The sequence below is a fragment of the Chelon labrosus genome (assembly GCF_963514085.1).
Source record: "Chelon labrosus genome assembly, chromosome: 2".
Taxonomy (NCBI): domain Eukaryota; kingdom Metazoa; phylum Chordata; class Actinopteri; order Mugiliformes; family Mugilidae; genus Chelon; species Chelon labrosus.
This window is the reverse complement of record NC_140338.1, coordinates 14,575,175-14,719,353: the sequence shown is the minus strand read 5'-3', so window position 1 is coordinate 14,719,353 and position 144,179 is coordinate 14,575,175. Positions and strand designations below refer to the sequence as shown.

At 43.1% G+C, this 144,179-nt stretch overlaps 1 protein-coding gene across 3 annotated transcripts; it reads left to right on the top strand.

Moving 5' to 3' along the window:
- The first annotated feature begins 32,861 nt into the window (after nucleotides 1-32,861).
- Nucleotides 32,862-104,834, top strand: fat1a (FAT atypical cadherin 1a). Of its 3 annotated transcripts, none has more exons than XM_084574114.1 (29): nucleotides 32,862-32,992; nucleotides 35,979-39,268; nucleotides 50,428-50,742; nucleotides 61,300-61,361; nucleotides 66,598-66,927; nucleotides 67,790-68,006; nucleotides 69,770-69,909; nucleotides 76,454-76,729; nucleotides 77,015-77,225; nucleotides 77,687-81,760; nucleotides 82,304-82,500; nucleotides 82,618-82,771; nucleotides 84,040-84,273; nucleotides 88,246-88,632; nucleotides 89,196-89,410; nucleotides 90,657-90,794; nucleotides 90,994-91,137; nucleotides 92,312-92,509; nucleotides 93,133-93,729; nucleotides 94,147-94,369; nucleotides 94,462-94,593; nucleotides 94,764-94,921; nucleotides 95,955-96,423; nucleotides 96,831-96,984; nucleotides 97,251-97,361; nucleotides 97,510-98,150; nucleotides 99,446-99,583; nucleotides 101,353-101,388; nucleotides 102,117-104,834. In XM_084574114.1, the coding sequence occupies exons 2-29, from the start codon at nucleotides 36,007-36,009 to the stop codon at nucleotides 102,779-102,781; spliced, it is 13,878 nt and encodes a 4,625-aa protein (XP_084430240.1). In that variant the 5' UTR covers nucleotides 32,862-32,992; nucleotides 35,979-36,006; the 3' UTR covers nucleotides 102,782-104,834. The 3 variants fall into 3 exon arrangements, with proteins under 3 accessions (XP_084430240.1, XP_084430239.1, XP_084430241.1); XM_084574113.1 differs by lacking the exon at nucleotides 32,862-32,992 and adding an exon at nucleotides 34,318-34,433; XM_084574115.1 differs by lacking the exons at nucleotides 32,862-32,992; nucleotides 101,353-101,388 and adding an exon at nucleotides 34,318-34,433 and having other exon boundaries at nucleotides 102,117-104,833.
- The last annotated feature ends 39,345 nt before the right edge of the window (nucleotides 104,835-144,179 follow it).

Here is a 144,179-nt window from a genome sequence, read left to right as displayed (position 1 = left end):
TGTGCGCGGCACTCAGAATAGAAAGAGATGGGCCGCACTAACTCTCAAATGTCCACGAGACCGGTTCAGAGGTCTGAGTGGGATAAATTACAATGCTAAACCTTTTCCTTAGTGGCCTGCGGCTATTTCAGCAGCGAGGTGTGCCTCTTTAGACGCGCACACAATAGTCTTTTCAAATAGTTCTGAATTGCTTTAGAGTATTAAATTCTAAAACACAGACCACTTTCAGTGATGGAACAACTTTTTAAGTCATGCAATACAATAAGAGAATGTTATTACGGCCACAGAATAAAACTAAACACATCACAGTTAAGGGATTAATGGAAGCACTTCAGGCGTGATGTGCCCGATAAAGGCTTTATTAACAGAGTAGCTCTGAATGCTTTTTTTTTTTTTCATGTTAAATTGACCTGTCTGGAACAGAGTGTGCGAATGGAGCGTGGACTACACACAGTAGTTTCACAGAAGTCCACTTTTCAAGTTTTTCTGTGGGAGTTATTCACTGAAAGCTTAAATGATCATGTGATTTGGGATGCGTTTAATGTCGTTCAGCTAATTCTGAAGAGCAGCAATATGATGAGACAGAATGGACTAAATAAAAATGCAAAAATAATATGACCGGATAACATTAGTCCTTCCAGTGGTTATTATTGCAAGGCTGATACATGCCGATCAGGCATAACATTATGACCACCTTCCTAATATTGTGTAGGTCTCCCTCCAAACCAGTTGTGACTCATCAGAGAATGGACATGGGCCTTCTGAGGGGGCCTCTGTGGATCAGGCTTGTTCCAGTGCATTCCACAGAAACTTGATCAGTTTGGGATCTAGTGCAGCTGGAGGCCAGGTCAACACCTTGTGCTGTTTTCTTTTTGAGTTGTTCCTAAACTTTTTTCGTGTGTGTGCCTGTGTCAGGCTGCATCCTGTTGGGGATGGCTGCTGCCATCAAGGAGTGTCATTGCTATGGGGTGGGGGTGCCTGGTCTGGTCTAGGTGGGTGCTACATGTCTAAGTAACATCCACACTAATGCCGGGAACGAAAGTTTCCCAGCAGAACACTGAATTGGCACAAGGTGGTCAATGTTATTCACTTCTCCTGTCAGTGGTCATAATGTTATGGCTGATCTTTTTGCTTTACCTTCGATTTCATTTGGGAAGTTTCTTTTTAAAGAATCTTAGTAAATTATTAAAACAGTCAAACACACTGATACTGAATGTTTTAGTAACGTATTCTGAAGCCAAGTTTACATGCACATTATTTCGACCCAACTTAAATCATTCTGATTCAAATTTTCCATTGTGACTGTTTACATGGACACTAAAAAAACAAGCAAAAAACAATCTGACAATACATTAGTCAGTAGTTAGTAGTTAGGGAAAAATCATAGAGCGATTTTAAAAGTGACGTGAGGCACAACATATTTGTTTACATGCAATCAAAAGCGCAGCCTTCCCTCAACCTTAATGTGCTGTGAGAGAACTGTGCTTTGCACGCCCATCACCCACCCCAATCACTGCCTGCCAACATGATGCAGTTTATGGCTATGATGCTTTACTCATTCAAAGAAAATGATGCCTGTGGATGTTACGCAGGCAGCAATTATATCTCTACCACAAAGCACTTTTGTTGTACACAAATTTGTTTTCTTTCTTGTTTGTTTGTTTGTTTGCTTTTTGCCTTTATTTCCACTTCAGTGAGGACCATGGCCTCAGCTTATGGTGCGCCTGCTCGACCATGTGGATATGTCTAGGAGACAAAAGTAATTTTATTTACAGTTTATGGACTCTTGCACGGATAAAAGCAGTCTGTTACTTGTCTTATTTCTGGTATATTGAGAACAATTGTGAGCCATTGTTTGTGAGTTGGCAACATGGACCTTATGACATGAACTACATGTGCAATAAGATGTTTAAAACGTTCCCTGTAGAGTTCCTGATTCTGCTTTTGTATGTGTTGATCCACAACCATAACACACCAATAAATTCAATATATGCACCAAAACAAGGCAGGGAGGAAAAAAAAGTACTAGCTAGTAATCGTCAATGGACAAATGTTGGCATTAAAATATTAATTATACTGAAAAATTAATTCAACACCTTTTAGAAGCTCGATGATTCACGCAGACCATTTTAGTGCGTAACAAACAGAAATCTAACTTTAGATTGTTTACAAGACAGTACCCTTAACTTGTTTTGTGATGTGTCTACAACAAATGCTTTATAAAAAACTTGAACATACTATGAACCATAGACTGTATATAAATATGGACAATGCATCCCCATTTCCTCCCATTGGTCAAACTGACGCCAGTTTCCCGGGGATACGGGCGGCGCCATCTTGCGAGTTTGGAGCCAGAATCTGTGCGGTACGGTTCGAGGGTGGAGCCACGCGGGGCCGCGACATCGATGACCCGCCCACACTTCCATCAGACTCACTCACGTTTTCATTTTCTTATTATTTCTGCGCTCTGCTCTACCTCTACCAATTACAAAGAAATGTTGGATTATACACTGTACTATTTTTTCCTACTCTCAAGGTCCTACTGGGACCGCTTCACAGAGCGGTTAGCATGGCAACTGGTAGCCATCATGATGTCATATCCTGTTTCTATTGCGTCAAATAACTAACTAAAACGCAACTTGTCCGAAAAATGGACACTTGAACATGCATCAACATTATATTAACTACCTAAAATGAGAGAAACTATCCTTATGTGTACTGACATGCACTTTAGTATTTTAGTTTGGCCCAAGTCCCATCCACTAACATGGAGGGGGTGGAGCTTATGACCTATACCGCAGCCAGCCACCAGGGGGAGCTCTACTAGCTTTGGCTTCAATTTTGAGAAGCTGTTCCATCATCCATCTTTATACAGTCTACGGTATGAACACATCTTAAGATCAAATTGTCACTGTGGGATATAAATAGATATAAACTTATGGAATTAAATATCCAAATAAACATAAAACAAGTGCATTGAGCTTGTTTAGCTTTACTTCATTACTTTGGCTAAAATGGAGTAACTTTATTATTTAAAACAATCCCAACATTTTTTGTTTGAATCGCTCAGTATAATATACAATATAAAAACACAATGACAGATCTCGTGATCCTATCAGTTTCTGTCTGCAAACATCTAAAACACAGTAACACAAAGACATAATCATCTTCATAAAATAGGCCCACTCAGAAGAAGATGTTCAAGAAATGTGGTCCACTCTAAAATGACTCAGCTTACTGCTAAACTACTCAAAGTACTTGTGTGGTAGAGACGGGCCAGACTTTGCTATTTTAGCATAAAAATTACCCAGTGAAACTTTAACCCCTCCCTTAGTGTGGAAGCAGCTGTGGTCACTGCTGTACAAACAGAGCATGCAGTTCATTCTGAGCCATTAATCAAGTGAAGCCTGTAGTAGCAGTATCATATATCATCACCATAAACATACTTCCTGTTAAGTTACTGCCTAACTTTCACTGGGCAGACTGTTAGAGCTTCTGTGTACATCAGTAACCGTTTAAATGAAACTGCATAATTTCTGCTCGTGGTGTCTGAACATTGAACACGTTTGTGGCTCGTATGGCGGTTTCCACGTTTTTTAAGTAACACATCAAGCGGGGAAAAAGTTCCATTGCGTGGCCGATGAAAGACCTTAGCCTCGGTGAGTAATTGCCTCGCCCGCTCCAAACGTTCCTGCCCAAACGGTGAGGCTGGATTGTTATCAGCGAAAAGAGGAAACTCTAAAGCTTTTCTTACGGATGGCTTGTACTGTTATTTGATTCCTGTGGAAGGAGTAAATGAGCTGTGAAGGTGAGGCAAGAAAAGAGAGGGGATTGACACCTTTCTGACCATGGAAATGTGTTTACAATAAACTCCCCCCTTAAATAAGTCAGCAGCTGGGTAGTGCACACAACACAAAAGCGCACACATGCATACACACATGCATACACACACACACACCTTCCCAGCAGATGGAGACTTCATTATTCCAGAGAAGAAACAAGCCTTTGTTTAGAGCACGAGCACAGCCAATTCAGGCTAGAGTGGAGGACTGGCAGTCTGTTTCCAGCAGTAAATTAACTCGGCGTAGCGCTATGCCATCTTCCCTTTGTGACACTCCTCTGTAGTTTATAGACGTGATCAGAGAGATACAGAATTATTATTTCATAGTGTAGTTTCTGCTTTGGAAAAAGAAGAAAAAGAAACTTGTGCATTTTAAAGAGACATTTCACAACATTTTCTACTTGTAGCTGTATTCTTTATTTATTTTTTTTTTAAATCACAATCCTGCTTGAAGTGAGTGCTTGTGTGTGTTCGCGTTTGCCTATTTCCCTGTCTGTCTGCAGCTACATTATAGTGCATGGCTGACAGTCCCTTGGCAGGTAGAGCAGCGCGCTGCTCTTGGATTCTGCTCAGACGCTGTTAACTGGAAATCTGTCCCTACAAGCAAGAAATAGCAAAGGAAATAGATTTGCCCCTCATTCAGCACACACGGGTATAACAGTACAGTACTAGTGGCAGCAAGCCTGTGACCGTAGAGAGCATATTTTATTACAGCCACACAGATTCTATGGCAGTGCCTCGGCGTCGCAGAGCAAATACAAATAGTCAGTAGTCCTTATGCACCTACTCACACAGTGCCTTGATAGGAACGTTGCAGATTTGAATCAGGTAAAAGTTAAGTAAAAACCTCATTGATTGTGTATTATCAAGAGCAGACTAACAACCACTGTACATAAAACACGTTTTTCACATGTTCATTTATGTTATGTTCATTTGAAAAGTTCAATCTATAAAGCTGACAGAAGGTAGGGAGGAAAGCGGCGGATTTCAGAAGGGAAGAAAGAACCAAAATCTTGATGCTTTATCTTGTGCGTATATGTGAGTTTTGTTTACACATCCTCACCCTCCAGCCCCACCTCCTCCAGCATAGGAATGAACAGGTGAAGATAATAATGAATAGCATTATCCCTTTCTCAGCAGATGTATAATCACTCAAATAACACCCAGACATGGCTGGGCAAGGTGAGACAAGTCTATTTATATACTGCGTTACGTGCAAGGAATGCAGTGCAAATGTGTTCATATGCATTTATGCAAAAAGGAAAGTCTTGTTTAAAAAAACAAGAAACTCTTTTTTTGTTTCTTTAATTTAAAGTCTTTATGCCTTTCTCTCACTGTTGGTTACAGCTACTTGGAGCTGTAAATGAATGCTCCAGGTTCGCTTTGAGCCCTGGGAGCAGTTAGAGCAACAGACCTGAGGTATGCTGGAGTAAGAGATGTTCTGATCCTAAACCACGGACGGACCTGGGTGAGATGTATTCAGTTTCCTCAATCTTTGATAGGACTGTGGAAGCAGAGTCCTTAATGAGCTGACGTTGCTTGGGGATGGAACAATGCACAGTGGTTTAACTGGCTGAAAATAAAAACTCTCAAGGTCATGAATCCCTGTATTCACACTATGCTTTAAAGAAGATTTCAAACTGAACTCTTAACATCTTCTTTTCATTATGATTATGTATTTATTTCCAAAGAGCATCAAAATGCCATAAAAAAAACTCTAGTACCAAAAATACTTCCGTTTTCTTTATTTAGCTCAGGAATGTTAAGGCCCGACGTATTAGTCATTTGTTCCACTTCACTGGTTAAAAGAAGCAGTGGGGATGTAATCACACTGAGTTATGTATAAACAGAGCAGTGGAAGTATGTCGGCGCTAAATAAAAGATGTCCAAGTACTGAGCCTTGGGGTACGCTGCATGTCATAACATACAGTAACATAAACATATACCGTATAGAGCATGTGTGTTTTGTTAAGAGGTTAGGTTGGACCCAAATGCAGATACCGGGGCAGACTTTAATAAAACGTATCAAACAGCAACAAATAAAGCGCATAACCCTCAGGACGGGGAAAATCCAAATCACAGCCCAAACAAAAGAAAACATAATAAATCCAAAGAAGTAAGCCCATGAGCATGCATGAGATCACACAAAAGCAGACAACCCAGCGTCAAACTCCAGTATTTGAAGTGATCTTGATAAGTAGATTGAGATCAGGTGACTCTGAAAGGCATACTTCCTGATTAGGGAGGCCAGAGCGCAGGGAAAACAGGGAGAGAGGCCAGAGCCATAACAATGCGTCCGTAAATATGTCTGCATGTGACGCTTGTTTGGTGTCTAGGGAGTGATCGTCGGGAGAGGAGCCCAGGTCTCGCAGTGTGTTGCCCAACCCTCCCATGAGCAATGAATCAAAGAAGAGAGAAATGTGAATGTCTCTGTGTAACTGACTGGAACGCACACGTGACATTTACAGATAATATCTACGTATATCATCAGAGTCTCCCTCATGCAGTAGAGTCATTGGGGATGAAGGACGGAGACATCTGCCTTAGCATTACACTGTATCCAAGCCTTCAGTCAGTGTACATACAACATATCTCTATTTGAACGAAATAATAGGAGCCCTTCTGAGATATACATATCCCTGAAATGATGATTTTCAGTCCTAAGTAAGGTTGATTAGAACCAAAGGAAACTCTGATCCAGCGCCATAAGATCTGAATGTCAGAGTGAAACAGTTATACTGAAAATAATCCTCTTTTCGGGCTTTGTGATAAAACACCCACCCGGAATTGGCTTTTATCGAATGCACAAGGATAGCCCCTGCCTCCTGCCCTCAGCAACCCCAACTAGAGATAAATGTGTAATTATATAGGATGGATAAAGAGCTGAACAAACAGAAGGACTGAGAGTTTAGTCGTACACGTGGAGGCCAGAAGTGATGAATCGGTTTAGAGTGAATTCATCGACTGACGGAAGGATTGATGCAGGAGTGGCTGAATGATTGGGAGGGATGAAGGCCGGTCAGAGAGATGTCTGTATGGTTGGATGGGTATAAAGAGATGAATGAATTAAGGAATAAACTGCAACGATCGCTAGGTGGATGCATGGCTGGATGAAGAGACATATGAATAGATAGATGAATGAACGGTGGACGACAACATTGAAGCCTCGAGTTTGACACTTGGCTGTCGCCATCTTGTTTTTGCGTGTTTGTTTGTTTGTTTGTGGAGACAGAGATGGCCATGTTTGGACGAAAAGTGAGGAGTGGGGGTGGATCTGACTGACACACTCCACACCAGACATGCCAATCAAGCCTGGCCTGTCCCTGCTGCTGCCTGCTATTTTTCAAAAGGACCACCACAGCGCTGCAAAAAAGGAAGCGAGTTTAGCTCATGACATTTTAATGATTTTATTGATTTAGTATTTCAAGAGCCAGAGATTTTTCCCCTAGAACATCAATAGCATTACTCTTTAAGCCACTTCGGTGTTCACTTTTCCGACCCAGTGGATGCATGCATTTTTATAAACAGTCTAGATGATAGACAGATGCATAATTGGTGCATGGATACATGCTGTAGTAATCCACTTTGTGTCAGTGGGAGATGGGCATCAGTCACAGTGACTTACTGAAACTGAGTCATGCTGGAAACAACTGGGATGCAGTGCCTCGGGTGTGCGCCTGTAGCCCCCAGAGATCCATTGTAGCTTAACAAACCTCCCCTTTTCTCCTCCTTCAGAGGCAAACAAGTGATTATGCAGCTAACTAAGCTCACAGGCAGGATGAAGAAGGGTCTCTGAGGATGTTTGTCTCACCACACGGAGCAAAGCACACACCATAAAAATGTGAGAGGGCTTTCTGTATAATAAAACAACCTACCAGCTCTGGGAACGTGGTCACACATTTTTCTGATCTCATTATTTTAATAGATACATTTTCACACTTCTGCATAATATTTAGATGTTTGGTTCCAACATCCCAGCCCACTCGAGCTTTTTTCTTGTTTTCTTTTTTTTTCTTTTTTTTGGATTGAATTAAGCACATCTATTCAACACTGATGAATCCTATGCAATTTCCAGGATGGCTTTATGGAGTGTGTTGGATTGGGAGTCTTTGAATTTCTTTTGGGAAATGCACGCCTGTGTGTTTTTCTGTCTCACACTAACTAGAGCAGCGTGGATGGATGCAGTGGAAGCAGAGAGGCGAAGAGGTCGCCAGCGATGCCCTTCTATTGTTTATCGCTCTCCTTTGCTGCACCGCACATGCCAACAAGCGACGCCAGATGCTCCCTGTCACGACTGCTCTTGGGATGTTTATACTTTTTGTATTGAGGCAAAGGCAATCCATGTATTTTAAGCTTAAACGTGAAAAAAAAAATTGAAAGGGAGCCCGCGGATGGATATTTTTTAGTGTGTTTTGAACCTTAAACCCCCTTAAACCTAAGAAAACAACATTTCCACAATAAATGGATAGCTTATATGTAGAGAACAAATATCTGATGCATGGATAATACAGTCGGATCGTTGTCCTAGTGTCTGTCTAAACAGTTTGGTTGGTATCTCTGCTCAGAATTATTTTGGTCTTCTTTACAAAGGGAAATTGAATAGGCATGAAAATTGCTGGCAAACGGAGCTGTTTAAATAGTCATCACCATGCCTCAGCTGTATCTTGCACTCATGTTTAGATGCTGCATGTCTGCATTAATCAGATGTATGTCCATCTTGTTCCTCTTCCTCCTCTCCTCTCCCTCTTCTTTCCGTCTCTACCTGCCCGGCCTCGAGCAGATGGGGCCCCGTCTTTTTTTTTTTTTCCAGACGCGCAGCTACAAATATGTCGCATGTTGTCACACTAGTGACAAATATTAATAATAATTCTGAATGTCTGGACGGCAGCGGGCCAGTTGCGGTGATGAATTATTGACACCGAGCTACACTCGCGCGTCTCCAAACTGTCAAAGTCGGCCCGTGCGTGTAGAACTGTGCTTTGATGTCGTGCCTTACAGCTGTGATGCTGTGATCTCCGCAGCTCAGCTTGAACCATGATTCACTACATATTTATTACTGGGTCATACACATCTTTTCGACTCCTTGATATCTTATAAATGTCGCAGTAGGGAGCCCTAAAAATAATTTGTAGCCTTTAGTGTGTGTTTCCCCCTTTTGAGTTTAAGTACAGCAACTCCGGACAAGATGAAAGAACATGTTTCTGGGTATTTTTAATAAAAAAAATACTCCTTCTCTTTACATAAAGTCAATAAATTTGCTTTATTAACAACTATTTTTTGTAGAGGCAGCGCTTGGTATGCTGTATTCTCATGTGCTATAAAGCTCCCAAATCGCAACAATGAACCTTCCTGTTGCACTGGGCGTCTTATTACTAAATTACAATGAACATGGGTGCTATAGTTCATGTTCTCTCAGTGCCACAAACGACCTCCAAGTGCTGTAAATAATTTTCAAAATATGTTTTATATGTAAAACCAAACCTTTTGAGACTTCTGCATCAAATTAACACAGAAGCTACAGCGACAGAGCATACGCAGACTCTGCGCAGACCCTAACACCATAGTTCACGTGCAGCTCCCCAGACACAGACCACAAGAGCTGTGATTGGTCCGCTTGGTAGTAGCGTGTTTCCGCCTTAGTATTTCTGGCTGCTTCGCCATCTCCACAATTTTCAAATTGATTGTTTTGGATCAATAGAAGATGGAACACATTGAGGAAAGGTTAACTGAGGAATTTTGGAGATACAAACATTTGTATGACATGTCTTCAGTGAAAAAATGTTTCAGTCGCCCTTACTGAAGGTGTAGCAGGAAGTGAAAAGTGAAGCAGGAAGTAGAAACTAAAATTAACCCGACTGGCAAAAACAAACACACCACCGACTAGCGCTTGGGTGGCGCTTTTACAGAGCGAGCCAGAGTGACGAGCGCACAGGTTTATGTCCCGCACTACCCTAAATGAGCCTTTAGAAAAAGTTGTGATCATTACACGGGTTACATTGCAATGGAATTCTTTGAGGCAAAAAAATTGGTCTGGAACCACTCCATTGGGAACTGATTATGCTCTGGCAAATATCACACAGGCGGGCTTTTTTGCGGTGATGGTCAGAGGAGTAACAGCAACATAGTCACCATGTCATCTGAGTGCCGTGGAGTTCAATTTGGCTACAACTTAATAGTAGCTGCTGGAGAAGCAAGATGTTTAGAGCTGTATCTGTTGTAAAAGATGCTGACAGCAAAATAACCTTAAAGGACGAACAGTTAGCAGCAGTTAAGGCATTTGCTGAGACTGCCTTTGATTGCTTGAATTGCTTTAAATGTTACATACTGTGCTTCTTTGCTTTAACTGGTTGTAGGACTAGCCATTTACAAGCAAAGGTATTATTTATTTGTAGAAGAGATCTAGGTTAGATTATGAAAGCTCAGATTTAGAATCAGTGGCTACTTTAACATGCACAATATTTCTACAGCATAACAATTCTGATTAGAGATTCCAACTTAACCATTTACCCCAAAATATCAATAAGAACATCATCTATTTTTTCATGAACACAGTTCTCTCACTGTGGAGGATGGAACTACAACAAAAGAAGACAGTTTTCCCCCAACTTAACTAAAATAATTGAATATATTCAGTAGAAGAAGATGACTAAGACAGACCCACGTTTTCACAACACGCCCCCGGAAACTCATCACGCTCTCACCCCTCATGGGGGTAAACTTGTGAAGAAAGAATGTAATTATTACAGCCAGAGAGAAACTATCCAAACCACCGTTACGTTGTTATCAGGTGATAATGTTATCCTACTGAACAGATTATCAACGGTTTACGCCACCTCTCTCGATCTGACTGAAGAGTCCTTTGGATCCGACCATTTTGTTCCAACTGAGCTGCTTATTTGAGGCATTTTTATCCTGATCGGGTAAACTACTCTGATTACTACTCTTTCTGAAAGACTCTCTCACTCACCATTTTTCTCCAAAACTGATTTCCTGCCTTGAGACATAAAACACCAAGGCTCATTCTCATCCCACTTAAAGAGCTGACCTATCAAGCTTCATTGTAAAATAATAGCCTAAAGCAAAGCCTAGAGCTGCAATCAGACTGGAGGTCAGAGTGCCCAGTTGATAATAGTATAACTGTGTGATATAAGATTATAGTAATCATGCTCATGTAGGCAGCCATGAGCAGCACAGTTACTGCTGTAATCAAGAGCGGTGGGGTGTAACCATGCTGTTCTTCCCGCACCATAGTGTAATACGTTTTTTATGTGGGAGTTATCAGTGACCAATGCTTCATCTTCTCTCATATAGCATCCAGCGTCATAAAACTGACCAGCCTGACCGGTGACTGGCCCACACACACAAACGCAGACGCATCTGAGCAGCTGTCTTATCCTTTCACACTCCCTCCAGGCTTGTAGATGATGCATGTGAGCAGAGTGATTCAGAAAGCAAATCCAAAGCAAATGCTCTAGATGGGAAAATGTGACATTTTATTTTATGTCCCTCCAATCTTTTAGTGTTTTTACAGTACGTGCAGAGTCGGCTTTGCTTTGAGAATGTGTTACAAACACTATCTGAACAAAATATGTGAGATTTTAAATATTTTAGGAGAAGCTCAGTATCATTATCTTTCTGTCTGTTTGCAGAGCAATCTACGATCGGCACTCCTCTATTCTTTCATCTCTCGAACCCAATTTCACCACGAGTTCTAATTTCCATGACTAAAATTAAAACACCAAAAATGTAAATTCACTGTTTAGCGTCAATGTGCCAGTGAGATATTATCTCGGTTAGGCATAAAAGCCCCCAAATGAGGTATTTTTGCATTTTTAGTTTGTCAGAATGGAAACGCCAGTCTGTTAATAATCAAAATGAAGTGAAACGCATCCGGGTCTCAACCTGAAATGTGTGGAGCATAGACTGTATAAAGATGGACGGCGGAATAGCTCCTCAAAAGTGAAGCTGAAGCAAGTAGAGCTAGTGAGTGGCTGCAGTATAGGTCATAAGCTCCACCCGCTCAATCTTAGTGGATGGGACTTTGGCCTAACTCAAAAACTAAAGAGCACATCACATAATGTTTTTTAAGGATGATTTCTGTCAGTTTAGGTAGTTAATATAATACTCAAGTGTCCATTTTTCTGAGAAGATTAATTTAAGTTAATTATTTGATGCTATAGAAACAGGATGTGACATCATTATGACTACAAGTTGCCATGCCAACCGCTCCGTCCCTAACGACTGTGAGAGAGTAAATAAATAAGTAGGGGTGGGACTTTAACACGTTAATTTCGATTAATTAATTACAAAAAACGCATTTAATCGCAGTTTGCAGTCCATACAACGCAGAACTTTTGTCAGTGCACGATTTTCTGGTACATCGATTACACTGATGCACACGTCAGAGCTCGGCTAACGGCTACCACAATGGAAGAATCGGAAGAAAGCACGTTGCTAGGACTGATGGAAGGCAAATTTTATTTAAAAATAAATAAATAATTACCCGATGGAAAGCCACGATGAAAGCGGGGCTTTGTGCAAATTTCCACCGAAGCACTTCAACCCTACGTTGCCATCTAAATGCAAAGCATTGTTGCAGTGAGCACAGAAACCGCCGGAGCTGTTAGCGCAAGAAGTCCCGGCCCGAGTACGAACAAGACGTGACGGCAGCCCAAACTGTTGACATGTCTGTGTCCATTATTTGATTCAGTCGTCCACTAAAATCCATTTAAATTAAAAAATGTTGTTATGCGATTAAAATGTGATTAATCGAGATTAATTAATCACAAAGCCTCTAATTAATTAGAGTCCCACCCCTATAAATAGGTACAGTGCATAATCCAACATTTCTGATGGAGGTAGAGCAGAGCGCACGTGGCTCCATACTCGGACAGTAGACTGTGTAGACTCTGGCTCCAAACTCGCAAGATGGCGCCGCCCATATTCTCAGGAAGCTAGCGTCAGTTTGTCCAATGCAAGGAAGTGTGGACGCATTGTCCATATTTATGTACAGTCTATGGTGTGGAGTCGCCAAGCTTCACATGTCGAATAAAGCCAAAACAACTGACAAAACTGACCTATAACTAGGCTCCTCTACATCATCCTTTACATCAGCATTTACTTTTAGTACAATTAAAATGTTTACAAAGATAAGTGTTGCATTTTTAACATAAAATATCCGATCAATCTATGACTCTGGCAACTGAATGCATTCTGTTCTTCAACATCCTTTGACTATTAATAGTATTCTATTAATATTATTACTACTAGTAGTATTTTTTCCCCTCTGATTTTAAAGCAGTCTGATATTTTTACTACAGCATACTGTGGATAAATGCGTCCCCATAGCCACAACAACTATGATTGGCATGTTTCCTATTGGTGCAGTAGTTACTGTTGACTAATAAGCTAAATGAGCTGATGTGACTGTATTCTCCATAGGACAGATTAAAGCAGCTGATCAGTGGATCTAGAGAGCAGAGATCACATTAGAATGAATTGTTCATTAATTAGCTCCGTGAGCAATTGCCGTGAATGTGCCGTGGGACTGTGCAGAGTCTGTACTTGTTGATTCTTGGCGGCTGCAGCTGTGGGAGTATCGGGTTTCCCCGGGGTGTCGGAGTGGCGCGAGCGGGCTGAGAAAAGAGTGAGTGCCTGGTGGCCGAGGCGCAGACAGACACGGCCTGCTGACCTTTGAGCCAGTTGCTGATTCTGCGGGTGCTGGCGTGAGGGTAAATAATGGTGACGTGCCTGTCACCTCGGGGTACAACTGCTCGGAAGTTCGGTCGGGGGAGGGAGCTGTCATAAACTCACCGGGGGCCAGGTTGGGTGGTCTGCTGCCCCGACTAAAGAGCGTTTACATTTAGTAGCAGTGGAAGCCTAATGGACTAAACGCAGTGGCAGGAAAAAGAGGAATTCCAGCAGGCCTTTGATCACTGAACACGGCTTGTGAGGCAATCGCAAATAAAGTGGCTGCTTCGAGTGCAATGCCCTCCAGGGACCTCAAAAGAAAGAAAAAAAATTGCACATGTTCTCTTTTTTTGTCATCATTCAAAGTTCAATCAGCTACATTCTGTATAAACACTGGAGCGAATGTATGAAAAGGAGAAACAAATATCACTGTGGAGCTAGTTGAGCTTCTTTATTTCCCGTGCCACTTCAAGCTCATTGTTTTGCTCTTACCGTATGGCTGGGTCACAGTGATCTCATCAAGCTTATTTATAGCAATGCTGGCAACCACAAGGTGCAGAAAGCCAAACATTTAAGCCAAGACATTAGTATTAGGTGTTAAAAATTCTTTTTGAACATGTATCATCCAAATATCTGCGCTGATAGCAAACTGAAGAAAACATGACAGTTCAAGACCACCAAAGCAGAAACTGAATGTCGCAGGCACTTGCACGATGGCTCCCCCGAAAGATTAATGCCTAATTGTGATTCACAAAATCAATCCGGTTCATTCATCTCCTTCTACCGCTAGAATGGCCCCAGCACCAAAATGCTACTTAGCAACTTAAGGGATCAATAGAAAATAAAAACCAGGGCAAAGATTTATGGTGTAAGCAGCATCTTAAGAATAAATGAGCTGAAGGGGTGTGAGAGAAAAAAATGAAGCTTTTATATATAAATTGTTGGTGACAATATAATTGCATTGTGGCAATTTTCTGCTGCAGCATTTGTTCTTGTCCTGCTAGAAATAGAAAGTAGTGATTTTCTGGCATCGACACCGCCGAGATTCTAATTGTTTCATTTATTTTTTTTTTCCTGTTTTGCTCAGTAGATAAACCGGACAGTTCAGCTGATGTAATCTTGATAAACCTTGACAAAGCACCATTACCTTTTTTTTCCTGAAAAATAACTGTCTGAGCACATCAAGACATCACATTACTGCTCGTTTAGTGGCTAGTGGGCTACTACAGTTTATTACACTCAGAGCAGAGGCTGACCTCAGCTTTTATAGGTTACTATTATTTCTGATAAGAGGGGCGAGTCGACAGATAAATGGGTAGACGTCAATGGCTTCTGGGCACTTTTAAGTTACACCTAATTACTAACGTGGAGTATACGTAATATAACATGATTTTAAGTCACACTATTTGTATTTATCTTCCACATACACATACATGTGCTGTATTCTCATTCTCTAGTTATTCTTTAGTGGTTTTTATCGTTGGTGGCGGAGGCTGCCATTCATGTAATTGAAACAAAAATCCGACAGTCACAAAGAGAAGGGAATCACAGGACACGGTGCGTGCATGTTGTACAGATTTACTGTTTGCATCTTTATGACGTTAAGAGCTGCATCACGTTTTACTTCTAAGTGATTTGTATTTCAGTCTGTCCACAGATGAGGTAACAGAACGGTGCCCGTGTTGCAGTTGATGAAATCCTATGAAAATCTTTGCTTTTACAATGTTGCACAAAATTACAATCGACAAACAAACGCATCAACTCGGTTATACACCGATCAGGCATAACATTATGACCTAATATTGTGTAGGGAATGGACATGGGCCGTCTGAGGGTGTCCTGTGGCGTCTGGCAACAGACCATTGTTAGTGGGGGCCTTTGGGTCCTATGGGTTGTGGGGAGGGGCCTCTGTGGACCATCCCACAGATACTTGATCGGTTTGGGATCTGTTTTTCATGTTTTTTTGAGTTGTTCCTAAACCGTTTTTGTGTGTGTGCCTGTGTCAGGCTGCATCCTGCTGGGGATGGCTGCTGAAATCAAGGAGTGTCATTGCTATGGGGTGGGGGTGCCTGGTCTGGTCTAGGTGGGTGGACCTGACATTCATGTGGATGTTACTTAGACATGTACCAAACATTTCCCAGCAGAGCATTGTATTGTCACAAGGTGGTCAATGTTATTTACTTCTCCTGTCAGTGGTCATAATGTTATGCCTCATCGGTGTATACTGCTATTCCAAACTAAACATTTCTGACTTATATCTTGTGCACACTTTTATAAGAGCCGAGACTAACCTCGCAAAGGGTTTCCAAATCAACCAGGGCAGAAATCTTGAAGACTCCACCATTCATCCATTCATTTTACACATCAAAGCGCATATGTGAAAAAAAAAAAAAGAAAAAGTTGTATCCTCTGCAGAGGGAGGAAACCGTGCAATGTCTAAAATTGGTTTAAGTGAAGTCATTTAAGTTTGTTGGGGCCGTAGACTACACGCGTACTGTACGTCAATGAAAAACATCTGGGAGTGGAGGGACCGTTCCTCATTTTAATAAATACATTTTATTAAATGGTCCCAAACGCAGGCCATGCATAGCATTTAAATGTTTTTTTCTTTCTTTTTTTTTTTACAAGGAAGCCGACTAAAAGAAATATGATTCCATATGGCCGAGTATAACGTCCAGATGTCACTGCAGAAGCATTGCCTTCCTCTTGACTTATGGGTCACAACATCAGCATCTGTGAAATGAATAAATGTATAAATATATGCACATCTATTTTTTTTTTTCTCTGTGCGTGTGTGTGTGTGTTACCGCGAAGCCACAATCGGTCCGTGGCCATGTGCTCACTGTCCTTTAATGGCACGTCTTGATTGCCAAGCCCCGGCCATTTACACAGAAAAAAAAAGAAAAAAAAAAAGACTAAGGGCATAAACATGCCAGACATTTTAAAGGGTTGAAGATTGGACTTCATGTCTCACTAGCCAAGGGCAATTTTTTTCAGGGTGGAACTAAATGAATGATGATGATTATAATATCATCCCCGGTCACCTCTGCAGTTGTGTAAAATATTTCTGTCCTATCTAATGTATTTTTGATTCTCCTGTACGGGCTGCGTTGCGTGGGCTCTCGGGCCACCGGTGGCCAGTTTCCTCTTTATTGTCAGGCTGTGATGAAATGTGATGAAAATGAAAGAATGGAGTATTCACTTTAATTTCACTGCCTTTTAGAAGCCACCGCCTGTTCCGCGCCTTCTTTACTGCTTATGATAAAATAGTCATAATACTCGTTATTAATATTTTAACTTCCTACTGATGGTTTTTCATGACCGTCGCAAAAGGATAAAAATTCACACGCTGCACATTGTTGTAAGATTATTACTCCTTCAGGCCAAGCACGCGGATATTACTCTATTGTGTACTCCTGGCCATGTGGAGGAAATAAAAGCCATTTGTTAATTCTGACACTTTAATAATATATAACCGGAATGGTTTCGGCGCTGCATTACATTCGCACTACATTATCCGAGTTTAAAGCCGGTTCCTTAAGGTCCAGATCTCCTCGGTTTGTCTTCAGTCCCAGAGGAGCCGGGAGATAACTGGGACTGATCAAAGAATTTGAATGAATCATTCTGTAGTCTGCGGGCCTTTAGCTCCTCGGAGAGTCACAGCCTGATTGGATTTTCCACTTTCGAGAGCGATCCTCTGTAATGTCACCGACACCTCGCTAAAGCAACACTGTCATAGTGTGTTATCTGGTTCAATATTCTCCTATTGGCATTTTCCTGTCTGTGAAAAGCGCCGGGCATACCAAGAAAATGAGACAGGTAATGGAATATTCCCCTTGTTATTTCCTGGCCAGCAAGAAAAGGAAGACTTTTTTTTAATTTAAATATTTTACCTTGACAAAATACAAAGCGGCCTTTCTCTGCGGGGAGTCAACTGTAACAGCATTTTGATACGGGGGATCATTTCAGAGCGCCCGTATCAGAGAGTTAAATCCACAAGTACAACAGCACTTCATCAATTATGCTCAGAGACTAAACATGCAGACTTATTGACTCTCGCGGGAGAGCGCAGTCTGTTCTGTCGGCTTGTGTGTCTGCATACCAGCATATATTAGAGTGGTGCGCCATTAAATACCTAACCGAAACTCTGGAGAACGTGATCTAGAGGGGGAACTCTTTGAGGAGGGTAAATCAAACTGCTATACTATAATTTCATGGGCTCCAAAAGAGATGGTGTAAAAATTCATTTTTCTGCCGCTCGAATTCATTCACCTGTAATGCGCTGCATGCTTAAAATAGTAGATGAAAGCTTTCCTTGAGATGAGTCAAAGCAATCTGTCACTTGTACTCATCATTTTCCCTCTTAGTAGGAATCGTCCCAGATCGTAATGGATGAATATTCAATCTATTTATGAGAATATCGAATCTAGCCACTATTATTCTGTCTTTCCTGATTTGTGGTTTCCTCTCCTGATGGGATTTTATGGCGAAGTGAACGTGGTTTTTGGTTTTCCTGCGAAATTTAACAGAGAAGCACACAACTTTGGAGGCTATTTTGAATTTCAGTGACTTTATGTAACAGTACTATGCCTAAATCTGAGCATTTGTGGAGAAACAGAATAAATTTCATCTGTTTTACTGAAATTCAGTGTGCTGACTTTACCCTCTGTTGTCTAAGGGCGCTTTCACATGTTGTACTTCGTTTCTATATCCTACCAGGTTGGTTAGTTTTGGGCTGATGTGAACACAGCTGTCCCGGAAGAAATGAACCAAGCTGAAACCGGTTGGAAAGGGTGGTCTCAGCCCACTCGCAGTCGCTCCCCTGCAGTTTATCTGATACGTCTTTGGAAGGGAAGCCGTCGGGTGAATAGGTCATTGTGTGCCACCAGAGCGTGTCTGCAGCAGATTCTCATCATGCACATTATAACGTCGTTTTCTACGCATAGCCTAGACGCTCGGTCAAACTGGAAATGAACCATAAAACAGCAATAAATGCCGGTGCTGATGCTCTGTATTCAGTTTGATTATATAAAGATTTCCTGAATTCAGAACTTTCCCCTGAGCATACGGCGTCTGAGTGCTCATCTCACAGCAAATTAAGAAAAAGTCATTTAATAAATGAACAGAAGCAAGCGAAAACTTAAAATTCAGCTCATTTCCAACACTGCTGCCCATTAGCAAACGTCTAACAACTCCAAAAGACCCGACGCTTTGAACAACAAAAACATCCCCAGCCAGGTTTGGGCTCCTCGAGAAAGATTCCCGTTGTCATCTACGCTACTTTTTGTTTTTCTTTTGTGTTTGCAGAAGTATATTTGTTCCACAATCTGTACTATGTTACACTTAAAAATAAATATGATTATGTTGTTCAATGGCACCTTTAACTCAGACGTTAACTGGATCACTGTGGCCTTTAAAATCCAATGTACTGTAATGTATACAAGTGTGTTGTAGTAAGCGATTATCCTTTTTCTATAACCAATAGTGAGGGAGTACATTTGAAATCATTAACTCTGAAGAAAAAAAGAAGGAAGAGACTAGCAGACTAGAAAATCAGCAAGTCGAGGCATTAGTAGTTGAAACAGCCAAGTAGAGCTAATCTCCACCTTGAGGCGAAGGAAACAACGTTTACCACAGGGAAACAACATCCTGCTGATAGCAGCCTTGGAGTGTCTGGGAAATCCAGCTCGAGCGGCGGCATCATTGACAGAGCGGAAATAAAAAGAATATCTCGTTATTGGTGATCCATAATGTACGGCCACTGTTGAACGATACAAGGTTGGAAAATATACAAGAGGGTTACCGAGCAACCTGGCAATCAGAGCCTGGACCGTCCACTAGTGACCCACTGTCGGCTGCAAATGGACGGGTTAGGCCAACGACAAGCGAATCTCTTTATATGTGGACAGAGCTTAAGCTGTATCTGCATTCAGTCCGAGTGCTGCACGCTGTCAGCCCCCCAGAGCAAGCTGATGGTCGGTAAACACCTCCCAACAGCAGACGCTTGTTAAACAGCATCGAATAAAGACATTTCATGTCTGTGCATAGGATCTGAAGATCTTTGATGGGAGCCACTGAGCCAACAATCGATGATTTATATAAAAATGTTTTTTTTTTTCATTTTAATAATTTGTCCAGCAATGCAAATGAGCAATGTGTGGGGAGGCACTGATTATATTATTCATTTAACTCGTCCAGCGCTGATCAAAGCGGACGTTTGATCAGCGCTCTGATCTCGGGCGATAAGTGTGATCTCTATTACACACTGGTGTCAAACTGTTCCTGTGGTAATGTCTAATAAACTGCGTTTTAACTCGCTAAATTCACCCTGACGTGTGCTCAGCCTCCTGATATCGCAAAGATCGGGCCGGTCTCTGACAATTTCATGTAATGAGAACCATTTCTTAGAATGCTAACCTTTGCTGGGCAAAAAAATAAAAATTACAGAATTATTTTTCCCAGTCCCAAAAGGTCCACAGCGCACTGAGGAAAAGGAAATAGTTTGATACTGAAGTAGGAAGGGACTCATGGGAGGTATTGGTTTACCATCTGTGGGTTTTTTTTTTTCTCTGCAAGTGAAGTAATGGACCTTACAGATTCTGAAGCTATGAATAATAAAAAGGTGAGGTAAATTTTGCACCCAATCCGAACCATTCTGTGCTAAAGCGGTGTCATCTTTACACACTCTGGTGGTTAAAATCCATTTCTCCGACTCCTATGAGACTGTTCCGTTGTAGCGAAGGCGCTGCTCGTGGACTGCTCATGGGAAAATGTCACCGCGCAGCACAGCCTGTTCCCAGGTGCAGTCGTATCAAGGCCTGCACAGGACAGCAATGTTTGAACACCCTAATCCTCAGCCTTCATTCTTCCCATACTTCAGTAGCCGCCGCCGTTGCCACTTCCCCCCACAACAACTGCCTCTGTAATGTTTTGCACACAAACCCAAAGAGGGCCGGGGCTGAAAGACACATTCGTTAGACCTTCAAAGGAGAGCCGAACCTGCTTGATGATGAAACACTGTTTTGACCAATCTCTTTGAAGAGGGTTACAATACATGGGCTGTACCAAAACCCTGCGCACACATATTCTGTGCAAACTCTCTTATCCATGCACAAACACACACACAGAAGACGGATGGCAGGAGCAAGTACAGTCCATTTTGCAGAAACCTTCAGATCAATCCAAAAAGCAAAAGGGCAGGGTTCTCGCCCTATCAGAATAACAGAGTCTGCTGACCTTTATAAATGAGTGAAAGATACGCTAAGGTAAAGTAAACAGTGGTTTGCTTGCAGCATCATGGCAAGCTGTATTGATCCCTGTTCTCAGAAAAGGTCACGCGCTTGAGAGGTGATTGTTATTAGATGAGCGGGAAGAAAAAAAAAAAAAAACGACCCTGAACTTTTCAGTTTTGCGAGTGCAACGACGGACAGTGACATTTGATTGTATTAGCTGAGTATTATTTTAGCTCCGGAGCTTTATTTTCATTTCATGCACCTACTGATTTTGTGCTGCGCATGGTACAGTACTGCAGCTTGACTTGGGCTGGACATCTGTGCTGAATCAGCAGCAGAGTTGTGCGTGGCAGGTCATTAGCTAACGAGGGCCAGTCTAACGTCTGCTAAATAGCTAATAAGTGCAGTCAGATGGGAGGCTGCCAGAAGGCCATGAATGTAGTTTCAGCAGTCTCCATGTGAAGCTTTTTAACTCTATAATACTTTCGAGTCCTTCTGGTCAAGCTTCCAGGAAGCCAGTGGTGCTGCAAAATCTGTCATCTATCTATCTATACTGGCTCATTACTTACTTACATCTTTTCTTTTTTAGAAAAGTAGCTCAAGAACATAAATAATGACTATCAACTAGGCATGTAAAGGTGTCCTAAAGTATGCGTCTTCAGGTCATATTCCATCTTTACTAAAAAGTGTAAGTGATTGCTTTTATAACCCTGACAACAAAATACATTTGGATTTAATAGAATAGAATAGAATATCTTTATTTGTCATTGCACAAGTACAACGAAATTTAAAGTGCCTTCTCTTAAAGTGAAAAGAGAACTAAAAAAGAGAACATAAAAGAAAGAAAGGATAAAAAAACAAAACATACCACATGTATACTAGCATTCACATTCACACACTCACATTCTGCAGTATTGCACGAGTCATAAATAAATATGGCACAGCAGTTAATTTAATGCGGTTATGGCTTTTGCATAGAAACTGTTTTTTAGTCTGTTTGTCCGTGCTTGTAATGACCTGTAACATCTGCCCGAGGGCAGCAGTTCAAAGTATGAGTGTCCCGGGTGGGATGAGTCCCTGAGAATGTTTTTAGCCCTCCTGAGACAGCGTGAGCTGTACAGGTCTTCCAGGGTGGGGAGAGTGCAGCCGATGATTTTTTGATCCATCTGGGATCCACTGAATCTAGTGCTGGATTATTCGCTTATTTCTAGCGATTATGGTCGAAAATACACAGATCGGCTACAACATTTGTCACAAAGGGCTGCGGGGAATGGAGGTTCGGACCCAAATGCAGGACTTCAGGAGGCAGGAGTAGGCGAAAGATATTTAATTAACAAAAAAAAAAAAAACTTACAAAAAAAACCAAAGGCGCTGCTGACAGGGCAGGAATTCCAAAAGCAAAACTCAAAAACACGAACAAAACTATGACTTGGCATGGAACTATGGCACGGAACAAGAACAATGACATGGAACGTGGTTAACAAGCAGTAACAAGCAGTAACGAGAAACAAGCAACAAGCTGTATGACACGACAGGGACAAAGGGGAAGGCAGGGCTATAAATACACACGAGGAGCAGGGGTGACGAGACACAGGTGAAGCAAATCAAGAATTAACACAAGGTGAAACCAATGATCAAATCGAAAGAAAACATAGTAGAGACACAAACAGGAAGTCAAGAACATAACAAAATAAAACAGGAAACAGAAAATTGAAAAACTAAACCATGAACTTAACAAAACAATAAACAGAAAGCCCAAGAAACTAAACCATGACAAGACTGACTTTGAAAAACCAGGAACTTAACAAAATACAATAAACAGAAACCATGACAGAAACTAAACCGTGACTGTGAAAAGACATGACAGAACACCAAGAACGAAAGACATGACAAAACCATGACAGAACCATGACAGAAAACGAAGAACGGAAGACATGACAGAAAACATGACAAAACATGACAGAACCTAAACCATGAGAGACATGACGAAGGACATGACGAAAGACATGACATGGAACACAAGCAGGAAAACCAGACCTTAACAAAATAAAACAGGAAATCGAACAGAAAACATGACAAAACGTGACAACATTAAAACCACTGACAGGAGAAGTGAATAACATTGGCCATCTTGTGACAATACAGTGTTCCGCTGGGCAACTTTTGGACCTGGCATTCATGTGGATGTTACTTAGACATGTGCCACCCACCTAGACCAGACCAGACCAGGCAACCCCACCCCATAGCAATGACACAGGCACACACAAAACGCTTTAGGAACTCAAAAAACATGAAAAACAGCACAAGGTGTTGACCTGGCCTACAAATTCACGAGATCCCAAACGGGTCAAGTATCTGTGGGATGCACCGGAGAAAGCCTGATCCACAGAGGACCCTCCCCTCAACCCATAGGACCCAAAGACCCCCACTAACAACATTGTGTTGCCAGACACTACAGGACACCCTCAGAAGGCCCATGTCCATTCTCTGATGAGTCACAACTGTTTTGGAGGCACAAGGGAGACCTACTCAATATTAGGTCATAATGTTATGCTTGATCAGTCTAGGATATTGTTGGGGATCTACAGAACTGTGTTTGATTTGATTGGCAGCAATCCCGCTACATCACACTCAGTTGTACGTTCAGGCTTTGACGGCCGAGGTGACAGCAAGCAAGTCAAACTCAGCTTCAAGACATCTGTTTGGAAAGTTGAACCTGACAGCGCACTATAAGTAATATCCCCATTTTACTTATGTGGAAGACATAAGACATATTCTGGCGCCAGATGTGAACAGCTGTTCCTCTCAACTGGATGCGAAAATAATCTTGATGTTAGACGTAAGAAGACCTCGGAGGCCGTCATCTTAAATCCCAAGGCTTATGTACTCCGCTGAAACGCAACATCAGATATAAGTGTATAACAATTTAACACACGATATCTCTCTAGATGACAACTACTGCAAAACCAAAACAATAAAGCTAACCTAGCAAATTTGGAATTTGATTTATGAATTACAAAAATCATAAATAATGCAAAAGAGTAGTCCCTCTGCAACCATTAGGCATTATTCAGTTCAAAAAGTCATGCACAGTATATACAACTTGAGCACAACTCCAACTAGGACGTTAAGGATCATAATAATACAAGTAGCAGAAGAAGAAGTGTCATGTTGAGTAGTTTCTTCATTACCAAGCAGCATTACCACCCCCCAAACTTCCAAACTCTCTTTTTATACCAACAAATTGAGAACTCGGATACAGCAGGATTGAAACCCACTTCAAAGGCGGCAAGTCGATTCTGCAACAAGTGTCAGAATGTCAGATGTATTGTATGTGAATTCAGTCTTTGAGGGGCAGAGGGCGGAAATTGATGCCTTAAAAATAGCCCTGAGCGCTGCGAGCGGGCACATCTCACCCCATCGTGTTTAATTTAATGACACACAGTGGGGAAATAAAGGGCTTTACTCACAGAGCAGCTGACAAGCTTCCACCGTGACCGAGAACATGAAAATGGATGATTTATTCTTTTATACTTTTACTAGGGTGTACATATGGAATACTGATTTAGACAAAACATGGCACAATGGCGATCATCTATTTGGTGCCGTTTGGCTTTGTGCATGTTTACCTCTTCCTAATTTCTCTCCAGTGCCGTTTTTGCCGCTAAGACAGACAGAAGCCCATCAAACATTGATGAATGCCGCTCTCCGCCTGCTGCTCCACTGATTTGCATCTCTGTCCTGGCACTGATTTCGAGCCCTGGGCTTTTGCAAAGGAGACCTAGACATGCAAATGTGGGTCAATTAAATTCAGTATCTTAGAGACAGTTCATTTTATATAAAAGTGTTACGATTTTAAAGCAGTCAAATGTTACACACAGGTGCATACACGTACAGGAACATATTGACGTATTAAGGTATCAGCGCTGCTAGGGCTCCTCTCTGTACTTGCCTTGAGGGCAGATTATTTGCCATCGAAGCACTTTACTATTTTCTTCCTGTGAGTGTGTGAGAAGAGGCCGAGCTGGTGTCCATCTCACGCTGTCAGTTTCATGCACATAACACCGTGAGAATACAAATTTCACGTTCCTTAAATGTTTGTAATTCTGGGGAGCAAGTGGATTTTTGGCACTCTCAATATCAATTAGCCACGTGCTAATGTAAAAATAACTGAATAACCATAACTCGATAGGCTGCTAAACCCTGGCCCACTGAGCTGCTGCTGCTGCTTGCTGCTACACCTGTCGAGCTTTCTATTTTTGCCCTGCACGTACTGTTTGCATCGATAATGGGATCAGATTTACAACTCAAGATTCACAGTAATTTTAATTTGGCTCAGTGATTTCAGGAGACAGGCAGGCTTCTCAATTCTACATCTGTTTCCGGTAGTAGTGTGGCTCGTTCGCTCCCCTGTCCAACCCCAGGTTTCTCCAAATGGCTGGTGAGTGCCGCCAGAATTGATGTGCAAGTGTGACTGAATGAAAGGCAAAAGGTGTAATCCGCTAAGGTAAAAGGACCCTGGTAGAGCCCATGAATCATTTTAAGACTTTAAGACGCTTGCTAGCTGGAGGGACAATTCTCTATGAGCTAGCTCTATGTGCTGGAGGAAAACTCCAAGCATGACAGCTTTTTTGAAACCCAAAGTATTATAAATATGCATTTGATGGTTTTGTACATAGGGATACAATACTGAATTTATTACTATTTATTTATTGCCTTCAGATGGGGTTGTGTGTCCACCATTTGTTGTGTGTCCACAATTTGATCATGTCGACTAGTCACTGATCACGTGAAAACAACAACGAGGACGCCTCCGTGAAGACAGGTGAGGAGCCCAGTGGGTCGTTGCAGCAAACTAGCAGTGGTTCATCAAGTGTGTGGAAATACTTCACCAAAGATGAAGCCCATTCTACCGTGGCATGCAGATTATGTAAGCCAGCCCTGAAACACAACAAAAGTTCTACTGTAATGCACACTCATCTGAAAAGGCATCTGCTGAGACTAGCAGGGGAACGGTCCAAATCCTCTCGGCAGCAGTCAGTTAACAACTTCACCAAACGCCCTGTGGTAACAGAGGGAAGGAGGCTGCACATCAACAACTTGATGGTGAATTTCATTGTTATTCGACCTTTAGCTGCAGTAAACGGAGAAGGCTTCAGAGAAATACTTTATTTTTTTAACCCAGCTGCACTGTCACATCTAGCAGTAAGTGGTGGGGTACATCTACAGCGCACAGTATGTAGCGCACAAGCTGTCTGCTCTCAGCATAATGGACTGGTTTGAAATTTATTTTCAGTTCTATTAGTTGACATTGTTGCTGTGGTTGTAGGCTGTGTATTTTTGCCCTAGATGTCAGTGAATGCACCATACAAGGGACTGAAGTTACGGTAGAGTTAGACTTTGCCGAGAAAACCACATGCTAGAAGTGTCAGACTGACAGTGTTTATGGTGTTGGCGTGGGCTACGGCCAGCAGTAGCCCTTGTTCAAGCTTCAATAAATTTCCTTTCCTTCTTTTGTGTGGGACGCTACAATAGAAGGAAAGAATATAGATTTCATTGTTGCAAAGCTTTACTTTCTACTGTATTTACATTAGTGACGTCATCAGCGACTCATTGACGTTGCCTTTCACCACATAATAGTCGATTTAAAAAAAAACTGAAGTTGTGCAATCCCAAATATATATATATATTATATATATTTGATGTTCCAACTCTAAGGGGTTTAGCAAACAGTTTATTCAAAAGTGACCTGTAGTTGTGGCTTACCTGCAACAAAGAAGTGGTAATTCACAGATTTCAGTAAAAAGACACCTATAATTAGACATTTAATCTGCACCTGCTGTGAAAAAGGATATGTTCTAAACACGGAGGCTTTACCACAGATGTGACTACTCAAAATATTGTCTGCACTCGACGGCCAAGCATCCATCCTCTTCTGTGACTGTGCCAAGTGACGTGTGCGCATTATTCCAGCACTTAGTCACACAAATGTTCTCTGTTTTGTATACAAGACGGGAGAAAACAAGAGTGAGAGAAACTTGGGTCCTTTTAGGTCCTTCTATTCACTCACAGGAGGGATTTGACATCCCCCAAATCTTAGGATTAGGAAGCAGCATGAACGCCTCGGGGCATTCCCTATGATGTCTAAATCAGAGACACGATATGGCTCCTATTAGATAAACTAATGTGTATGTAAATGCATAATACATGACTGCCACAGAGTGTGATTGGCTTGTTTTTGAACAAAGAAAGCGACTGAAGAGCGAGGCTGTGTCTTATGGAGCCAGAATGTATACAGTAAGTATTTAATTTGTTTGATTTATTTGCAGTTTCCTGTTTTGTGAGCATTGCTTTTTGAAGGGGAAAATGTGGACTGAGTAACTGTGAAAGGCGACATCATCCTCGGGGGTTCAAAGCACTCCCAATCCTCTGTATCACTGTCTGAAAGCCCTTAGCTCCAAAAGAACATTCAGCATTTGGTGTCTGTTGTTGAGTGGCTTGTATACTTGCAAAACTATCCTTGTGAAGCAGAATATTTCTGATTTAGGCATCTGTTTCTTGCTGATACATAGAAATGCCCAACTTCTATAGCAGTGAGAAATGATCTGGTCTCCCAGTGTGGGGAATGAGTAATGTGTGTTAACACGAAGCGGAGCATCATGTTAATGTGCAGCAGCAGGAAGATGGAGGTTTCTCTACAAACACAATCCTCCATTACAAGGCCTTACTAATCCATCCGTGCAAATCCACGTCCAAACTGCGCCTTTTGTGTATAATCCCGACACAATTTCTCTGGGATTAGGATTTAGCAAGAAGAAAAAAAAAATGACTGGAGTACAATCCGTTAAAAATATCATTGAGTGCTCAATTTGTTGCTTATGGCCCACCACTGGTGTACATTACATCAAAGCAAAGAGCTGGCCTCTCGAAGGATGAGGTCTGCTTCAGAGGTGTTTTAACTAAATTCTGTAGATTGATATGCCTCTTATGTGTGCAGAACCAGTGGGTTAGTCTGCTGGTAGTAGCAGATAAAATTACGTTATGCAATACGATATGCTAATATTGTAAAGGACCTCTATGTGCCTGGTCTGTTTAGGCATGGAATAGGACCTCTAAGGATATTCTGTGAAGTCCGGGACTTGGACTTTGGCAGCATGACCTTTGGGTCCTGTGGTTGTGGGGCAGGGCTTCCATTGGTCGGGCTTCTTCATGTGCATCCTGCTCAGTTCAATTGAGACTTTGGAGTTTGGTGACCTGGTCAACACCTTGGGTTCTTCTCATGTTCCTTGAGGAGTTTCAGAGAAGCTTTTGCACTATGTGAGGTCTGTTCTCCTGTTGTGGGAGGCAGCTGCCATGTGGCATGTTTGCTGAAAGTTTTATGTAGGAGGTTCAAGTTACATGTAGACGAATGCCAGATCCCAGAACACAACATTGTAATTAGATGGTCAGGGTTATTCTTTTCACCAGTCTGTGGTTTCAGTGTCATGGAGGTATATCTGCAGTTTCAGGATGGAGCCCAAGCTTAGTGCTAATCCAGTACCTCACCGGATATGAAATATGTTAATAATGTCCATATCTGTTCATGAGTTATGTGAATAAAAATGTTTTTGTGGAACATTACGATGTCTGAGTGAAGCTGATCTTTGACCGTTTGTATATGTCATAATTTTAGACATTTGTGTTTAATAATGGTGTAATAATCACAGTGTGATTTCTTAAGTAATGTCCAACAAACCTTCTTTGTAAGGTACCAGTGACATTTAACCCTTTGCCACCAGTATCTAATCAGTCCATCAGTGAGTTCAAGTGCTCCTTTGTGAGAAATGTCTTGTTTCATGCATTCCTGGGCTCATTCTCTCTCACGAGAATGGAACGTACAAATAGCTGGCTGGATGCATTATGTTTTCAAAGTGGATATAATTGCGTTATGTTACAAAAGGGACATATTGTGCCTAACTTTACACATGCCTTTCTATCTTTGGGCAGTTCCTGGTTAGTTGGACCCTAACATCTTATTTATTGTACAAATAAAGTGGCATCAAACTCATACTTAAGCTACGCTACAAGCTATAGCTTCAAGTAAAACAAACATATATGAGAGTGGTATCCGTTTCTTTCTATCTAACAAGTACGGCTAATAAGGCAAACCGCCTGTTTACAATACCTCTTAAATGCACAAGCGGGACGTTTTTAGAGACGGCCATCTTATTTAAATCATAAACCAGTGAATAACAAAGAGCTTCGAAATGCAACACAGCCTGAGTCAAATGTAGAGTTTATAAGGAGGAAACGGGGGCTTATTGATTTCCCCGAGGACGCGGTACATCTCGTCTTGACAGCCGTGCATGAGGAAAGGAGTGCGCTAATCTATTTCACAGATTTTTATATTTCACTTGCATGCAGTCTTGAAGCGACAACACGGCTAAATAATGGAGTAACGTTAACTCTCCGAACAGGCTGCTCCAGATATAGCACAGTGTATTCTTGTGTCATTTTGTAGGTAATTATGGAAGCTTCCACAACCAAGGGGCTTTGCAAAGATAATCTCCTGTTTTCCTTGCGGCAGCAGAAGACTTGATTTTCAGAGCACATCAGTTTGTCTCCAGCTTCAGAGGAAAATGTCTATTGTTTGTTTTCATTAATATTACCCATACAAAATCTTGTGTTATTTTTCACTCTTTACACAGCATCAGGTACAGTGTGTGGTGTAACAGAATAAAGCTCAGTATGAAAATCCCTGCTTTTTATGTGCTATATTCAATTTTGTGATAATACAGCCTCTAGTTGTAGAGGGTCATCTCAAAAACACTGGCGCCGGCTCCCATAGGGTCAGTGTCTTTACTGGAGGACACTTCAGCCTGGATGGATATTGAATTATTCTAATCTCTCTTACAGTTAAGCTCTGCCTCAGGATTCAGATTGTACACCGATTGGGCGGTGGGAGAAACAGATACCTGGCTGCTCTATTGCTGCAGGCGCACTACAAATCATCTGTATCTTTTCCTGATCTCTATCCAGTTTCAAGTTAAGCTTAAGACATTAGTCACAGGAAACGGAGAAGTAAGTCACTCCGCAAGCCAGTCTGTGCCTGTTCCCAACTTCTCTGCATGAGGACAATCGGTGAGGACAACGTCTAGCATATTCAAATTAGTTTAAAAGGAAATTCAGCCTAGTGTGTGTTATGTAGTAGAAAATATGCAATATTCTGTAAACTCTGTCATAATGAGGCATTAAGACTGAGGACCTAGTAGCAGTGCCTTTCGGAGCTTAGGTGCAGGGTGTAGACATGTATCGTATATAAAGATAGAGGTAACGTCTGTGACGTCACCTTTAAGATTCTTAAATAGGGGGTGTGAAGCTCAGTCTGGAGGATTTAGTTGTCTTCATCTTGGCAGTGCCTGGCTCCACTTGACAAAGAGGTAGAGCGTGAGAGGAGAGAGGCAGGCGGAGGGTGAAATAGGCAGATAGCTAGCAACCCGTCACGTTATGCTGCCACACGCATTAGGTAAATTGCGGCATGGTAGGACAGTGGGTAGCGCTGGTGCCTCACGGCAAGAAGGTCCTCGGTTCGAATCCCTTCTCCCCTGAGGCGGAGAAGGTTTGATTCTCAGGGCCTCTCTGTGTTTGCACGTTTGGGTTTTCTCCAGGCACTCCTGTTTCCTGCCATCATGCTAGGCGCTGGGTCAGGTTGGCCTACAGTGGCGGTTCAGTCGCCGCATCTCAGGACCAACCCTCCATCCGACCATGCAGTTTTCGTTGTATAATGTATTGTGTATACGTTGTGTAATGACAAATAAAGCACTTTACCTTTACCTAAGGAGCCCTAAATCTCGGCTGTAAACATTTCTGCTGTATATTTTGGCATATCATTACTATTGGAGCTGTGTTCAAGTGGTCATTCGAGGAACTGCAGTTTTTGGCAACACCATAGTCAAACTGAAAAGAATGATGAAAAGACGGAAGAATCGGGTTGGGACTACAGCAAAAATTACTACCGCATTGCGAGAAATTCATTATTTAACAAGTTATTTGGCGTATACGTTAGTCCTCTACACCCACTTACTTATCACACAGAGACCTAAAAAACTAGGATCTTTTGTAGCCAATTATTGACCAAAACAAAATCAGCCAACTCCTGAATGTAGTACATAACCGGCATCTCACAGGAAGAAGGTTCTGGGTTCGGCTGGGGCCTTTCTGGAGTTTGCATGTTCTCCTTGTGCCTGCCTGGGTTTTATCTGGATGCTCCGGCTTCTTCCCATATTCCAAATACGTGCCCGTTTGTGTTAACTGATTCTATGTTGGCCGTCGGTAAGCGTGTGAATGCTTGTTTGTCTTTCTGTGTTAGCCCTGTGATACCCCACCTCTAGCTATATGACACCTTTGAAGGCTCCAGCGACCCTCTAAGGATAAGCGCTTATAGATAACGAATAATAACTATAGTGTATATATAAGATAAGATAGGAGTTTATTTATCCCCGTGGGGAAATTATGTATTTGTTATTGTCTCCCTCTGTCTCCTTTTTTAATGCACCTCCCAACAGATGAATAATATAATAAAATCTGCTTGACGCACAAGTCGAGGGAGGTGTGCATATGTTCTCTGCTGCAAGCAATCTGCATCTCCCTAACTCCCTTCTCTGCTTAGGTTCTCAAAGACCTTTCAGCGCATCTTTGGAGAGGCTTAATTCCCTCCCCGGTTCCTACTGACTTCCTGTTCGTCTCTCCGTGTAGTAGATTTCAGTCATTATTAAGGGGCTAGAGGAGTTGCCCAGTGTTTACATCCATAAGGTCTATGAGTCACCAGGACCTGACCCCCAGCAGCCAGGACTGCAAACACTGGTTGAGATCAAAGCGGTGGAAGGCGCCCTGGGCTTCACCTGACCTGAATTCAATTAAAGCTTTACATGCAGGCAGATCAGAGGGGAGGCTAGGAGAGAGAGAAAAAAAGCAGATACCAAACATTGTCTAGGACAAAACTGCGGGAGAGAAAGAGGCTGGGACTAGTGGAGGGAAGAGAGATGAAACATTACACACTCTAAAGTTCAGTCCGGCTCACACACACGCGTAGACCAAGCTCATAGGTCTCGTCCGTTTACTCAGCCTGTGGGCATATGTGACTTTAATGAGCCAGTGCTGAATGGACATTAGGCGGAGATTCTCACGCTGGAGAGCTGAGTCCAACAGCCCCTCTCTGCTCTGGCATTTTTTGGCAGCCACTTCACAGCGCGGTGTCGAGTTTAGTTGTTAACCACATGTTGGAGGAGCTGAATGAAGACATTTGCTGAGTGCATTCGGTGATCACCATTATAACGCGGAGGCGACGCGAAGCAGAATTATAAACAGAATGAGTTGAGAATGCGGTTTAAAAAATGCCTTGAGGTTGTTGTTGCTCGTGTTGTGGACAGCTACACTGAGCTGTGCATGCAGGGAATGAGGGAGGAATCTGTGACATCTGAGCCATTTTTTTTTTCAAGCTGGAGGTGTCACGGTCAGATCCCGGATGCCTTTGAGGAGATCTGATGCCCCTTCTTTCAAAGTCTGCAGTGACTTTCAAGTGCTTTGCCTATAGGATATACAACCCTTAGTTCAAATATATGCTGTTGTATGTCAAATGCCTCACGTTATATTGGGGCAGACAACATGCAGCAGATAATATTTATTAATTAATTAAGCTCAGTGGTATTTTTCTGCATAAGAAATAACTGGATAAGCAGAAAGCCGAAACAATAAGAGGCTCAGACTGACAGAGATCACTTTCACCATCAGTTATTGATGTGCTCTTCCTCTCACTCCGCCCCCATACAGTAGTCGCGTTACTTTCCCTAAGGGAAGAACAGCAGGCAAGAAAATCACGACTCCGACATTTCTTTACGATCCCCGTCTGCTTGCGCGCACCTATTAGGGCTGCCATATTTCCGATATCACCTGAAGGCAGCAGCAGCAGCATGCCACTTCACCTGAGAGGTTGTGGAGAAGAGGAGCGAGGCAAACCGTAGCCTACAGCAGCTCTGCTGTGCCGAGCCACCATGTGCGAAGACTCTTGAGCGGAAGGAAGAAAAGGGAATCTGCAATTGAGAGAGACTGAACTGGAATAAAGGGACGGATTCGCAGGCACAGAAGCCTCCCCTCGTCTGAGAGATGCTGGAAAAAAATATTTACCAAAAATTGCCAGGATTTATGTGAAAGGAAGTTTGGAGTGACAGCCAGCGGTTGTCTAGCTCGTCTGGTGAGTGCATTCAATGATATTATGAGGCTCTTGGTTTGGTTTAAAACTAATTTAGGCGACTCCTAAAACTTTGGAGTGAACTCTTTTCAGATGGCGTAAAAAAAGTGTTTATATCTGACTTGTGCCAAACAACCAAACGCGTGCATGTGTACGCACGCTTTGCGCACTCTTTCTCTGTCTCACACACACGCGCGCACACACACACACACACTCACCCGAACAGGACAAGTTGTCAAGCTGAATGCAGCACTGGCTTTGTGCAGGGCGCACCAGCCGGATCACTGCAGTCCGGGAAAGAACAGTGAGACAGCGCCATCAATCGCATAGCAGTCACACTCCTGTTTGCATGTAGCGGCGAAGAGGGAAGGTGGTGCAGCTTTGGTCTGGTCCGAGAACAAGAGTCGGGATTACAGTGCGGGAGTGGGGGGGTTGGACGGGATCAGCGCGTTCGTGTCGAATGCATTGCCACCATAAGTCACTCGCTGCCGGGGCACTTTCCCTTCCAGTCCGGCCAAGGACAGAGGCATTAGCGAGAGCGCGGAACACTGATGTCAAAACACATAAAATGCAACAGCTCGCGCTGCGTTTGAAGTATTATTAGGCAATTTATCACCGCGAGTGAAGCTCCTGTAACTGTGGCTTCATTTGCAAAACGGGGGGGGGGGTTCGGGTCGACGACGCAATTATGGAGAAGAGAAAGGCGAGCGTAAATTATTCCAATTAGTCAAAGTGAAAATGATGTTGTTTGCTTATCATCAGCCAAGAGGTCATGCACAAAATAACCTGTCAAAGTAGATGCAGCTGGAGAGGTGAATGCTGGGTTCATTCATTTGGGAAGCGAAAGGTTTTGTCCTTTGTGAAGAGGTTTTTACAAAAAAAAAACAATAAAGGTGATTACTGAAATGATAAAGGAATCTGAATATATTATATAAAAAACATGCATGGGAAAAAGGTCACATTAAGGAGGCACTACTCGTGGGGTAATAGTCGTAAATGACTCTGAAATGTGGATATATTGGTTTGGAAGTTTTAATAAATAGGCTATAGGACGTTTATAATGAACAAGAGGCTATTACTGGGTTGGAAGCAAATGAATTAATACCACACTGATTTATCAGGGGACAGGTCTGCGTCTGAAAATATTTAATGCGACAATAAAAAAACTGTGAATCCAAGTGAACCCGGTCGCAGGTCCGGAGCGGAAAGGTTGCATCCTCCAACCCTCCGGTAAGTAGATCCGGACCTGCGCAGCGCGGAGAGATACCGCTCCGCTCCAGTGCGGGGAGAGAAAGGGGAGGTAGTGAGGGAGAAGAGAGAGGCTGCCTGGTGGTGGCAGATGGAGTAACGGAGAGGAGAGAAGTCCACGTATTACCATGCCGACATTTGGACTACATAAACTACACACAAAACCTCCCAATCTATGAGACTAATAATAGAAGAGGTACGTGAATAGTTATTTTTTATTTTTGAGGTTTTTTTTTTTTTTTTTTCCTAGTGCGCGTATCGCGTCAAAACGAAAAAAAAAAAAAGTTGGAGATGGGTTAGCTGTGCTTTTGTGAGCTGTGGGAAAGAGACCCAGCTTTCTGCGGCTCTTTGGAGAAGTTAAGCTTCAATTAAAGTGGAGCTGGACGGGGTGTTTTTGATAGCATGCTCGTGTAGTTCGTTTTAATAATAGTTCGTGTGCAGTCTGTTTGCTTTTTCTGCTCGGGAAAGGTGCGTTTTTTAAATTTTTCCTTAGGCAAATCTCAGCTCAGCGCACGGGCTGCCATCGTTTCAAGAAGTGAATGGCTGTGGTTGGGGGATGGGGTTAGAAACGGAATAGTCTCGAGGCACCTAACTTATTTTCTTAAACGTTCAACTTTTTTTTTTTTTTTCCTCAATGAAAACGAGTCGCTGGTTTGAGTTTGCAAAAACAAAAACAGCAATGTAGCAATTTAGCTCAACGTGTTTTATTTGTGAATGAGGAAAAAAGCGCTACAAGTTAGTTTGAATTTTTTTTTTTTTTTTTTTTTTTTTTTACAATGGTCGTCCAGAAGCAGATGGTTCTTTTGTACCTGCAGGCGATACTTTTAGATTTAAGTCGACTTAGGCTGGACTCTTGTCACTTATTAACCCCGGCATAACGCATTAATAACTAAACCCCGGGTCGGGTGGTTTTGACACGCCAAAAGTAAATAACGTAGGAGTTTTTATTGGAGGTCTTCGTAGCAACGTCTTGCTTTTATTCGCCGTTGCAGGCTCCGGACTCCCGCACAGAGCTCCCGGACGTTGTAAAGCGGCTGTAAACGAATGAATCTGCACTTTTATTTTTTAAAAGAAAGCAGTTTCACGGTCGTTTGTGACGGCTTATCCCCGAATGCGCTTTTGCAAATACAATCCTCGTGTTTGCTTTACCACAGCACCTTCCTTTTTTTGTGTATTCCCGCAACTGCTCCTATAAGTGTGAGGAAAGTCCAGTGTCATTCTGCATAAGCTGCTGCTGCTGCTGTACCCATTCTGTTGAATTCCTCATCTGCCTTTCCGCACAAGAGAAAATAAAAATATGTTTGTTCTTCAACGAGGAAATTAAAGATTGCTTTGTTGATGTCTTCTCTGAACTCATAAAGGTTTTAGTGGACTTCCTCATTTCCCCCGTATTTGGCGTCCGCCGCTGTGCAAACATGGGAGCAGAGCATGGCTCAGATCTCGTCACCTGACCGGCTGCTTCGTTTTACTTCCACATGGAACCTATTTGGCCATTTATCAGCCGAGCCATCGCTTGTCATGACATTTGAAGGAGTCTGGGAATGGGCGCAGGGAGGAAAGGAACGCAGCTCTGTGGCTGTTTCCCCCTGTGGCTCAGACAGGGAGCGATAGTGGCAAACGCTTATTTCACATTCTTTGCTACTTTAATTCTATTACTACGACCACAGCTTATTAAATATTTGCATGTGATCACGACACTGAAAATCTCAAATGTTTTTTTTTTTTCTTCTGTTTTTTCCAGGTGGTTCTGTGAAGCTCAAGGTACGATAATGGGGAAGCACTTGGTTCCGCTGCTTGTGCTGCTTGTGCAGCTCTTCTGTGGCTGTGCAGGGAAGCAGAGGATGCCGAGGTCCCCCTCCATTCAGTTCACCCACTCTGTTTACAATGCCACCATATACGAGAACTCTGCTGCTAAGACTTACGTAGAGAGTCACACCAAGATGGGGATCTATATCACGGACCCGGCATGGGAGGTACGGTACAAAATCATCTCGGGAGACAATGAGAACTTATTCAAAGCAGAGGACTACATGCTGGGAGATTTCAGTTTTTTGCGAATAAGGACCAAAGGAGGCAGCACTGCCATTCTGAACCGGGAGGTTAAAGACCACTACGTGCTTACTGTTAAAGCTTCGGAGAGGGGCACCAATTTGGAGTGTCGCACCAGAGTTAGGGTGCAGGTACTGGACACCAATGATCTGAGGCCTCTGTTCTCACCAACGTCCTATAGCATCTCTCTGCCAGAGAACACGGCCATACGCACCAGCGTGGCCAAGGTCACGGCGACTGACGCAGACATCGGTACGAATGGAGAATACTACTATAGTTTCCGGGAGTGGACGGACATGTTTGCGGTGCACCCAACGAGCGGTGTGGTGACACTGACCGGCAAACTGGACTTCTCGGAGACAAAGCTGTACGAGTTGGAGATCCTTGCAGTCGACAGAGGGATGAAGCTGTATGGCAGCAGTGGTTTCAGTAGCATGGCCAAACTCACGGTTAGAGTGGAGCAGGCCAATGAGCACGCACCGGTAATTACCGCGGTAACGTTGGCTCCCTCAGATGCAGACCATGATCCCACGTATGCCATCGTGACGGTGGAAGACAACGACCAGGGACCAAACGGAGAGATAGCATCTTTGAGCATTGTGGCCGGCGACCCCCTGCAGCAGTTCAAGGCTGTAAGAACCAGTCCTGGGAGCAAGGAGTATAAAATAAAAGCGGTCAAAGAGGTTGACTGGGACAGCCAGCCTTTTGGATACAACCTCACTTTACAGGCAAAGGACAAAGGCAGTCCTCCTCAGTTTTCATCCGCTAAACTGGTACATGTCACTTCTGCACTGTTCAAAGCGGGCCCTCCCATATTTGAGAAGGCGGTTTACAGAGTCAATCTGAGCGAATTCGCCCCTGTTCACACTCCTGTCACTATGGTAACAGCTGTGCCAAAATATCCACAGCTAAAATATGCTTTTAGAAACAAATCTGACAAGAACATGTTTGCCATCAATCCAGATACCGGCTTAATCAGTACTGCAGGACCAATCAATGCTGATGTTTCCTCCCAGTTTGAGCTAGACGTCATCACCAGTGACAAAAAAGCGGCAACGAAAGTGATCGTTGACGTCATTGATGTAAATAACAATGCGCCTGAGTTCCAGCAGACATCTTACAAGGCCAGTGTTGATGAGAACGTACCCATAGGGACCAGCGTGGTAACCGTTAAAGCCACTGATCTAGACAAAGGGGAGAATGGCTATGTGACCTACAGCATTACTAATGTGAGTCCCCAGCCGTTTGTCGTTGACTACTTTTCTGGTGTCATATATACCTCAGAGGTCCTAGATTATGAGCTCATGCCTAGGATTTATAGTCTCAAAGTCAGGGCATCGGATTGGGGATCCCCTTTCCGGAGAGAGGTGGAGGCATCGGTCACCATAACGTTAAATAACCTAAACGACAATAAGCCGTTGTTTGAAAATGTAGACTGTGAAGTAACTGTGCCGAGGGATCACGGCGTGGGAGAACAGATAACAACAGCATCTGCCATAGACGCTGATGAGCTGCAGCTTGTACGGTACTATATCAAAGCGGGAAATGATCTCGATCTGTTTGATCTGAACCCAAACTCTGGCATACTTTCACTGAAGCACACGCTGAGTGAGGGCGAGGCAGCTAAAGTCTCCTTTCATAGTTTACAAATCATTGCAACCGACGGCGAACAAGAGACCCGGCCAATGATCATGAACATATCTGTCGTCACGGCCCGCAAGCCCGTCCAGTTAAAGTGTGTTGAAACCGGCGTCGCTACTATGCTGGCTGAGAAACTACTGCAGGGCAGCAAAATCCACACGCAAACGGAGCCGGATGACAACTTTATGGACATTCATTCAGTGAACCGGTACACTCCTCAGTTTGAAGAGTCCTTTCCAAGCGTTATTGAAGTCAAAGAGGACCTCCCCGTTGGGGCCCGGATTGTCCATTTAAGTGCCACAGATGCAGATAGCGGCTTCAATGGCAAACTAGTCTATGTTATTTCAGGAGGAGATACAGAAAGCCGCTTCATAGTGGACATGGAAACCGGTTGGCTTTTGGTTTATTCTCCTCTTGATCGGGAAACAACAGACCATTACACCCTCAACATTACCGTTTATGATCTTGGAATACCACAGAAATCCACATCGCGCCTCTTGGATGTTAAAATTATCGACGCCAACGATAACAGCCCTCAGTTTTTGCAAGATTCCTACTCAGTCGAAATAAGCGAGAGCACACCTGTCGGGACTGAAATTATCCAGGTGGATTCAACGGACAAGGATCGCGGCGATAATGGAATGGTTAAGTATTCAATTCTCGGAGGAACAGATCATTTCGCCATCAATGAGATATCTGGTGTGGTGACTGTGACGAAGCCATTGGATCGCGAGCTCCAACCATTTTACATCCTGAAGATTGCAGCACGTGACCAGGCCGTGAACGAGCCTCAGTTAGTGTCCACGGTGCCGCTCAAAATCACCTTGGAAGATGTAAATGATAATCCACCAAAATTCGTTCCCCCCAATTACCGTGTGAAGGTCAGGGAGGACCTTCCTATCGGTACTGTAATCATGTGGCTGGAGGCTCATGACCCCGATATTGGACCTTCCAGTCAGGTACGATACAGCCTTATTGATAACGGAGATGGGAATTTCGAGGTAGATAAACTCAGCGGAGCATTGCGGATTGTCCAGAACCTAGATTACGAGACCAAGCAGGTTTATAATCTGACAGCAAAAGCCAAAGACAAAGGGAAACCCATATCTTTGTCGTCGACCTGCTTCATTGAGGTGGATGTGGTGGATGTGAATGAGAATCTCTTCAGGCCTTTGTTCAGGTCGTTCGTCGAAAAGGGATTTATAAAAGAGGACGCACTCGTTGGGACTTCGGTGATGACTGTAACAGCTGAAGACGAAGACAGAGGACAAGACGGAGAGATTCGATATTCCATACGAGAGGGGTCTGGCCTGGGAATATTTTCCATTGATGAGGAAACTGGTGAGTCTTCTTTGTTCAACATCTGTCATCTATCTGTCCCATCTGTGAGAAGTTGATTTCTGACATGTATCATCTTAAAAGACTGGCATAAGGAAAGTTTTATGCAGCTAGACTTTATTCAGTTGTCTTCTACCGTGTGGAACAATGAGGTAAGAGTGTATTCTAGGAGAGGGGTGCAGTTCCTGATTCCATTCATTTTTCTTCTTTGGGAGAATTGACGGCAGGAACAGATGGACCATCTGTCTCTCAGACCTGTGTAGACATTCCTGTGAAGTTACCGCGGTACAGAGACGATTCTGAGTGATTTCACCTCCTCTCTTCTGCGGCCATGCTCTCACTGTACAAATAAATACTCATTTATAATGATAGTTTCCATTTTGAAATGTTGATATCTATTTGACTGAAGGTTTAGAGATTCTAATGGATTCTATAACAGCAACTGCACGGAGCTGATGACAATGATTTTCTTGTGGATTTCTTATTAGGTTGCAGAAGATATGTTAATACTTTTTCAGCTGCCCAGAATAATTTCAGCAGCTGACTCAAATTAGCTCAAAATAAGCAGTCTGGAATTCTAGGAGTTCATAGCCAAAACCTAACAATCACCTGAGCTGGATGTTTTGGTCTCGGCTCGCTGCCCTCCTTTTTTAAACTTGGAAACCACATTCTTGGGTGGCTTAGTGTGACTTTTCCCCATTTGAAATTAAATTTCTCAGTGCACTATACATATTTAACGCCTCAATGAGGCAGTGAAACTTAATGCATAATACATTGATTTCTCTCGGCACGTGTAACCTCAAAGGTTCATATCTACATAAAAAAAGCAGCACATGCGATTTATCAGTCTGCTGCTGACTTTTGAGTGTTGTAAAAGTACTTATATTTTTTGTAGGTTAATGTTTATTAAGAATAAGGTATGTGTAAATTATTCAGTACCTTGAGAGCACATTTCCTCAGTGAAACTACTCTGGAAATACTTTGCCTGGTGAAGTTAGCAGGAGGAGATGAGCCTTTATGAAGGTTGCATCCTCTTGGGCCGTTTGTCAGCTGCGGGTGTGTTTGCAATTGTTTCTGCGATAGTGGTTGGAGATTTGATTTGTAATATGATTTTGTTTCATGGAGAGAGAGATGCAGGGATATTTGAAGCTTGAACTACTGCCTCTCTGTTTTAATGCAAGGTTTCTTCCTGTCTTTTTTAAATCCTGTATCGGAAGTTACATTTTGCTGGAATATACAGTGCAGATTTAAAATGGACGACAGTGTTACTTTAGGCTGTAGGTGGTGTCAGTTTTTTTCTTATACCGTGGTAACATTTTACCATGGCGCATGGCGTATGATGGTGTTGTGATAAAAAGAAAAGGGGAAGTCATTGTCGCGCGTGTAGCAATATACGGTGTTGTCTAATACCAGTCATTTTGACAAGCCTGGCTGATTTTGAATGCGCTTGACCTGTTATGTTGTCGCACTGCAAATAAATATACATGCAGCACAAAATTACCACACCACCATCTCCACCTCATCTCTACCCCTAAACCATTCTTCTTTTTCTTATGGATGTTTTCTTTAGTTAGTTTTGCAAGCTATGCTCTGCTAAAATGTCATGTCAAAAAAAAAAAAAAAATAGCTCCTTGAACACAAGCAATTTGATAAAACGTCTGAAGAACAAACGCCGAACAGAGTTATAGGAGTTTTGCTAATGCTGGCAGCAGGAAACGGCAGCTTTGCAACCGTGCTACCAGAGCTGTGCGACCTAATGAAAATGCATTTCAGGACCCTGTGGCGGGACGTTTTAGCCTCCAGCATCACCACAGATATTTGGACGAGCAGCACCCAGAATATTTTCAGTGCCATGCAGCACAGTTCATGCTGTTAATAAAGTGTGTTTAATCGAGACAAGAGCACGTCTTCTGAGTTGTCATATACCGGTTTTCTAAGTACCGGTAGTAAATACTCTGTAGGGCACACATCCTGAGAGCTTGACTGGATCTTCTTCTTAATCCCATAGGCCTATATTAAGTGATTATCTGGAGGTGCAATGATAGGATTGTCCGGGGCTGGGTCCTATTATTACGGATTACATCTGAGGTCAGTAGACAACTAAATACAGCCAAGGTGGTAATGCCCCTCCTATGATTTCACGAGACGAAGGGTGTGGTTCGTTGGGCTACCATATGCCGTTAAGAATATTATGCTTCCAAAAGGAAATATAAGCATGGGTGCACACCCCGCTATATACTCAGCGGTGCAGCTGCATGTTGTGAATCGTAACCAGTATGTTTTAAAAGGGTTTAAAATTAGAAAACAAATGGAAAAGCGGTACGGGGAAAACTGCCAGGAGATACGCACCTTCAGTTTTGAAAAGTTTTTTTTTGAAAGAGTGGAAAAGAGGGAAGGACAACATGACAACGTCTTTTCATGTTTCACTCCATGCCTGTAATCCTAAACCCATGCAACCCATTAAGAGTAATCTTTGTAATGCAGTGTTTTGCTAGCTCTATCACCACTATTCCTTCAGCTGTTCATCTAATCATCTTATAGTCGTATTAATGTTGCTGTTTTATTGCGGATATCACTGTCACTAAACATTGCTCTGGAAGGCATCGAGTTCTGTTGCGGTTGATGCAAGTAGGCAGTGAATCTTGTGGAGTATGTAACTAACAAAAATCTGAATGTTTAGAACATGCAGAGAAGCCTTCTTACAAACCTGATTTTCTCAAACCATGCGAGGAACAAGTTATCTTTTTGAGAAATGGAGATGAAATTTGAAAGTACTTTTTGTTTTATTCTGCGTATACATCAACTTCAGAGACATAAAACACACTCTTATTCAAACCACGTCTTCTCCCTCTGTTCCGTTTCCTCTCCGTCAGACTGTTCAGGGAGTCCATGGCAACTGTTTGTCCAGACATTCTCTGTGTTATTAAAAGCTCTGTGGCCACTGGATCGGTGCCATCTTAATTTAAACGTACTCTTATCAAGAGGGCCCCTTCCCATGCTGTATGGACTTAACTTAACCGCTCCTCGCTTTACTTGGAAGGCTTGCCGAAAGGCCGTTTATCTCCAGTGGGGACCAAAATCACTAGAAAAGACAGAGAGCACTGGAAGCTTTCTGTGTGGTTAACGTTACATGTTTTCTAATTAAGAGGTTCAGCAGAAAACAAAGGTCGCTGTTCGCTTTTTGTCCCGGTTTAAGAAATATATCCACATCCTACAATAGAAAGACTAGACTCGCAGAATCCTAAGTGGCTGGCTACTGTCTTACATATTGGGGGCTGTAGAGGTCAACCGTTATTGGTTTTCAAGGACTGCTGTCAATTTTGAAAAGGCAAGCGTAGCAAATGGCTAATATAATGACTTTTTTCTTTGAGCTTTTTTTTTTCTCTTTAAGGGCCTTTCTGCTAGGACTCTAAAATCTTTAAAAACCTATTTGGAAAAAAAAAACACGGTTCCTGAGATGAATGCACACTGCTCAGTTGGTAGTATGACTGTAGAGTAATCGTAAAAAACGCTACACACACAGTATGTGGGACACTACTGGTAGAAATGTCACACTACTCGCTGATTTAATACAGACATAGAAGCTTGTGTCTTGACAGAGGAGTATAATCAGTAAAATAAGCATACAAACCAACCCTATTGATAATTGCAGTTGAAAAAAAACATTCCCTTAAGGGTAACTTCCTGTCGAAACAGACTACAATAAAATATTATGATTAACCTAAGCATGTCTCCACTTCTCAAAGTGCAGCTGACTCAACCTGACACACCTTAAACCAGGCAAAAATCAACAGATAAAGAAGGTAGGGGACTTTTTTATTGCCGGTGAGTAATCGCCCTTCAGTTTTATCCTTTATCCGGAACAACAAAAGGTGATTGTTGAAGTCAGGAATCGGTGTACTAATGAATCAAAAGCCTAGATAGACAGTAAAATCACCTTCACAGGATGACTTTTTCATCAATAAACCATTGCACCGTTCAAGATCGTGCCCTTAAGATCTGTAACCAAATTATTTGAGGTGCTTGGAGACGTTTCCTTTGTTTGCTGTCTGATATGGTCGACAAATGCTGCGTTTAACAAGTCCTTAACCTCTTGATAAGCATTGAACTCAAACTTAAAATATCACAATGCATTTCTCTCTCTTGTGTATGTCTTTTTTCTCACACATATTGAGAATTTTGGTATCAGCTTTTTTTTCTCAAAAAGGAAGGAGTAATATATGAGTGCTCCCACGGTGGAGATGATTTAGAGTAGACAGAACTCACTTTGAAAATATATTCACCGCGAGCCGTGTCTCGGTTTAAAGTAAAAGTATCGGGGTGTACAAGGTGACCAGAGCAGAGCGTGTTGAGTCTACATGAGGCGCAGATGCTGATTGTATAATGTATGCATTGCCCTTTCTTGTTGGATAAAATATGCATTGCCCTTTCACTTGAAGCTGTTTGCAGCCTCTGCTGTGAAAGCGTTCTTTGTGAGGCAAATGAAACAGTTTGATGCATAATGACAAAAGTGCTGTTCCATTTCCACCAAAAAACTCGCCAAGCCCTTCACTTCTTTTTCCATCGTCTTCGTGGCAAGGCAAACAGATCCTTTACATCCTTGTTCATGGTCGGCCCTTTGGCACCAGCTATAGCTTTAAAAGTGGAAACTGTTGCCCTGTGTCCCTAATTTTCTATTCGGGGAGCTACATGTTGGAGATAAAAGTTGGACTGCGAAGTGGCACATGATTCCAAATAGTCTTTGCTTGAGTGCTGTTACTGTGGAGATGGGACCAGGAATGTGCAGCGGGACAAAGTTGATTGTAGGTTGCTAAATGAAAAACACACTTTCCCCAGTTAAAAGTATGCTGTTCTCTCAGTCCATTAAATCTTTTTAAAGAAACCTACAGCTGCCTCGTGTAGAGGACGTGCTTCATTGTGTGTTAACTCATGTCACGTCAACGTTCACTCATGAATTACATCAATGTTTTTTTTTTATACCTGTTGATGTAGTGCGCATTTTATATTTTTGAAGTCTTGTCTTTTGTTACTGGGCCCCAGGGAGCATTTGGAAGTCCAATACAGTGCGGGGAGTGGATTTGCTTAATTTCAACAAAATCGATGCTAAAATATAGATTTCTTGTTCAGCCACCGGTGCTAAACAGAACACTGTCCTTTGGTGCCATGTTAAACATAAAGTACTACAAACAGCGGCGTGTTGTGTAAACACCGGCGTCCTCCCTCCCCGCGGACGCATTTGAGTGTCTCCACTGTGGATTCTCTAAACTTAATTATCGACATGCTTTTATCCTGTTATTCAAGTTTCAGCGACTGTTTCGAGCATTTACAGCCAATTTCATGCCGTCTGGCACTTGACAGCCTTGACCACAAATACACTCGAGTGCAGTGAAGTGGGGTTACAAAAAATGGATGTGCTCGTCAGCCAAAAACTCTTCTGACCATGTTGGATGTCATTAAACATATTTAACTGACAGGCTTTCTGATTTATTTGGTCATCATTCAATACATTGACTATAACATGTTGCCTTTGTTGACGTCTCATAAATTAAGGAGAAATGAGGCCTTACCTCAAAGGACAGTGTTAAAATATTTAGGACTGTAAAAGGTGCACGTACACCGATCAGGCATAATATTATGACCACCTTCCTAATATTGTGTGGGTGTCCTTTGTGCCTCCAAAACAGTTGTGACTCACCGTGGGCCTACTGAGGGTGTCCTGTGGTGTCTGGCAACACAATGTTGTAAGTGGGGGCCTTTGGGTCCTATGGGTTGAGGGGAGGGGCCTCTGTGGATCGTCCCACAGATACTTTATCAGTTTGGGATCTAGTGAATTTGGAGGCCAGGTCAACACCTTGTGCTGTTTTAAACTGTTTGTGTGTGTGTGTGCTGGGGATGGCTGCTGCCATCAAGGAGTGTCATTGCTATGGGTTGGGGGCGCCTGGTCTGGTCTAGGTGGGTGGTACATGTCTAAGTAACATCCACACCAATGCTAGGTCCAAAAGTTTCCCAGCGGAACATTGTATTGTCACAAGATGATCAATGTTATTCACTTCTCCTGTCAGTGGTTTTAATGTTGTGGCTGATCGGTGTGTGTAGAGTTAATTACTCTGTCTTGTGGAGTTAGTTAAGGGTGAATTTAACACTTTAAGTGCCCGCACAAAGACTATCTGGAACTCTTATTTGATGCAAAGTAAATGCAGTAGAAGGCCCAGTCAGCACATTGGTCAAGACTTATTGGTCAGATAATTTTCTGCCTTGAACAATAGGACAATTAGCAGTAAATCTTGGTAAATTGGATTGCATTCTTCATCAACATTCCTCCCCCAGATTTGTGGTCTGAACGGCCAAACACGCCTTTCCGTTGTGAACTTTGCACCGTGCGTTTTTAGCGAATCCATGAACCCATAATGCCAAACGAGGGATCGCACTGGTACAAACTGTTACTGGATCTGGCCCATAATGCAGTGCCATAACAGCGTTACATTTGGTTGTTGTTAACATTTATGTTGTGACCATAAGGAAATATTGATCTGCAGATTGGCTCGTCTTCTTGTGTGGTTTGTAGAGTGGTATGTGAGGAGAGTGCATGATTCTCTGCTCATATTATGTTCTCCTGGGATATTTTTTTGCCGCCAGCTGCAAGTCTACAGTACAGAGAATACAGTGGTAATACATATGGATCAATATTGTTGTAGAACCAGAGAGAGCCGCTTTGTGTCGTATGATAGAAAGATATTCAGAGGGGTGGGGTGTAGAAATGAATGGGCATTGTTATCAGAGGAAGAGAGCTCTTCAGGGCTAGTAGGTGTAGTATCTGCTCCTGAATAATACTGTGATGCTGAAGTAAGTACTGCTCTGAGGCCTTTATGAAGGCCTTTGAAACAACACTGTTCCCACTAACAATGGAGCCTTTGTATCGTCAGCTAAATCTCAAAAGCTATCTCAACTGGAATTAACGGCCTTTTTAAAAAAATAAAAAATGTGGCAAGAAAATCCATTCAGTCATGCATCACAGATATGTATCCACTTGATCAAAATGTTTGTGCTCATTCCAATTCAGGAGTGATTTCCATGTTTGCTTTGCACGTGGATTAGTTTTTTCTTTTTTCGCTTTTTCATGGTTCACTGTCACCTCCACTGCCTGCGCTGGTGTTTGTACTGTAAGAACTTTTCTTGACAGCCATTTTTCTGCCACTACCAACAGTTTATAACGTGCTCAGGGACGCATGAAGTGGATATGGCTCTCTGGCTCAAGAGGCTCTAACAGTTTGTCCGGTCTGTTAAAGGAGATAAGATAGACGTGGTTTTTGTGTGATGCTGTATGATCATTAATTCTACATCTCTTCCAGAAATAAAATACAACAATACATTTATAGAAGATTTTTACTGGGTTTTGATGCGGCAGTGAGATTTATCTGAGATTCTGAGATGTTTGAGTGACACTGCTGCAGAGGTTTTACTGATTCAGATAAATTAAAATCACCCGCTAGTAGCCAGACACATTTGTCTGAAATAAATAAATGAATTGTTGAATTTAAGAACAGTGTATTTGTGTTAAGTGTTTTGCTTCGGACTGATAATCTCCTTATCACATAGCTTTAACTGAAATATTTTTAGACCATGCATGAGCTCTTTCAAGTTTTCAAAGGGTTCAGACATTAATAAAAACAGGCTTAATATATTTAAAACACAGATCTTGCCTGTAGATGTCTGGGAACTGAGGGATGATGTGACGCGAAGTTGCTGGGTAACAAAAAAGCTTAGTCCCGGGACTCTTTGTATTACACTAGCCTCAACGACGAGGTAGTGGAATTTGAAGCATTTTGCCAAGGCTGTGGAAAAAGAAGGGGGTGGAGGGCACTGAGAAAGTTTATGTACGCATGTGAGCTGGAGGCCTGAGAAGGCTGAGGAATGTGGGACAGGGGTGAGCCAAATTAACGGAGGTAGTTCAAAGGAAACCCCAAACTTTTTAGTGTCGGAATGAACGAGGAAGAACCGGCTTGTGTTGAATTCACCGGAACATGATCACAACTTTTTAAGGTCAGGGCCAAAGCACAAGAGACAAACCGGATTCTGTCAGCCTTAATCTTGTATTGACAGCTGTAACTAAATTTAAAACTTAACTTTGTCGCACCGGATAACTTCTGACACGCAGTGGTTGGTTTATCCACGGTTCAGACTGTGGATAACCGTGTCTTCACTTTTCAGCTTCTGAACAATAAACTCATTGTGTATTTGCGCAGGATGTTGATTTAAGCACGCACATACATAAAATACCTGCTGGTCTCGATAGTTGAACATCTGCTGGCTGTCTGTAGGCTCGACCACACTGCCACCGTGCTCAAGTAGCTTTGAAGAACAAAGCCGGAGGGAAGAGAAAAGAGCGAGGGGGGGAGAAAAACGGAAAGCAAATCTGGCAGAGGCTGTTGCGCAGTCTGTTTTTTTTTTTTTTCTTGTGGCCTAAGGGCAGGTTTTGTTTCTTCCTTACTGGGTAGGCTAGGTATATAGAATGGGTGTGGCAGCGGAATTCTTCAGATTCATCTTTCATGTGCTTTGTTAGCAACTATTCATCCAGAGGCCGTTGCAGATAGCCGCAGATATGTGCCGCTTTATACTTTTCAGGTCAGTTTGATATAAATATGAACAAAACAGAACTGGAAAGTGCGGACAGTTGCTTTCGTCGCAGTGTTTCAAACTGCAAAAATGTGAAGTTATCTTCTGTGTTTTGGTAGCTACGGGGCTAAGAGCTGCACGCTTAAAAAGCATGACCCTGGTGAAAATTGCTCTGTTGCCCTGGCGTCTGCCACTCAAACAGAGGAGCAGTCAAGCATGGGCTTCTCCTTGGCCGGAGCACAAAAGATGTCTCATACTTTCCCGATTGCCTCGTCTTCCGTCTTGTGCTTTGTCTTATTAGCACGCGTGCATGTGCACACTTGACTACCTTCGCTCTGCTGTACCTCTCTCACCACTTTCACCTGCTCGTTTATTCTCATCTTCAACATTCTTTATTTAATGTTCTCCTTTTCCCGCTGCTTCCCCGCTATCTGAAACATTTATTATATCCTTTGGTGTCTCTGCTCAGGACGCCTCGCATAATCTTTTCTTATTTATGTTGAACACTTGCAATTTCCTGCATGTTTTTTTTTTTTTTTTTTTGTCAGCGTCAGTATTTAACTTAGTCACTATCTTTTTATCAGTTTTTCGCTCTCCGACTCAGCTTTAAGCCATTACTTTGTCTATACAAAGCTGTCTAATTTGCATTCTAGATACACTGGCCAGCGTTTTCTTTGCCATTGGACTCTTGGCTTCAGGAAACATTGGGGACCTACTTATTTTCCCATGGCTGACTACTTGCCTTGTTGCGAGCCCCAAGCTAAGCAGAGAGAGCTCTAATGATGACTAATGACAAGAGAGGATCCCAGGAAGAAAATGCAGGGAAACTGAGGTAAAGCGGGGCGAGAGAATAAATGAGCTGTGCCTCCGAACTCCCGTCGTTTGTTTTGAGAATTTTGTGACAAGTCGTGTTGGGCGTTATCCCAAGGCAAAAAGCCAGTGTGCTCTCAGTAACGCTCCCCGTCGTCACAGATCATCAGGTTACAGTTGATGAACAAAAGCGACAGCAGCACAAAGGCATCCTATGTAAACTGTTTGAACCTTTGAAATGCTTCTTGAAGGTTTAGTGGAGGCTTCATATCTGGGCCACTGGGAACTGGAGGTGTATTATAGATTCAGCCGATGACATGATTCATTTAGTTTCATAAAACTCTGTTGCAGTTGTTAAGGTTTTATAGATACGACCGACATGGAAATGGTTGTTATTATAAAGGTTGTCATGGTTTCCGGAGTCTGGGACATATTTGTGTGTTTATGTTGGCATTAAATTTGGTGCTTGCTAAAATAATAGGACACCAAATGCGCAAGCTATCCGGATAATATTCTGTTGTTGCCATATTTGCAGCTCTTTGTTTTCCCTCTGTGAACCTTTTATTGTTTGTTCTTACTGTGATTGAGGATATTTAACCCTGCCAAAGCACCGAAAGGAAAAAAAAAAAGTCAACTCGTTCATTATTGATTTTTTGCTGTGTGATTTTGTTTGATTATCCGACGGATGCGTTACAGTCAACAGGAACTCAGCAGCACAAACACACGGAAGAATTTTATGTTGATGATAATTGGCGAAAATGTTCTCATTCGTTAGTCGTATCATAACCTTTCCACTGCCGCCTCTGAACTGTTAGCAGGATCACTGTTTGTTTACAGAAACATTGCCTAGCATCGGGTTTATTGTGACAGCTTTGCTCTTGTGTAAAGTAAAAGCAGAAAGAAGTTGGTCCTAGTGAAACGTAACACAACAAATAGAAGTCTGGAAGACTTCTCAAGAGTGAGGGCGGAAACTTAGCCGTGTGCACGCGCCCTCGTCCCCGAAACTGAAACACCTACCCCTGCTTAAAGACTCACACTTATCCCTGCCTACAGTTCATTGTAGCTGCTGAGCACCTGGTGAGTGCTTTTAAGTGGGGTCAGATGTGGATGAAAAGCTCTAAAGCAAATTCACTCCAGTGAACTTTACAGTTAGCTCGTCCTCTGAAATAACGGAACTGCTAGCCAAGCATTTAAACATCTAAACTAGTCCTTTATCACTTCAGTCAAGTAGGTCCTGTGTCAAATAGAATTGCGTGTTTATTAAGATTCACTGATTTCACAAGAACCATTTTTGCTTTGGAGCACACTTACTCCAAACGTGTTAATGCACGTTTGTCAGTCCCGTGTTTTCATATATAGCGTTATTTATTTTAGCTTGCCGTATCTTCCTATCCACCACTTTTCAATTTAACCACTGTAAACTTATACAACTAGTGTATATGTGTCTGAAAGCTCCTCTGTTTGCTCAGCTGAAGGTTACAGCCCCCACATGGCAGTGAAATGTAAACAGGAGAGCGCCGACTGGTCGTTGTTAAGATACCACCTTGACATGTTTCAGGCGAAGGGCCTTCCACCAGCCCCGACAACTGCCTGCTCCGCCGCCAGCTGCTCTTCAAGCTTCTGCTCTCTTTATTGACAGACATTAATTCCAGAGATCATATGCTGTGATGTGAGACCCAGGTCATGTGTTGCACATAAAACAATGATCCCTAACATGAGTTTATTTCTGTCTTTTTAAGGTGTCATTCGAACACAAGAACTGCTGGATCACGAGACAACACCTCACTACTGGCTGACGGTCTACGCGATGGATCGCGGCGTGGTGCCGCTCTCTGCTTTTGTCGAGGTCTACATCGAAGTGCAGGACGTCAACGACAATGCACCGCAGACCTCCGAACCGGTCTACTACCCCTCTGTCATGGAGAACTCCCCCAAAGATGTCTCGATCATCCAGATAAACGCAGTCGATCCAGACGCCAAGTCCAGTGATAAACTCACCTACAGGATCACCAGTGGCAATCCCCAGGGTTTCTTTGCCATCAACGCCAGAACAGGTAAGACTGTTGTTACTGGGGTGGAAATTAACTTCTCTGCAAATTCAGTCTACTGAACAAGAAGTCCCTGCTCGCGTGCCGTGAGCTTATACTGTATTTCAGGTGAAATTTTAACTTTGAATATGGGCTCTTACTGGTGAAAAAAAACATTCGACTATCACGAAGAAATCTGCTTATAGGCTATGAAAGGCAGCCCTTTTCCCGATGTACACCCAAATTATTAAATATTAACAGCAACACGATCTTACATTGCTAAGGTCACATCTCCTGCTTTTCATGTTAGCAGGGATCACTGCAGATATCCTCACGAACACGAATGGCGAGCAGGAATTTAGCTCGAAAAAAACGCATGTACTTTCCTCATTTAAATGCATCAAGTACAGTAAACGAGGCAAAGATTTAAAGATTGCTGTACATATTAAATAATCCTTTGAGACTCCAGGCCAGGTTTATACTGATGTGCATGGCTGACACAGGGTTTCTGCAAGGTTCCTGTTTCCTTTGTTGTGCAAAGGAAGAGCAGTGTGAACACAGTTTTTCACCCAGAAGAGGAGTGGGTTGAGCCCACTGGGGCTTTTCCACTCTAACACTCAAAAGTGTGTTCTCGTATGGTACTCTGGAAATGGTGTGATGATTAATATTTCATTGGGTCCTTTCAAAGTTGCTGGAGCATGCTATGTTTAGTTGAACGGCAGAAAAAAAGAGGCTTGTAATAGGTGCAAAGTGAAGCTGCATGTGCAGGCAGAGGTTTTCTGTCGATGCACAAAGTGATTCTTGTTAAGTCTTCATATCTCATTTGTTCTGCATCTTGTGCTGCTAAGAGATCAGTTTTCACAATGCAAAATAAACTAAGGGTATCAGTTATGTTAACCAACACAGATTGAAGTAATGTGCCAGTTAAACAGTCTCCCAAAGCGCTAGTTACTGAATTAGCTGTTCTTTCTTTCCTAGCTTACACCCAGGGCTCTCTTTGCCTTGAAAGCAAATGATCATTAGACTGAAATGTAGAATCGGTAGTGCAGCAGTTGCTCCAGTTTGTCTTCACTAACGTGTGTGGTCCTGTTTCCCAAGGTAGTCGCATCAACAAGCTGGAGTTATTTTTGTTGGAAGTGGCAATGTGAATTTTCTGACCAAATAAGGATTCATCATGTAGCATGCCTTCCATACAAGACTCTCTGTAACGCTGGGCACTTCCCAATGGGGAGGGGGAAAAAAAAAGAACAAATGAGAATGAGAAAGAAAAAGGTCAACTAAAGGTATTCACATACCGTTTGTTGTTTTGTCTGCATGCACGGCAAGATCGGCTTCGACATACAGATAAGAAAAGTCTGGGATGCTGAAAAAGGATAGTATTTCTCTTCTAACAAAGTAGTCATAACTAACAGCAAAAGCAGAACTTGAGCAGTGGAGAAAATACCCTTTTATATCTTTGGTATACTTTATTTTATATGCCTCTACAGATGCCATGATAACATGTTGCTGGAAAGGAATGTTGACAGTAAAGAAGAAGGTATTGCACTGAGTGGGTATTTCATTTTGCTGCGAGACCATATTTCTTTTTTCTTGCCCCAGTGGAGATGACCTTCAACTTTGATGAATTCATCTAAGTAATTCCTCGATTCAAGCCCAGATGCTGTTGTTTGTGGACTTTCACATATGCCCACAGTAAACTTACAGTGCATCGCTTATTTATCAGATAAATAAAGTTTTCTTAGCCCACATTCTTGCTCCAAGGATTCCAGCGTCCACTGTGGGAAAAACTTCTAAAAAAAATTCATGCATCTTTATGTGTATCTTTTTCTTAATGATGAAAAGAAGAAGAAGAGCTCACTGAACACAAAAATGGTTCAGCTGAAGCAGAAGGATGAGAGCCATTCATGCATATCAAAGCATGTTAAAACTTTAATCAGTGGGACACTAGAGCCCTCTGAGTCAGGTTCAACAAAGACGGGTTTAGACAAAAAAAATCTTTACTGAATCACTGCTCTGTTGCTTTGATTTTTTTTTCTATCTTGTTTTTGAAGATTGCCACTCTTAGTGGAGGTAAAGAGGTAGGTGGGGACAGAAAACAGGGAGCCTAGTGTAGCTGACTTCTAGAGGAGACTGTGAGTTATACAGAGAGCCACTTAAAAAAGAATAAAAAAACAAACAACATATATTTTATTTATTTATGTGGTATTAAAGTTCGAAATAGCTTGATATCTCTCTGCATTATCAACTCAATATGACGTTCTCACCGCATATTACAGGTTTTTGTAAATGTTTAAATTTACAACATGCAAGTCTCTGTAATTATATGTTCTAAATATTGCATTGGAAACATAGGCCCTGTCTTGGCACGTCAACAAAGCTCCACGAAGGGGTGGGAAAAAGGAAAAGACGTTAAGGCCTATGGTTTTTGTGTGGGTTATGGAACTTCATAGGCATGTGTTTCCAAGCTAACTAGCTAGCCTTCTGTCATGCGCTCCAGTCTTACGCCGCTTCCAGGCAGCCGGTTTCGCTTCAAACAAATATGAAGGCTTCACTTGACGCCTTGGGTGGCGTTAGTTGCCCTTTTACCACACTGTCCCACACTGGCTCAGCAAAGCGCAGGATGAAAGGCTTAGACCTACTTTATTTCTGCCAGGTAAACAAGTCCTGCTGTTTTGGATGTTCCAGCTCTACTCTCTTGCAAAGAGACACTATTGCAGTCCCAACATCTGAAAGCTCAGAACTTGACGGAGTGATACAGCTTTGCTTTTTGAAGGGACTGAAAAGGAGAGGGAAAAGGCGTATGGGGAGAAAACTGTGTGAGTCAGTTGGATATGAATAGGGCTTCAGGAAACGATTATTTTTTCAGTTAGCTGACCAATCTATCAATTATTTTCTATATCAGTGTGTCAGTGGGTAGTGTAATCGATGACGTAGACGAGTTGTTGCAGCCCTAGATATGAATAATGTGCTTTAAACCAGCGTGACATCAGTGAATTTAGACGATGCCGGTCTAACATTTGAAAAGATGAACCAGTGCTCTGTTGTCTGGTGGCCCAGATTGTTTCCCACCTACAGACAGGACCACACCTGTTCCTGGCTCTTCAGGCCTCATTTGGCAGCTAAGGAGAACGGAACTTCCTGGATAATCAGGATCACGAGGATGTGAGACAACTGCACGTGCATGTTTATGAGCTGTGTGTTAAATGTCACTTGGTTGTATTGAAGAGTAATCGAATGTTGTTTACTTCTTGGGTGTAACTTTAATATGACGGCCAACACACGGAGCACTTGAGACAGCCGGCCTACTAGCTGTTTACTTTTATTTCTCTATGCGAAATGGCTGCACTCTGAACTGGTTCATGTCAGGTTGACATTTGTTGCCCACTTTTCTGTGGAAGAATGAGCAGCGATTATTACCTGGTGAATCACTCTCTCTCTCTGAAATGACTTTGTGGACTTTGAACAGAGGTCTTATGCCAGGACATGCATGTGTTAGGGAAGGGCAACCAAGCACAGCAAGTAGACTGAGCACACACCACGCACTCACACACACAGCTATCTTAGTGAGGACATTCATTGACATAATGCATTCTTTAGCCCCCTTAGCCTAACCCAAATGATCTAACTGCCCAACCCTAATAGGCGGTTTAGACTTCTGTGTCAAATTGCCGCTGAAGCTAGCTGATGCGCACCTCCCCGGAAATGTAACTACGCGCTATGGCGACGCCGTTTCTCCGCCTCCGCAATTTTTGAATTGATTGTTTTGGAGTAATAAAGATAAAACACATAGAGGAAAGGTTAACTGAGACACTTTGGAGATACAAACATTTGCATGACACGTCTTCAGCGAAATATCGGCGAAAGTTTCAGTAGCCGTTGTTGAAAGTGAAGCAGGAAGTATAAACAAAAATTAACCCAACTGGCAAAAAAAAGACACAGCGCTGACTAGCATTTGGGTGCCGTTGTTACAGAGTGAGTCAGACTGACGAGCTCACATGTATAAATGGCTCGCACCTTCGTTGGCTATGTGCGTAGGTTGTAGCGCCTATGTCCCGCAGTACTCTAAAAGAGCCTTAACCATTTCCCTAACCCTAACCATAAACTAATTGTAACCTTTACCATAAAACCAAATCTTAACCCTAAACAGCCTTGTAAAGAAGGGAGGACCGGCCAAACTGTCCTCACACACCAGTGGTGTAGAACTTGTCCTCAGAAAGATAGCTGTACAAGTGCACACACACCACACACACACAGGAAGTGCGCCATATCTAAGCCAAGGAGAGAGGGCAGGAGCAAAGATCTCTTTGATATCTATCTTATCTTACTGAATACTCATTGCTCAACGTCCTGTTATACATACCCCACCTTTCTGTGCGTAGTATTAGTACCTTCTAATGCTTTTTTAATTGCCCCAGTGTTGTCCATTGGCGTTTTAGTGTAGATTATCATCAGGCGTGTGTAGTTTGCAATTTCTGGTTCGAAATGCCTGAAGCCTCCGCCCTTTAATAATGTCTCCTCTCTATTCATCACCAGACAATGTTGTTTTGAAAAGCTGTCAAGAACATGCCTATAATAGGATATGGCTGTCTATACATGATTGTTTTTGCCGTTTATGGCTGCTTTCATTCCAGTGGTTAAACACAAATGAACAAAGATCCAGGTGAGCTCTTGCTGTCGTATTGAAAGATTTCAGCCCATCCCTATTTCTCCGCCTGAAGCCAGCGACTCATTGTCATTATAAGAAAGGGGTTCTGTAGGTAATGCTTTGGCAAGCTTGTATACCTTCGACGGGTTTTATGTGTGTTTGGCTAAAGGCAAGCAGCCCCTGAGATTTGCAGCTGCGAGTCATTCACTTTATGCGGTGCTCGTATGAACTTTCAGGAACGCTTTCTCTGTTTGGGGAAAGAAGAATACACACACACACACACACACACACACACACACACATACTGGAATTATCAGTGGTTTACCAAAGCCCCAACCACTATCAGGGGAAGTGAGATAGGAAATGGATACTTCCAACAACTTCCTGATGTTTCCGGTGATTTGAGGGCAAACAATTGTCAAAGCTGTCGAAAGAGATTATGAGAAGAAAAGGTGGAAAGGAAATATTGCTGATTTTTGTCTCGAGACTTCAAAGGGTGGTCATGGTAGCTTTATTCTTTTAAACACATTATCTTTAAACAAATCCAATCTGAGACCTTTGTTGCGTGATGTCTTTTTATAAATGTGGAATTCGTTTTCTTTTTCATGAATGCCACAGTCCTGGTATTGTGGATGCCTGAAGATTTATTGGCTCTTGGTTGAGTTCTATGAACACAGATTAGAAAATTAAATTAAGAAGCATTCCTCCAACACTTCTGTGTGGAGATCTTCTTGACATTGCTATAAAAACGAAGGATGAGCAGACTTTTACTCATCTATCAGCTTTACAACAACGCAACAGGAAAGTGTGGACCTTCGAGGTGACCAAACTCATGAGCTAAATGCAAGAAAAAGGATTTAACCTAGTGGCCTTCTTTTTACACCCTAGTTATTACAACCATTTGTGTAATCAACGTGGTTAATTTAATTTAGAGTTTGGGCTCTGGTGACCGATGCACTGCTATCACTGTCGCTGTTACAGTGAGGTTTAGGGAGGTAAACCACAGCTCACAAGCATCAGACGTCTGACAACAGATTAAACACGGTTCCTGACATTAAGCCATCACTGCACAGTCCATTTACAATGGGAAGTGCTTCAGTTTGAATGTTTTATCACTTAACGTGCTCCTGCTCGGGGGTTAAAGCGGAAGTGCTCCGAGACACCTCTGTTTAATGGACCAAGGTGCTCTTGCCTGGTACACATCAAAAGGCTATTAGGGTGTTCTCACCCACTCAAGTGAACCACACATGCAGGCATCTCAGACGTGGAGGATGTAGAACCACCTTGAAAAAAATGACAAGTATTAGGCTACCGCTTCTAGGACTGCTGTCAGTGAATGTGTAGGCAGCTGTTACCTGAAGGACACATTGCAAAGGCCTTGTCGCACCGTAAGTTGGAACAGCAGAATTCATCTGCACATCTTCCTGAAATATGTATTAATCTGGAGGCTAGCATCTGCTTGCAGGGCTAGATGTCAGATGTCTGCTTTAGCAAGTTCCTACCAGTTATTTCTGACTCTAATGCAATACTGCCTATGCCTGTGCACGCCATGCATGACAGTCAAATCATTCTCTAGCAATTATATATCAGGATTCACAGAGGTCAAAATTGCCTGCCTTGGCTTCTTCCAAACATTCCATTCATTTGCTCCATGTAACACTCACTTTAAGAAGCGCTAGGGAACCTGAATCCCCATAGCACCAAGTCTTCCATGACGGGACTGTCTTTTGAGATTACTAATAAGCCTTGCAGCTGTGAGGTGCTGAGATATCTCAATCCCAGTGTAAACAGAGCCTTCCCCTCTCAATGCCTTTTACTCATATTCACAAAGACCTTATGTATGTATGAATGTGTTTGGATTAACTTCCATGGTCTGCGTTGGTTGGGTTTGTTTAATTTCTGTGTGTTCCTGGAAAGGATATTTGTTGGACTGCACAGACTTTTAAATGCCATGCCAGGCATTGCTTTCCCTTGCAATAAAACAGAGCTGCGAGCATCTCTTGTCCAGCAGCATTATGGCGACTTGGTTGTATAAAAAAGCGACACACAGCTCCTACTAAAGTACCAGTCCCTATTTAAACTTTCACAGTTTGGACCGGCTTTGAATAGTTGGTATTTGAGAGTATTGATGGCGTCACGAGAGCAAGAATAGCTACGATGCACAGTGTTGTCTTAGGCACGAATGGGAGACACTTAAACCACAGTGAAGGAGATAATATTGAAGTAGCCGTCTGGGGTTGCAGAAACATAAGAACTGTGACAGTCTGTGTTCATTGTTTTCCTCACAAAAGAAAAATAGCGTTAAATGCTGATTTGTCACAGTCCAGAGCCTTGGTGACACTAAATATCTCAAGGACTTTAAACTGCTGTTGTACCTTTCCAGCCACTGCAGACTCCTAGCACATTCCTGATTGTCTGGAGTCTCAGCTAAATGTGTGTCACTCTTGAGACTGCTAATCACAGCAGCAATGTGCGAGTACGAACCACCCCAAAAATGTCCTGAACTCCTTAACTCCCTCCAGGCCTCCATTTTGGAGCAGCGGTTCTAGCGCTGAAGGACATGGTTGAGAGTGCCACTGCTGCTTTGCTGTTGATTTTCTCCCCCTCTCAAAACAGCATGGCTATAATTACTGTCGGCCCAGCTCAGCCCACGCCTGAGGATGGCTTTTTGTGTGTAAGTGTATATGTGTGTGTGTGTGTGTGTGTGTGTGTGTTGTGACAAAGGCTGTGGCTTGGAAGTGCAGACTACTTCGGTCAGCTCTGGCTCGCTAACCGGTCATTTTATAGTTCCTTAACATTTAGGTAGCGATAGGGAGGTATGCACCTTTATTGACTAGAACACCAATGCCAACACAGTCCTGCATGGAATAACCGAGCCTTGCAGGATGTGTTTAAATACATTATGGTTTTTAAAGTTGGGATTTTTTTTTTTTTTGGAAAGAACTTGTTGTGATTTTGTTTTTCTGAAAGTGAAATCCATGCCTAAATATTAGAGTGGGCGGCAAGTCCCGTGGTCAGGGATCTGGCAGTGAGCTGGCAGCGTGTCAGACTTGACTGGAACAGAAGCAAACAAAATCTTTTTAAGCCACAACACAGCGTGCATGAAAATAGCTTTACTCATTCGCAGCAGATGCGACGCACTTTTTGCATTTCAGACGTTTGATTTTTCCTCTCGGACCTTAAACAGGATTAATGCTTCAGTGAAACTCTTTTGGCTCTAAAGTTGAGCTTGTCGTACAAACAATTCCACCGAGGCACATTGCCCCGAATCAGGCTGTCTAACTATTCAAGAGCTGAGTATGAGCATTGTTTAGAAACTGTTTCTCCTGTTTCAAGATGTGCTGCTTTGTCTTTCGCAATATTAAATTGAATATCTTCAAGTGTGCACATTTTTCACAACTTACTGCCATTTTTTACACCAAATAATGAGCTGATGACCGTTAGCTGCAACCCTAGACCACTCAGTATCCATGTAGAACAATCTTTGTATGATTTAAAATAGGAACCTGTTGAAAACTGGAGGATTGCATCATTGTATTTTCTGTTTCTCACGCATTCAGAATACACCTTTTGGGAGGAAATGTTGTCGCTGTGCTGTGCTGGTAGGTCGACACCCTGCTGTTGCCAAGGGCACAACCGTATCTGGAAGTAGACCTTTCCAAACCCCTTGCAGCTTATGTCACTCTAGACACTGACATTTCATCAGGGTATTGTAATGAAATCCGAGCATGCTCCCTATGCTGTACTTGAACTGTTGTTATTTTGACTTCCAACAAATAGTCAGAATTAAACATGGACATATTTCCTGCTTTCCTGCTTGCCAGGTTTTTCATCTTGTACTCTATTTCAACGATTTTAAACGTATTCCCTGTCCTTATTTTGAAGTAGATGTGGTCGTGCTGTAGAACTGGAGAGAAAGCGAAAGAGAGACTCGTCGTGAACCAAAATATACCCTCGTTTTGAACATGCACACATAAACAAAAGGAAACCACTAATATGCTATCCTGTGTCATTAACTCATCTTCCAGCATTCCTGCTGCTGCAGAATTGAGGTCTAAATTATGTTTGGTAAATGGTTCTCAGAACTCCCATTTGCCTTTGCAAGGCAGAACTAAAACCAAATTTCTGTTTTTCATAGTGGGTTCGGGATGCAGGCCCCTTTTTTTTATTGCATTGGTTTTGCTTAAGTTGTGTTGCAGAGGAGCACAGCATGTAGCCCATACAGCTTACATTACATGCACTGCGTCGGTTGTGATAGCTCGCGTTGTTTTGATTAGGCACTTGATTTGCGGAGAAGTTATAAATTAGACACCCCTACTCGGCCTGGTTAATGTTGTCATCTGTATTCTGCTGCACAATGCGCGCTCAGAGAGAAGAGCCACCTAGCACAGCACGCAGGGGATCTTCAAAGCATTACCATCCGTCATCTCCGGCCTCGCTGAAGCACATGAATAATTAGTCAGCGCGGCCTGTTTTCATGCGGCACAGCAGAACTATTAGTTTTGATGATAGTAATCTATAGCTCGCGAACTCATGCAACCTGTGGTGATCCTCGGCTAAGCCTTGCAGACGTCATGCAACACGGCAACTTCAAGAAATGTTACTTTTCTTCTGACCAGATATCAGTGGACGTATATCTTTACAGCTCGCCATGAATAAGGCCTAAGAAGCAGAGGACGAAAAAAGAGGGAGCAAAAGTGCCTCGCTCATTTGCCTCAATCGCTGTGCTAGGGAGCGCTATTTCAGGACCTCTAAGTTGTGGCCTGCTATTCCTGTTGCAGGCATATGTGCCATTGATGGGTTTGGGTTTCGGAAATCCTTTGCTTTATGCTAATCAGGCGCAGTGTGGCAAGCAGACAGCTCTGGTGCGGTTGAAGCTGGCATGTCTACTCTACACTCAGTGTCTCTGCAAAGTTGCAATTACACTGGGAGTGAGAACAGAATGCTGCCTATAATGTTGCAGAGAAGCACTACCCATCCCCCCCCCTTTTTTCTTCTCTTTTCGTCCCTTGTTTGTGAACTTGATTGGAAATCAGATTAGCCAGGAACTCGGAGGCTTGTTTTAGTTTTTACTTTTGTCCAAATGAGGCTTAACAAAGTTCCCTCTGTGTGATCAGTGTCACACAACCTCTATCATCCTACTTAAACTGAACTATAAGAGCTCAAAGAGATTCTTAAAACGCCCCCAACTATCAGCAAGATCTGTTTTCTGAAGTTTTTTTTTTTTTTTTTTTTTTTTCTCTGTTGCAAAAAGCGCTCGGAGTTGCGGGTGATGTCTGGCCGACTGTCTATTTATTCAGCTTGTGGAAAAACTGAAAGTAGGGTGTCAAGGCTATGCTGCTGTTTGGGCTCTATTTGCAGATCTTTGTGATATTTCACATATGTAAGACAGTATAATGGGCCGTCTGGCAACTGGGAAGACCACAGGGAGAACACTCTTCACTCATGGGTGTCTGAGGAGATAGCCACCAGGGTTCAGATTATGTCACCCAACAGTTAGTGGCAGGTTTGTTTTTCTTTCTCTCTTTTTTTTTTAATCAGTCTCATTTAGAAGTAGTTTTCTAGTAATCGAGTGTTGCTGTTTTGTTTCTTACAAGTAGGACAATTGCCATTTTTGTCATTAATTTGTGAGCAACACAAATACTAGGCCGGATGTTTTAGTGCTTTTCAGACAAGTCATAAGTTTGGGACACTGTTTGAATTGTGCCGTAAACATTGTAGATGCTTCTCTTCTGCAAAATGTTTTAACTTTGAGGGTGACATGCATGTCTATCCAATTATCCAGCTATTTTTTTTTTTGGTATTATAGACTAGCTGCTCAGTTGGGCTCTTTGTGATCACTTTCCTAATACTGACAAATGCTCAGTTGATTTGACTTCTTTGTTTATATGGTGCACTCTTTTATGTGTCCCATTAATATTATTAATTGTCTTCCACAGGTCTGGTAACAACCACTTCAAGGAAACTGGACCGAGAGCAACAAGATGAGCACATTCTCGAGGTAAACACTTCATTTGGCTGCTTTTCAATCAGACTAGAGACAATAACAAGAAACACGTGTGAGGCTCTTTTATTTATTTAGCAACGTGCTAATCAGAAAGTTTCAAAGTCAGCACGTTAGGTTCCCAGTTGGAGAAAAAAACAAATTTGAACCAGAGATCTGTTTTCCGTCGCTGAGGTTTGGCATTTCCAGACAACTCTGGCTGGGTGCCAAGTGCTGCCAACAAATAACGTCCTCTTGTAAATGCAAGAAAGAAGGTCTTTTTCCGAATACTTTCTCCTTGTGCTGATTTCCGGATGGGGTAGGAGGGAGAGGTGGGAGGCGTGTGGGAGATCCTGGTGACTGTTCCTTTGTTCTTTCCCACTGTTCCGTCTCATGGATGGAGCAAGCTGGGACAGGAAACTGCTGTCAAACCAACAGGCCAACGTCTAAACTTGCGGGTTTTAATTGAGCTCGGCTCCATGCTCTTCTGACACTCCCCTCCCTCTCTCTCGCCGCACAGCCAAGGTTAATAATAGCCGTTTTAATTGTGTTTCCGGTGCCGACGAGGACCAGATTGGACGCCTTTTAATTATTGTTAAAAGTCGCACAATTCAGTGATCTCTGGGTGACAGTTTATACGGGAGCATATGGTGCCAGAGCAGCGTCGAACTTCATACTGTGATTGTACATTCCACTGCACTAATTGCATTACAGGACTGCAAGTAAATGATAGGGACAAAAGTGTGGAAAACTGGAAGAAAACGAGGGGAAGCTGATGAGAGAATGGTGCTTTATCTGTTGAATTCAGGAAGACTAAAAGACGTCAGAGTCAAAAACTCAAAGCGCCCCCATCCAGTGGTTTGCTGTAAATGTTGAATTGCTTCTTCCAACATGTGGCTAAAAGCTGTACAGTGTCTAAGTCGGAGGTAGTGTTTGTAGTCTTAAAAAAAAAAGAAATTAATAATCAAATTCTCGCTTAAGCCGGGATCATGAACGTTCATTTGTCTTATTTGACAAAATGCTTTCAGACAGACATTTAACAACCACATTAAACATTCAGCTCAAACCGTTAGGACACTTTAATGTCAAGCCAAATTCAACACTCCTCTTCATGCTAATATTCCTGGGTTTGTTTGTAATATTTATTGCTAAACTTTCATCTTAATGCTTAAACTTCAGTGGAAAAAGAAAAGAGAGCTAATAAAAAAAATAACAAATTAAAAGTTTTCCCTTTACATTCCTCTTTAATTGGAGCATGGGTTGGAGGGGAGAGGTTTGAAGAAACTTTTTACCTAAATGGTAGAAAGTGGCTGAATGAACACAGCCTCAAAAGACCTCCGTAGCCATGGCAACTTAAGAAGTTTGTGCCTGTTGGTTATTGGGAATTTGGCAGGAAGCTCTTTATTGGGCTGCACATTCGCGGAGCAGCGCAGACACCTAAACCCTACAATTTGTCGCCCAGGTGCGATCCGAGCAAATCAAGTCGAAGTCCTGACTGGTGCTGGAGTTTTTTTGTACAAGCTCGTCGTAGGAGAAGAGACAAAGCATGCGGGAATATGTGGAACATGTGGAGCAATTAAGGTGGGGGCTGTGTCAGCATTGTTTGCACCAAATGCCAAGAAAAGGTGGAGGGAGCACAGGGGGCCTTCGAGCTTTTATGATGAGATGGATGGGGGTTGGTAGTCGTCGTGTGTCTGTGTGGGAAAGAGAGAGAGAGAGAGAGAGAGAGAGAGAGAGAGCTAAAAGCAGAAAGGCAGTGGGGGAATTTGAGAAAAGGCAAAGCTGCTCTTGATGGTCTGAGTGTAGGCTCTAGCGGCAGGATCAGAGGCCTTAGTCTGTGGAGGGAGGGGGTGGGTAAATAGCAAAAGTGGGACATGCCAGGACATGCTGAGGATTCAGGCCTGAGACTGCAGGGAACACATTATAATGTAAAAGCAGAGGTGAATGGGATCTTCATGTCTGCTGCCTGGAGCCTATCTCAGCTTGCAGTAGATGCAGCATGGGGAATTTGACAAAGACATTAGATCCTCGATCGTCCAAGCCCCCCTTTTCTATTGGGTAAGCGTATAAAATGTCAAAAATAGCAATAGACTGGCATCATATGTGTTAGACCCCCCTTGTTTAAAAACAGAGGATAACAGTACACGTTTTCAGATCATTCCCAGCTCCTCAGTCTCCTCGGCACAGCTGGCTTAACACAGCTGGAAATAGGTGTGAATGTTGGATTGTCATGGGGGCGTTGATGGTATTAACCGGTCCGACGTGCAGTTTGAACAGAAAATAAATCCTCCAGACCACCTCCAGATGTGGTCAGAGATCAGATGTTTCAAATGCGATCTCAGTGTGTCCTGGGGGTGTTCACACCTGTCTTTTACGCTCACAATCAAATTGCCCAGATAGAATCTTAATGCAAGGTGCATAGACTGTATATAAATATGGACAGTGTCTCCCCACTTCCTTGCATTGGCCAAACTGATGCTATTTTCCCAGGGATACGGGCAGCGCCATTTTGTAACTCTGGAGCCAGAGTCTGCACAGTATGGTCTGAGAGTTGAGCCATGCAGAGGCACAATATCGATAACCCGAACATACTTCCGCCAGACTCACTCGCGTTTTCATTTAATTAATACTGCACTCTGCTCTACCGCCACCAGTTACAAGGAAATGTTGGATTATACATTGTACTTGTTTTTACATTTTTTATAACTCTTACGGGCTGCTTTACGGAGCGGTTGGCATGGCAACCGGTTGTTGCCATTGTGTCACATCCTGTTTCAAATAACTAACTAAAATGAAACTTATCCAAAGAAGTTTTAGTTCTAACATGGAGGGGGTGGAGCTTATGATCTATACTGCAGCCAGTCACCAGGGGGAGCTCTACTTGCTTTGGCTTCACTTTTGAAGAGCTGTTCCGCCGTTCATGTTTCTACAGTCTATGATCTCAACAGGTTCATAGAGGAAATGACTCTCCATACCAGCAGGTGGCAGTATTCTTCATTCATCTGGTCAGAAGGGGAAACTTGGATTCAATAGGAAGCCATGAAAAATATTTGTATAATGCAATGTTCAGATTAAGGTGAAAAACAAGAACTGTCTGTATGAGTCCTCTTGACCTCGATGTTGCTTGGTTTTAGCACATCCACTTTTTTTTTCTCTCTCATTTTCTCTCTTACCAATGGGCTTCGCTGTCCCAGCAGGGGTCCAACTACTGCCAACAATGAAAACAAACTGGCCAACTCAACAAACATAATTTTGTTTGTCACGGCCCTACTTCAGCTCACTGTAACAGAAATGTTTTTACAGTGACTAACAATATCATTAACAGTTTATTCTTATTATCAGATAGTTTTATTAAACGCTGAACACATTACTTTATTTGGTCAGTTAGCTATATCTTACATCGTTTTAAGGCACTTTCAGACCGTCTTATGCACAGTTTGCCTTTTGTCTCAAATAAAGTTTTTTTTTTATAAAATTGTTCCAAAGTGATGCATACATTTACGCATATAGCAGTTTTAACCTTATTTCAAGCCTTCATATGACGCCTAACATGTGCAAAGTAACCGTTTGGAGTATAGAAAGAGGTCTATCAGGCACGTAGCCGCAGCCAAATAACTCCTGCGATCATAATGGAAATCTTCATTACACGCCACAGGATAGGCATCAACACATCATTCCTTAGAGAGACATTCACGCTCTGGTTTCTTGTCATCCCATTTAATTAATTCTGCTCATGTGTCTAGCATGGACAGCTGCAGACACCGGGAGGAAAAACAAAAACACATTACTTTAGTAATTGAAACTATGGAGCCGAGTGGCGCTCGCCTGGCCCTGGACTCCTGACTGTTTTTAGTGAAGTACTTAGCAGATGGTTTTAAATGACTGTGACATTTGTTATGATGCCCTTCTACACTACTTTGCAGCATAGAGCTAGAAAAACTCACATCTCTGCCAGGGCACAGACGCACAAACGCTTGGGCCGATTTTTCAGGGAACTCAATAAAAATTGTGTTTGTTCAGGTCAGCCTGTGGCATTTTCCATTTGATTAAGCTCCTCACTCCGTACACTCGAATGTCCAAAGCCACGCTGATGTGTTGCATCATGGCACAAATTAGAAAGCCGCGCCGCGCCACCAGTAACACTTTGTTTCATGACTTGAATTTAGGTTCATTAATGATGCAGTCGTTCGATGCTGTCTTTTATAGCGGCTGCTACTGGGGTTTAAAGAAGCCCCCGGCCTTTAGTTGAGAGCATGTTAATGTTTATTAGCAGTTCAAAATCTTAGTCTTCAAGCTCAGCACAGAATCAGGGCAGCTGGTGCTATCAGACTCAATAGGTGCAGCTAATTAAAAATAATTAGCTCTGATGTGTTCTTCATATGCCAGCAATGCAAGTAACAGTTATCATGATCACAGGCAAACATAGATATATACATGTTTTTGATTAAACCAATCATGTTCAAGTCAAATTCATCACATTTTGCTGGTAACTCCTTTTAGGAAACCGTGGGTTCAGTATATAAAATAAAGCATTAAGAAACTGTCTTAAATTGTTATACTAATTACTTTAATGTTTTATCTTCAAACAGCAAAGAGACATGTATTTAAGTTGTGCACACTCTCTCTCTACAAACATCTGCCTGACATTCAAAGTTGTGCATTCATTGGACAGTTGTTCTTTTTTACAACCTCAAAAAACACTTTTTTTGTAGCGCTTCATGACTGTTAGACGCTATCACGTTCTCCTCCAACAAAAGAAAGTAGAACATCGCGTTACTGTTGCCTATTTGTTTTTTTGTGTTTTTTTTTTTAAGCGACACATGCGTTTCACAAAAGACCACTGGCAGCAAATCTCAAAAGGAATGGCTTTTAATTCTGGCTGTCAGTCAACCCACGAAAGAGAACGAAGCGGAATGAAAGGATGGTGAAGGCAAAAAAAACGTGCTTCCATTTTTCATCTTTTTTTAATTTCTTGTTATTAATCTTAAGCTTTGCTCTTTGATGGATTTCAGAGTGTCTTGATCTTTAAAGAGTCCCTGGATGGTTGTACGTAATATTCATTAGGACCGATGACATTATTCACTGCCTCTGGGTTCCAAAAACTACAATTGTGAAAGAAAACAATAGAGCCATTGAGTCTTGAAGGGATGAGAGTTATTAAATGTGATTTAAAGTTCACTGCTCTGTCAGATAATATTTCTCACCCCTTTAAGACGCACTTCTCAGTCTGAAGTAAGTTGCTCTCTCTCCGCAGGTCACCATCACCGATCATGGCGTTCCCACTAAATCCACCACAGTCCGCGTCATCGTCCAGGTCCTCGACGACAATGACAACAGGCCGCAGTTTCTGGAGAAGATCTACAAGATCCAACTCCCTGAGCGGGAGAGGCCGGAGAGAGAGAGGGCTATGAAGAGAGACCCGGTGTATCGGGTAATTGCATCGGACCGCGATGAGGGACCCAATGCTGAGATCTCGTACAGCATTGAGGAAGGAGATGAACATGGCAAGTTTTTTATTGAGCCCAAGACAGGCCTGGTGTCGTCCAAGAAGTTCTCTGCTGCCGGAGAATATGACATCCTTACAGTGAGTATCTAATTCTTAGGACTTCTCTCTGCCCTCAGCAAGACAGTCTCTGAACAAGCAGTACATTTCTATTCTCCTCATCCTCTTCAGTTTCCCGCTTCCCTCTGTTTCTCTGCTCTTCCTTTTTTTTTTTTAGTTTTTGTGTTTCAAAATGCTGTGAAAGTATTTGTGAGAAAGACAAAATGCTAATTAGTCCGCATGCATCATGTTGGATGACAAGTGTAGAGGGAAAATATTTGCAAAAGCATCGACTACGGATTTTTAGGCGCATGTTCTAAACACAACCCAACAATATCCAATTAGGACCAAGATATTACTGTGTGTATGTTTGCTTTCCTGGCTCTGATTCTGCTGCTGTGCTGCCTCGGTTACCAAGAGCCAGGTTTGTCCACCGTTCTTGCCTCGTCACACTTTGGCTGCTATCAGTTTCACAGCACTGTGACGGTTGTTCGTCCGGAAACCTTAGAATTAGCTCAATATCAGCGCGTTATGTGTGTTAATAAACGCTATCTGTCGATGTTTCACCTGTTAGCTGAGGCCTTTTGTCATCACACTTGGCAGTGATCATTTTCTTAAATTTAAAGTGTTTTTTTTATCTACAAAAGTTGTACTTCCTGCTGAAAGAAGACACTGCTCAGCACAGTTCACAGTACAGTACATTGAAGTCCTCACAAAAGAACACCACACAAAAGGTGTTTTGTTATTCAGAACTGCTGCCAATGCGGACAGCTCGGAGCGCTGGTAGAATTAACTCGTGAAGGGTTTCAGGTAGACGAGCTAGAGAGCGGTACAGAAACTCATTTGCAACACAAGTGCCGCACAACACCGCGTAACACAAACTTTCACTCTCTGCCTCTCTCAGATTAAAGCGGTCGACAATGGACGCCCTCAGAAAACCTCCGCTTGTCGTCTGCACATCGAGTGGATTGCCAAACCAGAAGTGCCGGCCGATGCGGCTCCCCTGCTTTTTGAGGAGTCCCCCTTCAGCTTTTCCGTAATGGAAAGCGACCCGGTGGCGCACATGGTGGGCGTCGTCGCCACAGAGTCCTCTGACGTTCCCGTGTGGTTTGAAATCACAGGTACTTCCTCTTCCTCCACATTTGTATATGGTATTAGCATTAACATAATATATCTATGTGCTATAGCTGGACATGTTTTATGTTATGGTGCATTAACAGTTGCAGTATTTAATCTTAACTAACTAACTAAAATATAATTCCTATAAAATGTATAATCTTGTGAGATGGACCATTTCAAATTGCATAGGACAGCCAAACAGGAGTGACATGTGTAAATTAGCCACAGCTAAACTTAGCTAAAGCTAACCACGGAAGCTAAAGCTAATATTAAGCATTTTTACTTGTTGATGATTGTTCTAAATTCATAGATGTAAATTAATAAACATTTATATACCAATAATAATTTATTATTTTAACATAAATTCAGTCATGATGCAGAAATACGTACACCCGGTTAGCTAGTAGCCTCTTAAAGCTAACTAGCTTATCAAAGTCGTCCACCTCTGTTTAATTCGTTCAGTTTGATGTGGTGATTTCAAAATGGAGTATTTAATATTATTTACTGAATAAATAACAAGACACGAGTATATAAAAAATCCCACTAATTGAGGACTGTAAATAATGTGAATAAAGTTCAACAAAAAGAAAGGTAAAACTACATTTTCCCTTAAAGACAGTGGCTCTTGTGTTTGTTCTGTGGTAGCTGTCGGTTCCTTATCAGCCTAAACCGGTCTGAAGTAAAGCTCCCTCTTTCTTGCGCACTTTACTCGCCAGCCTGACGACATACAACCAATTTTCTCAATTTCACTGCCTGCGAAGTTCCTGCTCTTTGCGTTTAAGGAGCAGCGTATATAACAGAATAGCCTCATGAATCAGCAGGTCAGAATCAATAAATATTGATACCAGTTGTTTCATGCTAGGCAGTTGAGATGCAATATACGCACAATTGTTACCAGCTCTGTTTTAAAGTGCTAAAACATAATTCATCTTCTCTTAAATGTGTCAGTTTTTTTTTTACTTACGGTAAAACTGTGCATGTGACGATTAAAATAATAAAAAAAAAAAATATATCCTTTTGGAAATGCTTGCCTCCTCTCCCTTCCTCCCGGCCTGCCTTCCCTCTAATCAATGTCTGACTGACACGTCTCTTTTCTTCTCTTTGTCTGTGCTCTTTTACTGCTTTCCTCTTTTCTCTGGAATGTTCTGTTTGGTTGGATTTTTGCAAGGCGGCATAGAGGATACTGAGATGTTTTACATCCTTCAGATGGCTTGTGACCACAACTGTACAGCAGAAGGTAGCTGCTGGAATCTCCTAATAGGCCATGCAGTTTTAAGAGATCATCCTACATTGTCTGTTGGTGCTGCCCGTCGGCTGTCGCTGACTTGTGTTGTGCCACGTGGTTGATGTTTTGCACCATTTATTCCACTGTAACTTGTGACCTGATTAAGAATTTGATGAGGGCTGGAAAACTAACTTTGTGTGAATAAGAGCTCCATTTGTATCGGCTGCTGCATGGTCTTATCCTTGCTGTTACACACACTATGGGAGTTGGGGTAAAATGCATGAAAAGTCTATTATGCACAAAAATGCTTAGATAAACAACATTAATAACATCAGCGTTAGTGTTTCTGTTCTTTGTTCATCCGTGCATCTTCCACATCAGCAGAGCAGAAAATTGATGTTTATATGTCCATCTCAATGTCCCCATTTAGTGTTTATATAACCTTGCTGCATGCACACAATGAAGCAATGATGTGTCTCTAATCTTCAGTCTTTCCATGTTTGTGCAAAAAAAAAAAACAAAAAAAAAAATATTCCGCAGGTGGTAATTATGACAGCCGCTTTGACGTGGGCAAGGCCAGCGGAACCTTGATTGTAGCCCGGCCCCTGGACGCCGAGCAGAAATCAAATTACAACTTGACGGTGGAAGCCACAGATGGGACACGAACTGTCAGCACCCAGGTAATTGAAACACTAATGAAACGGTTGGAGGCTGATGAGGCAGTTGTCATGGTTCTGTTTTTCTCGTGCGAGGAGAGGCGATGCAGTGAAGAAGGGTAATGAGTGAGGCAGTGGGCACACTGTCCTGCTTGCTGGGATGTGTTGATGTTGTGATTGGTTTCAACTGGCCGTGGAAAATTGCACTTTATAGGTTTGAGTCTCATTACGTGGCCCCACGACCCGACTCTGTAATGATGATATTGTAAGACAATGTGCTGCATTAGGAAATCTTTTTATGCCTTACAGAATATTTAGCTGCATGTGGCGTATAGATTCAAAAGTTTGGGGGAATCATGAGCACTTCTACGTCTCACTAAGTAACACATTATATTTGTGCAGTAACCAAAGTGAAGAAGTCATCATTTTGCTAGGGGGTCAGGTGTGGACTATTTCCTGGACATACTCAGTGACTTTATGGGGTCTTTTCTGGTTGCCTAGCAACTTTAAGGCATCCACAGTGACAGACGGTGCAGAGCCTGTAGGTGGACTTTTCATCTTCAGTCAAAGACAGGTTAGCTGTTTCCCTGTGTTTCTCGCTTTCATGCTCCTCTACACACCACTGTGTTGAACGAATGGATGAGTCAAAATGCAGGAAAAAAAAAAAAAATTCCCCTCTGGGACATTTTTAAAAACACATTTCTCAACCATCACACTGGTCGTCAAATTCCACAACGGAGGAGGAAGAGCCCCGAGAAGAATCCTCCATTGTCTCATTTCAGATAGCTGCTATGATGATGGTGTTGTTTTTTAAAAAAGTGAATTCTTGAACTTTTCCCACTCTACCCCTCTTTGCTTTGTCTCCCCCAAAACCTGTGAGGCTTATTTTACGTTTCTCCGAGAGGAACAAATTGGCTCCGGCTTTTGTGAATGGACTGAGTAACTAAATATGGAATAAATATGTTGCTCCCCAGCTGATACCAAAGCTGAACTGCCACGATAAAGGCTTTGAAACGTCTTTGGTTTTTGTTTATATGGTCATGCCCTGTCCACGAGATTATGAACGTCTCTTACATGGTAGTTGGGGACAGAGATGGCGGCGTTCGAAATGTTGTGTCCTTTGTCCTCAGCGGGAGCGCTTCAGAGAACTGTAGCTGAAAAAGAATCTATTTGTTGTCACTCCGTATGAATAAAGCCTTTCATCATCTGGCTGCTGTGCTCCACTGAGCCTCGGCTGAAGCGCCGCCTTTACTGGCATTTCGCAGCTCATCCGCGGAAGCAGCACGTCCTTTAGTTGAGTGCAGAGTTCCTATTTTCTCAGTCATGTTTTTCTCTTCCTGTAAAGCGCTTTCTTAAAAGCCCTGGCAACAGGCACTTATTTTAAAAAAAGCCTCTCGGCAAACTGCATCCGGTGACATTTTAGGTCAAGTTAATCACATTCAAAGGTTAAACTATTCACAAGGTCTGATTCTCAGTGAAGCTTACTTGTTAGTGGGGCCGGCAATCCTTTCAGAATGTAGGGTGATACAATAAAATCTACCAATTACGGAAATAATCGATGTATAAAGCTTGCCTTGCGCGGGGCCTAAGGATTTCCTGTATGGATCACAAAGGATAGCTTTTGCACTTTGAGAAACTGCCGGATAATCAGCTTTAAATATCTTATTTCATCAGCACGGGCGTCATGCATTGAACGGAAATAGGTCAAACAAGCCGTGAAGTTTACTGAAGTTTTCTCCCCGCCTGCAGATTTTAAATGTGCGTATTTTTTTGTACACGTTACTGGAGCTGTGACCGATGCGTTCTCTTGCAGATGATCGCTTGTGTGCATGACACTGCACACCCAGCTGACCGCTGCAGGTCAGCTGTTTTTCTGTCGAGGGAACAGCTTTACTGAATTTGTATGCTCTATAAACCACACTTGGTGATGTAGGCCATCTGCTTGGGATGTGTTGACAGCCAAATGGTAACTTGAAGGAGCCGTACAGAGGCATTTGCAGAGACTGTAGCAAATTGGGACAGCTACAGATAAAGACCTCACTCAAAGTGGACAATTATAATCACATACTACTATCACAAACTTATAGTTAAAAATCATATATGGTTCAAGTATTAAAAGCCACCTATGCCCACACCTTATCTGCTGAAACTGGCAACCCTCCCCACCGGGCCGGTCCGTTTGGGCTGGTGTGAACGCAGCAGTCACATCCAGTTCCAGAACAAACGTTCCATTCGCGGTGCGTTCTCACGTTACCCGCAGAGCGATACAGCTGCGCCGTGTTCCCGCGATTGTTGGGTTATCACGTTGTCCTTCTATTTATACGCTTGCAGTTATACAACAGACCAGATCTGTCTTTGGACGAGAAACCGTGGCGAATAGCTCGTTGTTAGCTTACGGAGCGCTACCTCACCTTCCGAGGTGTTTTGCAGCTGCTTTGCGCTTTCCCGGCGTACGCATTAAAACACCGTTTTCCACACATAGCTTAGGTGCTCGATCAAAAGAAAATGTGGCGTTTAGGGCTTATCGGAACTTTATCTCGATTGTCCTAGCAACATGAACCAAATCACGTTTAAAACCAACATTTGCGTGATATTGCTCCCCGAACTGGAACAAAATGTAAGCGTGAAAACACCTGAAAACACACTTGATCGGCTCTGATACCAGTTGGATAAATTGCTCGAATTCAACCAACGTCCTGAGGATTTAGAAGACAGTGTGCTTCAGCATGTTTCAGTAAAGCCATCCCGGTTGTCTGTGTTTTTTTTTTTCCGACCACGTGGCACTGATGGTATTTGCTCTTTTAGCGGGGGGTTTAATAGAATCTGTCAACACACCTCTTGTGAGGAAGTGCATGGTTTTTGTAGGTGTGTCTAAGGTTTGTAAAAGGACGCGTCAAATTAATTCATTCACAGCTGAAAGCGGGTTCACCCGTTTGCTTTTTTTGGCAGTATTAGGTAATCCACCTAGTCGTACGGTATTAACCGTCAAGCACTCGAAGCGGTTTTATAATTATTATGTGAGAAGATTATACTGAGTAATCATTTCCCCTTGTCTCCGCTCCTGCAAGACAGTAATTCTGAGAAGATTCAGTGGGGAAGTAGATGAAAATGAGCCGGGAATGAGTGTGAAGTTCTCTTCTTTTGTATGTTGTTTACTCTCACAGCTTTTCACTGCAAATTAAATCTCCCCCATCTCTCTCTCTCTCTCTCACACACACACACACATTCAACACACCTTGTAAAAGCTCAAAAGTTGCCTTTATCTCTTCCTCAAATCAAAGTCATGTGGAAGCTGTGCTGCCAGACAGGCTGGCCCATTTTTTCTCTCCTAGGAATGTATCTTGTTTTTCACTTTTTGTTCTCCCTCCTCATGCCTTTGTCTTTATATCTGTTTTTTTTTTTTTTTTTTTTTAAATATCCCCTTGTATTGGCGAGGCATGCAGAGATGATTACTCTGTTCGGGTAGAATAAAGTGCAAACGAGCGCGCCGGACCTCTGTAGGTAGCGGCCCGTGTTAATCTTGTTTTGGGAACACGTTGGAGTGCTCGGTGCCAGCGGCCTTCCTTTGCGCAGAGCCTGCCACCTCGCAGGGGGGCTTCCTCTCCCACGCCTGCCACAGGAGGACGACGGGCGCGATGAAAGCTCCCTCGTGCCCTGTTCTGGATACCGCACAAAAGGTGTATTCAGAAGGCACTGTTTTAAACACGCTATTGTTCTCAGTTTTTTTTTTTTTTAAATCGGGAGTGATGAAGTAGGAGCGGAAAATAATTTTAATCCCCTGGAGCTCCGTTGGCGATATCAGTATGAGGGGCTGTGGACTGTGGGAGGTCTTCAGAAAACAGTCAGCCATTCTGTTGCGCTTTCCATTTGACTGTCGGAGTTTTCTGAAGGCGTCTCTGAAGGATCAGCTGATGTATACAAGAGGCAGCGCATTCCAGCCCGGGCACCTCATAGCCAGGAGCTGCGCCAATAAGGCAGCCTCGGCACACAGCCCAGCCTAACCCCCCCCCCCCCCCCCCCCCCCATCTCTAGCTATATGACATCCTCCCTTGGCTGTGCAGAAGTACCTCAAGCTGTTCTGCTCACAATCTGTTCCTGGTCTCCTGTTTCTCATGTTATCTCAGTCCACATTACAAAGACTCTTTATGTCTCTCTTCAGTTTACTCCCTCGTACTTGCGTGTTTTCTTGCCTTCTCTTTTTTCCCCCCCGCCGCACTCCCCTTTTTGGATTTTTTTTTCTAAGCCGCAACTTTTATTTGTGTTTCTTTAATTTTCACGCACAGCCTGTGTTTCCCAAATGTGGCCGCTTCCCTCGACTTTCTTTGGTTTTCTCGCTGTCACTCATCTCTCTTACTCTCATCTCACCCTCGCAGCACTTCTTTTTTTTCTTTAGTATCTCCATCTGTCACGTCTGTGCCTCGGTCCCAGTCTTGTTCCTTCTCGGCGTTCGCAGAGGAAGCCATATACAAAGACTACAGAGCTTCCCTCTACACCGGCATTTCTGCTGCAGTCAGGCTGTATCATGCTGCCTTTGTGATGTCTGGGGCCAAAGTCCCTTTGAAGTGTAGTGGAGCCTCCTCGGAAAGGCAAAAGCAAATGTGTGTGTGTATTTGGGGTGTGACTGTCCCTTTGTGGACTTCTCAAACCTCATGAAATTGTATATTGTGCATAAATGTAGATACTACTGACCAGGTCCCGATTCCTTTCTGCTTCTTGACGGCACTATCGGCTCCCGCCACCTTACTCACTATTCACAAGACGTGTTATCTGACGCTGGCCAGATTGAGACACATTGTACAGCCCCCTTTGTGTGGACGTGTGCGTGGACGTGCGCGTTTTTACGAGCCTGCGCATGTGTGGGTGCGCACACGGGCATCTGTGTGTGTAAAAAGTGGATTGTGAGGCATCAGGGATCTGGTGGTATATGATGTCTGGCATGACATGAGAAGACATGCCTGGAATGAGATAGACTGTCACATAGCTTGTGGGCGCAGGACGCACAACAGCCCCAATTTCAGACGCTTTCTTATTTTTTTTTTTGGGTTAATGCCATATTAGAAAAGTGTATTTATTCTACATTAGACGTCCTGATTAGCAGTGTGACATGGGTTGCTCGTGATACATGACTAGTGGCAAACAGCCAGATTACAGCGCTGACAAGCAGCATGCGGCCCTGTGCTCCCCCTGCAAGATGACATCTGTGAGTCTCATCAGCATTGCCAACATCACAGCACACAGCAGATTGTAAATGTTATCGGCCCTGTCAGGTTGAGTCTATATTTGTCTGTGATATAGGCTCACAGAGCTCCACAAACAGTATTATGACAACAAACAGTGGGCAGTTGTTCTCGCCGGAGATCTGACACATCCCGGTCAGCTAGTGAGCGTTCACCAGGTCAGAGCTTAAAACCCTCTTCAGTCCTCCTGCACCAAGCAGCTCGGCTTTGACCGTTTCCTTACGGGACATCACCCCCTGGTGTCTGGTATGCAGGTGTCTAATCTGGGCTGATCCCTTTGTTCCCCATGTTTGGCAACGGCAGAAGCCCCTCGCTGGTCTGGGAAGCAGAGATGGCATTCCAGCAGCTCTCCATAATCCTCTGTCGGAAGTCCAGTAGACGAGTGGCTGGTGTTGATAAAACATGCTCCCGGTGGAATTTTACAGTTTGGGGATGTTAGATTCTTTGTTGTGTTTGGGGATAAAAACACAGTAGCTGCACTTTATTCATTGTCCAGGAAGCAGCTACAGTATGAGTGGAAATGAGTTTGAATCTGAATATTTGTGTTTGTCAATACATTAGCAGAAGATTTAAAAAGATTTAATCTGCACAACAAGAGAAACATTAATAACAATCTTTAAAATCTCGTTTAGATTATCCCCTTTTCACAACTCTTTATATCTCAGCGTCATTTAGTCCATCACACATGTTCTATACCAGTTCGCCCACCTTTCCTCTTGTACCCGAGCTCCGCTTTCATTTAGATGCATTGTGGTTATTCTGCATTGATTTCTTGTTTTCACCGTTACCTGCGTCAAGTGGCCATTCTGTTAAAAAATCGCTTTTGTCGTCTTGTGTATTGATCGAGTCCGTGCCAGCACAGCGCTGCCTATTATTACCAAGCTTAGGAAAAGGATTTGACGTGTTTATGCTTGGCGTGCAGACAGAAGCGAGAGGCACTGAAACTTAAAAGGATCATTAGCGTATCTTTTTATAGTGTCCTTCTTTTAGCCCTTCAGTGAAACATGAATTGTATTGTTATTCAGTTAAATAGTACTCAAAAGTATTCTGCTCACCAGATTGCTAAATGTAATTATCTCATCTAACTTGGCCTTTGCCAGGTTGGTTACCTTCACAAGTATTCTCTTCATGCTTTAAATGTTCAACAGTAACTTGAAACATGAAATTTATTTCGACTGATTCAACAATCTAATTTTCCTCAGAAACATGACAACCCCCTATTAAACAGGGACAGAATTAGAAAAGGCACAGACAATACCCTCAAAAGGATTTTCACATGCACGACCCGGGAGCCGACTAAGAAAGCGAATATCTTTATTTATCTCTTCTAGGTGCTCATCCGTGTCATCGACACCAACAACCACCGGCCGCAGTTTTCTCAGCAGGTGTACGACGTAAATGTCCCTGAAGACAAACGAGCAGGCACCGAGGTCCTGCAGATCGTTGCCGAGGACAGAGACGAGAAGAACAAACTGACATATACGCTCCTGAGCAGCACCGATCCCTTCAGCCTGAGGAAGTTCCGGCTCGACCCGGGAACAGGGATTCTGTACACCACTGAGCATCTGGACCACGAGACCATGCACCGTCACATCCTCACTGTCATGGTATGAATCGGGGAACACAGACAAATTAGCAGCACTTACGCATTGTTCATAGAGTTTATTTTGGTATTGTTTGCTTTATTTGAAAATTATACATCCGTGAAATTAAGAAAAGTGTGTTTGTTTTGAAGCTCTTCAAAATATGAATAATTTGCAGTTTGATTATGCTCCTCTTCAAGAATGAATTATCCCTAGAGGGTCTCTCATGGCTTTCTCTGTTTTTCTTCCTTTTTTTTTCCATTTTTCTGTCTGTCTGTCTGTCTCCCTTTATAAATTTCTCTTTTCTAGGTTCGAGACCAGGACATTCCAGTTAAGAGGAACCTTGTGCGGGTTATTGTCAACGTGGATGACACCAATGACAACGCACCCTGGTTTATAGGCACGCCTTACTCTGGTCTTGTGTTCGAATCCGCCGCCATAGGCTCGGCCGTGCTCCAGGTCACAGCTCTTGACAAGGACAAGGCTGATAACGCAAAGATTGCCTACAGCATCGAATCAGGTAAATGCTAATTGCTAAGTCCTTGTGCCACAGTTTCTCCTCGTTTTTTTATTTTCTCCTAGTAGAAAGCTTTCATTGTAAAATAAAGCTAATCACCTCGTAAAAATGTGTGAGTCATCATTCCCGCTGCCCACTGAGTCTTGATCATGAATGAAATACTTTACAAAGAGTGGGAGAATATTGAAGACTTTGTGTAGAGGATCTCCGAGTACGTGGGAGATGGGCAGAGCCCTCTGAGAATTTCCCACGATAGTTTTCTGCTACAGTAAGCTGTTGAGGACATGTGCATGTTTAAAATGGCTGAGATAATTTAATGTGGTTGAATAGTCGCTTTGTTTTGAGTCAAACTTGGTGCAAACAAGAGTTAATGGCAAGCTAATGAAGTTCATCATTGAACATATCTTTTAGTGCAAATTGCACATAAATCTAAATTATTATGCCTTTGTTTTTTTGTCTTACAGGAAATGTGGCAAACTCCTTTGCTATTGACCCTGTTCTTGGGACAATAACAGTGGCCAAAGAGCTTGATCGCAGCAGCAAGACAGCGTTTGAACTCACTGTTAAAGCATCTGATAATGGTCTACCCCCGCTGTCCACTACAGCCACTGTACACATTGTGGTAACAGTTTCTGACAACGCAGCCCCCAGATTCACTGAGAAGGAGTTCTCTGCTGAAGTCAGCGAATCAGCTCATCCAGGAAATTTTGTGAGCTCGGTCACAGCCGTCAGCCAGTCGTCTGTTTTCTATCAAATAAAAGGAGGCAACATCAACAATGCATTTGATATAAACCCAAACTCGGGAGTGGTTGTGACATATCAAGCTCTAGATTATGAGACCACCCCTGAATACAAGCTTATCATACAAGGTACCAACATGGCAGGACTTTCCAGCAATGCAACACTTTTGATTCATATGAAGGATGAAAATGACAATGCTCCAGTTTTTGTCCAGAGGGAATTCAAAGGAGTAATCAGCGAGTCGGCCCCCATCAACAGTATTGTCCTGACCCGTGAAAACACGCCTTTTGTCATTCATGCCTCTGATGCTGATTGCGACCAAAATGCCATGCTTATTTATCAGATTGTTGAACCTTTTGCGCACAATTATTTTGCCATTGACTCGAGCACCGGAGCCATCAGAATCACAACGCCTTTAGATTATGAACAGAGGAGTGTTTTCCGTTTCACAGTCCAGGTCCATGATCTAGGAATGCCACGGCTGTTTGCAGAGACGGCCGCCAATGTTACCATTGAAGTAATCGATGTTAATGACTGCCCACCGGTTTTCAGCCAAGAAGTGTACGAGACAACCGTCATAGTGCCAACATACAAAGGGGTAGAAGTCATTCAAGTCAATGCTACAGACTCAGACTCTGGGCCTAACTCTAAACTCCTCTTCTCCATCTCTGAGGGAAATATTGGTGACAAATTTAAAATGGATCAAATCACAGGCGTAATCTCCGTACAGAATGTCACACAGCTCAGGAGTAGGTATGAACTGAAAGTTAGGGTATCTGACGGTAGATTTGCCACTGTTGCAACAGTGAAGGTCAATGTGAAGGAAAACAAGGAGAGCAAGCTGAAGTTCACCCGCCCATCCTACAAAGCCTCCATCCAAGAGAATTCATCAGAGAAGAAAACACTCGCAGTCATTGCTGCTGTTGGTAACCACGTGAATGAGCCTTTGTTCTATAAGATTTTGAATCCTGACAGCAGGTTTGACATCAGCCGCACATCTGGAGTCCTCTCAACCACTGGCATCCCATTTGATCGTGAAGTGCAGGACACATTTGATGTTGTCGTTGAGGTCACCAAAGAAGACAAATCAGAAAACGGGGCTCATGTTTTAGTAACTGTGACTGTGGAAGATGTAAATGACCACAAACCTATGTTTGTGAACCTTCCCTACCATGCCCTAGTCCAGATGGATGCAGAGGAAGGCCAAGTCATACGACAGGTCACGGCAGTAGACAAAGACTTGGGCCGAAATGCAGATATCCTTTATGAACTGAAGGAGCATCAGGAGCATTTCCAAATCAGCCCCTCCGGTGAAATCTCACTCAAAAAGAAATTTGATAAAGAATCACTAAACACAGACTTTGTGGTTGTCATTACTGCAAAGGATAATGGAGAACCAGCTCTCTCAGCAGAAGTAGAAGTACCAGTAACAGTGGTGAACAAAGCAACGCCTGTGTTTGAGAAGCCTTTTTACAGCATTGAAATCCCTGAAAACATTCAGCTACACTCGCCCGTGCTTCACGTGCAGGCCAGTGATTCTGAAGGACCTCGTATCGTGTATACCATCTCTGAGGGAGACCCTTTCAAGCAGTTCTCTATTGATTTCAACACAGGTGTCATCCACGTGATTCAGCCTTTGGACTTTGAGACACATCCCGCCTATAAGTTAAATGTAAGAGCCACGGACTCTCTAACTGGAGCACACTCCGAGGTGTTTGTGGATATCATACTTGAAGATATAAATGATAATGCCCCTGTGTTCTTGGCAAAGAACTACTATGCCAATATTTCTGAGGCCTGTGTTATTGGTACATCAGTTTTGCAGGTAGACGCCACAGATTCTGATACTGGTAATAACCAAGAAGTATTCTTTCAGCTGATTGAGGAAAGAGGAAAGAGTTCTGATTATTTTACCATTGACCGTGACACGGGAGTAATCTCAACAGCTCAAGTTCTTGATCACGAAGAAAACCAGCAACACAAGCTGAGAGTCCGCGTAGTGGACGGAGGAGTTCCAGCCCTCTCAAGTGACGTCATTGTGACAATAGATGTTACTGATCTGAATGACAACGCTCCAATGTTCACAGAGAACACCTACCAAACCACCGTCAGTGAATTGGCCCCGCGTGGATACTTCATCAGCCAAGTCCAGGCATCTGATGCTGACAGCTCCGACATAAATAAGCTGGAGTTCTCAATTTTATCTGGAAATGAAGATCAGAACTTTGCCATCAACAAATACACTGGTGCTATTGTCATTTCCAACCACCGCAGGCCACATATGCAGTCTTTATACAATCTCAATGTGTCAGTGTCCGACGGTGTATTCAGAAGCTCAGCCCTTGTCACGGTGACAGTTATTGGTGCCAACTTCCACAACCCCACCTTCTCTCAGGACGACTATTTGGTGGAGCTTGTCGAAAACTCTCCTGCTGGTACCTTGGTGGGAGAAGCAAAGGCGACAGATGACGACGAAGGCATTTACGGGCAAATAACATACCAGATTGTCAATGACTTCGCGAAAGACAAGTTCTCTGTCAATGAAAACGGAGAGATTTTCACTCTAGAAAGCCTTGACCGTGAAAATACAATTGAGAAAGTTATTCCTATTTCTCTCATAGCTAAAGACGGTGGTGGAAAAGTAGGCTTTTCTGTTGTCAATGTCATTCTCACCGATGTCAATGACAATGCCCCGCAGTTCAGGGCAGCTGAGTACAAAGCGACTATTGCATCAGACGTCCCAAGGGGAACCTCTGTGGTTAAAATTGCTGCTTCAGACATGGATGAAGGGAGCAATGCTGACATTCAGTATCTGCTTGAAACAGATGTTGAAAATGTGAAGGAGAGCTTTGAAATCCACCCAACCACTGGGGTCATCGTCACCAAAGAAAGCCTCATTGGGCTCGAAAATGAGCTCTACGCGTTCTTTGTGAGGGCGAAGGATACTGGGAGTCCGCCCAAACATTCTGTTGTACAGGTTTACATCAGGATTGTCTCCGCAGAAGCCCCAGTTCCCAAATTTTCTGAACCTCATTATCGCTACACCATTGCTGAAGACCTTCCCATTGGAACAGAGATAGATGTGATTCAGGCCGAGAGTGAGCAGCCAGTCATTTACAGCCTCGTGAAGGGCAACACTCCAGAGAGCAATGAGGATGAAGTTTTTGTTATAGATCGTGACAGCGGGGCCTTGAAACTTCAGAAGAGCCTCGACCACGAGACAACCAAGTGGTACCAACTCACTTTGCTCGCCCAAACCAATCAGGAGAGCTATGAGATAGTCGCGTCTGTAAATGTAAACATCCAGGTGAAAGACGTTAACGACAACCAGCCAGTCTTTGAGTCAGATCCGTACGAGGCTGTTGTCGTGGAAAACCTTCCAAGCGGGACTCAGGTTGTTCAAGTCAAAGCCACCGACCACGACTCTGGAACCAACGGCCATGTTCTCTACAGCCTTGACCCCAAGGAGAACGCTCAGGACATCTCTGAGTTGTTTGCTGTTAACAGTGAGACCGGATGGGTGACCACCTTAAAAGAGCTGGACCGTGAAAAAATGAACAAATACACAATCGCCATCCAAGCCACGGACCAAGGCGACAAAGTCCAACACGTCACTGGCACGAAGGTGGAGGTGACGGTGGCCGACGTGAACGACAACCCGCCCCGCTTCACCGCAGAGATCTACAAAGGCACAGTCAGCGAGGACGACCCTCCCCCCAGCGGGGTGATTGCTATCCTCAGCACTACGGATGATGACTCTGAAGACATTAACAAACAAGTGAACTACTTCATCACGGGTGGGTGTTTTTTTTGTTTTGTTTTTTTTTGTGTGTGTGAAGCTGACAATTATTAAGCCCAGAGTTTACACTCTACTCTTTAGTGTAATAGTTTTTCATAAACAGAGCTTAGGGGGGATTATATATTTATGCCACTCAATATGACGATAATATCTCATCTTTGAAACACTACTTAGTTCTGTTATCAGTTAGGAGTCTGCCTAATCTGCTAAAGCTCCAGGCAAATATTTAAGTCATTATGCTACAAAAAATGTATAATGATCTGAATAATGGCTTCAAATAAACTGGGGGAAAAGACTTCCTTTGGTGCTAATTAGCAAGCACGAATAGCTATGCCAAGTCTGGAAATATCAAGAGGAATCAGAAATCATGTGCACTTACTTGGTTTGCAGTTTTGCTTGCGTACCAATAACACTGGGTTTAGAAATCAGAATACGTTGTGTGAAGTGGGAGTCGACACTGAAATGACAGTCAGTGGAGTGCTTCCTGCTTCGGAGTCGTAAGTCGCGCTAAAGTTGTGTATTTCTATTTAACGGCAAACAGGAGGGGACCCACTCGGGCAATTTGCCATCGAACACATTCAGAATGAATGGAAGGTCGCTGTCAGGAAGCCCTTGGACCGTGAAGAGAAGGACAATTATCTCCTCAACATTACCGCCAGTGATGGCATCTTCACTGCCAAAGCCACAGTGGAGGTCAAGGTGCTGGATGCCAATGACAACAGCCCGGTGTGCGAAAAGGTAGACTCTACTTTCTTGTAATTTCCTCACTCAATTTCAGTCTGTTGTGTTCTTTTTTTCGTGGTATTTACAGTCATTTCCTCCCCTTTTTTTTTTATTCCTCTCTCTCTCCTCTAGTCTGTATATAGTGAACGCGTCCCAGAGGACTCCCCTGCTGGCAGGCTCATCTTGCAGGTTTCTGCCACAGATGCCGACATCCGCTCAAACGCCCAAATCTCTTATGAGCTCCAGGGAGTTGGATCAGAATTGTTCATCATTGACTCTGACACAGGTGTGTAACTATGTGGTATTTGTTCAGTGGCTGTGTGATGATGCTGTGTTGTGTTATCATAGGGAGTAATATATCTCTTATGGTTTTTTTGTTATGAAGCCATCTGTGTCCACAGACGTGGAGTTATATTCTATTCCAGCTGCGTTGGAGGTTATTTAGATTATTAGGAAGCAGTATGTGGGACACTCTTGTCAAAGTCTTTCATAAAACTCTCTCTGCTTCAAGCCACCAAATCAAAAAGGCAGCTCGGCATGACAGGAGCCTTACATTCTACATGAGAATTGTGATCCCTCGGCAAAATGTTATTGTTTTGTGTGAGTGCGTGTCTCCGCGTGTGAATTATTGTCAGCTGTGGAGGAGGAGGCGAGACGCTCTTCTTGTTCCCAGTTGTTATTTACTTATTCATTTTTAAAGGAGCCAAGAACATTTCCCTGCAGAGCGACTGAAAGACCCAGAGCGCCACTAAAGTACAGTCGCGCACTTAAATTGGATTTACGGCTGCTATACTTCTTACCTCCTTCTTGCAAATAATTTCTTTTGGGAGACCCTCTAAATCAGACATTCCATCTGGCTACTGGGACGAGGAAAGAAAACACGACGCTGGTTAATCAAAACCAACCGTTTTTTTTTTAGGATAAATGCAAAGTAAGCGCATGAAAGGGCAAAATAAACACTGTCGCTCAGACGTATTGAGCCCGAATAGGCGGGGGCTGACACCAAGACAGACAATAAGGCAACAATGCCATCCAGCTGTCTTTTGGCATCGCTCACTGTTGAGTCTCTAGTTTCCAGCTCTGCCGTTAAAGGGGGGGGTTGGGGGTGGGAAATGTTCTTTTTCACAGCAGACATGTAGGATTGCCGCTGATGAGGCTCTGGAGTTTTCCAGAGAGGTTGTGGTAATGTTGGCTTCCTCACATCCCAGGACACTTCCAAGCTGCTCTTAGCTGCCAACTCTGATGTTTTCCTTCATTGCCCCTCTATCTTCCACCTCCCCTCTTCCATGCTTCAATTACTTATTCATTCCCCTCTCTTATCTCTTAAAAGCCATTAGTTGTTTGGATGCATTTCCCTTGTTTAGTAGACACGAGAGAATAGGCTTACAGTGTACACAGTTTGTTCTCTTATACGTAAAGTCAATATTTTGATGAATAGCGTTTAATGTTGTGTGGAAACGTAATGGATTTTAAGCTGTCGCGTGGATAGGAAACAGCATCCTTCCGCTCTCTGAAAATGCATCTCTCTCAAAAACGGTTCCGTCTTACCTTCAGGGGAGCTGAAGACCTTGCAGCCTCTGGACCGGGAGGAGCAAGATGAGCACAGGTTCAAGGTGCGAGCAGTGGACGGAGGCGGCCGGTACTGTGAGGCCGACATCCACATCACCGTGGAGGACGTCAACGACAACCCGCCGCAGTTTTCAGCCGACCCCTACACCATCACGGTCTTCGAGAACACAGAGACGGGGACATTCGTGGCAAAGCTACAGGCGAATGATATCGACACTGGTGAGCACAGTTTTCCATAAGCCTGTACTCTAACATACTGTATCTAGAGAGAAGCCGTTCATTATTTGTTTGCGTCTGCAAATCCAGTGAAAACCTTCATCAGTGCAACGCTTCACATTTTCACACAGCACATGTGCAGTTGACATTGACAAAGCTGTGAAACGTTCAAATTCAAAGATATCTGTGGTAGATAAAAAGCTGGGCTCACATTCTCAGCCAGCGCTCGCCCATTTCACTGACTCATTAAGCTTTAATTTTTTAATGGTGACTTGCTTTGAAACAAGAATCCTGCGACTCACTGATCCATTAAGACATGGGTCATCAGCTCTTGTGGCTTAAGTCCTGGAAATATTAATATATAATAATAACAGCCTTCAATGTCACAAATTGAAAAATTTAAATTGCAAATTAAAAAAGGTTTTGATAAAGACATAAAAGTCTTACGTACTCTCATGCAAGACTCCAAATCCCTTTTGTAGACCTCATTTAAACATTATGTTGAGTAGTGTTTTTATAACAAATATATTCTACCTGATTATACTAATAAATCGGACTAGTACTCAGTATAAATGTTCCCCTAGCCTTCATCTTACTGGTGTTTTCCCCTGGGACTGCGTTTTAGATAAACCTTAGAGACACTGGAAGTCTCAATCACATCTGTTACTGAGCCATTGGAAAGTTAATTGCAAGACAATAGGCACACAAATGCCTCACAAATATGCTTGAAATGCAGTTAGCAGCTACTCAGTGAATTATCTCAGCTCACAATAAAATAGTATGCAAATGTAATGCGAGAATAAACTTTTAAAATAGCATCATGGTAAACGCACGTGCATTTTTGGCTCGGTGCTAACTCACTATGCACAGGTTATTATCCTTCCATTGTGCGACTGCATTACACTAAATGGCAAGAGGGACGGATAACAAATGTGAAATTTCATGAATGATCAACCCCTCAAATTAAAAGCTCCATTACACTCTAATGAAATTCTTCTCTCTTCAAGCTGAATTCTCCAAAGGGATGATTGCAATTTTCCATTTGCCTGGTGCAAAGCTACGGGGCCACATATTTATCTCAGACGTCTCCTCCTTTCAGCAAACACTGCCAATCACTAAGAGGTTCACACATGGATAGGTCTGAGAGCTTAACGTGTGCAGTTTAACAGTCATTTAAACTCCTTGAGACAGTTTTTTTGGTGGACCTGCCGTCCCACAGTTTAGTGAAGCAGGACACAGGAACTTAAAGGACCATTTCAGTCCGTTAACTGGCAGAAAATCAACAGTTTCTTTCTACTTTCTAGTTTTTGGGGGTGGACTGACAGCTTGACAGAATGAAAAGGATGCTAGGACTGGGGCCCTCAGAGAGAAGCTTTAAATGGTAGAAAGGAAAGAGCTGGCATTTCTAAACCCGCCGGCTTTGCTGGCACAAAATTTGCTTAACATCATGACTATCCAGGATAAAGATACATGAAGGAAGGGTAGAGGGAAAAAAAAGGAGGACCCTACGGTTTAACCAGCGGCAATAATAATTTAGAGTAACACTGAGTGAAAGCAGAGTGGGATTTGATCAATATATTTCTCTTACACACACTGCACGCGTCAAAGCAATTTTTTGTGTATGTCTGTCCAGTAATTCTGATTTAGTTGCAAGCTTGCAAGCAAGTCCCAAACAGACATGCAGAGTATAGAAAAAAAAAACAGGCATTGCATCTTTGACCTAGTTCACCCAGGCTTCAGTCAGCTGACTTTGCAGCCAACCATGCAAACACAAAGCCTAACGTAACCTTCTACCTAAGAGAAAATAGTTGCTTTATCGTTCATATTTTACTGTAACATATCAGTGAGTGGACTCATTCTTGGCACTGGTTGCCGGTGCCACAGCCTGTACGATCCCTCTATGATATTCGATACTTACTCACATAGCTGCTGCACAGGCAGCACTTATCAGTGGAATGATTCTGAAACTGACCCAGACCGGTGACCTTGATCTGTGATAAACTTCTAAATTCCTTCCCTGATTGTCCTTTGTCCTTTATCATCTCACCTGGCTCAGAGTGTCTCTTTACGCCTGGCACTGTTCTGCTGAGTTATTTTTCTTCAGTCAGTTTTCTTTCATAGCATTCGTTTCATTCCCTGACTATGGGAACACCTCCTGTGTGACATCACCAGAAAATCAAATTACATTACGCCAGCCCATATAGGCTGACACCGGTGCATCTATGCCAGGAAGGTCCGAGACGCGATGTCTATATTACAGGCTGGCATAGTGATAGCTGCCATTCTCGCTTCTCAGAGAAAGCTGCAGACAGCTGTGCTATTTGGGTGCTAAGCTAAACTGTCCATAGATCTGAATTCACAACTTGGTCACCGGGTGCTTCATTCCACGTACGGTTGCGTTTTAGCTGAAGAAAAGCAGCAATACACTTCTGAGGCTATCGGTGCGAAGTAGCAATACTTCACTGTAAAGCTTCTTACATACTCAGTGAGAAGTAGGAAATTTGTTCTCACTCCCAGGGCTTCCACAAAGTGGAAACGTTTTTTCCAATACGAGTAATGTTAGCAATTCCAGCTGTTCGCCATACCTCATAGCAGGTAGCGTTAATAATACCTCATGTCAGCGGTACTTTTCCCTTCTATGCTAGCCGGGAAAATAGCAATATTTCCCCCTTGTCTCACCAGATAGCTGTTAAAGCTAGTTAGGCAGACCCACATACCCGCTGGCACTGTAAACCTCTAGCTAATCATGGCTACAGCTAGTGGCAGCCTCCACTCACCAGGAGGTCGCTTGTCACACAGATGCCCTCACATGACACCTGGCGAGACCTGGGTTTTCAAATAAATGCTAAAAAGAGCATGTTGACGCCCACTCGGTGTATCATAGGCCTTACTCTGGACTTTGTCTACAGAGAGAGTAGAGGCTATGCAGGCAAATCTGGCGCTGATTCGCACAGGCAACATGATTACTCTCAAACAATATCAGAGGCTGTTGGGCCTGATGGCCTCCTCTGTGGTGGCCATTCCCCTTGGTTGCCTTTACACGAGGGGCTTCCAGCAATGGGCAGCCTCCCTAGGTCTGAATCTTTTGACGGACTGCTCACTAGCTCTTCGCCAGTGGAAGAGTCCAGACTTCTTGGCTCAGGGAGTTAATGTGGAGACAGTATTTTCCGTAGTTGGGGATGAACGTAAGCATTACAACACATCAGTGTATTACATGCAAAACAACATACAGCAAAAGTGTCGTTGCAGCCCTCCAGATTTAATAGGTCTGCTTGATAAATAGACCAAAGGTTCTAACTTTGCATTCCAGCCATGTGTTTGAGATGAGCATACAAACCTCATTGTATGAGCCAGTAGAGCTAATCATAATTCAACAAAATTCACTTAACCACCACTAACCAGTCGTCTCAGGGACAATCAAACCAGATGAGAAGCCACACAAGCAGGCTTCCCCAGGGTAGTGTTCTCCAGCAGGATAATGAGATTCACAAGGATGTGGGCACTTACCTGATAAATGGGAATATAATGACATATTCCAAATGGGTGCCACCTGCAGAAAAGCATTATGATTATTATTGTTATCCGTCTCTGTCTCGTTGCCGGGACCTGCTTGCTTGTGGGAGGACATGAGTTATTAGGATACCATGGCTTAGACGCTTACAGCTCCCGTTTATCAGAAGCATTGTGATTATACAGTAGACATTTTGGACTGAGGAAAGAAGGTGACTCTTTTAATCATTCAAGAATCAATATGCTTGTTTACGCGCTGTGCTTAAATGAGTATTTCTGTTGCTGCCGCCATCCGTCTTACTGTTGATGAAGACGTTTCACTCACCACTTTAAAGGTTGACATGTGGGTGGAAGATACAGACACTTACACATAGAAGTTATAAACTGAAAGGCATCACCTCACAATTAATGAGTAAAGCTGCAATTAAAAAAACATCATGTTCATCCTGTTTCTTTTCATTCCAGGTCTCAACAGTGACATCCTCTACTCACTCGTCAGCTCCGCCGAAGGTTTCTTCTCTATCGACGAGCACACTGGTGTAATGAGTCTGGAGCGCCCCCTGGACCGCGAGGTGCAGTCGGTCTATGAGCTGAAGGCCCGAGCCAGTGACCAGGGCTCGCCGCGCCTCTCCTCGCTGTGCCAGGTGGTGGTCTCCGTCCTGGACATCAACGACAATCCGCCGGTGTTCGAGCACCGCGAATACACGGCCACCGTGTCTGAGGATGTGGCCGTGGGCACTCAAGTGCTCAGAGTGCAGGCAGCCAGCAGGGACGCCGACGCCAACGGGGAGATCTCTTACAGCATCATCAGCGGGAATGAGCACGGCATGTTCAGCGTGGACCCGCGCACTGGTGAGTTGGAGCAAAACATGTTCGCCTTACTGGGCACTAACATTGGCACAACTCAGTTTTTTTCAAGCCTGGAAGCCAGCTTAACTTCTCACACCCACAAAATCTTTGCAGCAGAAAGTTGGCCTGGAGTCTCTCCATTGGGAACTGATTGATAGAAGTAGTGGTAGTGATGGATAGAAGAGTAACATAGTCATACATGTCATTTGAGGAGTTGGATTTGTTTACAATTAATTGTTCTGATTGGTTGTAGGACTATCTAAAATTTCAAATGAAATGAAAAACCTTTGCAGAACGCCTGAATAAGGATGTTCAATGAATTTGATTTGTAGTTTGCATACCCAGTCTTTTCTCAGACTGGGCTGGCATTGGCTAGCTCCATCACTGCAATACAACACCAAAGACATGAGACAGAGTTGCCTCGTTTTTAAATATCAGCATCAATGATGGATGACGATCTAAGGTGCAGCCGAGCTGAAAATGTTTGCACAAACTAAAATATTAAGATAACACGCTGGAATAAAGTAAGAAATATTGTCTCATGCCTTTCCGCTGTCTGTCTTCAGGTGACATCTTTGTGATCGAGCCATTGGACTACGAGGTCTCCCATGAATACTACATTACCATAGAGGCCACAGACGGCGGTTCACCGCCGCTCAGCGACATGGCAACTGTAAACATCAACCTCACCGATGTCAACGACAACCGACCCGTCTTCAGCCAGGAGATTTACGCGGCCGTCATCAGCGAGGACGCCGAGCTGGGGAAGACCGTGCTGGCGGTAAGGACGGCCACACTGTGCTTGTTGTGAGGAATTAACCCATAATTACCGCACAGCTACACGCGGGGTTTAAAACTGTTTTCGTCTCTTCCACCAGCTGAATCCGTCAGCGTGCTCACCTTCTCACTCAGTCCCTCATTTACTCCATCGCAGCTTTTTCCTCCCTTCTTCCCATTACTCAGTGAATACACTATCGCATATCTGCACCTGTGGCAAATCACAGTCTGCTGGAACAGCTAAATTAGGACCGATGCTCTTCAAGCTCACTGCACCTCTGTTCTGGTGCTCCGTCTGACACACATGCTCAGACAGTTTAATTAAAAGGCATTTGACTCATTAAGCACCTCACCAAAGATAAAGCATTTTCAGCCTCACGCAGGTTAAATTTTCACGTTCACTGATTCCCGTCTACCTCTGCTGCCAACCCCTTTCTCCCTCCCCGTATAAAGAGACCTGCTTGTGGCCATTTATCCGTGTGTCTAATGTACCTGAATATAAATTATCCGTCAGAAAATTTGATTTTAATACCTGCCATTGTCCCATACTTGTAAATCTTTACCGTCTGCTGATTTCCCCGGGGATTCCTTTCTGTATGCGACGGTTGGAGGGCTTTAAGACTGTGCGAGCGTTGGTGTGTGTGTTTCTTTTTGTGCGCGGAAGGTTGTGCGATTCAGTGCGTGCTCACCCGTGTGTATGCAAGGTGGGATCCATCTGTATGTTAACTATGATACTGCTGGTTATTTTCATTATCGTCTGATTAACAGACGTTATTTACTTGATAAATGATTTAGTTTTTATGTTTTGCCGATAAACTTGGAGCCTAACTGAGCCAGACTTTTTTTTTTTTTTGAAAAGTATGTGTTTGCATTATCAAAAACTGGGATATGAAAAATTACTGAAAGGATTAATCAGAAAGCTGCTGATTAACTATCTGCCCGTGGACCATCTCACAGTGGTTTCAGTCTTACGATAAGGCTCCCAGAAAGCTTGATTTAAAATCTAAAGTATTTGTATTGCTGGTTAATTTGCTTCATCAGGACCATCTAATTATCAGATTCTCATTCAAACGTTGTTAAATTCTGATTGCTGTACTGGATCTCACACTGGGTTTATCCAGTGAGTCACTTCAAAGCCGTAACAAGCAGAAACATAAATGTAAATGTGAAGAGAGAAGAAGGAGAAGCTTGGCCTGATTGACGATTGATTCATTGATTGACTGTGTTGTCCACGTCTGACTGATTCAAAGGTGATTGCTGAGGATTCGGACGGCCCCTCTTACGACCACGTGCGGTACTCCATCGTGGACGGGAACCAAGGCAGCCCCTTCACCATTGATCCAATCAGAGGAGAGCTTAAAGTTGCTCGCCAGCTGGACAGAGAGAGGGTAAGAGCAGACCGCAGATACAATGCTGACTGTTCAGATGCAGTTTAATCCACGGAGGAACTAATTGCATTCTGTGCTGACTCCAATCATAGTCACGTCAGGCCTAATGGGGAAGCTTGTTTACCGATCTCAGCCGCATTGTTGCTTAGAAAAGCAGCTTTTCGGATGTATGCTAATTCTCCCCCTCCCTTCCTCGCAGACATCTGGGTACACTCTGATGGTGGTGGCCTCGGACAACGGGGTGCCCCCTCTTTCCAGCAGTGCCAAGATCAACATTGACATCTCGGACGTCAACGACAACCCGCCCCTCTTCTCCCAGGCCAACTACAGCCTCATCATCCAGGTGAGAAGGGGGAGAAGGGTTCAGGGTGGATAAGAGCTGGAGTGAGCGGATTCAAGTAGATGGAAAGGAGCAACGAAAGAGAGGTGGAGGAGGAGCAGGGGATATTTCAGCGGACACAAAGAGGGATTAACCGGGAGAAATAAAGGGAGGCTGCGAGTAGAATGTCAAAAAGCAAGTAGGAGGATGAAGCAAGAACAGAGGCAAAGAGAGGGGAGGAAGACGTGGGGAGGGCATTGAAGACGGATGCTGCATATTAAGTAAAATGATGCGGGGAAGGAATGGAAATAAAGGACTATAAGTGAGTAGAAAGAATAAAACACAATGATCACAGTGATTTGTTTCTGACTCTCCTGTCCGTTTAGGAAACCTAAAAAGATTTAAGAGGTACTGACGGGAGGCACAGAACACGTTGCAAACAGCCCAAGCTCTTTGGGATTACACATTGCTTTGTCCCCTAACTGGCTCCATTTTACTTACCATGGAGCCTGGATCAAAGTCTAGTACGAGATCCCACTAAAACAGAACAAGAGGAAACACACAGAGCATACGTATACTGTTTGTACCACCGGGAAGATCAGTGGGTTTTTGGAACTCTTGAGAATAAAAGTGAGTTTTGAGTATGGGCTGGAATTCACAAACAGAAACTGTCACGGCCCCTCTCACTGGTACTCATCATGAGTACCACAACACTGAGGACCAGCTTTTAAGCAGTGAAAATGTTTACGCTGGCAAGAGTGACTGGTAACTGGTGGTCTAGAGCCACGAGACGGTCCTTAACCACAACTAAATAACAGCTAACCTCAGCTAACGTCAGCTAACGTGGAAAATACTGACGGCGGTGGCGACGGTCTAGTGTTTGGCATCTCAGTTGAGCATGTCGGCATGGTAACATCCCATGGTAACATCATTCCTGACCAGTAGTAGTGGGCTGACCCACTGAGCAGCGTTGTGCTCCACTGCTACAGATTTAAACAGTTCTACGTTTTTTTTGTCCTGATGGAGATTGGATGAAGTCAGTTCAGACAGTAATTGCTACTCTACAGCAGTATTCCCCGAGTGCATATTTTAACTTTTAAAAAGCATTTTTTGGTAAACAACACAAAACCGAACAGCTCCACAACAAGCACCATAAAAAAAAAATAAAAAAAATCAACACCTCTCTTGTATCCCACAGGAGAATCGACCAAAAGGCACAAGTGTTCTCCAGCTCACTGTAACCGATCGGGACGCTTCTCACAACGGCCCACCATTCACCTTTGCCATCGTGGACGGCAACGAGGGCGATGCTTTCCACATCAATCAGCAGGGAGCTCTAGTGGCTGTGGGGGCGCTGAACAGGAGAAGCAAAGAACACTACCTACTTCAAGCTCAGGTGAGTCACGGCGCCAAGTAGAAAGCAGAGTTGAGAGGTTGTATTGATTTAACCGTCAAGCCGCAGCAATCCGATTTATTCGTCTTCCCTTCTTTTCCCTCGCTCTGCCTTTTCTGTCATGCTCACCGGTTTCCTCAGCTGGTAGCGACGCTCCTCTCCGCGTCTCCGTTAAACCTTTAAAAAAAATATATTCTAAACACAGCTTGGGGTCTTTCAAGTAACTCCGTGTAAGATGTTGATTTGAAAACTGCAGACAGTAAATCTGCTTCATCAGAGCGAATCTCAGAGCTTAAATAACAAACATTTGCTTTGATTCGGCTTCATCACGTGTCGCCTTAGAGGAAAGAGCAGAGAGAAACTGAGTGGGCAGATGGGACATGAAATGAAGGTGTGATGTCTTGTTACACATGAGAAGCGCACTCACATTTGAGTCATCATTTATTTTTCCTGCTGAACCGATGACCGTCTCTGTGAGGGTGTGAATATACATGCCTCAGTATCTGCTGCACCTACACCACGTCCATGCCGTTAATTCAGGGATACAGGTAGCGCTGGAGCTTGATTGCCCTCTGCTGTTGGGATAAAGATAAAGCGTGTGTGTCCTTCTCTCCCCTCGTGTTCAGGTGTCGGACAGCGGCAAACCTCAGCTCTTTTCCACGGCCTTCATCAGCGTGCGTATAATTGAAGAGAGCGTCTATCCTCCGGCAGTTCTCCCTCTGGACATTTTCATCTCCACCGCTGGCGACGAATACCCCGGGGGAGTTCTGGGCAAGATCCACGCCACCGACCAGGACATTTACGACACCCTCACCTACAGCCTCGCGCCGTCGTCTTCATCGCCCTCGGACGAGGAGGGCGCGCTGTTTTCAATTTCAGCCTCCGACGGTAAAGTCATTGCCCTGCGGCCGCTCGATGTGGGTCACTACCCTCTTAATGTGACGGTGACCGACGGGCGCTTCACCACGCCCGCCGATGTCACCGTGCACGTTCGCCAGGCGGCCCGCCAGGCCCTGGACAACTCCATTGCTGTGCGCTTTGCAAATATCGCCCCTGAGGAGTTTATTGGGGAGTACTGGCGTAATTTCCAGCGAGCGCTGAGAAACATCGCTGGAGTTCGGAGGAGTGAGGTTCAGTTGGTGAGCCTGCAGCCTTCGGAGCAAGGAGATCTGGATGTCCTGTTGGCGCTGGAGAGATCTGGAAGCCCCTACCAGTCTCAGGAGGTAAGACCACCCAGATCAAGAGCTGTTTGTTCATGCAGCTTGTATTCTCCTGATAATTTTTGATTCCTCTATTCATTCAATTACTAGACTTATCAGTCTAAAACTGTGACGTAGAACAGAGTAAAGCAGCAAATATTCATGAAATGATCAATTATTCAGTACTCTAAATAGTTGCTGAATATTTAAATAATTAATAACTCGTTCTGTTCATCATTAAATCGTCTGATCCAGATGCAAGAACTTTGTAAAACTTTGAATACTAGCGTGAATTCTATCTAATCTCAAAATGGTATTGGTCAAAAGCAATTAATTAATTAGCCTTTAAATAACTTCAACCTTTATCCACTATCGGAACCTTGAACCGATCAGCAGAGCTCTTCATTTCAGCGCTTTATCTGCGTTCTTAATCTCCCTCAGGTGGTCTTCCGTAAGCTGAACTCCTCCGCGGCTGTGATCGAGGAGATGACCGGCGTCCGCCTCGTGCGGGTGGTGCAGAAGCTGTGCGCGGGGCTCGACTGCCCGTTGCACTTCTGCGACGAGGTCATCTCCCTGGATAAAAACACCATGTCCACGTACAGCACGGCGCGCCTCAGCTTCGTCACGCCGCGGTACCTGAGAACCGCGACCTGCCAGTGCGAAGGTACACTGATTACGCCTCGTATAGACACAAACACACACGCACACATTTCCTCATCTAGAGCCTGGTCTAAAAGGAAACATTGCGTCTTCTAGGTGGCAGTTGTCCTGTGTTGAACAACCTGTGTGAGAACAGCCCGTGTCCTGAGGGTATGGAGTGCGTGGCAGATCCTAGAGATACCATCTACAGTTGTGTGTGTCCTGAGGCTAAGATGGGCAAATGCACCGGTAAGACTCTTCATCTGTGATCTTTGGTATTTTTTGCCATTCTCCCCCAATCTTCCTCCAACTTCCTCTCCTTGTACTGATGATAAAAATAACACAAAGATGGTGCTCAGTGTCGGATTTCCCAAATCATGTTTTGCTCCTCTTAACATACGTCTGTTACTCCTCGTCAGATGGCCACTCGCTGACGTTCAATGGAAACGGATACGTGAAATACCATCTGATGGAGAATGAGAACAAGGAGCTGATGAAGCTGTCTCTGAGGCTCAGGACCTTCTCCAGCCATGCTACCGTCATGTACGCCAAAGGGACTGACTACAGCATACTTGAGGTATGTGTGTGCAAACCTCCGTGTCCAGGACTGGAACTCCCACACGGGGATATTTACTCATTCCTTTTCTTTAAAACAGAATCGATAAGCTTTCTTTGTCACGTTCTGTTCTGGGGGGTGAGGTAGGACCCAAACGTAGGACACAGAGGGAGGCAGGAGCAGGAAACAAAATACGAAAGAGCAGGCAGGGAAAATCCAAACAAACGATCCAAAAAACAAAAGCGAGTCAGGGATTGCCAGGAGCTGAACCAAAACATCGACGGGGGTAACAGAGCGGACGACTTGACAAGGAACAAAAGGAAAGATAGGACTGATGAGGGCGGAGCACACAAGGAGAAACCAATCAGACTATCTAAAGGGGAAAAACACAGGAAGTAAAGCAGGACAAGGAAGAACTTTACAAAATAAAAACAGGAAACAAAGCAACCAAAGAGAAAATATTCCTGATTCAAACTCATGACTTTCCTATCAGTCCCAGTCAGTCCTCAACTCAACTCTGTATTACCCGTCCAGCATTTCCATATCCGAATAGCTTAATAAACACATAACTGACTTCCAATCCCTCGATGTCAGCCAGGCATGTGTGCCAACCGACTGTGCTGCAGGGTTCAAAAAAGGCATTTTAAAACGGCTTTCACATGAGGGACCATGGGAATGTGGTGGTGGGTTGAAAAACACACACGAGCTATTTTAGTAGTGGGAGGGAAACAGAAAGCACTTTTCCACGCATTCCTTTTTCGACTCTGTCTGGTGTAGCTGTCTGCATGCCAGACTTCAGACAAAGAGCCGGCCTGGCTTAGACACAGTTCATGTTTATCAGTCTGCCATCTACGGTTTGTTTGTTTCAGAGGCTTGAACAGAAGTTAGGTTGTCGTAGAATGATGCAAAACTTGTACTGTGTGGTTTTGGGGGGAATATAAATGTTATTTGACGACATGCCAGTAAGTGGATGCACTGTGTGTCAGATATTAAATTATAACTGAGTTATCTAGATGCTTGATGCTGAATGTTTGCGTCTCTGCCTCTAATCTAGATCGTGAACGGCCGCCTGCAGTACAAGTTCGACTGCGGCAGCGGCCCCGGCCTCGTGTCGGTCCACAGCGCTCAGGTTAACGACGGGGAGTGGCACACCGTCTCTCTGGAGGTGGACGGCAACTACGCCAAGCTGGTTCTCGACCGGGTGCACGCCGCCTCGGGGACGGCGCCGGGCACCCTGCGCACCCTCAACCTCGACAACAGCATTTACTTCGGCGGCCACGTACGCCAGCACACCTCCGCCCGCCACGGGCGCAGCCTGCCCATCACCAACGGGCTCCGCGGCTGCATGGAGGCCATCGCCCTGAATGGCCAGGAGCTGCCCCTGAACACCAGAGCTCGCCGGCCCCACGCCGTGCTGGAGGACATCGTGGACGTGGCCCCCGGCTGTGCGCTCGCACCCACTGAGAGTTGTTCCAGCAACCCCTGCACCAACGGAGGGAGCTGCACCTCGCTGCCTAATGGAGGTACTTTTTTTTTTTTTGGTCAAGTCTGTGCACTTTTCTGAGTTCCTTGCAACCAGCATTAGTGTTAAAACTGAAGACGTGAACCTGGCTTTTAATCAACACCATATATAGAAGCTAAGCCTTTACTTCTAATTGGCTCTGCTTTAAAGGAATACTTTATCATAATTTAGTGTGAATGTTAATTTACTGATGCCCGTGCCATATTAATTTGCAGCCAGTGCCGTTCACTGTTAATGCAGACTTAACACTTCTCCATCTGTTTCACATTAAAAACCTGCCAGGTTCGGGGGCATAATTACCTGCCATCACCAGGAGGCTTATTGTAAAACATCTGCAGGATGTGTAGAGTGTCAAAAGCAGCAGCCAGATGTTAAAAAAAAAGTGTTGTGTTCCTTTATCTCTGAAAGGCTACTTCTGCAAGTGTCCTGCTTCTTTCATGGGCGCACACTGTGAGATCGCTATAAGTCCCTGTGCCTCCAACCCCTGCCTCTACGGTGGCACATGCGTACCTCGTGCCGATGACTTCTACTGCCAGTGCAGAGGGCAGTACTCGGGACAGAGGTATGTCTTTTTGATCTCCATAATAATCAGAAGATTGCTCACAACTCGGTAAAGAAGATTTAGATTTTATCGGCATGCTTCAAAGCAGTTCATGTCAATATGCAGACCTGTAATTTGCCTTTTTTTTTTTATTTACACAGCAGTTTGTCCTGCAGCAACTCAAAACTTGTGTTTGTAATGAGATAATCACCGCTAAATGAAAATCTCTGGTGCAAATTTCAGAATTTATTTTAAGGTCTGTTGGAGTAATCGTGTTTTGAATGCAGGTGCCAGCTGGGGCCGTACTGCCGGGACAACCCCTGCAAGAACAGCGGAAAGTGTATCGACAGCCTGGATGGTCCTGTCTGTGAGTGTGAAGGAGGCTTCCAAGGAGACAGGTAATTTGGTTTTAAGTTCAGATTCTTGAATTACACTCCCAAATTAGTTTAGTAGCTCAAACAACACAAGGCTGATGTGATGAAACAGCAGTTATTTGCAGCGATTCGCGCTCCAGCACACCTCACTGACTTTCATTATGTTGTCCAGGTGTTTAAGCGATGTAGACGAGTGCACCAAGAACCCGTGTGTCAACGGGGGCCAGTGCCAGAACACGTACGGCTCCTACAGGTGTAACTGCTCAACGGGCTACACCGGACAGACGTGCGAACTCCCACCTCAGGTCTCTGAGGGGGTTGTCTCCACCTCCTGGAACATCGGCTTAGAGGAGGTGATCGGCATCGTGGTGTTCGTGTCCAGCATCTTCATAATGGTCCTCCTCTTCATCATCATTCGCAAGAAGGCCTGTCGCAGGTCAAAGGCCGCCGCCGCCGACAAACACCCCGGAGGCTCAAACGTGCACCACTCCTTTCTCCAGAGGCCGTACTTCGACGCCAAACTCAACAAAAACATCTACTCGGACATCCCGCCTCAGGTGCCGGTGCGCCCCATCTCCTACACTCCCAGCATTCCAAGCGACTCGCGGAACAACTTAGACAGGAACTCCTTCGAGGGGTCGACCATCCCGGAGCATCCCGAATTCAGCACGTTCAACCCGGATTCTGTGCACGGACACCGCAAGACCGTGGCTGTGTGCAGCGTAGCACCCAACCTCCCTCCTCCCCCTCCCTCCAACTCCGTCTCAGACAGCGACTCCATCCAGAAGCCAAACTGGGACTACGACTATGACGGTGAGTTTGCTTCTGAATGAAAAAAAAAAAAGCAATATCAGTAACTCCCTAGAGATGAAGCACACGTGAACACAGGACCATGATCAGCAGAATGGCCACATCATTAAGTACACCAGTGAAAACAAATTCCTTCCAATAAAACAGTCCTGGACTAATTCTCCTTTCATGATAGTGTCAGAAAGGTGGTAATTCAACTGTAGGATCATTTTGGAGGATTTAGTTTGTGGTGCTGTGAAGTGTTTCTGTTATTTAGCGGAGACCAATGGAGTGTCAGTACAACACAACACAATTTAATAATAGAACAAACCACTAATCTGGTGTAAACACACTAAATTCTTATCAGAAAATTAGTCTGGTAACACACTGTTTGGATTCACTATGGGGCCTGTTTCAACCTTTACAGAGAAAAAAAGTCCCTCTGCCTGCAGTAGGATAGTCCCACAACCAGTCAGGCCACTTTGTTGTAAACTAATTCAACTCCACGGCGCTCAGATGACGTGTATGACTATGTCGCTGTTGCTCTACTGTCAGTCACCGCTTCTCATCAGATCTTTGCCAGAGCATAATCAGTTCCCAGTGGAGCCACTCCAGACCAACCTTCCCCCTCAAAAGAATCAAATAGAAAAAATGGACAGGAAAGTTGGTCTGTCTTCCTGGCTAATAGGCGGTTTATGCTCTTGCGTCAATTTGACGCCGTAGCTATGGCGACAGCCCAGACCTTACGCAGACCCTAACGCCGTAGTTGACGTGCACCTCCCCAGAAATGTAACTATGCGATTACCGCTTTAGTATTTCTCGCTGCTTGTGTATCTCCACGATTTTCGAATTGGTTGATTTGGATCAATAAAGATGGAACACATCAAGGAAAGGTTAACTGAGGAGGTTCGAAGACACAAACATTTGTATGACTCATCTTCAGTGAGATTTCAGTGAAAGTTTCAGTTGAAAATGAAGCAGGAAGTAGAAACAAATATTAAACCAACTGACAAAAAAGACACAGACTAGTGTTGTGGTGGCGTTTTTACAGAGTGAGTCAGACTGACCAGCGCACAAGTATGAATGGCTCGCACCAGCATAAACTGAGCTTAACAAACCACTGTTTAAAAAATTCAAATACAGTTGAATCAACAGCTCTCTCAGATATTTTAAACCCTGAACACCAAGATTTTATGCAGAACTGTTATATTAGTACATTGTTTTCACTAGTGTACCTAATCAAATGGCTACTTAGCTGGTTGATATCCCTTACAATAACAAGGCTACACTATAAAACCACACTGTGCGTTCTCTTCCAGCTAAAGTGGTGGACTTGGACCCGTGCCTGACCAAGAAGCCTGTAGAGGACAGCGCCTGTCACCCATACAACACCAGAGGCAGCATGTCTGAGGTCCATTCCCTCAGCTCCTTCCAGTCAGAGTCCTGTGACGATAACGGTACGCTGCTGGAGGAAATCTGGTCCCCCTTCTGCATTTGAGAAATACTAACGATACAGCACATTTTGGAATAAGTTGTGTTTCCGTAGACAAAATCTATGAGATGTGATGTGTTCTTGGGTCTGATCAGCTCGCAGGATTTTGCCTCTGCCTTTCAGAGCCTTGTTGATTTTAACGCTTTTGTATTCTTCGCATGCTCAGAAGTGGATGGCCCAGTAGTGGCTCTGGGGTCACGTGTCTTCTTCTCTTTTCTTTTTTTTTTGCTGCGGGGCTTCAGCTCCCATATGGATCAAATCAGTCCACAGATCCAGAACAAGGTTTTAAATAGGGGGGTCCAGCCTGTAAGTCCTCAACCACAGCCGGTGCAGACGGAAGCCATCACAACACTGTGTGCTGTGTAATTCTCCTGGGATTATTTATTTAAAAAGAAAAAACATTCTGACCCTGTTTTCTGTCCTTCTGTCTCCAAGTTTACCTGAGCTGAGCTTCAGAAGGAGTTTGATGACATTCTCAAACAGTAGTTACATCCTGTTTGAAAGTCACTCACGAGCCTTTGACATATTTTGATTTATCATTTACGCGCATGCCTTTTCTTCTTCTTTTTTTGTTTGTCTGTTTTCTTTTTTCTAAAACATAGCTTCACATTGACGTTTAAAGCAAACGTCAAGGACCGTGTCACAACGGTATACATGCATATTTTTGTTATCATTTTTTTCTTCATATCACCCTCCGTGCTGTTTGCTAGTCATCAGAGCCTTCCTATGGATCCTTAAATTTAAAGTGATAATTAATCCTAATTTGAACTAGAAATGGAGTCGGTTGCAAAACAGGTGATTCGTTATGTCATTCCCTCAGTTTGTTTTCTGAACACAGGGTTGGAAATGTGCTTTTATCTCCGGGGAATTTCACACGTTCTTCCATCTGTACTGTCGATAGCACCCGCTAGCATCTCAGTATGTTGTCGTCGTGTGTTACCTTGCACAAAGAAAACCAGATCCATCTCCCTGCACACACACACAAACGTTCCCTCCATTGTCTTGTGCCCAGCCATGAACCCCCCCTCAGTGTAAAAGCAAAAAAAAAAAAAAAAAAAAAAAAGTGTGTCTAGCAGCTAAAAGCTGCTACATTTGTGGGAAGTGTCACTTGTGTCGGCATCACACCCGCCACTCCTCGCTCCATATGTGTTTTTTTTTTCTCTCCTTTCTTCATAAATGATGCAATCATTTGTACTAATGCAAGATCTCTTCCACTCCCTCTCCCCCCTCCCTTACCTCTCACAAGCCTCCATAGTGACAGTAATCCACCTTGTCAGCTCCGTTGTTGACACGGTGGAAGGAGCAGGTACTCCTCTAGTTTCCATCTGCCAGCAGTTTTGTCCTTGGTGTTGGGATGTGTAGGTTGCAGAGCTGCCATTATCTTACACTGACGAGCCTCCTCCAACCCTGGCGCCTCCCGCTTTTTTTTCCTGATCCGGCTGCTAATTAAAAAGATATGCAAATGCTGAATTAAACCGGCGGCTTTAGGGTCGCCTTCAAGCCTCACTATTGATCCTTTTACAACTTTCCATTACACACCTCGGGAAGTCTGTGTAAGAAAATGGCAAACCTGTTGTGCATTCGCTTACCTGCCACGCTCTCCGTCGTGATGTGTCCTCCAGTATCCATTGTCCTCATTTCATTTATGCTCTCAGCCGATTGTCCTCTGTTTCTAGATGTTAACGTGACTTGTTCTTTCTCTTTCTCTCCCCCTTTTTCTTGCCTCATGTAAAGAGTCTTTTTTGGCTCATGATCTCAAGAACCCAAGAGGTGACTTTTTACATCTTTGTTTGACTGGTGTTCCTCCCCCCCCCCGATTCCCGCCCTCTAATGTTTAACCACTAACCCTCAAGCTGAACGAGGAGTGTTTAAACCCCGTCTGTGAGCCAGAGCCGGTGTGACACTGATTTCTAGCAGTGAGGTCTCATGTGTGGCTTTTGTCAGATTATTTATCACCCCAGAAACACTCCTCTGCATGGCTGAATGTGATATGATAAAAAAAAAAAAAGGCGTTGCTCAGTAACTAACTGGAAAGATTATGTGTCTGTGTTACTGCTGTTAACTGTTTGTCACAGGATCTGTTGTCAAACGCCTAAAACCAGACTTTACTCAGGGTAGTTTCATTCTAAAATTGATTGGTTTGGTGAAGCAGCACCTTAAACTAAAGTCCCGGTAAAGCAGAAGTGTGCTGTAAGTCTGAAACAGAACGTAGGTGAGGTGTTATTTAACCAAAGGTAAGGAGTTTATTGACTGAAACCTATTTGGATTAGACAACTTTAGGTTTAACACAAAATAACTGAAGACAACAGGAAAATGTGTCTCTGTTGTGTTGTGCAGTTCAATGTTAAACCTCAGTGTGTTGCTGTGCCTTTGACCCGTGTTCCCCGTGCATGGTGTGGGTTTTTAACATTAACACGGCGCCCTTTGGTGTAAATCAATGACGCGTCGTTTCCCAACACTAACACGCGTCTGTGCTGTGGTCTCTCCTTATCAAACAGGATATCACTGGGACACATCTGATTGGATGCCAAGTGTTCAACTTCCTGGAATCCAGGAGTTTCCACAGTATGAGGTTGTGGAGTCACCCGCCCCTTTGTACAGCGACCCAAACGCCATCGACACCGACTATTATCCCGGCGGCTTTGACATTGAGAGCGACTTCCCTCCGCCGCCAGAGGACTTTCCTGCGAACGACGACCTGCCGCCTCCGCCTCTGCCGGAGTACGGCGACACGCTCCGCCCCCACGGCAGAGACTTGGACGCGCCTGCGTCCGGTCCGGGCAGCCCGGGCGGGGTCCGCCAGCGTCCGGCCTTGCCCCAGCTCTACAGCCTTAACCAGTATCTGCCGCAGCACTCCTACCCAAGCGACGGGGGCGACGGCGACGGCCAGGGAGCCACTTCTGGCACCGTTACCCCGGTTTCCACCATGGGAAACGGCGGTTACAGAGGGGGCTACCCGTTAGGTTGCAGCCGGGACTTTGACTCCTCGGCTCTGGACAACATGTCCATGTCTCTGTACACGTCCACAGCCTCTTGCTCGGACATGTCAGCGTGCTGCGAGGAGTCCGAGGTGATGATAAGCGACTATGAGAGCGGTGATGAGGGCCACTTTGAGCGACTGGTCATCCCGGCGCTGGACTCCCAACAGCACACTGAAGTCTGACACTGGATCCAAACAAAAGTGCCTGAAGCCACAGCTACACCTTATGTTCTCCCTTGACACAGCGCCCACACTAAACACGCACAGTATGTGGACACACAAGTACAACCCCACGATCACACACAGACACACGAACACAGTGCCTTGTTAAAGTACTCACCCTTGTGTTTTTCCCACAGCATGATGTTCTGGGGGGCGATGGGCGGGGTTTGTCATGAGGGCCAAACTAAAACAAACAACAACAACAACAGTAAATTTACAATAAGAATAAATCTGCAAAATCTCATATTTCTATTGCAACCTTTGTGATTTGCTCTATCTCTGCTGCTCCTTCAATCTCATCTTCTTTGTTGAACCTTCTTTTGTCAGATTTGTAGCGATGCCATATTCTCTCCATTTTTTTTTTCTTCTCATCATGGATTTAGCTGTGCTTTGAGGGGAGTTTTGAGTTTTTTAAACCCAGGGCCCTTGGTCTTAGTGGTGCCTTTCAGATCATGTGACAGGTAGATTGCACACAGGTTTACTTCTATCAGCTAATTACAGACGGTGACTTCTTTATGAGTCACCTGTTTGCACCAGATCTTATTTAGAGTGGGTGAGTACATGTTAACTCGCAGGTAAAACACTGAGGAGAGTGACTCATTTTTGCAAGGCACTGCACACGCACACTGACACAAACAAGGAATTGAGTTAAAAAAAAAACAAACACAGGGGTTGTTGAGACTGGTTGGGAAGGCCATTCGGCTGAGACGGTGCGAAGAAGCTACGGGACTGACTCGAGCCTCTGTCGCGTCTATCTCAGTCCAACTCCTGCCCCTTTGAGTTGGCGGTGCCATTGCTTTAAGTAACTGTCATCATAGTGGATTGTCTGAAGGATCAACATTTCAATGTAACAGGAAAAGCATCATGAAACAAAAAAAAAAAAAAGAAGAGAATATTTCATGACAGTATCTTTGTTTCTATAAAGAAAATCCAAGCGAAATGTTTTTATACAAGTCCTCATTTTCAATGTAAATGTAAATGTACAGTTTTGATTTCAAAGTTTACTAGGTTTTGTAGATATTCTATGCTTTTATTTTCAAAAAAAGAAGAGTTAAATGGTGTGACATTATCAGCCTTACTGTGCTTACATTCACTAAAAAAAATAAACATGTTAAAAAAAGAAGAGAAGAGCGTGGCTTTTCTGAACACAGTGTACTCGTAAAGTTTATTGTCTCTTGCTCATTTCAAAAAGGGTCTTCAATGAACGACTGCATATTCTTGTGTTGTTGTTTTTTTTTTTTTTTAATTTTAGTTTGTTTGTACATTTTGACTTTGGAACCTCTTTATTTTTCCACCAAGAAAATGGGACCCAATATATTTATAGTGCAGAGTTATCCATGGACACGTGACTTTTTCAGGTGTCTGTGTGTGTCTGAGCAATGCTATGGTCTTGTTAAGGTTTTTATTGAATACTGCCACAAGCTCACGCTTTCCTACTGGCAATAAATTATTCCTAAAAAATACTCCTAATGTCTGCGTGCGTTTATTTCCTCTGCATATTTATGATTAAGGAGCAAATTGAGGAAACAGGCATGTTTGGAAGGATAAAAATTATATCTATGTTTTTATTCCTGCGGAAGAAGCTGCTGTAGTTGTGGCAACCTTGTGACCCGTTGTAGTCAAGAAGAACAAAAACTGTTGTTACCACTGTTTTGATAATCGATCGGAGGTTGCAGTTGAATTTTGCTTCTATTCTTGGTCTGGCTGCCGTGCTACAAAATGCTCAGTCTACTTTTCTTTATTCGTAGTAAGACCAACTTCCCCGCACACAATTATTTGTGGTGGAAAGCTGGTCTGGGGTCATTCTGTTGGGAACTAATTATGCTCTGGCAGATCTGCCGTGCCAATCGAACGGTTTGGGCGTAGACTGCGTAGTCTACGTGACTATTCTTCCCATCATCTCATAGCGCCAGCCTAAACCATTTGATTTGCAGTCAAATTTCTCTGCCATAAAAGGACTCTAATTGGTTTTAGGACTATCCAAAATGCATGTAGAGGTATTTGTTTTCTCAGTAAAACATGGTTAAAACATGCCCCAAAATGAAATCTCAATGAGTGTTAACAGATATTCTGATAAGAACTGAGTCCGACCATGCCAGGCTAAATATCTGGGGGACTGAAAATGTACAGGGACAGCTGTGGGACTGTTCTTGATAATTGTGCTGGACATCCATTCATTCATTCATTGTCTGTAACCGCTTGTCCTCTGGAGGGTCGCGGGGGGGCTGGAGCCCATCCCAACTGTCATTGGGTGAGAGGCGGGGTACACACTGGACAGGTCACCAGTCTATCACAGGGCTAACGCAGAGAGACAGACAACCATTCACACTCACATGCACACCTACGACTAATTTGGAATCACCAATGAACCTAACCAGCATGTCTTTGGACGGTGGGAGGAAGCTGGAGTACCCGAAGAGAACCCACGCAGACACAGGGAGAACATGCAAACTCCACACAGAAAGGCCCAGTCTGTCCTTCAATCGATCAAAAGTCTAAATGTGCGTTTGAGACGACCATCTGCAAATGAATCTTAATCTGCGGCGCTCCAAACACATCAGATAAAAGTGCACTCGTATATTGTCATTTTCCAGCAATAACTTAAGACAGTGGCAAAGCGAAGCTATAGATTGCATTCCTTAAAGTTTTGCAGCTTTCTGTCGCCTCCTCCTTTTCTGCCTCCCTGCAGCTCCTTGTATCAATAAACCCTGGTTGTCTCACGAGGCTGAAGAAATAACATGACCCTGACTGACAGCTCCAGGCCTGGTCTACCACCACCACCACCACCACACTCACTGTGCTCTGTGTTTCTTCACTGTTTGGATCTCTGCGCTGCGCTGACCTGGGTCACAGTTCCACACAGGGTCGACTGTTTTTCCCTCCTGAGCCCTGCGGTGGAAGAAGGACCTTTGAGCCTCCAGTCAGGACAGCAGAGTCACTCCACAGTGGCTGTAATAGGCTGACTACTGCCAAGTTATATTATCACTATCACTATATTACCAAAAGTATTCGCTCACCTGCCTTTACTCATTCTATGAACTGAAGTGCCATCCCATTCCTAACTCATAGAATTCAATATGATGTCGGTCCACCTTTTGCAGCTATTACAGCTTCAACTCTTCTGGGAAGACTGTCCACAAGGTTGAGGAGAGTGTTTATAGGAATTTTTGACCATTCTTCCAAAAGCGCATTGGTGAGGTCACACACTGATGTTGGTCGAGAAGGCCTGGCTCTCAGTCTCCGCTCTAATTCATCCCAAAGGTGTTCTATCGGGTTCAGGTCAGGACTCTGTGCAGGCCAGTCAAGTTCATCCACACCAGACTCTGTCATCCACGTCTTTATGGACCTTGCTTTGTGCACTGGTGCACAGTCATGTTGGAAGAGGAAGGGGCCCGCTCCAAACTGTTCCCACAAGGTTGGGAGCATGGAATTGTCCAAAATGTTTTGGTATCCTGAAGCATTCAATGTTCCTTTCACTGGAACTAAGGGGCCAAGCCCAGCTCCTGAAAAACAACCCCATACCATAATTCCTCCTCCACCAAATTTCACAGTTGGCACAATGCAATCTGAAATGTACCGTTCTCCTGGCAACCTCCAAACCCAGACTCGTCCATCAGATTGCCAGATGGAAAAGCGTGATTCATCACTCCAGAGAACGCGTCTCCACTGCTCTAGAGGCCAGTGGCGGCGTGCTTTACACCATTGCATCCGACGCCTTGCATTGCACTTGGTGATGTGTGGCTTGGCTGCAGCTGCTCAGCCATGGAAACCCATTCCATGAAGCTCTCTGCGTACTGTACTTGGGCTAATCTGAAGGTCACATGAAGTTTGTAGCTCTGTAGCAATTGACTGTGCAGAAAGTCGGCGACCTCTTTGCACTATGCGCTTCAGCATCCGCTGACCCCTCTCCGTCACTTTACGTGGCCTACCACTTCGTGGCTGAGTTGCTGTTTTTCCCAAACGCTTCCATTTTGTTATAATAGAGCTGACAGTTGACTGTGGAATATTTAGGAGCGAGGAAATTTCACGACTGGATTTGTTGCACAAGTGGCATCCTATGACAGTTCCACGCTGGAATTCACTGAGCTCCTGAGAGCGGCCCATTCTTTCACAAATGTCTTGTTTCACAGTCTGCATGCCTGAGTGCTTGAATTTATACACCTGGGGCCAGGCCAAGTGATTAGAACACCTGATTCTGATCATTTGAATGGGTGAGCGAATACTTTTGGTAATATAGTGTATCTCTCCTCAGCCTGCCTCTAATGAATCATATGGTGTCACCAGTATGAGAGAGAGAGAGAGAGACTGACTGAGAGCAGTACTGAACTGCAGGTCTGCAGAGTTTGCTGTTGCTAGGGTTTATGAAGAGTTTGGACCTTTGTTTATTTGTCTTTTCATCTGGTAGACGTGTCCATTTAAAGGGTCAATTACGTCGAGAAGAAAACCAAAAAACATGAAATTCCTTTTAAAAAAAGATTTTACAGTGGAAGGTTTTTAAATCCTACACAAACACCGACCAGCCACAACATTAAAACCACTGAAAGGAGAAGTGAATAACATTGACCATCTTGTGACAGTTCAATGTTCTGCTGGGAAACCTTTGGACCTGGCATTCGTGCTGATGTTACTTAGACATGTATCACCCACCTAGACCAGACCAGGCACCCCCACCCCATAGCAATGACACTCCTTGATGGCAGCACTCATCCCTAGCAAAAAACAACTCAAACTAAAAAAAAAAAAAAAAAAAAACATGAAGAACAGCACAAGGTGTTGACCTAGCCTCCAAATTCACTACATCCCAAACTGATCAAGTATCTGTGGGATGCACTGGAACGAGTCTGATCCACAGAGGCCCCTGCCATCAACCCATAGGCATACATGTAAATGCATATATCTTATCGAATCATTTTACTTAGCGGACAAGTAAACGGTTAAGTAGGAATATCTTATCAGAATAATTTCATCCAGGTTGAAGAAATATTGTCCATGTAAACATAGCCACTGATTCAGTGTCCTTGAATCTTGCTTTGTTATTCTTTGCTTTGAAACTAATTAGTGCACTATCTAAATCTATGCGTTTTCTGTTCTGAGAGGGGTAAACAAACCAATGAGGCCGTCATTACTTCCAGACTGAGAATGGCATAATCGCGTTGAGAATACAGAACATCTTGAGAAGTGGTGCTCAGGTGTCGCACAAAACAGCTCAGTTTTTGACACACAATGGAGAGAAAAGTTTACCCCAAACTCGAGCAGAGGTTGGTAATCAAATCACTTTGCAGCCACTCATGTGCTCCTTAATCTCATGCTTGGTGGATCCAATTAACTCCAGAAATTGCACCAGGTGTTTTTCTTTCATTAAAAAATTAAGCTATTAATGGATTATTCATATTAAGGATTCACAGAAACAGCCCTGGCGGAAAGGAGAGGTGTTCTGCTTCAAGGGCTGTAGTTATTAGCTCTCACTTGGGAGGCTGAGGTCTTGCAGTGCCACTGGACAACCACAAGATGGCAGCACACGCCAACTCATGATGGGATGGTTCCGAGAGACGGGACAAGCCACGGACAGAGAGGCTCTTCATATGATTTCACTCAGTAGTTCCTTCTGGCTGGATGAAGGAACACAAACCATCCAATGTATGGATCCGTTGGTATGAAAACTAGCCCACTAATGACATGATTTCCCCTCATAGCCCTGTCTATCTGGGATAATACTCTATTTGAGCCTTCACATAGTACATAAACCCTATTATTCCTCTCCATCCTGGCCAGAACTTTTTTTCATCCGGGACACAAATACACTGTTAGTAATGGGAGTCAAATTGCACAGCTCCCAACAAAAACTGCATTGATTGCAGTTAAAATGAGGCTTGTGAGACTTCAGCAGTCCTAAGCTAAACCAAGTTGGCATATTTCAAAGTCACTGATGTCTGACTATTTGATGTATGTGTGTTTGTCGATGTGAATGTGAGAGTCAGAGTCGATCCAACTTTTTCCTCTTGACCTCCATTGATCCGTTCCTGCCTCATGTTCTCCTCACTAGACATAAAAATTTAAATATAACAAAAAAATCTATTCAAAGTCTGATGTATGTGTGTAGTATCTTATACTGTGTTTCTGATTCAGTCTGTACCTGACTTAACGAGCGCTGACATGATTAGTGTGTGGTTATATATTCCGAGTCCACATTCCTCAACTGTAAGTGGTTAATCAAATGGTTATCTTTAAAAGAGTCAGTGTAATCCAGGGTTTCTCACGGCAAGACTGGTTTTTTGGCAATCACACCTCCAACGGTGGTCCACTGTTTGCACAGGATGTATGCACAAGACCTTTTCCAAATGCAGGCTGAGGTAGGTCGTACAATACGCAAATATCACATACCTCAAATATCAAGCCAAATTAAACAGAAGTGTTTGAGAGACGCGCAGATAGTGGAAGACAATGATTAACAAGAGGCTGGAATGTTGTTTTAACATGTCTGCACAGTGCTGAAAGAAAGAGAAAGAGAGAGAGAGAGAGAGAAAATATGGACCTCCTGGGTCCTGACAATCTGTCCAGTCATTCATGAGAAATTATGCTGAAAACCCCCCTCAGACCTAGACACGTCTGATCCATACAGAACGACTCTGAGCTGTTATTAACATCGACCTTATACTTTTAGTTCGGTTCTAGTTGCCAATATTTCTTAGTAAGTTGTTCAGTGAGCAGAAGGGAGTAGCAGCAGGGTGGTTAACCAATCATCAGCTGGACGGAAAGTGTGTCCTAGGACAGTGTTCCTACGACCAACTAATGATCCTCACTGTTTGACTCAAATTTCGGCTTATTTGCAACAATTACTGCACAAATTACTTCAGTTTATTAATTACAGCCTAGCATACATAAAAGCTAGCATGGAGTCAGAGATTCCTGAGAAAGGCTAGCGATATTTGAGCTTCAATACAGAGCAAGCATCTTATCCCTTCAGTTAGTCAGAAGCTTCATCCCTCAAATTCATGGACATAAATGGTAACGATACACTAATACAGTGCTTTTCTGCCTTAGAAGAACTCAAAGCCCTTTACAATGTTTCTTATTACCTCATTTGCACACATACACCACTGGCAGATAAGATGCCATATCAGTTGCTAGCCTGCCTTCAGGACACTTGTCTTGTCTGAGAACACTTCAGCTCGCGTAGAGGCCGGGGATCGGGATTTGTGGACAACTCCTTCCAACACCTGAACCTCAATCACCGGCCATCGTGCATTGCCCAGGCAACAACACTAACCAGAAAGTGAATCGTCACAACAGTAGCTAAGGTTAGCCAACTGTTGCTGCTACAGTGCTAATATTCAACGAGGACTACATGGTTTCGCAGAGCTAGCACACACAACTCTCCTACTACCAGAGCTAACACTGCAACAACGGCATATCTTGGTCATATTAAAAATAGGGAAACTGATGTTACCTGCCTATTAAGGAGAAACAAAAATCGCCCATTTAATCTCCTTTAACTCCTCCTTTAGGCTCCTAGATCTTCACCGATCATAGCACTTACTGACTTTTTACTCTTGGGATGTTTCATAAACATTTCTCCAACCTGGAATTTAGATTATTATTATTCTAAGGAACTTCTGTTGCTGGCTGGTTGGAATAGTGTTGTGTTTATCGCTCCGAGACTCTTTGTATATCCCAATTACAGAGCCAGGTCTGTGCACAAACACCACAACTTTTATCAGCACGCACGGAATAGCGAGCCAGCAGACCATGGGTGAAGATATGGTTCCTACAGACGGGATTGTTCTTTCTTTACAATAAACACAACCCTATTAAATGAATGCCTTCCACTTGTGACTTTCACAACTTCAGAAGTGGATTCTTCCTGAAATCTCTGAGCTCATTTTCAGAAGTGGCTAAAATGGCAGGAAATTGCGAATTCAGCCTCATCTCTTCATTATGCCTTTGCATTTCTTTAATTAAGTTACCCGGTGATCAGTTTGCTAAATTATTAACCTATGTGGCTTCCAGACATTGACAGTTGCCTAGCAGCGCTGTTGTCATGAATTACAGCTTTACCAAATGAATGTCAAGAATTTAATCTACTATGGATTAAACTGGATGGAGCAATCACAAGTTTACGAGTTTCATTCGAATGCACTGAAACTCAATTAATTGCCTGGACAAGAAACCAACCGACCAAAACTTAGAGATGGGCGAGAGAACATCTCTCTTATTATGCACTTTCTAAGCTCATTAAACGCTGACATGTTTGAGGTTTTTTTTCTTAGCATTTTAGACCTTGTCTTACAATTGACATTTAAGTTGCCTTATGGGAAGTGTAGTATTCTGTATCCATTAAAGACACTTAAAGGGGAACTACTGTTTTTTACAACCTGGACCTTATTTCCGGCATAAAGTAAAATCATTTACTCACCCATATAACTTTTGTGTAATTTATAGTCCTTCGGGAGATATTAGATGCGTGTATATCCATATACTGGGAGTGACTGGGGCACCGAAACGCAGCCTCTAAATAACGCATCATCTGCCGGGAAGCTCGTTCATTTCACCAATATTTTGTTATCGTACACTAGTCCGGAGTTACCTGTTATCATCATCCGGGGTCTGTAGATGCTAGTTTTTTGTAACATGGCTGAATACTTTTCAGACTCTGAGGTTGTGGACGAACCATAGCAGTAGCAAATTACAGGGAAACAAGCCGACCGTTGCGGGTGCGCGCGGCGCTCAGAGATGACATCATCCAGGTAAGAAGACATGATGAGAACAGGTAACTCCGGACTCAACGGGAAATAGCACTAGTGTACGATAACAAAATATTGGTGAAATGAACGAGTTTTATGGCAGATAATGCGTTATTTAGAGGCTGCGTTCGGTGCCCCAGTCACTCCCACTATATGGATATACGCAGATCTAAATATCTCCAGAAGGACTACAAATTGCACAAAAGTTATATGGGAGTAAACAATCGTATTTTATGCCAGAAATAAGGTCCAGGTTGTAAAAAACTGTAGTTGCCCTTTAAATTCAAGACAGGAGCCCAGGCTGCTTCCGTTAATTCTTTCTGTATTTTGCAAGTCTTGAATCTTTAGAAATGCAATAATAAATCAGTGGAAAACCCATTAAAAGAACAACAACAGAAACACAACATTAGTTTAAATACGAAACGCAGGAATAACACAAAAGATCATCCCCCACAAATTAAAAGAGACAACTAATCATAAGTTAGTAATCACAAACACAGCATAAATAGTAACCCTTGACAATGTCTCTCCGGGGGGCTGATTAATTAAATAAGCACCAAAAACAAAAAACTAATTGTCTGGCTCCATCCCGACAGTTAAACACTGCTACTGTATTGTTATGTGTTTGCGCACAATCGTACGCTGTGAGAAAGCATGTGCGTGAGAGTGAGAGAGAGACACATGCAGAGACCACTGACCCCAATAATCCTCTTTCTCACAGCTTTTCCTGGGTGGAGCTCCACCGTTGTCAAGGCAACCGGCTGAGCGGAGGAGGAGGAGGAGGAGGAGGAGGGAACAACGGCAGATAAAAGCAAACACTCTTGTTTCTCTGTGGGATGTAGTGATGACCAGTGAAGCGGCAGAGACATGCCGGGCCTGTGTCGAGACTGCACTCATTACATTACTTCTGTCTCCTCTCCTTCATTTTGCTGACAGCTCTCTCAAAATGAGCAGCTTGGACAGGAGTGCGTGTGTGTGTGTGTGGTTGTGCGTACGGGGGTTCCTCTCTGCACCCTCCTGTCCTCATCACGGGTGCGTCTATCCTTTCCCTCCCCCACACGAGAGGCACTTTTCTCCCACTCGCCTCTTTCCCCTTTCACCCTTCCCCTCTTCCTTCCCCTCCGTCCTCCACAAAACTCGTGCCAGATCTCTTAAACCTGTTTCTCTGTTTAGAACATTGAAACTAGCTTTGCGCCGCGCACCTTCCTGCCACTTTACTCTGTCCTTCACTTTTCTTTCTTTAATTTGCCCAATAAAGTGACAAAAGCTCCTTTGAGGGTGTTTCTTTTAAGACAATAGCAATTATTTCTCTTTTACTGTTCTCTGTGTTTTCGTACAAAGTCCCTCTGTTTCATCTTTCTGTCTCTGATGTTCTTCTGAAGACACAGTGTTCATACAGTAGGTGCATCCTGTGCCTAAACATTATGGCATTGAGCATTTACCACCATTTTAATAAAAGTGAACCCAGCAATGAGAGTCAAAACAAAACACAGCATCCCCTGCAGACCAAGATGCCTGTTCATTGAGTTGAGTTAAACAGAACGCTTCAGTTATCCATTAGATAAAAGCCTAATTGGTCTGGATGGTTATCGAATCACAGCGGGGATGCAAGGAATCGTAGGTACAGCAGATACAGAAAGTCTCAGCTACTGATCAGTTGTTATTTATACGCATTTGTGATCAAGCGTTTACTGTTTGACTAGAAAACAACTGACAGTACAATGAGGTTCGCCTAAAGGTTTTATAGGAACAGATGTCTTTCCTAGCGCATTTGTTATAAGCTGAGAAAAAAAAAAAGCCTATCAACAATCTCAGGCTGCCTTCAAATGAAACTTGTGGGCTTGTGGTCATGAGAGTCGTGTACTTGGCATTCAAAAGATAACATCAACCGAAAGCTGGGAGAACACCGCTGCTATAGGCACCTGTTGCTGTCCAGAAGACTCTAAGGCTAACAAATTAGCAGACTGCTTAAATCAGAAGACGTGATAAAAGCATAAAAGGATGAGTCTGTAGGGAATATCAGCATTTTCGTCTTCAAAAAACTGTCACAAAAATGGGTTGTGATGTTTTCAGAAATGGCGTATGTGGATCACAGGTTAGAGGGGGTAGAAGAGGGGACAGTTCATATGGACATTACGATGAACAGGGTAAATAAGATGGAATTTGAAGGCAGCAAGAGATGAATCAGGTGTTGAAATCACACGAATGGAAAGCTATACCTTCTACCATCCCCGGGATCAGCATTTTTCACCAGTCTTTGTACCCACCAAACTGCGCTGCTACAACTTCTGTCAGAACAGCATTTTCATATTCGTAACAATTCAAAACGGAGTGCTTGAGAAGACATTTCCACTTGGATGAGTGGCCAAATGTCTTCAAAAAACAAGGGCAACCGGACTTGTAGAGTTTCTTGAACATTTCTGAATGGTACAAACCCAATTGCGATTGTGCAGCTTGACTAACATACATCTGCTAGCAACCTTGGTTGGCTAGCTTCCACTTTCATACTGTAACGTATGGAGCACATACTTGAGAAAGTACTTCCTCCTTAGGGCTAGCATATATTAGAAAAATATCATACCCTAAATTGTTGGTACAATTTAAGGAGTATAATTTTTCAAAAAGAAAGAAAGAGGAAAAGTTTGCAGGAGTCAAGGCCACAGTTGTAAGTAGACCTCAGTGGATGGATAAAGTACGCACAAAAGCAAGACTGCCATTTACTTTGCAGAAAAAAAAGTTAGTAGATGTTGAAATTGGCCTAAATTGGATTATAACATGTTCATTTGAAAAAAAGAGCCGTAGTCTCCTCACAAATTGCAGATCATTCTGGGAATAAGCTGTTCTGGGGAAGTAGTTCAAAATGTTCCACTTGTTCTGCTGATGCTGTTAAAGCTTTTATCATCAGTAAAATGACGCAAAGATTCTGTCTTTCATTTCATCTGGTCTCCACCTCCCACAGTCTCCTCTCAGTGTGTCTGGCAGTATGCTGCATTGTCTCACTAACTGCCATGATTATTCAACATCTTCTGTGCTGCTTTTTTGTCCCTTCACTTTGTTTTGATATACAGCGGGGATTTCTGTAATGTTGTTAGCAGAGACGTTCAGCGCGAAAGAACAGGCTGAGCTAAAATGTAATACAGAGGGACAAATGGGGAGAGATAATGATGGCGTTTTGCATGAATGCAATTCATATTTATTTTATAATAACGAGCTGTTTTTATTTTAAAATGATAAATGACAAAACGCTGAAATTGGGAATAAACAAAGTCTTCAAAAGGCAGCCCAGGACTATTACGGCTAATCATCTTCGGACATTGAGGAGAAGTAGCATAATTATGTTGTGAACAGAAGGGACAAAAGAGGAGGGTCTCAGCATGAAAGCATATCGGGGGTTTGATCACCGTGTTATACTTACACAAGGATTGATTGGGCAGGAGTTTTTAACCATATTTCCTGAATCGAAAGTTGCACTACAGAGAGATGTAACCTAATTCTGTCTGAAGAAAATGAGCTGCCAATTTTGTGTTAATAGCAAGATGCACATGGAAGAAATTTTAGGCCATTTATTTATTTATAGATAATGTTTTGTAAAGCCAAATAGGTCAGAGCTTTTCAGACATTACATGTCTGACTCAGCATGTCATGCTTAACATCGGCAGCTGTGGCTGACTTGGTGTTTTTCTTTCCAGTAGAGGACACGTACACATATACAGTGTCTCTAGAATTAGGACCCTTTCACTTTTTTGAACCTCTTATATTGTTGCAAATATTATCTGTTAAATGAAATGAATACATTTAAGTAAAAACACAAATGCTGTTATTCAGACACATTCAGCTTATTTTAACAATTCTTGAGATGTGTTTAGAACCTGACTGGAGTCCATCTTTGGCAATCTGAAAGAAAGTGAACACAGAAAAATTTAATCCTATGTATAAAAGTCTCATAATTCACACTGTCGAGAAACAAAACTAATGTCGAGAAACTCTGCAGCAAACTACATAAATGAATAAATATGATAATAAATCTGTGGCATGGCTTAGATCAGGGCTACGGTATAAAACCACAGCTAAACCTGTCAGTCACCCAGGAAAGCAGTGGTCTCAGTAATGAAATGGAAGAAGGTTGTAACCACCGTTGACAATCTGCTTGGAGTCTGATCTGAGGAGTGAAATACTTAAGTAATATGGCTGAACTCTAGCCACTACATCCGGAGAACAGCAAGCGCTTGTCATCACCTGGATAATACCATTCCTACACTGAAGCATGGTGGTGGCAGCATCACAGAGGTGCTTCTTAAAGGGACTGTTCAGGACTGAAGGGAGAATGAAGGTGGACAAATAAAAAAATTTTCTTGAAATAAAACAATCTGAGGCTGGATTGACAGGTCACCTTTCTGCAGTACAGTGAAAGGAAGCACACACCAAAGCTATAACATTGCCAAATCACAAATCTACCAAATACTGAATTGATGGTTATGAATGAGATATGATTCTTTGGTTTTACTGCAACATCATGAATGCAGGTGAAATACACTAATGGAATTTGACTTGAATTAAGAAGTCTCTCACTTACTGTTAGTCACTAGCTGGTGTATCACTGGCTCATTGACTGCTCGTCAGCTGAAACAAACTACAAACACAATTTAAGTTAAGATAAGATAATCCTTTATTATCCCACAATGGGGAAGTAAAAAAAACAAAAAACATCTTCAAGTAACTGGTTGCTTTAAAAAAAACGTTTTCTGTAGTGTCACGTGTCCTTGTTAATCTTCTAATAATTCACTTCTGGCTTGCTTTTAATGGGCTATACATATATATAAAGAAGATGTTTTGCAAGTAGACGTTGCTTCACACCATGGTGTAACAACACCTGAAAAGTTAGTTGAAAAGCTGCAACTAATAGTTTATTTTAATTATCTATTAGTCTGCTGTTTTTTTTTAATGCTATAAAACACCACAAAAATACATCATCTAAGCTCTTGCTGACTAAGTGAGTCTAACCCATAAAAATATTCAGTTTACAATCACTTTAAATTATGAAAACTTAATTATTCATAGGTGTGCTTTTTAAAAAAAAAAATGTTTCTACCTGAAAACTACCTATATGACAAGGCGAATAACAGGGACTGTGGGAGGGGGCTTGAATCAAAATTTGTAGTTTTCAGTTATATTTACATTTACATTTAGTTTAATGTTTTATTTTGAGCTATATACTGAAGAAAAATAATGTAATAAACACAGAACCTCAGATGAGAGCTTTCACCTTTTTATTATGACAAACTGTCAATGTCTTAGACAGCTCCAGAGTAGGCTGCTGAAGCTGCCTGTATGTATGGGGTGGGGGTTGACCCATTTATTCTGAACATAATTAACTAACAACAGCATCATGGCTATTCTTTGTATAGAAACTCAGCTCCAGAGACAGTAGCCTATATCATTTAGTGAGATTTTTTTTAAATCAAAAATTAAAAAAAAACAAATTGACAAACTACTGCCTGTAGTTACAGCTGAATAAACTGGGAGAGAAAAGTCGTAGCCTGCCTAAAAAGCAGCATCTCAAGTGTATGGAGAAACGCTGAGAAAACCTTGGTTGCAGATTAAACTTAGATATTTATAGCCTTATACCAAACTGGGAATATGAGCAATCAAAATTTTGCATCATATAAAAGACTGAGTCACCTTCACTGCGGCGTTCTTGTCTTGTAGCATCCATATGCATGTGGGGGTTTTCCTCAAAGAGATCTAACGTGAATGATTCTTAAAGAAAAAAAAATTTAAAAAAATAATGAATGGGCAGCTGAGATAAAGCGAGCGAGCAGCCCACCACAAAAGCCATGAATGAACACGCAATCCGGTAAATGAAGAGAAGTAGGACGCTTTCGGAGACGTTACGTTGCCGTTGCGCGTGCCGGCCACCAAGCGACAGTGTTTCTCCCTCGAAATAAATCCGCTCCTCTCCGGACTGTTGGATCACATGCAGAGTTTGGAGTGGCGGCTTCAAGTCACACATGCGTACCGACAAAGTGAATGGCACACGGGCGCAGAAGTGACACCTAGGCGAGCAGAGGGAGGCGGGACGCTAGCAGAGCTGACCCACTGCAGCTGGATAAAGCCCACGCGGGAGGAAAGAAGTAGAAGAAGGAGGAGGAGGTGGAGGCGGAGGAGAAGAAGAAGAAGAAGCGCGCGTGGAGAGGATGAAGATGAAACCCGCGGGAGGTTGTAGTATCCCACAACCGTTGATAGCCAGGCTTTAGGACTCTGTTTAGGAGTCGCGGCAGGTTGAATTTGGCTCAGCTGAGAAAAAAAAGTTCCGCGACTGTATACAATGGTTATAAATGGGTCTCACCTGAACAGCTCCTTGCCGGACCCCAGTGACGCCGTCCTGAACCGCCCGCCGTGGGTTACCACAACTTTGGGCTGCTTCCTCATCTTCACCATCGTCGTCGACATCCTGGGCAACCTCCTGGTCATCTTCTCCGTGTATCGGAACAAGAAGCTCAGGAACGCAGGTGAGTCGCGAGTACTGGAAAAGTATGCGCGCGTGGCGCCGGGGAGCGTCGCGCGCCAGAGAACTCCGCCGTGTAAGCTTAAAAACAAAAACAAAAACTCGTAAACATGTTTTCATATATACAGTGGCGACCATAACGCTCACACCGTTACACTTCATATTTACTACAACACGCTTCTATAGGTTGTAGCGTTTTGTTTCGGTTATTGTCAGCGAATGAAACGTGTTTATTTTTGTTATTTAAACGTCCACTTGTAGTTATTAAAAATCACAACCAGCATAGCTGTACTTGCTCTCGAGACATTAAAAAATAGAAAAAAAAAAAAACCACGCCAAAACAAAATTAACACATCTGTTTTTATTTTAATCCCTTTTTTATAACAATTCCCCCTCTTACTGAGCGAAATATTATTGTATTAATTCAGAGTTTTATTTTTCGTTGCTTCTTTTCAAGGTCACCATGTCACTCACCAACACACAATCTGTGATTGATGGACAGTTGTAATGGACATCCACTTGCCATAGCCTACTTTTGAAGCGGATATAATGTCAGTGACCCACACCGAGTAGCAGGCTCAGAGGAGAGCAAAGCGAGGAGAAACACTATAGGCTCGTAGTTACTGACACAGTCTGAACCAGAGGGGGGAAGCCCGGCGTTCATCCCTATCGCTGATGCTTGCACTCCACGCTTTCCCAGGCTTCTCCACTGTACCGACGCAATCCCAGCCGGGAGATTTAACACAATAACGATAATAACCGCTAAATGTTAATATTATTACCTGCGCGATGATGGAACTTTTGCCGTGGGTGTGTGTTTTGATACACCACTTTGCCTTGAATGTAATTATGATATGGGCCGTGGATTAAATTGGGCGCCCCCGAGTTAGGACGAGATTGACACAGCGGTGTTTGCCTTGCTCAGTGGAGGTGGTAAAACACTCATAATTTAATAGTCAGAGGACAGAGTGCTGCTGAGAAGAAGAAAAAAAAAAAAACCCAAGGGGCTCCTGTCGTGCTCAGGTCCGCTCACAGTTAACTGGCAGCTACACATATCACAGTTGTCATCATTTGGAGGCTGTAGTAGGGAGGTTTGCTCAACACAATCCTGACATTTCACTTGGCGCAGAAATGTAAGGGTCAGAATAGATTTCAATCACGAAGGCAGAGAACACATTTGAGTGGTATTGCGTTTTGTGTGATGCATGCAGGCTCCCCTTGTTGCGTGATGATCAGCAGCTGATACATGGGACTCTGCTGAGCTGCTCACAACACAGCCTCTGGATCTGAAAGTGCATCTGTGTGATTTTACAAGTTGTGGTGTTGCATGTTAATTTGCGGAACAAAGTACAAGACAAGAGCGGAGATAAATTTGGGAAACCGCATCTTTGAAGTTGCTCCCTTAATTATGTCTAATTACATGCAAGGAGGTCATAATGCAGCAGCTTGGTTTTGATCAAGCTCGCAGTTAACTTACATGAACCCCTCATTCCACACTTCTATGTCGACTGTGGTCTGAGCGCGCTGGCCGGAGTTGTTTATTCAGCTTGCTGGACAATTCAGTTTTCTCTTTGAATTCGGATCAGCCGACCTGGAGGAATAAAAAAAAAAAAAAAAAGTCTGACGTTTGAGGATCAAAAGGAAGCGAGGAAAAACTCCTCAGCTTAATTGTGTTTTGGGAAACTGAGCGTGAATACCAACTAGCGCTGGTGACGTAGATCCTCGACGCCTCTCATGCCTCTGAAGCTCATTTGCTACTTTTCCGTTCAAGTTCCGGAGACGTGCATGCCTAACTTAAGGCTCTTACAATCTTCCTTTCAGAAAGCCACTGGCAAATTGTGCGCGGATCGGCAGAACCTATTGATTGATATCAAAACTTTTCCATCCACACTTTGGTCACAGCTTGTTTTACTGGAACGAATCTTTCGCAATTTGATGCCAGAGATGATTTGTTTGACCACGTATTCCACTTGGACTGAGCACCAGACTAAACCCTTAGGAGTGGCTTTTAACAGGCGCGTTTTCTAACCACAAGGAATTCAATTTCCCTTTGTGTTGAATGGATGAAGTAGGGAAAAAAAAAGAAACAACAGCCAGGCATAAATTTTCTTGGCATCAATTAAGTGTTAGAAATTGCACAGCAGTCCAACAACAAGGGGCTAAATGAAATAATAAGTAATGAAATATACTCAGAGGAAGAGCTGGCAGCCAATGTGGCCACATATTGCAGGCAGCAGCAGCAGCACTGCTATCTCTGCATGGCCAAACTCTCTGTCAGTGCATGAAATGGCCAGTGAGTGACTGAGCGTGAAGCCAACAACACATGGTGAGCGGTCTGGGCTGCATGGCTGGATACGGAATAAGTGCTGTGAGCTCAGCTCGGTGCCAATACATCATCTTAAACGTACCTGTTCTGCCGCAGATGAAGGGTTTTTTAAATTTACACTGAAGAACAAAGAAATCCTGCCAACAAGGAATTATCTGAATTGATTGTTTTGGCTGCGCGGCTAGACTGGGCCATATGCTCATGGAACACAATCTAAGAAGGTTTTGTGTGTCTTTATTTTGTAACAACAAACAGCCATATGCTTCCCGACGTGCCACAAATTGTCCACTGTGAAATATAACACATAAACTGATGTGACACGCTGTGAAAAACCTTTGGATTCTCGAGCGTCGTGGCAAAGTGGGAAAACTGAGCAGTCCTCCTCCGGCAGTGACCCTGGCAGTCGTCATTCACGTATACGTATCCACACGTGCTGGCAGCCTGACAGTAAAAGCCACGTGTCAAGGTTTCGCCCTACGTGCGTGTACATACAAGGAAAAGTCTCATTTGTGTCACGCGGTTTTCTTTTCTTCACGCCGACCTCAAGGCAGAAAACTTAACAAGCTCAGCAGCTCCGGAAAGTTGAAACACCGACTTTACCTACTGTAGCAGTCACAATCCGAAGTGACAGACAAAGACAACCCCTCGGTGTACTGATACCTCAGTGTGCTGAGTTCTGCCGCTACAAAACAAACCAAAGAGCTCCACATCGGAGCGGGGCTGTCTGTTTTTGGAGCGAGATGTAGTGTTTATCCTTTTCCAGCCTTTCCGTGACTTGGCTGTGTGCCGGGAGAAATGTTATTTCCGATAGCACATTACACCTCTTGTATCAGTTCCAGCATTATTGGTGTTGGCGTAATGAATATTTTTTTTTGCGGAATTAATGCAGAATTAGGAGGCATTTGCATGTGTCTCTAATTAAAATGAGTGTTTTAGGGTTCTAAATATCCATTGGCTTTGTTGGGAGATTCTGAACGGAAATTGGCTCAGCACTGCGGAGCTTAATAGAGAGTCGACTATGAAAAGAAAACAAATCTCCTTGTGTAGATGTAATAGAGTAGATGTTGATTTCGCAGCTTCCTGTTTTACTTTCATCTTGAGGAAAGCCTTTTGGAGGACCTGTTTTGTGAGAATCTGTAATCCTTTAGACCAAGCTTTATGAGGGAGGGCCTTTCTAATCTCTATCAAGATTACAAGTATGATTGAACTTAGGAACCAGTCATTTTCTTGGGCTGAATTTGTTACGCTGGAACGGAGCTGAACGAAATGATGATCTAGAGAGGTTATTTTAAACCACAAGAGTTGGTGTTAAGGGATTCCTTGCTGAGGTGAAACTTGGGGGTGAATCTCTTTTGTTTCAACTTTGCTTTCATATTTCGCTTGCAAGTAAAAAGACAAAAAGTCTCGGTGTGATTTTCCGACAATATCGTTTTCTCAGTTCATGCTGTGCTTCGGTCCCATCTGCACCTCATCCAGGATGAATGGATGTGTTTACTCCTTATTGTACCCTCTGAAGCTGCCACGTTCCCTGCACGGCCAAATACCAGTGCAATACGTTTTTCTTTTTTTTTTTTTATTACACATCGGAGTCACTGCTGTGAATAGATGTTCGAAAACCGAGGCGGGCACTGTAAAGCCGCACTGCATAACATGTCCTGCGCCAGTCGTATCGATATCGGGTGGATGTATCATGTGTTCCCACCTCCGATGACAAGGCTGCTTCTTTGTGAACCCTGCTGAGCCCCCTTCGGCTCACACAGCTACAGTTTCACCCGCAGTGACTGAGGACAGGAGACGTGAATGCGTACAACTGTGTCCTGGAAGTTGTTTTTTTTTTTTTTCTTGTTCGGTCTAAAAATAATTCCGCAACATTGCGATCAAAGGCCTTGCTCGGCTGTCCGTGGCTTCAGGAGCGTAGCGAATCGCGGTTTTCTATGCACGAGTCTCCTTCCCGTGCTGAAGGAGATTTCTCCCCGTAATCCTGGTTGATTCAGCGCCTTCTGAAATGTGAAGCAGTGGTCGTGGGAGATTGTGTTTGCATAACTTATTACAGCTCACTGATAACAGGGACTGATCCGATGGGATACAAAAAAATAAAAACAGGAACACTGGATATGTGCAACATTTTTCGTGAATCCCTCATCCAGCAGCAGAAGCCAGACAATGACAACGGGTCTCTGAAGGTTTACCTCTGTGTACGTGTCACCTTCAGCGGCTTCAATAGTTCAAGCGGGCCTCATAGTTTTAGTTAGTGAAAGGGGCTCAATAACCGACAGGGCCGCAGGTTACAGAGTCCTTGTATGCGCTCACGTTGACACGAGAGGCGCTCACTTACTTTCTTTTGCCAAGGCATGATCCGATTATATTCCTGATAAAATAAGCATCATTTGAGAGCAGTCACGTATCTGTTCAGCAGTTCATCCTGACCGAAGCTTTTTGAATTTGATACCACCCTGGCTATTTGTCCTGTGGATTGTTATAATTTCCAGTGTAATAAAAAGAAATATAAACACGGCGGTGAACGGGGTTATTTAATTAAAGGTCCATAGTTGGCTGATGATTGACTGATGCCTTCCCTTTTACCTTTACTTGCTCTCTTACAGATCGGTGCGCAGCCGCTCAGTGGATTTGTCAGTTTCTGTGGTGATAAGCATCAGAACGGAGCAGCAGGGTGGAGTTTAAGGGTATAAGAAGCAATAGGAAGACGCTCAGTGGAGGAGAGGGGGGTGCAGGGGCATGGGCTAATTGGGGACCCGTAACAGCCGGGAGGTCATGACTTAGCAATTCATTTATAGTTTTCCCTAGCTGAATAAATGAGCATTGAGTGCAGAGGATAAGAATCTCCTTCTTTTCACTCATGAGGCACTTAATTCCCAGCTATAGATTAGTTAATGCCCCTCCTGTCAGCCGGGACACAAAAAAAAAAAGAGCAGCAACTGCTAGCATGCCCCAAGTCTGCCCTGCACCTGACAACCTGAGGAGTCAGCATTAACTGCTTCTTTTAGTGCCCTTGTGTATCCTGAAAACATCTAAAAGACTCCTTGTGTATCCATTAATTGCGGCCGGTTTGCAGATCTGCTTTAGAGATTTCCCGTCAGAGGGCTCTCTGGCTTTCCTAAGGATTAAAACTCAAATATTAGATCACGCATGGATCTAATTAGGTAGCAGATATATGCGTGGCTGCAGTTGCGCTGCTGGGATTGCGTGGATGATGTTATCGTTGCGCTGCTAACCCTGTCCGACTTGTTTGCTGCCACCTTTAGTTTTGAGACACAACAAGGGAGAGGGGGGTGAGTGAGAGAAAGAGAAAGGTTCCCGACAGCGCACGATAATGGAGATAAAGACAAGAAGGACGAGGCAACAGATTGGTGTGAGCTCGACATGCCGACACAAATAGAGACGCTGAACTGTCATTGCAGCTCCGTTAGTTTGTTGCCTATATGTGTGGGCGAGTGATTTGTAACATTAATTGCAGCAATCAGGGGAAAATTGCTCTGCAGAAAGTCTGTTTTTCGCGATGGTGCTGGATTATTACAGTCTTGGCAGGTGCCATATCATCCCGCTGGGCTTAGGCCTCCTTCCAGGGTCCTTTGAGAAAGAAAAATTCACCCAGCAAGCGCTCATTTGACATCGTCTACTCTATACAAGGGGCATCGTCCTCTTGACGATTTCCTGATTTTCTAATATTTACAGGATTATCTGAACCCACAAAGCCTGCCTGCAGTAATCCATTCTGTATATGTGATTTGCATTTACTGCATGATAAGAATATAGGCAGTTTTCCCAGATTTGCTCCTCTGGGAAAACACCTTTCTTCTTCTGGTTTACATTCAGCGCAGCATTCCCCTCGCCAAGTTTTTTTCTGCGGCTCATCTCAGTCTCCCACCTTCTTTGTACTCCTCCACCACCACCCAGGCTTATTCACCCTCACACACGCACACTGGATTTATTTTTTTTTTCTTTTCACTTAAATTTGACCTTCCAGGCTTCATATTCCATGACACCCTGTCTGTTTGCATCACTTTGATCCAACACCCCCACCGTTCTCTGAGGACGTTATGTTGTCAAGCCGCATACCTGTAGAGGAATTCTGCCAATAGCGCTTTGCGTCAACGCAGTCAGGCAATGAGACGGTTATCACACAGATCCTGTGGATTCCTGATTATATAACGGACAAGTGGACAAAGAGAATCAAAAGCTGTTGTTTCTGGAAAGTGTTGAACAGTGACAAGTTTGACATGGTTGAATTTTACACGAACGGGTGTCTGGCATCTCATCTGTCTCGTTTCTCTTCCTCTCATTCTGGGTCTATTTCACGTACTCACATAGAGCACGCCTTAACTTCTAAAGAACATCATAATCTGTCAATAAATAGTACAAAATTGCATATTTCCAGCCATTAGAGATTCCCCACCAACACCGACACTCCAGCTACCCCACCCCCCAGCCTTCCAAGATCCCCTGTGCTATTTTTAATCATTTACAATATTATACAGTGGAAACTTCTTCCCGCTCGATAGGAGCTTGGGATGACGCACATGTGAAGCTCAGGGCAGTGAGATCAAGTAAAACCTAATGCTCATCCAAGGGGAACTATGCATAACACATGGATAGTGTAGAGTGCCTACAGTAGAGTGCTAACTATTTGATTACGCACGCATACAAGAGGCACAACGAGCTTAGAGGTTAGAGATGCGAGCTGGTAATGGGAAGAGTGCCAGTTAACGTCCCAGTTGAGAGAATCAGAACAGGGAAGAGTGAGAAACGCTCTCATCTGTGTTCAAGGTGCCCTTGAGTGAAGCACTTGCTCCACCATTGCTACTGTGTGGACGACAGTGGAAGACTCTGGACCCGGCAGCTTCCAGCTGTGAACGCATGATCGTTAAAGCAAGGCACTGATGGGAAAAAAAAAAGAAAAGAAAAAAAGAAAATATATGCAGGCTCAGTCAAACACACACAACTGACCTCCTTATCTTCCAAATTTCTGCTTCCTCATGGTTCCATGGATCTTAAAACAGGGCACAGTTCACCCACTGGACAAGTAAACAGCTCAATCAGAGAGCTTTGTCATTCTCTATGAACCATCGGGGGGGGGGATTCACTTGAATGGCATGTAATGATGATTATTATCGTAGACACATGAATACCATTTGATATAGCCTTGTGAACACTGCTCCATTCAGACCACTGGCTCTTGGTTCAGTGTGGCGGTTTACCCCTCAGACACTGGACTGTCTTGTGTACACACACACACTCCAGATGAGTGCACCATTAAAAAGAAAATAGGTTTCAGTGGCTGCAAAGCATCAGTCCTAAGGTTAGAGGGGAGCACGTTGTCTGTGTATATTAGTAACACGGTTCAAACAAAGCCACGTCTTTAGTTGTAGATCACCTCATTTTGGAGCAGAGATCTGGAAATCTGGGTCTGCAGGAGAGAGAGAGAGAGAAAATGAACTGATTCTTAACATTAAAATCTGTATTTCCTAAGACATCCATGAAGACGCACATTTGTTCCAACAGTTTGCACAAGACAAGATTCACACTGATTTTCCTTCTGAGAACTTGTACGTTATGTAATGGCCAGTTGACAGAAATGTTCATCTGTTCACGGTGGAATAAACTTAACTTTATTCTTTACTTAGTCTACAAAAAGTAAAGCACAAGGTTTTTCTCATTGCAAAGTCAGTGGACGCTCGATAAAATCGCCGCAAATACCTTAAAAGTACAAGTAATTGTTTTTCACCCTGAAAGACTTGTCTTCACAGAACAGTGCACAGCCAGCCGGCGGGTTCTGACTCCTGATGCAGCAGTGCTAATCAAAACACCGCTGTGTATTATTTATCTTCAGACAGTAGCTTACACCCACTTAGTGTGTAAAGTTGCTGGAAACGTCCGTCTTTTAGTTATAGGTCTACATGCTCATAAACAAACAGCGCTGAAAGCAGTCAGGCAGCTGCCATGCTAGCAGTTAGCATTTTCTCTAGATAGCCTTTGTTGAGTTTCTTGCTGAAAAACAATAGATACGACTAATCAGACAAAACTCACTGTAATAATACAAACTTTCGTCCCGTTATTTGGAGGTTGGAAAGAGGATGGATCTGATCTGTTCAGACCCTTGTGCATAGCGGCAGTGCAACAGTTTTGGGTCGTTTCATTTTTAAGTTTCAGCCAAACTTGAATATCTGCTTTATGAAAGTACTTGACACTCTGTTACCGGCCAAGCTTTTCCCTTTAAGGGAATCAGTGTTGAGTGTAATGTATGTGAAACATACAGTAGGTGACGGTAGTTGGTGGAAGGTGTGTGAGAGCTAACACTGCTAAAAGCTAGCCACAAGAAACTGACACTGCTGTCTGTACACAGGGTAACGTTTATGTGCCAAAAAGTGGTGACACTGCTGAATGTTGTTGTCGAGCAGCTTACCTTAAACAATTTACTTATCTGGCCTGTGACCGAGCTGGACAGTGCCGCCAGCGTCTCCACAAGCAAAACTAGAACCAAAGGTTTTAATATCCCTACCACTGTATGGAGCCATGAAAATGAGAAAACTATGAAACCAAATCAATCAAAAGTCAATCAAAATCAATTTGTAAATTGTGCAATGTGAATGTTTCTCGGAGTGGCAGAAGCAGAGCAAAGCATCCACAGTAGACGCTAATGAGTTCCACAGATCTCATGCAGCTAGCTTCAAATTAAGCTATACACCATAGAACTAAGTACGTCATTCAGTCATTTATATTGCATAACTAAGAAGGCTCTACTGTTACGTATAAAAAAACAGAAGGAAAATCCTTAAGGAGTACCTTGAAGTCATGTATTTTTAATGCATTGCAGAGCTATTCAACTGTACCATTGAGACCTATATTACACTGATTCATACGGGATCGGATGGGGATTCAGATCAGATAATTCTCGATATTAAAATGATTTGGAGCGGATCGATAGCAAAAAAAGGAAAAAAGAAAACCTGATTGGGATTTCCCTAATTACAGATCTGACATTCGAGTTTGGGCTTTTCTCTGTAACTCAATGGAGAGGGCTCATTGCAGCCCTCTACAAGACTCTTAATCAAATACTGCGGCCTGTCTTTGTCTTATCAAAGATCTTAAGGCGATTTAATGCGTTTCATCAATCCGATTTTCGCATTTATACGGCCGCATATGCGGTGAGGTCACATTTATTGTAACACGATAAATTGTTGGTTCACAAGATAACAGCATTTGTACCAAAACACATATTATGTGGGAAATTCTATAGCCGTTACCTAATAAAATCGTGTTTCTATGCGGCAGTTTGTTGTTATTTGCTTATAAGCTCATTATATGGATAATATGGTGATCTTTAAAATTGTCAAAAAATGCATGCTGTGTGCACGAACATCCTTACTTTCAGTGCTCGTGGTGTGTAATGATATATTTTCATCCGAGCACCAGTCCTGTTGTTAATTGCTTGTTTGTGAAAAAACAGTCGCTCATCCATTTAATCAGTCTAATCACCACAAACGAATATTTCCATTATTAGATCCGTGTTTTCGAGTCAGAGTCCATATTAGTTTTTGTTTGTTTCTGTTTTGCGTTGCTTAAGATTACTTAACTCAATATCCACTCTTCATAACTGCAGTGTTGTGGAAACCGCTCTCCAGTCGTCATTGTTTTACCCGAGGCATGGGAGAACCATTGGCCTTTTTCTGTTAACATGCCTCATATTTAGCAGTGCAGAGGTGTACAGTGGTTCTCAAGAGGCAGATTATGACACATTCTCCGTGGCCCTGTCACGTTTGCGAAGTAATTAGTCGAGTCTGTCCCTTTCCTCTAATGAGCAGGAGCTTAGTGTGTCAGATTCCTCCATCACAGTATGCTTTCCTTTAATGACCCATAAACATGCTCCCTGTGATTATTGTCCAAATGTGTGTATTTTGTGACACTGTCAAACATATTCACACATTGCTTGGGTTCATTCCAGCGTACTTTGGGTGTTGTCCAAAAGCAATAGGCATTAAGAAGTTAGACGTTCACACTGTTCAGTGCTCAGTGACCCAGTCTAATCCTCACTCTCTCTTTCTCTGATAATATGAAAATGAGCGAAGAAATAATCAGATATATTTTATGGAAAATATTGCACACTGTAATAAAATTAAAAATGCGAGTAGACATGTATGATGTTATTGCCGTTTTGGGATATTGATTAAAGAAGTCTTTGCTGACTCTGCGGTCTATCTCATATCTTGTGAATTCTAATTTTAACTAGAAGGGATTCAGCGCCAGATTAGACAGTTTTGCTGTGTTTGCTCTTCACCGAATAAAGGCAGACAAGGCAGGTGGAGAGAAGGTTCAGTGGTCACGTAAATATATTCAGTGGCAATAAATCACAGGTAAAATAGCACGCCAGACGCTTTTCTTCCTTCAGTGTATATAAAGTCTAACTAAGGAGTGACATTTGGACACTTAGTGAGATTAACCTATTCCCCTCTGACAATGCTGCGCGGAGCGGTTCACCGTGTGTATCTAGTCTGAGCGCTAATGAGAGGATGGTGTTTTTGCTGATAGCTGTACACAACCAACGCATGTTATTGATGGGGTCATTAAGGATGTGATTTGAGAATTGGATTCCCTTCAGAGCTGGTCTGATTCCTGAGAATTGTTTAGCACCGACGCTGTCAACTCCTCCATCAAGACATGCACTCAGCTGAAAATGAGGGATTTTTAATGATTAATGAGGAAGACTCAAAAACACGACAAACACAACACAGTCCCTGAGATAATTGTGTTAGCAAACCGAGCCGTTCGTTAAAGTGAGGGTCAGCATTGTCATGGACAAAGCCAGGTCTGGTTTTCCTTGGATTTTTTTTTTTTTTTTTTTTTTACAAAGTTCTTCCTTGCTGTTTCTTGTCTTGCCTTGATTGTTGGATTGGTTTCACCTTGTGTGCTCCGCCCTTATTAGTTTCACCTGTGTCTCATCTTGTTACCCCCCTCTGTCCATGTGTATATATAGCTCTGCCTTTCCCTTTGTTCTCTGTCAAGTTGTCTGTAATGTTACCCCTGTTTGTCCTACACTCTTGCTTCCTCGTGTCCTCTTCTTAGTTTTGGTCCTAATCTGTTTTTGGATACCCTACTTTTCCTGCAGTGCCTTTTGTTCCTTGGTTTGTTAGTTTTTTTTTAAAGGAATTTTCCTTCCTGGTTCTGCCTTTCTCTGTTTTCCTGTAGTTGGGTCCTACTTCACCGCATACGTTTCTTCACCGGCTTTTTGATCTTCTTGGTCCACCAACTGGGTCCACAAGATTCTTGATGTTATATACCCAACAGCTGTTTACTATAGCAGTGAGAAACTAGGAGACAGCCATGCAGTCTAAATATAGTCCCAATGACAACCAACAATGATGAAATAAATCTGTCTGAAACTTGGTATATGTTCTCCTGGTTTATATTGAGTTTTCTGTTTGGCAGAACATTTGTGCATCGCACAGCAGGACCTTGGTTTATTTTTCGATTTGGTAATCTCACCTTTTGGAGCTTTCACCTATGTTTGTCAGAAACAGGGTCACATGTCTCGTCTGGGGTTATTGACAATCCATCTCCAGGTTCTCAGTTTGATCTGCCCCTTGCTCCTCCCCAGCTCCTCACTCTTGACCAAATATTGTCACTTCTGGCTCAACACCCATGATGACGTTGGCCAAATTCCAAACTTAAAGCTTCAAAGCTGTAATCCACAAACCAACGGGTAATGTCACTGCTGCTGCGTCCATCTTTTATACGTAGTCTATGGTGTAAACTGGACACCTTTACATTGTCATATTACAATTGCAGTAGTGAGGGATTGAGAGTGTGAGGCGAGCACTTAAGTTAGTGTTTTCACATCACACGTTTGGGTTCAAGGTTATGCTTAAAAAAAAATAAAAAATCCCCTGGACTTGATTTGTCTTTACTTTGGTTAAATTAGAGGTTATATCAGAACAGATTGTGGCCCACTTGGGGTGGACAAGTTACATTAACTATTGTTGGCAATGCCACCATAGGGGTAGGTGAGGACGTTACCAGAGGAGGTGAGCAGATTTCCCGCTGAAGGTGAAAAGTGTTTTAATTTCTGTGCGTCAAACTGCAATGAAAGCAGAATATGATAATAGGTTTCTTCTCATCTTTTGAAGTTGAGTTGGATTTCAGGAAGGAGTGCAGCAGATTCTTAAATACAGTACTAAATCTAATTAATCATTCATCATCTGTGTCCGTTAATTCCACATAGACTAAATCATCCTGTCAAGAGTCCAAATCCTGCCCTGGGCTGTAATTTCAGACCAGGTACGTGTGTGTGTGTGTGTGTCCATCCCTGAAAGGACATATCCTCGTTTCTTCACAGTTGAGGTCAGACTAAAATAATAACATTTAGAAGTGAATACAGGTTAACTTTGGATGAACTGCCAGGGTTAGACCTGCAGTGCTGGGGGTTAAGGATGGGTTAATGACAAGGAATTAACCTGGGGCCCTATGCATCAGCATTCACACACACACACACACACACACACACACACACACGAGGTGCTGCATGTGAGAACGCAAACGTCCCAATCAAGACCAGGCATTAAATGGACTTTACCCAGCTGGCTCGCTAGTACAATGTCTGTGTAATGTCCAGTTCAACTCATGTGTGAATAGAGCAGGTCATTTGTCCAGAGAATTAACAGGAAGGGACTGCTCGCTGCTTCACTTGGTGTTTAAATCTTTTTTTGGACTAATTCATGAGGAATATCCTACTAATTCCCTACTGAATTGTCTTTTCATGTTCATTAGTCATTCATTAGTCATTAAAAATAAAATGTCTGGTGTTGTCTCTATACGCATTACACATAGTCAGCTGATCTACTAATGTAAGAATATTGATTAGTGCAGTTGTAATGTGTCAAGGATTCTCGCTTCTCGGATGTGAGAATTTGCTGCTTCTCTGGGTTTTATCTAATTACAAATTGCTTTGGCAGCCGGGATTGTTGCTAGTACAAGACATCACGCTGGGAACTTCTCACATTGTATAGCCTAAACAGTTTTTTTTGTTTCCTTATTGAAAAAATAATGATGGTTATTTTATGATGATGATATTTATTTGTTGCTGCTCTTGTTATGCTGAATTTGGTTTGCTTATTTATTTCTCCAAATGCCTTGGGTCTGGCCCTCTTAAAAAAAAAAAACAAGCATTCAGATGAATCAGGGTCCATTTGTTCCACGCCTGAAGCGGAGCAAAATATTTTGTGATGAATGCTATCTCCTCGTGGCACTAATTATATTTGGGTTCTTCATTTAAACACCAGGTTGTTGGTGTCATTGTTTCAGAATATTTGTGAAACGCACAAACTGGAAGCAGAGGGTTCGTATGGCAGGCGTGGGTGGATGATTGATGTTTGTCTCCCAGCTGCTCTGTGTGTTTACACATGATGCTTATTTTACTGTGTATTTACTGGGTCTGCCGAGTTTCTTTCACCACGCAGATTCAGTTTCAGTTTCAGCGTATGTACGCGTCTGTGACTGTGCACACGTACGCTGTGTTTAAGTGATCTTATCTTCATAAGCATGATGGGAATGGCTGAAGAAAAGTTTGGGAGACACTTGAATGTGAACCATACTAGTGATGCAAAAAAAAAGATATTAGCCTTTTTAATACAGGGATTAGCAAGAATATGACATTCTGACTACTCTGCGTGAGACTGCAAAGCGGGGCTCTTACATTCAGATAATGTGAAATCACTGTGTCCAGCTCACATGCTCAGAGTGACATGCAGAGGGGGGAAAAAAAATGGTACGATAAGCCGTTAACCACAGCAATCAAATATGGCTCGCCTTTTCAGAGCCTGCAGATGTATGGAATGTAAGTCTGAAAACAAGGTTAAACGATGACATTCAAAAAAAATGCAGAAAGAATTTCAACTATGGTATAAGGAGATTACTCTGAGCTATTTCAGGTCAATTGGGGTCAGATAGGATGATGGAAATAACTGCTGCACAAACTAATCATATGTAATAAAGCTCAACAGATGCTGGAGCTTTGGTGCGACCTCAATTTTCCATGGGAACATCGAACATATATCAAAATATACAAAAGATTGTTAGCTTTAGGACGGTTACATAACTTATTATGATCACATTAAACTGTCATGCAGGCCTGTGTTGATTGGTCACACAACATGAGAGATATGGACCATGTTTTTTTTCAGCAATCATTAGCATAAATCACTGCATGTTAACCAATACAGTACTGCTGTTAATGTATGCACAGTGATTGTCAGGTCATTAGAAACTTGTCAGCATACTTTTCACTTATGTGCTAAATGAAATGAACATTTGCATGCGGAGGAACCCTCTAAGGCAAGACAGAACGTCTAGGTCTACTCCTTTAAACTCTCTTTTGGTCTCCTTCAACTCCTGAGACTATTCCTCTCTTTGCGAGATAAGTATGTTCCCCAGCTGGTAGCAAACAATGGGTCTGGTTGAGGTTTTTGCTGGAAATCAATGCAGATGCGAACGAGACAAACACAACAGCGCAATTACATGGCGCTTAGCCCGAAAGATGCTAACTGCATAGCTAAAGTATCTGAGCGTCAGTTCGTGCAGCCTCTTTCTCAGATATTGATCTGAGAAGTTGTCATATGAACAGTCACATCAGCATGGCAGCATCTGAGCTAAGGAGACAGATGGCTTTGAGGTACAAGTGAAAACACGGGGTCCGTGGTTTATAATGCCCGGCTGCAAATGTTTTACCCCAAACAAGATCCTGAAGTTGTACAGTACGGCAGCTGTTATGGGGAAAGTGGAGCAAACAGCTGTTACACAAACAGCTACACACACCGGGATCAGCTGCGCAGTAACGATAAGCTCTGATCTTCCACCGCGTATTAAGCGTCCTCCACAACCACTGTAAAGTGTATTAGTAGTCAACTGAAAATAACTTCCAACTCCCGGCATAAATATCACGCAGCCTCATGTACTGTACTTAGAGCACACAGAGAAAATATAAGATAAAGTTATACTTAACAGCCTGTATGCAGCTGGCCTGCGTCAGTGTTTTCTACTGTGTGTCCAGGTTCAGTCCCGGTTCACTAAGTAATGATAAAGTTCAGACAGCACAATGAACAATGAGGGTGTGGAGGTCAAGGAGGCTGACGGTCGTTCATAACCTCCATATAAAGTATGTGGCCTTTGGTATCAGTGCAAGTTGACTTTCTCTTTCTTACCAGTTGTTTTTCTCCAGTTTTACCAATTCAGGAAACAACTCCAGGGCACTTTCCTGCTCTTAGGTTTCCTGTGTTTCTCTGTCAGATTAACCAAAATGTGTCCTTTCATTTGTAGTGTCTTTAATCCATGTGTATTATAATATAGCAGTCAAAAAATTCAAACAAAAAAAACAAAAACATTTTGGATCTACCGAGGCTGTTTTTGTTGGAAAATAACCTTGATAACCTTGAGGTATGATGAGCGTGCTCATTTTATAATGAGGGGCAGTAACTCCTCATTAAATACTTGCTTTCCAGGGACCTAAATGACATAAATGGGATCAATCCAATCTTCTGACAGGATCAAGCTGCTTGGTAATTGCAAATGGGAATCCAAGCTACCCTGTAATTGGTTGCTGTGTATGTGTATGTGTGTGTCTGCTGGTGTGTGACTTGAAGAATTGTGAGTTCTTCGAGGAGCCTATCTGCCATTGTTCAGCTTTTTTTTTTTTTTTTTAAATGTAATCTTTTCATAATATATCAGTTTAAATTCTAATTAATATTAAATCTATTTCTAGGTACAGAATGTGATGTAGGGTTGTTAAAAGTTGCTGTAAAAGGTGTATAACTGTGCCAGCATTTGAGGTTCATTTGGAGGTGATATCTATTCACTTCTAGCCTGGAAGCAGCTCAATCAAAATTTTAGTGGGGGAATTGTGGTCTGGAGCCACTCTGTTCAGAAATTCATTATGCCGGGCGAAGACCTGCCAATCAAATTGGTTGGTCGTCATATGAGCTGAGTTGATTCTGTTGACAACAAAATGGCCGCCGTCAGAGGTGCCAGATGTTTAGATTCTGTCAAATGAGGCATTTGTCAGGAAACATACACTTCATACACAATGCAGTCATTAAAATAATGAATTGCTCTGACTGGGTGTAGGGACATCCAGTTGCGAGCAGAGGTACTTTTTTTTTTTTTCTACGCTGAAACACACATTATAATGAAATCCAAATGCCGTGTTATCAGACTCAAATTCTGATAAGTGAGTGCGGCTATGCAAGACTTAATTAAAATAGCACAGTTACAACTGACTAAAGAGGGGAAAACAAATATGTAGTTTTTCAAGTTGTTTCATGTTGTTTCAAGTTCAAAATTGTTTCTACAAGCTAGCAAGCTAGCTAGCTAGCTAACTAACTCTTATTGATGATGTACAGAGATTGAAATAATAAAAGGAAGTGAATGGCACAATATGGAGAAAATATAGAGAATGTCATACATCAATTGTACTAGCTAGTTCCCCTGCTGTCATGTTAGAACTTAGCTAGCAGGTAGCAGGATTTTCCCAAACGAACTTTACACCTCTGTCATGTAGACTCAAACAAGGCCTACAGCATGAAGACACGTACCATAGAAGAATTTATCATTTTCCAAAGGAGGCCTTAAAGGTCCAGTGTGTAGATTTTAGTGCCGTCTTGTGACCTGCCTCCCCCTCCACCCAGTTTCAATTTTCCAATTGCGTAGGAGAACCCACTGTAAAAACACAAAAGGCCCTCTCTGGATTCAGGATTTGGTTTGTCTATTTTGGGCTACTGTTGAAACCTGGAGGACATGTTCCCTGTTTAGATTTAAAGGGCTCATTCAGAGGTAGCTAAAACACAACAAAAGTTGTTACAGGTATTTATGAATATTATATTATTACTCAATTTATGCTAATGCATCCCCTGCAATCCTGCACATCGGTTCTTAAGATGTCTCTCGTTGTTGTTATTTAACATTATTCCCATTTTAACCGCGTCCTTCGGAAGATTTATCTATTTCTGGCAGCATTTCTCTTCTTGCGGTCAAAGTTTTCTTACGTGTGTTTGTACCTGTGCGAGCCGTAAAGCTTTCAGATGGAACGGTGCTCCTCCACAGCTGTGTACTTAGGATGCCTGGGAGACTAAATGTGGAAGAAGAGTCTCTGTGTGCAGCAAAAACTCCAGAGATAACATTAAAGATTGAAACATGATTGAGTGCAGCCTTAACGTGCAAGATGAGCACTGGAAATGATCCGTCTGAGTTTGAGAATGTGTCAGGTGTTCATCCACCTTCTCCCACTGCTGTACTGTACTGTAGCGCTACTGTATGACTCCTCTACAAACGTTATTGTTGTTGCCAAAGTAGTTTTGATATTAGATGTGAGGTCCCGTGGCCACAAACCCTGGATCAGAAATACCGCTACTGCTATATTTGATAATGTCAGACTTCTGTTTTATCGTTTCAATCATGGAAAGTGGCTGCATGCAATATTCTGAAGCCTCGAGGCTCTTTCCTCATTCTCTGATCTGCCGGTGCAACCAGGAGCGCAATTGAATGTTTCAACACTCTCCATGTGACCCTCTGCAGACAGTACCTCTGTTCATCTATACAGTAGCTCTCTGTCTGCAGAGTTGAGTGTGTACACCCTTACGCAACCGACATGAGTTTTGTTGTCTTTCTCAAACATTTTCACGCTGTCATCAGGAAATATCCGCTTTTAATATCTGAAGAAGTGGATTTCATTTTGCATCCATTCCCATTTGAGCTGCAGATTAAGTCTGTTGCAGCATACATTAGGTAAATAGGAATGGCGGAAGGGAGACAGGCAAATATGTGAATGCAATCGACCCTGGGAAATTTCTGTATGTTGCGGTTTGAACTGTAGATGAAACTGTAACAGCACAGGGACCGATGATTTATTTTTTATTATGTGGAGCACATTAGCTGGTTTTGCATTTGTGGGGTGCGGGTGAGTGTTTGAGAGAGATACAGAGACAGAGTAGCAGTGGTCACCATACTGTACTCCAACCTATCATGTGTGTATGGTTGAACTTTAAGTCTGTCTTCCTCTATCTGGGGCAACCCATCAACCCCCTACCACGCTGTGCACCCGTCTGCATTTCAGACAGCTACTCTACTGGACTGGAATCACCTGTGGAATACTGAGGCATAGTGGAAAGGGGGATTTAAAAGATATATATTGTTGGTTGGGTGAGGTAGGAACAGTTTGAAAAATAATTTGTCTCCAGATCATTTGTCTGCATTGTGTTCACATACTGTATACTGTGCGGTGTGTCCTGTGTTAGTTTTCTGCGTGAAAATCCTTTCAAACAGTTCACACAGAACTGGCTTTATTTTGATGAATGCCTGCGTGCAAAGGTCTGTTGTGCAACAGTTTTTTTTCTTTTTGATTGTAAGATTTTTGATTTATAGAAAATGCGCTCTTTGTGGATTTGTGGAGAAAATACGTTTTTACTGAAAGTGTTTTCTTGACTTAGCTATTTGCTTCTCGATAAACGATTTTGCTCGAAATATATTCCCTAGCGCTCACAGAATAGACGGGGAGGTGGAGCCTGTCCCAGCTGTCATTATGCGAGAGGCGGGGTACACCGCGGGGTGCAGGTTGCCAGTTTATCGCAGGGCTTACACAGAGAGGCGACATGAAAGCAGTTTTAAAACTCCATGGCCATCGCCATATTAGCAGTGGTTTACTTTCACCTCACCTAACTAATTCAAAAATGTTATTGGAGCTGAAGCGGCCTGTGATGGCATGCATCTTTTGTTAGACATTCATTACATTGATGCTAATAAAAAAGACAAGTAGACCTAGACAAGTGATCTGTGCCACACGTTCCATAGATAGATTACAACATGAAGCGTAAGAGCAATAAGGTCTACTTGCAACATTAATGTCCAATTGGTGGCAGTGGAGCTTAGCAGAATACCTTTACGCACATCGTATTTAGCTTCCGATAGGTGTTGCTGCTGGCCTTGTCCTACTTTGTGTTTTCTCTTTGGAATCTAACTTAGTAAAAAGATGACAGAATATGCTACTGTGCACATCACTCATACGAATATGTTGCTGTAGCTGAACCACGGAGTGTGGCTCACTGGGGAGCAGCTGGAGTACTGTAAATCTTAGCAGCACCAGCAGCTACACGAGCTGTGGCCACATGGTCCAACCCAAACAGCAGCTCCTCGGGGGACCTAAAGTACAGTATCCTGCACACAGTGACCCGATGTTCATCAAGATCAGTGTGACCGAAATAGCTAACACATCTATGACTACTCGGCGCCTACCAGAGATATTCAATATAGTCCGTTGTGGTTAATTTTCCTCCATCCTGTTTAGCCACTAGTTCATGACACATGATGACTGTGTAATCAGATTGACAACATGACATTGGACAACTTGTCTAGGGGGCTTTATCTGGAAGACGTGACTGGACCTGTCAGCCCGTGTCAGGCCACCAGCTGTGGGGGCCTGGCTGACATCCAGTGTGACACCACCCGTGGTGTTTTGTCATCTCTGCTCCCTGAACAGAGAAAGTAAGTGTGGCGGACAGGTATTTTCACAACACATGATGCTCAAAATTGCAGTGCTTGCTGTAAGAAAGGGCCCCGGCAATTTGAGATTGAGGATGCTAAGTTAGTTTTTTTTTTTTTAATTTCCGAAGGTAGACTTACTGTTTTGAACGTTACTGTATCTGAGAACTTGTCAGAGTCTCACTTAAGTTTCACCCCACTGCTAAAACCCACAAGACATGTTAATACGATCAAGTAACACAGGAGCTTGTTAACCTAAAAAAAAAGGAAAAGACTAAATATTTACTTGTGCTCTGATATCTGTTGCTGTGGCAAAATGCCTCGCATTGGTGAAAGAAAATGCTCCTCTGTTTCGAAATTTGTGCCGGACAGAGGACATTGTGTGCTAGCTATGAGAGTGTTTTGCTACCCTGGGAGAACTTTCTGATTGGAGAATCACACAGGGGCACACAGCGAAAAACATTTTGGGATGTCACGAGCTAGAAAAAGACCTTCAGTTAAAGTCCACGGTCCACAAAAACAAAAAAGAAAAGCAACTGCGTTGACTTGGAAATCCAAAAAAGGTTTTATTGAAATTATTTGTGTGTCTGTGCCAATTATCACTATTTTCAGACATTTAAATGATCTTCGGGGCTCAGCTTTATAAAAACAGCCCTGGTGCTGAATGGCTAAACTGAAATCAGGTTGTCGGTGCATAATGCTTCTTTCCACTCGGCTGTTTCTGGTTGGTGCTTCTCTAGCAGAGAGGGCACATGAGGTCAGTTTATAAATCCCTTCTTTCCTTTTTCCCACACCAGGGTAGGAATAAACCACTACTACCTAAACCCCTCTTTCCTTTTTTTTTTTTTTCCTGCTACTCTCTCAGTAGCTGAAAACAAATCCTCTGTACTGCGAAGAATTCGTTTGCGTTATATTTTTACGTTTGATTATTAATGTAATGTATGCTGTGTGTGTTTGTACCCATTCTCGAGTCTTGAAATAGCTTCTGTAAGAGAAGTGAGGAGATTAAACCTGCCGGGAGTCTCATCATCCACGGCTGTCACTGGCTCCATTCATAAACACAATATCCGCAAATCCAATAGTGACCCAGGGACATAATCACTCTGCTTCTTTAAAGAGCTGCCACCATCTCTATCTCTCTCCCTCTGTTTCGCCCTCTCTATTAATAATGCAGTTCAACTGAAGTTCTAACTGTGGTTTTGTGTGCATTTTGTCACATTTCTGCGTGCACGCCCCGGCAGCTGCGCCTCTAGTTCTGCCAGGACAGAGTACCAAGATAATCCAGTCCCTTTTTTTCCCCACCGCAGTGGTGGAGAGAAGAGTGCGAATTTAGATTTCGAGTGAATTTCAGAAGATGCACGCTGAATGCCTCCACCACACAGAGACAGACACAACAACAAAAAAATCCATAGAAACACATTATATCCTCTCATTCATCAAGGACTCATCTTTATTCAACACTGTCATATTTCTTATTACAGTTTAAATAAATGAAATCACATGCTCTTGTAAAATCAAAGAGAAGATGAAGGAAGGTAAGCAGTGGCAACACAAAGTACTGGATCGTGGTCACAATGACTGTTTATCCGATTGCAAATGCAGTTTTATTTTTTTATTTTTTGCTCAGAGAGCTGTGCACAATCTGCAAATTGTTCCAACAAAGTGGAATAAAAGTGGGTTTGGTGGATATTATTGTCTCAGTGAGTCATATTCTGTGTCTTATACCATTTTAACAGCTGTGTTATTTATAGTGGTACCAGGCAGGATAAAACACGTGAACAAGACCTTTTGTTCTTCTCAGAGTGACATGATGCAAATGTAAAACATTTTGATCTGAAGGCATTCCTCCATCAGTGTGCAACGAAAAAACGTGTTTAGTACACTTATCACTGTCGTCTTGAGTGTTTCAGTTAAGCATTTAGTTTGCATGTACTCGTGGATTCATTATTTAAGTAGCTTGGTAAAGTTGTGCTGAAATATTTTGGGGAAAATGTAACACATCACGTTGTGCTGCTGCACGCGCTTGCAGTTGCTGTCCCTTTAAAACACCCACGTCTTGGAGCAGAGTGCAGCTTTCACTAACTTTGCACTGGCACCAAAATACAGCCCTTAATTATAGAAACTGGTACGGAAATGTATTTGACTGTACATACGGGGACATTATAGTCACACTTTACATATTCTTGACTTATTGAAATGTATTCGTATTCCTGGGGCAGGTTTTTTCCACACATTAACATACATTAAAATTAGCATTCTACATTGTGCTTTGCCAAGGGCAACATGCTAAAGGGCCTTTTCATTTTCATTCTGCATATTCACCCTGACCTCAGTAACCTCTTCACGGTACTGTGGGTATGGAAATGCCTAGTTCAACTGTGCAGTTGGGGTGTAAGGGGCACAGCATGTGAAGACTAACGAATTAAGACCGGCTCCACCTGCTGACCTTCAGCCGCACATGCACATTACATCTTACCTTAGAATCTCACAGGGGTGTTGGGGATGGAGCCGATACAATGTATACCAACTACTTTTAAAATAAAGTTAACTAACACCCAGAAAGAAAACCTTTAAAGCAACACGACGTAACTTTTGCTAAGCCGTGACAACAGCGACCTCTGTGGCCACACGTGGTAATTACAGGATTCTGATTTAATTCTTCAGTTCTGCTACGCTAAGTCTGAGTGGTGAATGGACGCGATCTGTGGTCCATGCAATAAACACAAAGAGTCGCTGCCTCAACCAGTGTGCATGCTTCAGCGGAACAAAACTCATTATTTTACACAGTGTTAGTTTTTCACTTTGCACCAGTGCCTCCCCTAACTTTGGAATTGAGTCACGGCCGCAAACGGCAGTGGACAGAAAATGTAATTCCCTCTCTTAACCCCCACTTCGGCGCAGTTGATCGATATCTAGCAGAGGCCTGTGTCAGAAGTCCTGTCACCGTTTAAGTAACGCAGATGCTATCTCTTTCCACAGTTGGACCGAGGGTTGTTATTGTCTTGCACTTTTCAGAGTCAACGTCCACACTGTTGTTGTGTGGGAACACGCGTATAATATGATGATAGCTCTCAGCTTGTACATCTAGAATGGTGTTGTACCCAGCAATTTTAGAGAAAGTGGCATTCAGAATGAAAGTGACTTTTTTTTTTTTTATTGTCTGGAAATGGAGAATCAACCTCAAACATAAAACACGGAAGGATGGTTGTTTGAGCTTGAGGTTTTATTAGGTTGTAATACAAGTCTACAAACCTTTTTGCAACTTTGAAATCAGTCAGAATTTCAAATAATCTTAATTATGCTGCATATACAGTAGAAAGTAACTGAGAAACAAGACTGCCCTCCTTTAAATTGAGACATCTTACATTTGAGTAAGTACACCCAAATGACGAAACTGTGGTATGACAGCAGTGAAGTCTTGATATGTTTCTATTGAGACACAATATCTGCCTAGGGAAGAGCTCAGCATTGATGGAGACGCTGTTTCCTTTTTCAAACCGATAGTAAACACTTTTTTGTGGCATGTATCCTGTGGGACGCTCCTCTGTGTCAGATGGAAAGGACAGATGACCTATGCTGTAGTTTATGTCGGAAGATTTCTTGAAAATAGACTTTAATGTTTAGCCAGTCGTTGCTGCCAAACCAACGTATCCTGCATTTCACTGCAAGCTTAAAAAACTGGACAATAAGAAGGAGACAGAGAGAAATGACAAAGAATCCAAAGACTACTGACAGAACTACAATGTTTTACTGACATAGCACATTTTTGAATGACAACAGTCTAAGGTGCACTTGCTGGGAAACTTGTCAGAATAGCGAAAGCCTCGCCGCGGGAAAACGGCACAACTCTCAGAACAAAGCGGCCGTGTGGCATGATGAAAAATGTAACAGCCACAACATTACATTATGGTGACAGTTTGTTTTCCCACAGGAAGAGAGAGTATGATTATGAATTCAGAGTCCCCCTGATTAAATGAAGATCAGTTACTGGCTTAGACATAGTTTGGGGTTAATGCCCCATTATTGGAAATAAGCATATAATTGCTGTGGCCTGTGTTTGTGTTGGTGTCTGCGGGGGGAGGCCACCTTTGAGGGATGGAAGAGTACTGCCTGAGGAGCTGATTGGGGTAAACAATATACACGCAGATTAGCACGCTTATAAGCTTTAATCATATTTGATTTCGATAATGTGAACTTGGGCGGACAATTTGATTTCAAAGAAGAAATTCAATTTGTGAAGGAGAGGAGCAGAAGGGGAGACCATAAGCATTTATTTTTAGTTTGCTGACTTAACAGAATCAGTTCAGTAAAAAATATTGGTTCAGAAAAATTCACCACATTATTCCGTGGTCCTACTGCATAGTCCCAACACCGCCGACCGGTGTACATTCCTCATCTGCCCCTTCTTTCGGGATGTAATGTAATGTTCTTCTGACATACACACCAAACTCAATTTGTTATCCTTGATTTTTGAGAAATGTCCTTGGTTGCTTATTTTATTTTTTTTTTACTGATCTACAGATTAGTGTTACTCCTGCTGCGGCTGATTCTGTCAATTTTACCCAGTGTCGTCTCTCACAGCTCACATTTACAGCAGGGAACAGAGGATTTCAGATTAGCTGTATTCGCAAAATTCATAAATTAATCACTGAACATGCAACGTTGCCTTGCAGGGAAGGCAGCTTGGTGTTTTTCTCTGCCACTAATATGTCTTCACACTCGTCTGTCGTATGGGCTAGCCTATTTTTTTATGTTATTTTAATTAAGTTTTTGTATTTGTGGGAGTACATTAAAACAGGGTGGGTGTGTATTTGCGTTGATGTGGTTTTGTAATCGTTATCATAAGGGGAATTAGGCCCTTGATTTTCTTAACTTAACGCCCAGCTACAATTGCTGTTACCACAAAGAACAGTCTCCGTAGGATTTCATCCATGTGAAAGAATGACCTGAATCCCTCATTTAGCAATACACCAATCAGGCATAACATTATGACCACCTTCCTAAGATTGTGTAGGTCTCCCTTCTGCCTCCAAAACAGTTGGGACTCATCAGAGAATGGACATGGGCCTTCTGAGGGTGTCCTGTGGTGTCTGAAAACAGGATGTTGTTAGTGGGGGCCTTTGGGTCCTATGGGTTGAGGGGAGGGGCCTCTGTTGATCATCTCACAGATACTTGATCAGTTTGGGATCTAGTGAATTTTGAGGTCAGGTCAACACCTTGTGCTGTTTTTCATGTTTTTTTTTTAGTTGTTTCTAAACCGTTTTTGTGTGTGTGCCTGTGTCAGGCTGCATCCTATTGGGGATGGCTTCTGCTATCAAGGAGTGTCATTGCTATTGGGTGGGGGTGTCTAGTCTGGTCTAGGTGGGTGGTATATGTCTAATACAAATTCCAGGTAGAAAAAAAAGTCTCCTAGCGGGGCGTTAATGTTGTGGCCGATTGGTCTCAGCTGCACATTCAGTAGATCTGGCGCAGATATGTCCTCCAAAAATAAATACAATAATGCTGCCAAAACCACACAGATCAGCCACAACATTAAAACCACTGACCGGAGAAGTAAATAACATTGACCATCTTCTGACAATTCAATGTTCTGCTGGGAAACTTTTGGACCTGGCATTCATGTGGCTGTTACTTAGACATGTACCACCCACCTAGACCAGACCAGGCACCCCCACCCCATAGCAATGACACTCCTTGATGGCAGCAGCCATCGCCAGCAGACCTATACAATTACACACATTAGGAAGGTGGTCATAATGTTATGCCTGATTGGTGTATTTGCTAAATGAGGGATTCAGGACATGAAAAACAGCACAAGGTGTTGACCTGGCCTCCAAATTCACTAGATCCCAAACTGGACCCAAGGCCCATGTCCATTCTCTGATGAGACCTCTTCTCTGAGACCTACACAATATTAGGAAGGTGGTCATAATGTTATGCCTGATCGGTGTATACTGAATGTGTGCTTCCGTATTCATTTCCCGCACACATTAACTAGTTCAAAACCAGAAGATACTTGTTTAACCGAGCTGGACTATGTTAACATTTTAAGCTAACGTCGGCTGACATTTGGGAACACCCTCACCAACTAATTTTTGTAATTCTAAATGTGGCTGTCAGCTGTGTGAATGTTCTCAAAAAAAAAAAAAAAAAAAAAAACACATTCACAAGACATCTGACGACAGCCACCTGGTAGAGAGTATTTCATACCAATTCCCTAATTCCTGTAATGTATTGTCTCTGTTCTTTGCTGAG

Excerpts from the sequence above, each read along its gene's own strand:
- fat1a (XM_084574114.1), top strand. The coding sequence starts at position 36,007 with ATGGGGAAGCACTTGGTTCCGCTGCTTGTGCTGCTTGTGCAGCTCTTC. Across the intron at positions 99,584-101,352 it reads AGAGTCCTGTGACGATAACG|AGTCTTTTTTGGCTCATGAT; the intron begins GTACGCTGCTGG and ends CCTCATGTAAAG. Across the intron at positions 101,389-102,116 it reads TGATCTCAAGAACCCAAGAG|GATATCACTGGGACACATCT; the intron begins GTGACTTTTTAC and ends CTTATCAAACAG.